The sequence below is a fragment of the Manis javanica genome, chromosome 9, assembly GCF_040802235.1.
Source record: "Manis javanica isolate MJ-LG chromosome 9, MJ_LKY, whole genome shotgun sequence".
Lineage (NCBI taxonomy): Eukaryota > Metazoa > Chordata > Mammalia > Pholidota > Manidae > Manis > Manis javanica.
The window spans coordinates 90,928,518-91,050,988 of NC_133164.1; the positions used below are offsets into that span (position 1 = coordinate 90,928,518).

At 36.7% G+C, this 122,471-nt stretch overlaps 1 protein-coding gene across 7 annotated transcripts; it reads right to left on the minus strand.

Annotated features, from left to right (window-relative positions):
- Positions 1-1,262: 1,262 nt before the first annotated feature.
- Positions 1,263-98,985, minus strand: RPRD1A (regulation of nuclear pre-mRNA domain containing 1A). Of its 7 annotated transcripts, XR_005061136.1 has the most exons (9): positions 98,675-98,984; positions 55,528-55,657; positions 52,217-52,323; positions 52,041-52,138; positions 49,038-49,164; positions 48,756-48,931; positions 4,485-4,682; positions 1,931-2,001; positions 1,263-1,397 (listed from the first exon to the last, which is right to left on the minus strand). XR_005061136.1 is itself a non-coding variant. In XM_037017413.2 (8 exons), the coding sequence occupies exons 1-7, from the start codon at positions 98,823-98,825 to the stop codon at positions 4,533-4,535; spliced, it is 939 nt and encodes a 312-aa protein (XP_036873308.1). In that variant the 5' UTR covers positions 98,826-98,984; the 3' UTR covers positions 1,263-2,001; positions 4,485-4,532. The 7 variants fall into 7 exon arrangements, 5 of the variants coding, with proteins under 5 accessions (XP_036873308.1, XP_036873302.1, XP_073069015.1 ...); XR_012121196.1 differs by having other exon boundaries at positions 1,931-4,682; XM_037017413.2 differs by having other exon boundaries at positions 1,263-2,001.
- Between the last annotated feature and the right edge of the window lie 23,486 nt (positions 98,986-122,471).

Genomic DNA, 122,471 nt, shown 5'->3' on the forward strand with positions numbered 1-122,471 from the left:
TTTTCTTTGTCACAGGGGCATCAGCTTCAGGATCTGCTCAAAGGTCTTGCTGCCCTGTTTCCCTAGTTTCCAGCCCTCCACACATGCACTGTGTCTGCGCTCTGGTGCAGATGGCTAGGGCTGGGTTTAGCAGTCCTGGGCTCCCTCTCCCTCCCACTCCGACTCCTCTCCTCCCACCGGGAGCTTGGGGGTGGGGCGCTCGGGTCCCGCCAGGCCGGGGCTTGTATCTTACCCCTTTCACCAGGTGCTGGCCTCTCACACGTGTGGATGTAGTCTGGCTGTTGTCCTGTGTCTTCTGGTCTCTCTTTTAGGATTAGTTGTATTTGTTGTATTTTCAAAAATACATATGTTTTTGGGAGGAGATTCCCAGTGTCCTACTCACGCCGCCATCTTGGCTCTGCCCCTAGCAACTTGTTTTTAAATGCACATTTCTTCTGAAACAAATGTAGGTTCCACCATATAAAACTTACTACTGCAAGGAGGGGTGGTGGCAAGGGAGTGGAATGGGAAGCACCTGAATTCAGATGAAGTGAACAGAGGCCATCCAGGAATGGGGAGCCTGGGGCACTGGCCAGAGCACTTTTTAGAAAAGAATCATAGAAAATTGATTCAGTAGGTATGTACCTTTTATGCCAATGTCCCAAGGGAATCTTGTCAAAGAAGTTTGGCAAACACTGTCCTAGAGACTCTCAGATTTCTAGTATTCCCCAACTGTGCTTTAAATTCAAGGTGTGGTGAGCAGGACTTCAAGGTACCAAGTGACTCTGTCCACTCAAAAGCACTTAAGTATTACTGAGCAGCATGTCACAAAAGAAGTCATGGTCTTGTTCTCTGCTCATAAGGCATTTTCCATATAATGACTGTAAAACCCATACTTTATTTACTCCCTGGAGTTACCTAGAATTTTAAATTGGGAAGGACAATTTAAACTCATGGAGTTCAAAGTTGGTCTAGAGTAGTTGTCAAAATGTGGTCCCTAAACCCGGTGGCATCACCATCAAATTATTACAAATGTAAACAAGGACTTACTCCAGATGCTGTGGGGGTGGGGCCCAGCAATCTATAGTTTAATAAGCCCCTCCAGGTGACTCTAAAGTTCATTCCAGTTTGGGAACCACTGGCCAAGCAAAGGATCTCCTTCAGCAATCTGTCCACCATAATGTCGCTAAATACTTCCAGTGCTTTGTTTCACTTCCAGTCCATTAATCTTGCCCCTCCCACCCCGTACCTACGTAATCATATTCACAAAAATAATCTACACATTTCAAAAAGAACATAAAACTTTATTAAGAATGTCTCATACTGTCATCAGATACAGCCAAAGAGAAACAGGTAAAGAAACAGGGAAACTTCCCCATGCGCTACTGCCACCTCGAAACAGACTCATGTGTGGTTGCCTGGAATTAAAGGGCAGCAAATGTTCTGTATAAATGAATTCAGAAAGTAACACAATGCTCCCTTTCTACACAGAGAGTTGGGTTTACACTTTGAAAAACTTTGACAGAGTGCAACAACTATGACACGGGACTTTAGGAGCTATTAATAGAATACAAAGCAGTTTAGTAGCTTTATTTCATATAAAGTTTTAGAATGGAAAATTCATAAAGGACATTCTAACTTTCCCAATTAATTTGTACTTTTCAGTTTTTTCTTTCTAAAGATTTCTCAGAAGAAGTTCACTATACTTTAATAAATGAGCTGCTCATCTTCAGTGATAACTAATCCCCTAGTTTTGTTCTTTTAATTTTGTAAATCATCGTGGCCAGGACATCCCAGCTTTTGCTGATTCTGAGTTCTTATAGAAAAATCCTGACTCAGAGAGCAGGCGAGAAGAGGTACCAAAATAGCTGCACCTGTACTGGTTCTCCTAGAGGGGAAGGTTGGCTCTTAGGCACAATTTTCTCAGACTCTGTATGGTTCTTTTACTTACTGTAGTGATGGAAGGAGCACAGGGAACGCCAGGGAATCTGTTCAAATTGCCACTCCAGACAGCTCTCTGCACTGTTTGTGGAGAAAAGAGTGATGGTATCCATTCAAACCATAGTACACCTACTGCAAGTGTGGTGATACGCTTTTCTCTTGAGGGCCAGGCCAAACTGCACTCCAAGATGCATGATCTGCCTTAAGTACACAGTGGAGAAAATGCTCATGATTTAGGATTTGGCATTATAGTACCCCCATCTAACTCTACTTCTTGAGAAAATGTAGTCTACATTTTCAAAAGGAAGACTATTTACTGCTAGGGCTTATCATGTAAGCTGTTATAAAGCTGAAAACATAACTTTCAGAACACACCATATCATTTATGTTTACAGTGAATGAATGAACCAACAACTGAAGGTTTCCAGAGGATTGGTCAAAGGTTGAGATTGGGAGTAGGATACAGGCTTCATACTATCACAAATCTCTTCAAGCACTTTAAAAAAATAATGCATTTTTATCATATATATTTAGAGCAGATACTGGCATTAAAATCAGTATATAAGAAGTTTGTCTTAAATTGTGAAAATATTTCAACAAACTTCTAATAAATTTCAAATCTTCCCAAGAGTACAGTTTATAAATTAGTTTTAAATGGAAAAAAATAAATACTTTGAATGGATAAACCACCACTTTAGCAAATTGTAAGTAAGGTCAAGATATTGAAAATAAATTAATATACAAGTTTTTGCTTTCACTTTAACAAAAACTAACTTATGTGGTATACATTCTAACAGTATATAACCAGGTTTTTGTAATTGTGCATTTGTTACCACCATGCAGTTTTTTTCTTACATATCCTACACCTAGGGACAGAGGTACACAGACAGACACCCAATGTATGAGTCTGGCTGCTGCACACAATTTCCTTAGTTATAGTCATGTTACAAGCGCTGGTCAGGATCTATTACTAGTAATTTATCAACCACATTACAGATTAAGTACATTCATGCTTAAGTGAATTAGGTTCCCAGGTGAATTTTCTGTGGTGTGTTCACAAGGAACCTACTATTGTTGCTGTGAGAAAATGTGCCTGAATCTCAAAAGTCGACTAAAAAACTTTGGAATATAAGCTACATGTGGATGGGGACTACTTATATGTGTCCCTGTTTTAGAGGTCGAATTGTAAAAGCATTGTTTCCAGAACTAATGGCTATTAAAAATTAATAATCTGCCTTCTCCAAGATATACAAATTCATTTTAACTATAATCTCTAATACTGAGAAAGAGTGAGGCCATTCAGACTAGTAAGACACATAACTGGCTTGTGGGATTTAAAAGATGTTTTATTGACTATCTAATTTGAATCTGCTTACAACAAAAAAATAATGTGTAAAGTAATGAATGAAAAAAATGTTTATTCATTACTGAATACAAATCCACAGCTTAATAATGAGATTTAAAAAGAAGGCAGGAGAGCATGCAATTGCTCTAACACATAGGGTTAGAAATAAAAGGTAAAAGTACATTTGTTTTGGTAATTCTAAATATACAAATATAGTATTTATGAGATCTACCTTGCAGTGTAGCACTGCTTAATTTCCAAATATACAGTCATTCAAAAACCTTAAGGAAACATTAAAAATGTTCCAGGCTACTTTTTTGAATATTAATGGATATTGTGTTCTTGAGATATCAGAGTTAAAAATACCATATTGTTTTTAAAGTTAAATGGCTAAGGGAATAATTGAAGTATCATTTTTTATGTTTCTTTTAATCCCAGATGGCTTTATGTTAAAGGTATCAATGTTAAAAGGGGACTGATTTGACAAATAGAAATCAGTTTCAGAATCAGAGTTGTCCTCTTGGCAGAATGTCAAAATTTATAACATTTCCAAAACATTTTCATAATAATCTACTCAAATAATTCTAAACAGTTTAATCAAGGGGGTCCCTATTTAACACTTCTTCTACTCTACATTGGCAGCTGGCATGGAAACCCTCTAATGCTACTGTGGGTAAGTCCACTAGGCTCTGATCTGACCCTCAAAATGACATCCCTGCTTCGTGTTAAATTACTGATCTCTAGGGAATAAGTAATCAAAGGGATTGAGAGGCCCAGAACTGATATTTTGGTCAGGGAGAAGGATGAAGATTAAGTTGGAACATTTAGTCCCTTCCACAATCAAGCCCTAAGTATACAATAAAGCCTCAACAACTCCTGATTAGTTCTTACCCTTTAGAAATTACACACTATATAGTGATTAGATATGGAAGAAAATGAAGAAAAACATTTTAATATACATGAAGAAAGAGAAACATAGAATTTCTCACAAGGCCCTGAATCAAAAAAATTTACAAAAGATCTTCTGAAAATAATCACTATTTGTGAGCTTATTAATACACAGAGATCATCTATTTGTTACTAAGTCATGTTAACTTACCAATAAAATAGTAAACATACCAACATTTTAAACAATTTTATAAATTACTTGTCATTTCTTTTGTTAGTGTCACTCTCTCAATCATATACAAAAATAACACTACAGGACTATCCACCTAACCTGTCTCCATCTCTTGTAAAGTCCTGGACCCTGGAAAAAGACTGGTCATCAATCTTCACTGTAGATGTCCCCCGCAAAGGGCAGGTGCATGTGGCTGCCAGTGACATTAGGCAATCGAGATAAGTCTGGCAGGCTCTGGATCCGGGATCTGAGTTCTTTGCGTACGAGGGAAACTCTGGCTAACTTGCGCTTGTATTCCTGCAACGTCAAAAGACTTTCATTAGCATTGTCAGAGTTCAGAGAAGATCTAACGCTCTGACTAAACTCTCGTTCTACACTCAGTTAATGCTGAATAAAAAAAGATGAGTACGGTGTAAACCTCAGGATCCAAAGAGGGTCTTTGGGTAGAAATAAACAACCAGGTAAACTCTATTATTATTATTATGAAAAACCATAATCTTAAACTGATGTTTCACATCTGTAAAAAGACTAATATACATAACCACAGCATTTATTTTCAGGCATCCTTGAGCTTGGTTAACAAAAACTAAATACTTATTTTCACGAAGCTAAACTCAAATTCACCAGTTTTCAATTGGGACTGTTGGCAACAAATCATTGGAGTATTTATCAGAGCTTTTAACTTTGTCTCTAATAGCACCTGTTACTTCCATATTACTGTTTTCACAGCTATCTTAGAATACTGTTTACATGTATACCAACTTTGAAATTATGGCAGTTATTAGACCAACTACTAAATGGTATTTAATGTGTCAGTAAAGAATCATGTATTTTTGTACAAGTTCTATTATTTCAGTAACTGTACTCCAAAATAACTTAACTCCTTGGTAATGCTATGCATTTTAGTTTCTATATTTAAAATATTTAACTTGAGAGAGGTCAAAGTTTTCAGTGATACAAAAAATGTTGGGAAACCTTGCAAAGAGTAGCCTAAGGCGTTAGATATAATGTTTGGCATAGGCAGAAACAGCTCATTGTCTGTAGACTGAAGTTTCCAGACTTCCACAAAGGGCAAGTGGATCCTTTTGCACTTCTTCACCTAAGAGACGAGATGTGAAGCAGGGAGAATCTAAAAAATAAGTGTTCTTCCTTCTGGACTTTTCCCTCACTCTGACCAAGGCTGGTCTCAAAAATGACAGAACAGGTGAGCAATTTCAGATAGGCCTACCCAGAATGAGCCCTTCTTTAGTTTCTCAATTCTGACTGCAGAATACAATCACCTAGGAAAATTTTTTTTTTTTTGAGAGGGCATCTCTCATATTTTTTGATCAAACGGTTAACAACAATAAAATTCTGTATAGGGGACTCAATGCACAATCATTAATCAACCCCAAGCCTAATTCTCATCAGTTTCCAATCTTCTGAAGCATAACGAACAAGTTCTTACATGGTGAACAAGTTCTTACATAGTGAATAAGTTCTTACATGGTGAACAGTTCAAGGGCAGTCATCACAGAAACTTTCGGTTTTGATCACACATTATGAACTATAAACAATCAGGTCAAATATGAATATTTGTTTGATTTTTATACTTGATTTATATGTGAATCCCACATTTCCCCATTATTATTATTATTATTATTATTATAAAATGCTGAAGTGGTAGGTAGATGCAAGATAAAGGTAGAAAACATAGTTTAGTACTGTAAGGGGGCAAATGTAGATGATCAGGTGTGTGCCTATAGACTAAGTATTAATCCAAGCTAGACAAGGGCAACAAAACATCCACGGATGCAGATTTCCCTCAAAACAGTGGGGGTGAGGTTCTAAGCCTCACCTCTGTTGATCCCCAATTTCTCACCTGATGGCCCCCCTGCGACTGTGCCTGTCTTAGCTTGTTCCTCCCTTGAGGAATCTTACCCGTCTCTGGCTAACCAGTCATCTTCTGGGGCCATACAGGGAAATGTAAAGTTGGTAAGTGAGAGAGAAGCAATATTGTTTGAAAAGGTTAGCTTTTTACTTCTTTGCAGATTTATGCCCTGTGGCTTCTATGCCCAGCATTTGTCTTGAGGTATCTTTACCACTTGAAAGAATTATGATACTCGGTAATTTCGATATGAGGCACGAATTCTACTTAAGAGTTGTAATTAGGAAGGAAGAAGAAAAGCTATAGAAGTAGCAGACGGAAGAAAACATGGGAAGATTGATTATTTCTTTGATATATCTTCTTGTAGAGTAACATACGCATGTATAGGTTTTAAACTACTAATTACATTGCTTACACACATTAACATAATAGGAATACAGCTACATAACCAAAGCAGACCTACAATTACCAGCTATCTCCAGTGAAACCAAAAAAACCAGTTAGGCACCCTAGGCATTTGTGAAAATTTATCAATGATATGATGGATATTGTCCAAGTGAATTTGAATATTTTGAGAAAAATCAGACAAATTAAAACAACCCATTCCTGGGAACTGTTCACATCCTATATGTTCTTTTAACAGTAGATAGTCTATAGTCACAAGATTTTGGAGCGCTGCAACTTGCACTTCTCCTAATTCTTGGTTGAGTTCCGACAGTATAGATCCAGTCAAATTTCTTGTTTTATTGTATGCACAGGCCAGCTTAGATACCTCCTCCTTCATTCCAATGGCACGTCCAGGAACCGGTGGGATGAATGCAGCTACAACTGCAACAGCGCCATCACCTAGGAAATTTTTTAAGAAACTCCATTTTCATGAGAATTCCAACCCCACTATATATCAATTAAATATCTCTGGAAGTGGGTCTAGAGCTCATGAATTTTGTAAAACCTCCCAGAAGGATGCTATTACAGCCAAATTAGTGAGCCACTTCTCTACCAGCTTTCTGTAGAAATAAAGTAATGAGGTTTTTTTGTATTGTCTCCTCTATTAAATAATAACTACCCCTGGGGAAATGATTTGTCAGAATTACTATAACCCAACTGCTTTAAGGGAATGGGAGAAAGGAGGATTCTGAAACGTGGAACAGGGAACACTGGCAGACAAGGCAGGATGGGCTGAAAGCTGGAAAAGTTCAAGGATAGTTTTGGCACATAAGAGGTGCCAATTCTTGCCATACCTACATGCCCCTACATTTCAAACCTATCGTCGAGGTGGAGTAAGAAAGAGTTTAACAGGGACCTATAATCTTATGAGGATTTTCCTCTTCTCTTTTTGCCCCTTCACCAGTGAAACACACTGTAACACCAGGTATGTTTCAGCATAGTAGCTAAGAGTGGCATACAAAAGATGAGCACCAGGTTATTCCATATTTTAGATGCATACTTCTCTGTAGCATCCTGTTACACATCTCCATATTTAGACATTTCTTCTTTAGAACACAAAGGTATGGGAGCAAACAGATCTCCAACTGTCCTGTTTTTAGCTGAACCATTCTTGAGTAAGTAATACCTAAAAGCATTCTGGGGTCAGCATGATTATGTTCAGATGCTGGTCAAAAATGATCAAAAGCAATTACTTGCTGCCACTCTTCAGGCCAGAAGTTTTGAGAAAGGTCATATGTGCCAAGGTTATATTCCTGCCAACCCTAATTTCTGCTTTTCAACATCCTGATATCTTAATCTTTTGATTTAAATAATATGTAGCAATTAAAAGCCTTCAGCCAATTGGTATACACTACAATCAAAATACTGGCTAACATAAACAAAAGCTCCATTTATTGAATGTGCATTACATGGTGTACATTAAAATATGAACTCACTTCGTCTTCTCAGTAACACTCTGGGAAGAGTAATTATGCCAAGTGTGTGAAACACACTCTCCCAAACTCGGAACAGAAGTAGCAGTCAAAATCCACTACTGTCACAGGCAGACTTTCATCCTAACAAAAGATTTAAGTAGCTGTGGTAAACTGACTGCTGTTAGCCTAAATAACAAACTGGATGAAACCGGGTAACTATCAGATTATTAGAATGCAGGCCACAGTCCTAAAAGTTTAAATTGCCTCACTGGTGTTTAGAAAAAGGCTCCAAGATTCCACAGGTTGGTTTCTTATGGCAATGATGCTAACGGTAAGATGAGTATATGACATCAGAATGATCACAGTACCATGAATGTATTCTCTTCCTTCACAGCACTTTTTAAAAGTGTTCTGACCACCTATTTACCATCCTTTCTGTCCCACAAGACTGTAAGTATAACAGCAGTCCCAGTCATATGGTAGGTATATATTTATTAAGCTTTGGAGCTAAAGAATTAAACAAAAGAGATTAGGTCTCATGCCTTCGCGAAACTAACATTTCAGGGGGAAGGAGGCATTAAAAAAACAAAATATTTCAGGTATATATAATATGAAGAAAACAAAGTTAGGCAATAGAATAAAATGGAGCAATGTGGCGGAAGAGTTAAGGCAACTTTACAAGTACACAGAACAGGAAGGGATTAGCAGTTCAAAAACTGAAGTTTAAGAATCACTGACTTGGAGGAGACTGACTTCTAGCATGACAGCATGAGCTGCTCAACTGACCCACTCCTCAGTGGAACTGGTGGAAACTATTTTTAAAAACCATGACAATCACCTAAAACCTCTGCAAATGATCCTAAGAAATATCTACTCAAGAAAATCTATGAAGATTCAGTAATAAAGTAAGTCTTTGGAATTTAAGCCAAGATGCTGGCTCCCTTTCACACTCCCAGCTCGGTTAAGGCAGAGACTCCTCTTCAGACTACTGCAGCCAAAAACAAGGGACCACTCCCCCTGAGCTCCCAGTCAGAGGGTTTTATTCCTAGAAGGGCAAGACAACAGCATTTGTCATCCTACTTCCAACCACCTGTTGCTAAAGCTAAGCCTCAGAATAGTGTAGTGAAGAGCTTGGGGGCTCCCTTCTTTCTGCTCAGCCCTCACCCTTGAGTAAAGGCTTTTGGATGAGGCAAGCTGGTAATACTGGGACATGATAACCCTTGTGCACAACTCAGGGGGTGGCTGTCCACAACAGAACAGCAAGTTGAAAGGGCAGGCAGCTCTCTCCTTCACCAAGAGCTCAGTTCATAGAGCATCACTCACAGGAAACCTTGCCACTGTTCCCACCCCCAGTTACAGAGCCCTGACTCAAAGATTCTGCCTGAGGGAAGCAGCAGACAATAAAACAGACTGTAATCTCTTCACAAAGGTAGTGATTTTATTTACAACAAAGCAAGAAGATCAAGCTTAAGAGTACCATGAAGAGTGGAGGCCTTGATGAAAGGGAGGAGGAGATTCACAATAGGGGCTAACTGGGAGATGCACACTTGGTATCAGAGCAAGTACCTAACACTGACCTCAGAAACAAAATCTGTAGCTTAAAGAAATATCTGTACACCATGTTAACTGCAGCATTAATTAAACTAAACAAGATATGGAAACAACTTATTTCTGTCAACACATGAACACACACACAAAGGATTATTCAGCCACATGTAAAAGGGGAATTCTGCCACTTGCAACATGGACAAACGTTCAGGGCATTATAAGTGAAATCAGCTAGACAAGAAAAAGATACTATATAATCTCACTTACATGTGGAATTTTTAAAAAAAGATGAATTCATAGGAGTAGAATGGAGGTTACCAGGGGCTGGGATGGCAAGGAGATGGGAAGATGGTGGTCAAAGGATATAAACCCTCAATGAATAAGCTGTGGGGTTTAACGATGGCAGTATGAGAAGTGAGACAGAAATCTCCTCCCAAAACCACATATAATATGAAAATACAGCAAATACTACTAATCCTGAAAGAGCAACAGGCAAGAAGGCTGCAACAGACTGCCTACACCTGGGGAAAAGAGAAAACGTCACAAAAAAGGGTAAAGTACTAAAGCCATGATCCAGCAGGACCCAAGCCATTCCAACACCCAAGCTCACCAGCAGGAGGAAGAAAAATGGAGCAGGAAAAGAGTGGAGGCCTCGGACTGCTGAACACCAAGTCCTGGAGATAAGCTCTTGGAGCATGAACCTACATTACATGGTGCTCTGGAGATTAGTGGGGTTGGAAAGCTGAGACACGCAGAATACTTTGGGAGACTGAGATTCCAACCACTTGTGAGAACAGGTAACCACAAATGGCCGCAATGAAGACAAAAGAAAGGAGGGCACTCTAAGAGACTTCTTAACAGCAACAGGGCTGCTAAAGGGGCATGGATTTCACAGAATTGGCTGCTCAGGAAAAAGGACAGGTGGAACAAAATTGTCCTGGAACACTCAGCTAAGCAGGTTGGTAATTTTCAGGAGCTTCAAGTGCTCCATACCCCTGGCTGGAAACACAGCTCTGAGGCCCCCTCACCGCAATACACAGCCCATCGCTCCCTCCTCCGGACGAAACTGCCTCACAAAGCTGCTGCCCCTACCATTGCACCAGGTGAGCCAGAGGGTGACCGAGCCTATGACAGCTACAAGGGTGTAGCATAGACATTCCTCTCTGTGCACTTGGACCATTAGCCCTGATAGTGGAGCCAGGCACTGCATCTGGAAAGCAGAAAAGAGGTCTTTCCTCCCAACAAGCACCAGCGCTGTTCACCTGTGACACCCGCCATCATTCTACGGGATGAGAAGCTACAGAGAGGAGAGAATCTGGCCACTGGAGGGCACTATTTAAACCGTTATTTTTACAAATAGGAAATGTCAAAAGAACCTGGTAAAAACCAAAATCCCACAAACACAAAAGGGCCAAGTGAAACTGAACTCATCAATATTCCAAAAAGAGATTTTAAAACAAAAATCATAAACATGCTCACAGAGTTACAGAAAAACATAGAAGAACTGAGGGAAGAATTCAAGAGATAGAAACTTTGAAAAATACATTATCTGAAATGACACATACAGTGGAGGGATTTAAAAGCACATTAGATGAACTTGAGGAGATGGTAAAAATGAAACAGAAATTAGAAAACAAGAACACAAAGAAACTGAGACACAGAGAAAAACGGATCTCTGGGAATAAAAGAATTAAGAGAACTGTGTGATCAATCCAAATGGACCAATATTTGCATTATACAGATACCAGAAGAAGAAGAGAAAGAAAAAGGGATGGAAAGTGTCTTTGAGAGAAGGTAACTGCTGAAAACTTCCCCAGTCTGGGGAAGAAGATAGTCTCCCAGGCCATGGAGATCCACAGATCTTCCAACAGAAGGGACCCAAGGAAGACAACACCAAGAAATATAGTAATTAAAATGACAAAGATCAAAGATAAACCCAGAGTATTAGAAGCAGTCAGAGAGAGGAAGAAGATCACATACAAAGGAAAACCCATCAGTCTACCATCAGACTTCTCAACAGAAACTTTACAGGCCAGAAAGGTATGGCACGATATATTTAATGTAATGAAGCAGAAGGGCCTTTTACCAAGAATACTCTAACCAGGAAGATTATCACTTAAATTTGAAGGTGAGATTAAAACCATCTCTATAGTGTATTTTGGAGGGATGGCTTTAGATGGAATTATTACTGAGACTAAATAGCAGTCACCAGAGAAAATAATACCACAGTAAAGGAAGTACACCAATTAATTAATAAACAAATGAAAAATTAAATCAACTACCCCCAAAGTCACTCAAGGAATAGACAAAGAGCACAGAATATGATATCTAAAATATAAGGAATGGAGGAGGAAGAAAAAGGAGAAAAAAAAAAGAACCTTTAATTGTGTTTATAATAGCATACTAAGTGAGTTAAATTACACTGTTTGATAGGAAAGAACCTACCCTTGAACTTTTGGTAACCACGAATCTAAAGCCTGCAATGGCAATAAGTACATATCTATCAATGATCACCCTAAATGAAAATGGAATGAACGTACCAATCAAAAGACATAGTCAAAGAACAGATAAAAAAACAAGACCCATCTATATGGCAACTATAAGAGATTCACATCAAAACCAAAGACATACACAGACTAAAAGTGAAGGGAAGGAAAAAGTTACTTTCTTTGTTTTGAAGTCTATTTTGTCTGATACAAGTAATGCTCCTCCTGCTTTTTTCTCCCTATTGTTTGCATGAAATACCAAGAGACAAAGAAGGACATTAGATAATGATAAAGGGGTCAGTTCAACAAGATATAACCATTATAAATATCTCTGCACCCAACACAGGAGCACCTATATATGTGAAACAAATACTAACAGAATTAAAAGGGGAAATAGAATGTAATGCATTCACCTTAGGAGACTTCAACACTCCACTCACTGCAAAGGACATATCAATGAGACAGAAAATAAGTAAGGAAACAGTGCACTGAACAACACATTAACACAGATGGACATAACAGACATCTACAGAACAATCCATGAAAAGCAACAGGATACACATTCTTAAGTGCCCATGGAATATTTTCAAGAATAGATGATAAGAGTATGCCACGAAAAGAGCTTCAGTAAATTAAAGAAGATTGAAATTTTGCCAACCAGCTTCTTGACCACAAAGGTATGAAATTACAAATAAATTATACAAAGGAAACGAAAAAGCCCGCAAACACATAGAGGCTTAACAATATGCTCCTAAACAATCAATAGATCAATGATCAAATAAAAACAGAGATCAAGCAATATATGGACACAAATAACAGTAACTCAACACCGCAAAATCTGTGGGACTCAGCGAAGGCCATGAAAAGAGGGAAAATATCTAGGAAAACAGGTCTACCACAGGACAGAAGAACAATCACACATGAACAGTTCAAACTCACAATAAATGAAACTAGAAGAAGAACAAACGAGGCCAAAGTTAGAAGAAGGAGGGACATAATAAAGCCGAGAGTAGAAATAAATAAAATAGAGAAAAAACAAAGAATCAATAAAAGCAGGAGCTGGTAATTTGATAAAATAAATACAACAGATATACCCCTAGCCAGACTTAATCAAGAAAAAAAGAGTTCACACACATAAACAGAATCAGAAATGAGAAAAAATAGATATGGACACCACAGAAATTATTAGATGACATGCAAAGACTTATCAGAGAATACAATAAAAACAGTATGATACCAAATTGGATAACCTACCAGAAATGGACAATTTTCTAGAAAAATGATCCAGGAAGAAGAAGAAGAAAAATCTGAGAAGAAAAATTATCAGCAATGAAATTGAATTGGTAATCAAAAACTACCTAAGGATAAAACCCAGACCACATGGCTTCACCAATGAATTTTATCAAACATTAAGTGAATACCTAATACCCATCCTTCTTAAAGTTTTCCAAAAAGTAGAAGAGGAGGGAATACTTTCAGACTCCTTCTGAGGTCAGCATCACTTTAATACCAAAACCAGGCAAAGACACCACAAAAAAAGAAAATTACAGATGAATATCCCTGATGAGCACAGATGCAAAAATACTCACCAAATTTTAACAAACCAAATTCAAAAATACATAAAAAAAATCATCCATCACAATCAAGTAGGATTTATTCCAGGGATGCAAGGACAGTACAACATTAGAAAATCCATCAACACCATACACCACGTCAACCAAAAAAAGGACAAAACAAGTTCATAATCTCCACAGATGCTGAAAAAGCATTCGACAAAATTCAGGATCCATTCATGATAAAAACTCTCAACAAAATGGGTATAAATGGCAAGTACCTCAATATAATAAAGGCATGACAAACTAACAGCCAACATTATACTTAACAGCGAGAAGCTGAAACCTTTTCCTTTAAGATAGGGAACAAGACAAGGATGCCCACTATCCTCATTTTTATTCAACATAATACTGGAGGTCCTAGCCACGGCAATCAGACAACACAAAAAAATAAAAGGCATCCAGATTGGTGAGGAAGAAGCCAAACTGTCACTATTTGACATGATATTCTACATAAAGAATCCTAAAGAATCCACTCCAAAACTACTAGAATCTGTGAATTCGGCAAAGTTGCAGTATACAAAATACACAGAAAGCTCTTGGATTCCGATACAATAACGATGAACTAGCAGAAAGAGAAATCAGGAAAACAATTCCATTCACAATTGCATCAAAAACAATAAAATACATAGGAATAAACCTAACCAAGAAGGTAAAAGACCTATACCATGAAAACTACAACACACTCTTGAGAGAAATTAAAGACACTAATAAATGGAAATTCACCCCATGCTCCTTGGTAGGAAGAATTAATATTGTTAAAATGGCCATCCTGCTTAAAGCAACCTACAGATTCAATGCAATTCCTATGAAAATACTGACAGCATTCTTCAACAAACTGGAACAAATAGTTCTAAAATTCATATGAAACCATAAAAGACCCCAAATAGTCAAAGCAATCCTGAGAAGGAAAAATAAAGGAGGGGAGATCTTGCTTTCCAACTTCAAGCTCAACTACCAAGCCACAGTAATCAAGACAATTTGGTACTGGCACAAGAACAGACCCATAGATAGACCAGTGCAACAGAATACAGTGTCCAGATATTAACCCAAGCATACATGGTCAATTAATATATGATAAAGGAGCCATGGACATACAATGGGGAAATGACAGCCTCTTCAGCAACTGTTTTTGGCAAAACTGGACAGGTACATGGAAGAGAATGAAACTGGATTATTGTTTAACCCCATACAGAAAAGTAAACTCCAAAGGGATCGGAGACATGAATGTAAGTCATGAAACCATAAAACTCTTAGAAGACAACATATGCAAAAATCTCCTGAATACAAACACGAGCAACTTCTTCCTGAAATGAATCTCTTCAAGCAAGGGGAACGAAAGCAAAAATGAACACATGAGACTACATCAAACTAAAAAGCTTCTGTACAGAAAAGGACACCATCAACAGAAGAAGACATCCTACCGTACGGGAGAATGTATTTGTAAACGACCTATCTGACAAGGGGTGAACATCCAAAATACATAAGAACTCAGACGTCTCAACACTCAAAAAGCAAATAACCCAATTAAAAATGGGTGAAAGATATGAAGTGACAATTCTCCAAAGAAGAAATTCAGATGGCCAACAGGCACATGAAAAGATGCTCCACATCACTAATTATCAGGGAAATGCAAATAAAAACCACAATGAGATATCAGCTCACACCAGTTAGGATGGCCAGCATTGAAAAGACTAAGAACAAATGCTAGTGAGGATGCAGAGAAAGCGGAACCCTCCTACACTGCTGGTGGGAATGTAAATTAGTTCAACCACTGTGGAGAGCCATATGGAGGTTCCTCAAAAAACTAAAAATAGAAATACCGTTTGTCCCAGGAATTCCACTCCTAGGAATTTTCAAAGAAAACAAGATCCCAGGTTGAGAAAGACCTATGCACCCTTAGTTTATCACAGCACTATTTACAATAGCCAAGACATGGAAGCAACCTAAGTGTCCACTAGTAGGTGAATGGATAAAGAAGATTCAGCCATAAGAAAAAAACAAATCCCACCATTTGCAACAATATGGAGGGAGGTAGAGGGTATTATGCTCAGTGAAATAAGCCAGGCAGAGAAAGCCAAGTACCAAATGATTTCACTCATTTGTGGAATATAACAATGAAGCAAAACTGAAAGAACAAACAGCAGTATTCACAGACTCCAAGAAGGTACTAGTGGTTATCAAAGGTGAGGTGTGGAGGAAAGTAGGTGGGGAAGGAGGGAGAAGGGGATTGAGTGGTATTATGATTGGCACACTTGGTATGTATGGGGTTCATGGGGAAGACAGTGTAGTACAGAAACGACAAGTAGCAACTCTGTGCCATCTTACTACGCTGATGTAAAGTGACTGCAATGGGTTGTGTGGGGGACTTGATAATATGGGTAAATGTAGTAACCAATGATTCTCACGTGAAACCTTCACAAGAGTGTGTATCAAGGATATCTTTAAAACAAAGATAAATAAGCTCTGTTGATCTAATGTATAGATCTCGTAGAGTTATTAGTAGTGCTTTTGTATACCTTAAATATTCTACACACACACACACACACAGTAACTGTGAGGTGACGGATGTGTTAACCTTATTGTGGCCCTATTTCACAAAGTATACATATGTCAAATTACCTAGTATGCTTTAAATGTGTACAATTTGTCAGTTTTACTCCAATAAAGGTGGGAGAAAAGAAGAATTATTTCTCTTTATTCTACTAGTGAATCAAAGAAATTGCCCTAAGCGTGAAAGAGAACACTAATGTGGACCCAGTGGCACACTTGTATGTATCAGGGGAAATGTGAGATGGGGCAGTCTAATCTGAGAAGCCAAACAATAGATAAAGTCAGTACTATAAATCCCTTTCACAGTTTTGTCCTTCTTTTCTAACAAACCTGTATTTTACAAAAACATTTTCCCCAAAACCTATTTTGTGTTTTAACTTATGTAATTTTCTGTAATTGTTTTAATTCAGTTCATGTCCCCAAAGGACCCAAATTTTAATTTTTTAAATAAAAAAATTGTCCCAAAGCCAAGCCAGTAAAAGTGTAAGTCCCTTCCCTTAGCAATACATACTAGACTGATATATACAGCTTGTACTGTGAATGTTTAGTACTCTGGATATTTTGTGGGTATAAAAAGCTTTTGATATAAAAAAAGGACAATGAGATACCACTTCACACCCAGTACAGATGGCTATAATAAAAAAGACAGACAGTAACTGCTGCCAAGGATGTGAAGAAACAACTGTAACACTTGTACAGTTGGAAATTATGGGAGAAATGTAAAATGGTGCAGGCAATGTGGGAAATACTTCGGCAGTTTCTCGAAAGTCAGTTACTGCATAACCCAGTAATTCTACTCCTAGGAATATACAAAATAGAATTGAAAATGTATGTGCACACAAAAATTCATACATGAATGCTCACAGGAATATAGTTCCTAACAGCCAAAAGCAGGGGAAAAAATCCACCCACTGATAAACAAAATGTCATATATCCCTACAATGTACTACTATTTGGCCATACAAAGAAAGTACTGATATATGCTACAACATGGAAGACCCCTGATAACATGATGCTAAATGAAAAGCCAGTCAAATACATTTGCCTCTAAAACAACGTGGGTGTTAGGGGCCCTGACATCCACACAGCCAAAACTCTGAGTATATCTTTTGACTTCCCCAAAACTTACCTAATAGCCTATGTTAACTGGAAGCCTTACTAATAATATAAACAGTCATCTAACATATAGTTTGCATTTTATACATACTACATTCTTAGAGTAAAGCTAGAGAAAAGGTGTTTATCCAAATTGTTGCAAATCTCCAAAAAAAGTTCCAATATATTTACTGAAAAAAATCCATGAATAAGTGGAACCACACTTTTCAAATCTATGTTGGTTAAGGATCAACTGTAGTCCATGTACTATATGATTCCACTTAGGTGAAATATCCAGAATCAGCAAATTTAGAGAGAAAAATTAGACGTACGGTTGCTTAGGGCTTGGAGTAGAATGGAGTAGAAATGAATAAAGTTTCCTTTACAGTAGACAAAAATGTTCTAAAATTATCGACTGCAGTGATGGTTGCAAAATTCTGTTAATATGCTAAGAAACTGTACAGTATAAATGGACATTAGGTGAGTCATCTCAAAACTGTTAAAGAGAGGGAAAAAAAGGATTTGTGAGTTATATGACATAGTACTAATAGTCATTTTTTAAATGGGAAAATTGACTCCAAGTTGTTACTTTACCAAGATATTCTCTTTCACAATACTAGTCAAAAGAATAAAGGAAAACGTGAGCACGTTATTCTAGCTGCAGTAAAAACCAAGTTCATGCAATAATCTCCACCCAATTCTAACCTGACTTCCTAGGGAGACCAATTTGATATGTTAATGCAAATATTATAATCCCAGTGACATGACAGTCAAAAAGGTCAAACAATTCCACAATAAATACAATTGTAATAGTAACTGCTTTCTGTACATTATCTGTAATATATAACACCTAATTTACATAACATTCTATATGTCAGTGACAAGTCTTTTTTGACTTGCAATTGTAGTTTACTGTGTATCATTTACATTTTTCAGACAAATATAGCATTCTGTGTTATTTGATATTCAGCTCTAAGGTCTCAACTGATCTACTTCATACTTTAGTTCAACAGTTCTTAACCATCTACTATAGTATGTGCCAGTCACTGCACTGGGAACACAAAGATGGATTATAATCCTTACCTAGGAGAGCATACAATTTAATGGGCAAGCAATAATCTATGATGTGTTCCATCACAGGCAAAAACTGCTTTTTATGAAAAATAATAAATGGAGGGTGGCATATTTTGCCCCATTGCCAAATTCAGGGAAGGTTTTCAGAACTGAGGAGAGGTATGAAGAACACAACAGGCTAAGGGAACAGCAAGATAAAAGGGCAAAGGGTATGATATATGCATGGCATTCACATTACCACAGTGCATGATGCAGTGAATAAATGAATTCCTTTACCAAAAATGGTCATGTTAAGTTGTGAGACTATCTAGATACAGTAAAGAAGAGGATTAATGTGAGAAAGAAACTCCACCTAGTTTACTACAACTATCTATGAAAGGAAGGACTAGGGCCTGAACCCAGCCAATAGTAGAGCACTTCACAAACTACACTGCATACATAATACCTTAATTCAAAACACAACAATGTGTAATCAGGAAAATCAACAGATTTAATTTTAAGTTCTGATTTGAGAATGATAAGGTTTCAGGACTGATGACTGGCTGGATAAAGGTGCTGTTATCTGAGATAGCAAAGTCAGGGATAGAAACTTTCCTGGGGAAGATAAACAGTTCAGTTTTTGAGCATGTTAAGTGTAAGTAATCCTTAGAAATTCTAGCAGTACACACTCAGAAATCTAAGCATTCTGAGCTGAAAATAATATTCACAGTTGGGCTTTATTGTCAGCAAATAGTCTAAAAAAACCATGAACTCTGTATGAGTCTATCAGGTTTATATAAGTGCATAGACAGCAGTTTTTCTCTATCATTTTAAACCATTTTGCCTCACCCTTTCCCCTACTCTATCTTGTGTACATTCACCATCAGACACGATTTTGTCAAACTTTCCTTTTCGTGGTTTCAGAAAAAAATGTGTAATGAGTATGATTATCTGAATTTTCAATCCTACCACACCTAATTCCATGATTCTAATGTGCACCAAGAGCATTTTATGTCTCCTCCCTCCCTGCTGGGAGTCACAGATATACAGGAAGGGAGAGAAATAGGCTAACAGCAGAATGTAGAAGTGTTCCCGGTGTTAAAAAAGAATGAAAAAAGCAATGAAAGCGAGTCAGGAAAAAGCAGTAAGCTGTATTTGGAAAGTTCTGAGCTTTTATCCATAGGAATACACTACCTTTCCCGACATACGCTTTTGGGTGCTGTAACTATCCAACCACTGAAGAATACCACTCACACACCCCCTATCTGGAGAACTCAGTAATTATCCTTAATCAACTCAGAATATCTAAATTCTTATAATAAGAGAATTCAACAACAAACTGGTTTTAATCTGGTATTAGGAAAACATTTACTTAAAAGCTTTTCATATCTGAAAAGTTTAAAGGATTCCTACTCCGTGAGTGTGGGCTGCACGTGGTGACTTATTTTAAAGAGCAGAATATGAAAAAGGGAAAGAAAGACTAACTTTACAGTGGAGAAGCCTGATAAACATACCTCAGCCACATGGATCATCAATACTGGTAAGTCCTGTTGACAGTGTATAAGCTTGATAAAAATGTAGTAAAAAGGGCACTTTACACCTTTGGGGCCTTTCTCCCAAACAGTCTAATTGTTTTTTAAAAAATCAGATAAATCCGAAGTGAGGGACACACTACAAAATTCCTAAGCCATATTCCCCAAAACTATCAAGTTCGTCAAATACAAGGGAAGTCTAAAAAAGGTATTATAAGCCAAGTGTAAGGTTACATAACAAACAAACGTAATGTGAATCCTGGATGGGACCCTGGAACAGAAAAAAGACGTTAGGTAAAAATTTTAAATTTTTAAATGAAGAATAGAACTTCATTTAAAAATTATGTACCAATATTCATTCACTAGTTGTGACAAATATACCATATTCATGCAAGATATCAACAACAGGAGAAATTGGATGCGGGATATATGAGAACTCTCTGTATTATCTTCACAATTTTTCTGTAAACCTAAAACTGTCCTAAAATTAAAAGCTTATTAAAAAAGGCTGAAGGACAAATTAAACGCATTCCCAGATTATCAAAGCCACTCTGTATTATCTTAATCTTCACAAAAGTCCTGCAACACAGGAATCAGTATCCCTACTTCATAGATGAGAAAACCAAGATTTAGAAAACTGAGTATAAACTGCTCAAGATTCATAAGTGCCAGATACCACTAACACACTTAATTTCATCAAAATGCAAAAATAAACCAGTGTTAGTTATTCTTGGTCAAATTATATAACATTCACCATTAAAAAGGATACAATCAAAAACTATTCAAGATGTTTTGCAAAATGTAATTTGAATTAAATTATCCATACTCTGATGCAGGTTTGTTAAGAATACTGAAGAACTATCTGCAATTTAATATTTCACATAACATATGACTATAAAGCAATATATTAAAATTATTTAAAAATAATATGGGGGATTCTGTGGTATTAAGCCTAATCTAAACACAAAATTTTCTTCAAGCCAAAAATAACACAAATTCTCATTTGGAATCTTTTGTCCAAATTACTCCTCTTACCTGTCCAGGATTCTCACCCAATTTCTGTCCATCCTTCAAATGCTAGTTTAAATACCAAGCCCCCCATTGAGCCTTCCCCTATTATTTCTCCCACATCTGAACTTTCATTATCACTTGACCATTCAACAATATGACTTCTTTGACATCCTATTGACTCTTCACATGCTATACATATAGGATACAATTCTTTCTAATTGATATGAAAATGCCAAGAAATGGGAAAAATCTAATCTGAATGGTTGAAGCCTTTTCACACGCATATACATTTCTTACGAAATGCAACTCACAAGCATGAGAATACAGACCTTAAGTTTTAGACACATCCCAATGAAAATTCTTGGAAAAAAGAGGATGTAAATAAAATGAACTTACTACTGACAAATAGGTTATTTAAACTAAACCAGAGAAATAACTTTGCATCTTCCCCCTTTAAAATCCTGACATCCTTACCGTCTTAGGCACTTAATTTTTTTTTTAATGAGACACCCTGTAAGTCCTTAACTATTATGTATACATGCTGTAGTCCAGGTGAATGTCACTCTGTCTAGGGACCCCTCCCCATTTCCTGCCTATCCTCACTCCTGGCTCCTAGAGGAAACTCTGGGCTGTTTTTATATACACACACATGAATCTCTCTCCATCACAAGGGCTGAAAGCTTTATACTGCTCTGATATTTCCAACATTAATGAATTAGGCCTTGTGTGCAGTGAAAGTAAGTTAAAGCTACTTGACATCTGAACCAGTTAGAAAACTTTTCTTTACAGTTAATACTCAGTATGTATCAAGTGCCCAAATTCCCACTTTACAAGACTTACTTTAAGACCAAACACTGCTACAGAACTTCCTACTCTACCCTCACTCTACTTTATATCTGCTACATTTCTAACTTAATTATTAAACTACTGTTTTTTAGTCTTCAAATCCATGATAAGGTGAACACACATTTGCAGAGCACTTAGGTCCTGAGTCAATACTCCTGAACATGAAGTCAGATCTAGATGCAAGTAACTGCCTCAATTTACTACTATATGTTCTTAGGTAAGGACTCAAGCTTATCTAAACTTCAGTTGCTTCCTTTATAGGAGCATCTATTCTATAGGGTTGTGAGGCTTATTTAAATAAATTAATGTGGATTTAAATTATGAAGTGCTATATAATTGTTTTTATTCTGAGATGGTATCATAACCATCTTGCAGGAAGAACAGCTAATAGAATGAACTTCCTGAAATTCAGAATTATTTTTTAGACCCAGAGTTCTAACATTCCAGTTGCTTTAAAGGTGTTAATTATTTCTGAATTTAAGTATTTATATGACTATCTTTGTCTTGTAGATGGTGCTTCTAATTCTGCTTTTTTCATTCACAACAGACTTTTAAAAAACACTTGGAAAATTTCAACTGCAACCACATGTGGATCTTTAGTGGCCACTGATGGCTGCAGTCAAGTGCAAAATCATCTCTGCCATGTTACAGGCCCTTGCTTAATACTCACTTCCTGAGAGGTGCTCTAACATAAAGAGGATTGCATCAAGCCAGGAAGCTCAATCTTAATTCTAGTGAGCAAATCGAAACAGCTTCTCTCGGAAGCAAGTTTAAGCATAGTCCAAATTTCAGAATGATTTGAAAGGCATACAACTCATTTTCTTTTCAGTTTTCATTTGTGAAATCAATCCTTAGGATCCCTCCAACGTTAAAATGTTGGCCTTGATAACACTGTTAAAAAAGACACACTAGAAGAGATTAAAGATGGTGGTGTGAGAGAAGACAGAGGCTTCCTCCTAAAACTGGAATCAGAAAATTTAATTGGCGCAACTAATCCTAAGAGAACAACAGGAAAGACTAAGGCGTCAGACTGCAAACACCAGGAGAAAAGAGAAGACCTCACTGAAAAGGGTAATATACCAGAGCTGTGGCTCTGCGGGAACCGGGTCCCTCCCCCACCCCAGCTCATCTGCAGGAGGAAGACAAACAGAGCAGGGAGGGAGTGGAAGGCTTGGGACTGCTGAATACCTAGCTCCGGAGATCTGCTCTGAGAGTACAAACCTACATTTCATGGTGCTTTCATGAGATGCGCATGACTACTGGGTCAGAAAGTTAGTACAGGCAGAGTTCCTAGGGAGACTCGGATTCCAGCTGCTTGTGGAAAGCAGGGAGCCATATCCGGCTGCTCTGGGACAAAAACATATCTGTGGGACCAGCCCACTGGCTCAGGCAGTGGAGACAGGCACAGCAGCCAGGAGGCGGAGAACAGCTCTTTCCTACCCTGAGGAAGCAATACTACTCCCCTGTGACCGCCGACATTACTTCAGGGGCTGAGCAGCTCCAGAATAGACCTTCTGGACACTAGAGAGCGCCATATACAAACATGAAACGCCAAAGGAGCCTTGTCCAGAGTAAAATTATTAAAACAACTCCCGAGAAAGATTTAAATGATATGGACCTCGTGACTCTTCCTGAAAAGGAGTTCAAAATAAAAATCATCAACATTCTAATGGAGGTACAGAAAGACATCCAAGAACTCAGGAATGAATTCAGGTCAGAGATACAATCATTGAAGAGCATGATGGAGGGTATTAAAAGCAGGTTGGATACAGTGGAGGAGACAATAAATGAAATAGAAACTAGAGAAGAGGAATACAAAGAACCTGAGGCACAGAGAGAAAAAAGGATCTCTAAAAACAAAAGAATATTGAGAGAACTGTGTGATCAATCCAAGTGGAACTATATTTGCATTATAGGGATACCAGAAGAAGAAGAGAAAAAGGGATAGAAAGTGTCTTTGAGGAGGTAGTTGCTGAAAACTTCCCCAATCTGGGGAAGGAGATAGTCTCTCAGGCCATGGAGATCCACAGATCAACCAACACAAGGGACCCAAGGAAGACACCACCAAAACATAGTAATTAAAATGGGAAAGACCAAGGATAAGGACAGACTGTTAAAAGCAGCCAGAGGCAGAAATAAGATCACAAACAAAGGAAAGCCCATCAGGCTAACATCAGACTTCTCAGCAGAAACCTTACAGGCCAGAAGGGAGTGGCATGATGTATTTAATGCCATGAAGCAGAAGGGCCTGGAACCAAGATTACTTTATCCAGCGAGACTACCATTTAAATTTGAAGGAGGGATTAAACAATTTCCAGATAAGCAAAAGCTGAGAGAGTTTACCTCCCACAAACCATCTATGCAGTCTATTTTGGAGGGACTGCTATAGATGGAAGTGTTCTAGGGTTGGATAGCTGTCACCAGAGGTAGTAAAACCATGGTAGGGAAGGTGGAGCAGCTGCTTGTGAGGCAAATGCAAAATTAGATTGACTATCCCCAAATTCAATCAAGAGATAGACAAAAAGTACAGAATTTGATACTTAATATATAAAGAATGAAGGAGGAAGAAAAAGGAGGAGAAATAGAAAAGAACCTTTAGATTGTGTTTGTAAAAGCATACTAAATGAGTTAAGTTGGACTCTTAGATAGTAAGGAAAGTAACCTGGAACATTTGGTAACCACAAATCTAAAGCCTGAAATGGCAACAAGTATATACCTATCGATAATCACCCTAAATGTAAATGGACTGAATGCACCAAGCAAAAGACACAGGGTCACTGAATGGATAAAAAAAACAAGACGCATCTATATGCTGCTTACAAGAGACTCACCTCAAACCCAAAGACATGCACAGATTAAAAGTCAAGGGATGGAAAAAGATACTTCATGCAAACAATAGGGAGAAAAAAGCAGGTGTTGCAGTACTAGTACCAGACAAAATAGACTTCAAAACAAAGAAACTAACAAGAGATAATGAAGGACATTACATAATGATAAAGGGCTCAGTCCAACAAGAGGATAAAACCATTCTAAATATATATGCACCCAACACAGGAGCACCAGCATATGTGAAACAAATACTAACAGAACTAAAGGAGGAAATGAATGGAATGCATTTATTTTAGGAGACTTCAACACACCATTCACTCCAAAGGACAGATCCACCAGACAGAAAATAAGTAAGGACACAGAGGCACTGAACAACACACTAGAAGAGATGGACCTAATAGACATCTATAGAACTCTACACCCAAAAGCAACAGGATACACATTCTTCTCAAGTGCACCTGGAACATTCTCCAGAATAGACCATATACTAGGCCACAAAAAGAGCCTCAGTAAATTCAAAAAGATTGAAATTCTACCAAACAACCTTTCAGTCCACAAAGGTATAAGACTAGACATAAACTGTATAAAGAAAGCAAAAAGGCTCACAAATACATGGAGGCTTAACAACACGCTTCTAAATAGTCAATGGATCAATGACCAAATTAAAATGGAGATCCAAAAATATATGGTAAATGACAAAAACAACACAAACCTCCAACTTCTGTGGGACGCAGCAAAAGCAGTCTTAAGAGGAAAGAATATAGTAATCCAGGCATATTTAAAGAAGTAAAAACAAACCCAAATGAATAGTCTAACGTCAGAATTATCAAAATTGGAAAAAGAAGAACAAATAAGGCCTAAGGTCAGCAGAAGGAGGGACATAATAAAGATCAGAGAAGAAATAAACAAAATCGAGAAGAAAAAAACAATAGAAAAAATTAATGAAACCAAGAGCTGGGTCTCTGAGAAAATAAACAAAATAGATAAGCCTCTAGCCAGAATTATTAAGAGAAAAAGATAATCAACACACAGCAACAGAATCAGAAATGAGAATGGAAACATCACGACGGACCCAACAGAAATACAAAGAATTATTAGAGACTACTATGAAAACCTATATGCTAAGAAGCTGGAAAACCTAGAAGAAATGGACAACTTCCAAGAAAAATACAACCTTCCAAGACTGACCAAGGAAGAAAAACAAAATCTAAACAAACCAATTACCAGCAAAGAAATTGAAGCGGTAATCAAAAAACTACCCAAGAAAAAAAAACCCAGGCCGGATGGATTTACCTCGTAATTTTATGACATACAGAGAAGATATAATACTTATTCTCCTTAAAGTTTTCCAAAAAATAGAAGAGGAGGGAATACTCCCAAACTCATTCTATGAAGCCAACATCACCCTAATACCAAAACCAGGCAAAGACCCCACCAAAAAATAAAGCTACAGACCAATATCCCTGATGTACATAGATGCAAAAATACTCAGTAAAATATTAGCAAACCGAATTCAAAAATACATGAAAAGGATCATACACCATGATCAAGTGGGATTCATCCCAAGGATGCAAGGATGGTACAACATTCGAAAATCCATCAACATCATCCACCACATAAACAAAAAGAAAGAAAAAAACCACATGATCTTCTCCATAGATGCTGAAAAAGCAACTGACAAAATTCAACATCCATTCATGATAAAAACTCTCAGCAAAACGGGTATAGAGGCAAATACCTCAACATAATAAAGGCCATATATGATAAACCCATGGCCACTGATGGCCAACATTATACTGAACAGCGAGAAGCTGAAAGCTTGTCTTCTGAGATCAGGAACAAGACAGGGATGCCCACTCTCTCCACTGTTATTTAACATAGTACTGGAGGTCCTAGCCATGGCAATTAGGCAAAAACAAAGAAATACAAGGAATCCAGATTGGTAGGAAGAAGTCAAACTGTCGTTGTTTGCAGATGACATGATATTGTACATAAAAACCCTAAAGACTCCTCTCCAAAACTACTAGAACTGATATCGGAATACAGCAAAGTTGCAGGATACAAAATTAACACACCAAAATCTGTGGCTTTCCTATACACTAACAATGAACCAATAGAAAGAGAAATCAGGAAAACAATACCTTTCACAATTGCATCTAAAAAGAATAAAATACGTAGAAATAAACGGAACCAAAGAAGTGAAAAGCCTATACCATGAAAACAATAAGACACTCTTAAGAGAAATTAAAGGGGACACTAACAAATGGAAACATCCCATGCTCTTGGCTAGGAAGAATTAATATCGTCAAAATGGCCATCCTGCCCAAAGCAATATACAGAGTTGATGCAATCCCTATCAAATTACCAACAACATTCTTCAACGAACTGGAACTAGTTCAAAGATTCATATGGAAATGCCAAAGACCCAGAATAGCCAAAGCAATCCTGAGAAAGAAGAATAAACTGGGGGAGATCTCACTCCCCAACTTCAAGCTCTACCTAAAGCCATAGTAATCAAGACAATTTGGTACTGGCACAAGAACAGAGCCACAGACCAATGGAACAGAATAGAGACTCCAGACATTAACCCAAACATATATGGTCAATTAATATTCAATAAAGGAGCCATGGGCATAGAATGGAGAAATGACAGTCTCTTCAACAGATGAAGCTGGCAAAACTGGACAGCTGCATGTAAGAGAAGGAAACTGGATCACTGTCTAACACCATACACAAAAGTAAATTCAAAATGGATCAAAGACCTGAATGTAAGTCATGAAACCATAAAACTCTTAGAGAAAAACATAGGCAAAAATCTCTTGGACATAAACATTAGCAACTTCTTCATGAACATATTTCCCCGGGTAAGGAAAACAAAAGCAAAAATGAACAAGTGGGACTACATCAAGCTGAAAAGCTTCTGTACAGCAAAGGACACCACCAATAGAACAAAAAAGGTAACCTACAATATGGGAGAATATATTCGTAAATGACCGATCTGATAAAGGCTTGACAGCCAAAGTATATAAAGAGCTCAACAAACAAAAAGCAAATAATCCAATTAAAAAATGGGCAGAGGAGCTGAACAGACAGTTCTCCAAAGAAGAAATTCAGATGGCCAACAGACACATGAAAAGATGCGCCACATCGCTAGTTTTCAGAGAAATGCAAATTAAAACCACAATGAGATATCACCTCACACCAGTAAGGTTTGCTACCATCCAAAAGACAAACAACAAATGTTGGCGAGGTTGTGGAGAAAGGGGAACCCTCCTACACTGCTGGTGGGAATGTAGATTAGTACAACCATTGTGGAAAGCAGTATGGAGGTTCCTCAAAATGCTCAAAATAGACTTACCATTTGACCCAGGAATTCCACTTGTAGGAATTTACCCTAAGGATGCAGCACTCCAGTTTGAAAAAGACAGATGCACCCCTATGTTTACTCCTGCACTACTTACAATAGCCAAGATATGGAAGCAACCTAAGTGTCCATCAGTAGATGAATCGATAAAGAAGCTGTGGTACATATACACAATGGAATATTATTCAGCCATAAGAAGAAAACAAATCCCACAATTTGCAACAACATGGATGGAGCTAGAGGGTATTATGATCAGTGAAATAAGCCAGGCGGAGAAAGACAAATACCAAATGATTTCACTCATATGTGGAGTATAAGAACAAAGGAAAAACTGAAGGAACAATACAGCAGCAGAATCACAGAACCCAAGAATGGACTAATAGTTACCAGAGGGAAAGAGACTGGGGAGAATGGGAGGTTGGGGAGGCATAAGGGCGGGGAAGAAGGGGGATATTATGATTAGCATGTATAATGTGGGGGGTGGGTGAAAGGGGAGGGCTGTGCAACACAGAGAAGTAGTGATTCTACATCTTATTATGCTGATGGACACTGAATGTGATGGGGTTTTCTGGGGGGGACTTGGGGTAGGGGAGAGCCTAGTAAATATAGTGTTCTTCATGTAATTGTAGATTAATGATAACGGAATAAAAAATAAAAGATATAAAAATGACACACTAGGGTTGTCAGTATGATGATAGCTAAAGACTTCCCCTGCACCATAGTACTTTCTTAAAGATGGAGACAGTGGTGTAGTATTTCTGACATCTTATTTCCATAGTATTCCAGAAGGTACCTGGAATACTATGGCAAACATCTAAGCAATTTCCTTCCTGTATATTTCTTCCTGTATATATCGATGTGTGTATCCTTAGTCAGAAATCTGATCTGATTCAGTTCTATTTAAAATCTATTTTTTATCAGGCTTCACTGTAACTAAATACCTCAGGATTAAAGTAAGTGGGTTCTTGGGTCACAAAAGAACGTATTAATGTTGAAGGTATTCTTCACAATCCTTTTGTTCTCCTGCAGACCCTAACTGGTTTTGCTCTTTTACACCTATTTCATTATGTCCTTTGCCTCTCTAAATGTTACCATGCAAGTCTTTCTTAAGTGACTGACCTCAAATAACTTTTATAAGGTTTGACTTTTTTCAGGATCCACTGTAATATACTTAATTTGGCTTTCCCTGGGCGTGGGGCTCTTCGCTTGGTTACACAGGAAAAGTTAATTCAAGTATCAATCAAGATCTTTTTAGATACTTTTTTTTTTTTAAAGGCCAAGAAATTCCACCTTTTGGGGGACTTTGTAAAACGGTGGAGATTGGTCAAGTCTGTTGTCATCTGCAGGGGACAAAGTGCAAAACAAAGCAGGTAGAGACCTCTGGTTTACTCTAACTTGTCTTCTAGAAAACTAGAAACTCAAACTTAAACTGGGATCTAATCCTGCAAGTGGTTATTTCTTAAACTATAAAACCTGCTATCAAGTCTTTTCGTGCTTTTCACATTACCCTACACCTCTCTCTGACGGAGTCATTTTTCCTGGTATGTTTGCAGGGAACTTTAACCTTTCAGTGGGAAATACTTAAATGCAAATAAATGTCATCTAACACACCATCTGTCTTACCTCTTTTAGTTTCTCTGAGGACTATCATTCTCTTAAGTATTTTAAAAGTAGATTTTACTTAAAAATCCTTGAAGCAATTCCCATCAGTTAATGTAACAATCCTATTACTGAAGTTCATTGGCCTTCTAGATTATTAAGAAATGGAAAAAAGACAACATTTTCTAAGGAACTGTTCTCTGCAACCCAACGCCTACCTGGTTATCAAATGGGTTTTGAAAAATCAATATGCTAAATTGTAATGAGTAGATATACTGTCATAAATAAGATTTATACATTATTTTTTAGAGTTCATCTAGCATACTATGACCCTAACCAAAATGTTTACTAGCTGTCAACAGTTGTTCTAAGTGGCCCATTTAATCTTCATAAGTGGAAACTATTCATACATGACCAGTAATGAACAAAAGCACAATTAACCACTGATTAAGAAATTTCCCCCAAATTCAACAGATAGGGGCAAAAAGCAGTTCACACCTGGACAATCTCAGTTCAGGAACCTCATGCTATCCTGCTTCTCTTATCTTGGTATTATTAATGGGATGGGTATTCTGAAACATTGTTATCCAATGCAAAGCTACCTTTCATCAAAGACAGGCTCAAGAAAATGACAGGATTAACAGCCATGTACCTAAAACTCAAAATCCAACAAGTTAAGAAATTGGACTTGTATTAGGCAGTCCAACACTGCCATTAAAATATCTCTGGAATTCCCAGTAGTGGTGAGTTGTCATTCTCTTTTGAATAGCAGCAAGTGGGTCTTCAGACTTTTTTAAACAAAAGAAGGGACAAGTAAGAACAGCCTCAACAGCACAGAAAAGAAAGGGAAAGAGACAAGGGATGGGTAATCCGACCAGGAATGGTGACCAGCACTACAGGTAACCAGGCCCTGCTGTGGTTAGCTTTGACCTTTGGTGACAGGTGTCTAGAAGGTGACAGGCACCATAACTCAGGCTAATTTTCTCCTTATTAAGCCACTTCAAAATCAAGTGGGGAGAAGGAATTTAAGGAAATGAGCTACAACAAATTAATTTTTCTACTTGTACTACTTAAATGAGGCAGCTCGGTATATATTATAGTTACTACTAAAAAATCACACTATCTCAGTCATAAAGATGAACTAATCTACGATTTCCCAAATTGGGTGTCTCAAGGAACATTACAAAAGGTTTTAACAAGCAGGCCATAAATCAAAGGTTCTGAACTGTTTGGGGCCAAACAAGTCTCCCTGCTACATCCCTGCTCCAATCCTCTTATGCTCATGACCAGAGAGCAGAGCTCTCAGAGTAGAATCTGGTTGTAACATTTCCTAAAATCAGTGAAATACATTTGTACTGAATTCATACTACCATTTCCCAGAGCTAATAATTTATAAAGAGGCAAACATTAGACCCCCACCTCTCTTGTCCTTGTAATTCAGAATCTTTTTGATTGCCTCCAGCAATAGCAAACTGTTTTTCTTTTATTTTTGACCAATAGTTTCACTGAATATAATCTCTACTTCAGTGGTGTTTTTCTTTCAATATTTTTCACCCCACTCCCTTCTTGTGTGGTTCTGCTGAGAAAACCATTTTATTTGTTATCCTATAGGTAAGATGTTTTTTTTCCCTCTGGTTTTAAAAGTTTTGTCTTTGGTTTTCTGCAGTTGGAATACAGTATGCCTCAAGGTAGATTTTTTGTCATCCCGCCTTCTGTTTGTTTTTTGAGTTTCCTGAATCAGTGGTCTGATGTCTATCATTAACTTTGGAAATTTTTGGTCATTATTACTTCAAATACTTGATCTGCTTCACTTTCTCCTTTGGGTATTCCACACACTCGTGTTACACACCTTTCCAAGCTGCCCCATTATTCTTGAATGTTCTAGGTTTTTGTTCTTCCTTTTTGCAATCAGTTTGGGAAGTTTCTATTGACCTATTATCAAGCTTTTTTCTTTGGCAGTGTTGTTGATTGAGGTGACCCTTAAAGACATTCTGGTTTTTATTTCTATCATTTGTTTTTGATTGTTTAAATATTTCCAACTCTCTAATAAAATCCATTATTCAGCCATAAGAAGAAAACAAATACTACCATTTGCAACAACATGGATGGAGCTACAGGGTATTATGCTCAGTGAAATAAGCCAGGTGGAGAGAGACAAGTACCAAATGATTTCACTCATATTTGGAGTATAAGAACAAAGGAAGGAAAATTGTAAGAATAAAACAGCAGCACAATCACAGAACCCAAGAATGGTCTAACAGTTACCAAAGGGAAAGGGACTGAGGAGGATGGGTGGGAAGGAAGGGATAAGGGTGGGGAAAAAGAAGGGGGGCATTACAATAAGCATGTGTAATGTGGAGGCTAGGGGCACCGGGAGGGCAGTACAACACACAGAAGACGAGTAGGGATTCTGCAGCATCTTACTATGCTGGACAGTGACTGTAATGGGGTTTGTGGGGGGGACTTGGTGAAGGGGGGAGCCTAGTAAACATAATGTTCTTCATGTAATTGTAGATTAATGATACCAAAAAAAATCTGTTCTTGCATGGTATCTACTTTCCCATTAGAGTTAACATATTAATCAGTTGCTTTAAATTCCTGGTCTGATAATCTCAAAATTTGTCAGACATGCTTTGTCTCTTCAGACCGTTTCTTCCTTTTTGCCATGACTTGTAATTTTTTTCAAAGCTGAACGTGATTATCAGGTAATGGGAATTGAGGTAAATAGGTCTTTATTGTGAAGTGTTATGTTAATCTGGGCAGGAGTTAGGCCATGTTTAAGGTTTGCTGTAGAAGTAGCAGAGGCTGAAACTCATCACTTTACTGAACAGTCCTTTCCCATTAGGTAGTTCTAACAGGCGGAATGGTCTTGTCATCCGTAATAAATCCACTGGTTCTAGCTATGCCTTTATGTAAACCCTTAATAGCATTCGAAGCATCTGGAGGTAGCACATAAATTATGCCTGTCCCAAGTCTGACCTCTCATATTCCCATTTCCTTCAACTATTCTCCAAGGTATTTTGTTTCCATATCCTTTGCCCCTGCTTCTGGATACACTGTAGTAAATTAGTATTCGCTAATGTGGAATCCAGTTGAATACAGAAATCCAGCTGTGGTTTAAACAGTATTCACTGACGCAGAACATACTCTCCATATTCTGAATTAGTGTAGCTTAATACTCTTTATACCAGCTATGTCACCATGCTGACCTGTGCTTTTTCCCATGAAGTGACACGCCATGTTCTGACCATAGTGATGCAGTCAGTTTAGTGGAATCTAAATGAAGGAATTGACAATGGAAGTTTTGAAGCAAAAAGTAACACAAGATTCAAACTGATGCCTATTCAATTTACACTGATTATGGACTGAATGGTCATTAAACTGCGAGCCATTGCTAAGTATGAGAGGCAGTCCTAATTCAAATGATGTCACAAGCAAATCTGTGTGCATATATACATTTTTCAAAGCTACTGTCAACTCAAAAAGAACATCCAAGTTCTTCTCATATTCTATATTTTTTTCTGATGTTTCATGAACATACTTTTTTTTAATCAAAGAAAACACTTTTAGTTATATCCCCAAGTCAATGGTAACTATATCTCATTAGGAATTGGGACATAAAACATATTGCTGTAGCATAATGTATCTATTATCTAGTTATCAAAATTTATCATTTCCTGCTAGAGATGCCTACTTAATATCTGTGCATTTCACGGCATGTGAATTATTGCAATTTCAAAATGTATTGTTTACCAATCCTAAAAATCTTCCAAGAATTATTTCTTTATACTGGAATAAGATGACTGATCCTATATATATATAAAATGTTGCCAAGAATGGAATAGGCTTTGTAATGACTTTCTCCATAACCTGACCTATACACAAACAGACTTGAGAGCTGCTTTATAAAAAATTCTTACTTTAGGAAAATAAACGTGAAATAATTCTATGAAATTATGTTAGTCTGAATGACATAAGGCTCTCCATAAAATTGATTGACTATGTAAAAGGTTCATATTCTTCCTGTGTGCAATATCAAAATTATCAAGACTTAAATTCCAGTTCTAACATCAATCTTAATTCAAAAGCAAGAAGTGAATAAATCAGATGGCATAGTTACCAATAATGCCATTCCTCCAATAAATTACAATGGTATATTGAAGGAACTGGACTTAGACAATGAACTTTTATTAAACAAATAACTTCCAGTATATTTGACATCAAGTATCCACCCACTAATTTGTCACATACTTATTTTTTCAATAGGTCCAACAAATATAACTTACCCCAATGTGTATAAATGGACCTTCTTATTTATTTTTAAGTTGCACTCGTGTTTGAAATGAAGTTAAACAAGAGACAATAAATGCTGGCCACCTATAATGTTAAAAAATTACTTTCATAAGTATTTTTTTAAAACATGAAATTGGACACATGCCACTATTTAAAACAAGAGTAGAATGAAATAATCAAGGTACTAATGATTTTTGTCAGTGGTTGTTGTTAACTTGTGAGTGGTTTTGTTTTATTTTTCAGTATTTTCCAAATTGCCTATAATGAACATATTTTGTTTTTATCGTGGAAAGTGTTTTCAGAAAAAAGGCAAGGAAATAAACCTTGCATACTGCTTTTGTAACTTGAATTAAACTTCTCAGAAGTTCCCAACTATGATAAGGATAGAGAAAAAGTCAAAAGCACTGAATTTTAGAGCTTGAAAATATTTTATGAATCATTAGATTTGATATCTACATTTCAAAGATGAGAAGAGAATGGGCTTGATATTGCAGTTTCTTCAAATTCACATTAAGTTCTAGCATCCATAACTCTTCTTGGTTCATTAGTCTAATCCATATACTCAAGGAAGACTAACCAAAATAAAGATCCAAGTAAGATATAAATTTATACATACAGTATGGCTACTAACTATACTTAAGGTTATGTTTTTATTCTATGATTCTCGTAAGACTGAACATGTAAAAATATCAGGAACTGTAAGTGGTCTTAATGTATTATTTTTCAAATTTTCTTTAAATACATCAGTATTCCTATGACTCAGTGTTCTTCATAAAACAGGTATATTATCTATTCATATAGTTGCAAATAAAAACAGAATTAGTACATAGAATGGCATACTTGGCAGAGTAAATAAATGCTAAATACTAGTTACTTTATGATAAAACTTTAATTATCTCCCCTACAACAGAGTTTAAGTGCAATAGCAGGGTTTCAAGTTAGGTATAAAGATTCTGGCAATTTTTCATCCACGTAATGTATGAAAATGTTTCTTCTATGCAGTATTGGGAGATTTCATTCAAGAAGCTGAAGAATTCAGAAAATCTAAAAGTAACTATTAGAGGCTTGAAGAGCAGAGTTTCTTGATGAATAGAAGTTATATTGTCCCCTTATGAGTGTAGAAAGCAATTCGAAGGGAAATAGTACTCACTGATTAGTCAAAGTGGCAATGTGGTACTGCAGACAGAATGAAAACCAGCAGGCAGAGCCAAAGCCGAACTCAAGCAACCTCACTAGCACTTGTCATCCAAATGCTCCACTCCTCCAAGGATGGGAAATTCTAAGACAGGTGTAAATAGTGAGCTGAAGAAAAAGAGCCACCTGGCATACATACCAGCTGCTGGCTGGCGACACTACACTGAATTATGGTAGGCATGACGAAAGCTGTGTTGTTTGTTCCTATCTTCTTTCCTTGTCCCAGTATTCCTTCTGTCCATCATCTTTTATCTGTCGTTTTTGTTCCTTTGCTTAATCCTGTGTTCTACTGTCAAAGGAAAGTCTTAACACTATCATTTACAACTATGCTGTGACTTTCAGTTCTGCATCATCTACAGGGCATCTCCGACCTTCATACAGAGTTCACTTCACATAGATATGACACACTAAGAATGGCAATACTTAGGCCCACTCTGATAACCCCCTGGACTTCAGCTAATTGGCTGTTAAGTTCCAGTCTAAAGAAAAAATTAGAACAGAATCTTATAATACTGAATGAGATTCAGCACTAAATAAATTCCAGTGATCCAAATGCAAAGGGAATTTCACAGATGCAAACAGGATATTGCTTCTTTACAGTTAATGAAAAGGCAAGAGAAGACAGCAGATTGTGGCCCATCTTTTGCTTGACAGATTGAAGAAAAGTTGATGGGACTACTGTCAAAATTGGCATCACAGTCTCCACTTTAATTCACTAACAACTAAATCCTTCTCGATACACAGATCAGTTCTTCCTGACTGCTAAATGGTATTCCAACTTAGCCAAAAGGACAATGTTATTTTTAAATTGCATTGCCTTTTTAAATGATCGATCTATGTTCTAATTTTATTTCTCAAACAATATATGGGGACTTAAAAACATGAGTAACTATAGTAAGGCATTTTGTAATTTAAGAAGTACCTCTCTGGGGAAAAATTGTCCCTCATGACCTTGTTACTAAGATTTAGTATAATTTATTTTTATTCACATTTTTAGGAATGCATTGTTCAAGATGGAGCACTGACTTACATTAAGTTTAAAGTTCATCAGATAATTTCAGTTTTCTAGAACCTCACAAAGTACCTCACTTGTTCTACTTTCATTTCACAGCCATTATGGATTTGATGCCATTGCTTATAGTGTTTCCTTGCTACTTGTCTACAATTCCCAACCATTCCTTTGTTGATCCAAGTTAAAAAGTACAGAATTTTACATACGATGGCTGTAAGGACACCTGTTTTCTGTCAGATACTAATTAGGGGCGGTGCAGGACCTTTAGGTGTTTAGGCATTTTCAGTAGGAAGTTTACGCAACTGTGCTGGTTTTTCTATTAACTATTTCCTAGGGGAAAGTTCTTCCCTATGAGCCTGCTGTCTTTCTAAAAATGATTGGTAGTTTCAGTAATTTTATTATCTTTATGTAACTATACACTTTACGTACAAGCTTGGGTTGTTAATGAAGAGGACAAGATCCAATATGGCTTACACAGGCAAGTGATTTTCCAGATACAGATGATCCCCACCACTCGTTTTCCTCTGTTCCAAGCTCCTATACATAGAATCTTCACTGCTTCTACGGTCCCAGAAGTGGGGGATGCAGAGGAGCTGACCCTCCTGATTGTTGCCACTATGTGTTGTTCCAAATTCCTGCTTCTAGGTGTTTCATTTCTGGGCATAAAGCATTTGTATAAGTGCTCCCACTTTTAGGAAGGTACATGCCAGAATATGGTTTCTTCAATCCAATTCTTGGGGCACCTGTACCATTCCTCCTCTTATTAGAGCAGAGCTATACATACACTATATATGGTAAATATAATTTCATCATTTCCTACATATTTATTTCTCCATTTTATCTATATCTATCTTTTGAGCATTTTTTTATCATCCTTATGAATAGAATTTCTCTGTGATAATGGAAATGTTCTGTTATCTGCACAACCCAACACTCAAAGCCACATGTGGCTACTGACCATTTCAGATATGGCTAGTACTAAGGAATTAAATTTTATTTAATTTTAATTAATTTAACAGTGCAGCTCTGAATCTTTCTACATTTCACCTGTTTCTCCATTTTCTTTCTTTCCATTTCGTCCCCTGAATTATATCTATCTTTATTATATAGTTATATGATAAAGACAGACTATATTAGGTTCTACATATTTCTTTGTTCTATTTTCCACAAGTTCTAAGAAAGAAAAGCTGCCACGCAGTCTAACATCTTAAAATAGAAGTCAATGGTAGAATTTCTAAACACCTATTCTGCTTTTGTTTTTATTCTACAGAATAGACAGAAAATCTAAACCAGTCAAGGAAATAATGTAAACACCACCCTTTAATTGAATCTGAGCCTCTTAACAAGTTATATTCCATAACACTGGGGTAAAACGCAGAAAACATATTAGACCAATTTGATTCCTGAGACAATTACTTCTAAGAAATTATGAACTACCAAGAGGGTGAACACCAGGAAATACTGTACCTAATTTTGTAAAGAGGCAGATTCCATAAACAGCAGACAAGTAGGCCTGATGCAGATAAGCCAGAATCTCAAAAAAGGACTGAATATACTGTTTAAAAGAACTTAGAAATCCAGGTGCAATCACTGAGATGCTAAGAATATTACCAGCAATAGACATCATTTTTGAGAGTACTATAATTATAAAAATGCAGACATCTTACACTTGAGTATCCCTCTAAACTTGATATACAGTCACTAAAGGATAAGACGGAGATAAGCTATAAACCTCCCCATTTTTGTTTTCACCTGGAACTTCTGAAGTACTCTGTTGAGCAGTTTCAAGCACCCAACTCATTTAAATCTCATAATAACCATGTAAAGCAGGCATAATCCTTTTCTATTTTACAGACTAGGAAACTGAGTTACAAGGTCAAATGCTTTGCCCAGTGTCACTGAGCTAGTAAGTGGTTAAACCAGAATTTAAACTCACACAGTACAGTTCCAGAATCCCCACTTTTCACCACAAAGCTAAACTGTCTCTCAAAACTATTGATCAAGGACCAGTCAACTGAGAGCAATATCTAACCACAGTCCTTTATTTCTGGCCTGATCTCCTCAACGCACAAAAATATTTTTATCTGTAACTTAGAATACATGCTTTAAAGATGTGCAGATGAAACAAAGCCAAAAAACCAAAACAGGAAAATACAAAAGTCAAGTTTTAAAACACTGTATAGGCTGAAAACACTGATTCAGTAAGACAGTAAAGACACATATATTTAAAAATCATGTAAGACATGTATATTCTAAATTACATAAGAATCTAATGAACAACTCCAAGACTAAGAATGGCTGATGTTGGGGGGAAAAAAAGGTTTGAAGTAGTTCCAAAATTAGCATGAGAAAACAAAAAAAAAGGTCAGTGCTACACTGTCAAAAGTACGTACATTCCATTGTAAGAAAAACTTCAGAACCTAAAAGTAAAAAATGACTTATATGCAGTGAAATTAAATCCCATAAATTATTTATGCAATAGTAAAGATTTTATTTACTGGAACTTAAATTCTTTATTTTAAAAAGAAATAAAGATATTATATATTTAACTATATAATTATATTTATACTTACTTGCCTTTCTGAAATGACCCTTAGGTCCTTCCTCAGAGTCCATTACTTCCATCAAATATATATTTCAAATATTTGTTTGCATAATTCCTAAACCCACAGCTTAGGAAAACTAGTCTAAAAGTGGAGAGAGGAAATGCTTAAAGCACACACTGTCAGCAATATATATATGTATTTATATCTGTAGCTAATCAACAAAGTAATACACATTAAGTCTTATAAAAAGTAGACAGTAGTTAATTAAACAGTATTTCTTATTTACATTAAATAGGTCTAAACAGTCCTATAGACTTTGCCAAGCTCTGGAGGCATATCTGTTATGGGTATTTTTATATTGCTGATTCTCTTCAATCATTTTAACAAGGCAACCTGCTCCTCTTGGGATTCCCAGAAGCATGGGGAGGGATCCAGGGACCACAATAACTGAAAGGGTAGACTGTGTGGTTGGAGTGCTGGCAAGAGAGATGTGAGGTTCCAGTGTCAGTCTGAGTTGATTTGGCAAATTCAAAAACACTGACACTGAAATTTCTCAATCTGATTTCCTCTTGACGTGCCCTGGAGCTGCAGAAACTGTAGGCTGACCAAGTATAAGCTATAATAAATCTTTTTTCAATACAAACCCATAAAAATCAGACAAAATAATCTCTACTCCCAACATTAGACAAGCATGCTATAAGGAGAATAAGTACAACAGCAAAAACAAAAACAAAAAAACCCATGGGAAGTACTAAAGGAAAAGCGTAGAAATGAGGAGAAACATGGAGACTAAACGTATAATAAGAATTTAAGGAGAAACTATAAAAAATTGACAAAAATAAAAGGCAACAACTTATGTAAAAGGACCTATCAAATATTAAGCAAAATTAAAGACCAATATACTAGATAACTGCTAGTCAGATTTTAAATGTGTAGGAGAAAGAAAAAAATACAGTAACTAGGTAAAAAGGGAAAAAGAAAAAATTGATTCAAGAATTCTATATTCAGCCAAGCTGTTGTTCATGGGTGAACAGAAAGGCCACTCTGATATGCAAGGAACCTGTACAATTTTTGTTACTCTTCATAATTTATACATCTCTGTCCTTTATTTTAATGTAGTTGACTGGAATAGCTTATATATAATACATGAATAATGAAATAATGACAAATAATACATGAGTAACAGTAATGAAACAATTAGAAGAAAAATGATTCTTTATATACCAATATGGATCTAAAATTCCATAAACAAAATTGGTCTGCGAGGAGGAAAGGGAGAAGAAACTAGAGGGCTATTATTTCAAACTGTGTATTTTCAATGTCAATAGTAGGTTGTGACTTTTATCTTCCATTCCAGATTTTTGGTGTTTTCCACATTTTCTCCAATGCATGAGTGTGTGTTGAGTGTTTATATATATATATATGGATGTATTTGAAGAAATAATTTCTTGATATTTCTTCAATAAAAGTTTATAATAAATGTCTAGCAATTGTTCAGAAAAAGGAAAAGACCACTCTCAAAACACTGTGCTCCCCTCGCATCAGAAACAATTTAAGCAGAGGCTTCTTTTTAGTAAATATTCCAGAATAATTTCCAGCACTGGGTGGATCAGATGTCTCCAAACTCTTTCTAGTAACAAATACAATTAACTTAAGACTGCACCATCATGTTAAATAACAAAAACCAAACCACCTGATTTTAAAAATGGACAAATGACTTGAATAGACATTTATCCAAAGAAGATATGCAAATAGTAACAAATGAAAAGATGCTATCACTAATTAAGGAAATGCAAATCAAAACTGTAAGATACTGCCTCATACTTCTATACACAGTAACAGATAGATCATATGCGTATTATCACATTAGGTATGATAGTATGGCTACTATCAGCAAAAACAGAAATAAGTTGTTAGCAAGGATATGGAAAAATTAGAGCCCTGTGTATTGTTGGTAGGAAATTTTAAATGGTGCAGCTGCTATGGTAGTATGCTATGGTGTGGCAATTTCTCAAAAAAATTGAAAACAGAATTGCCGTATGATCCAACAATCTCACCTGCAGGTATATACCCCAAAGATTTTAAAGCAAGAACTCAAGAGATATTTGCTATAAACCCATGTTCATAGCAGCATTATTCACAATAGCCAAAAGGTGGAAGCAATCCAAGTAGCCATCAATATAGATGAAAGGGAAAATAAAATTTGGTATATACCAACCATGAATACTATATTCAGCCTTAAAAAGGAAATTCTGGCACGTATTACACCACATGGACGAACTTAGAGGACATTATACTAAGTGAAAAAAGCCAGTCACAAAAAGACAAATGATTCCACTTATATTAGGTACCCAGAGTAATCAAATTCATAGAGACAGAAAGAATGGTGGTGGTTGGGGCTGGGGACAACAGGGGATCGGGGAGTTGTTGAATGGGTAGACAATTTCAGTTTTGCAAAATGAAGAGTTCTGGAGATAGGCTGAATAACAACGTGAATGTACTTAATACTACTGAACCGTACACTGAAGAACAATCAATTTTGTATGTATTTTACCACAATTTTTTAAATGTAAAAGAAAAAGCTAAACCATCGCTCTAACTGCTCCCAGAACCTATCCTACTACCTAGTTACTTTTACAACATTATGCAAGTTAAATCACCTGGTAAAGGCTAAGAGCGAAAACATCATTATGTAAAATAAGGGCTTCTGATACTTGCTGCCAATTGTCCTTCACAGATTGGGCCATATGAATTTGTATCAGTAATACTAAGAATCTCCACTTTCACATCCCCTGGACATCTCATTCTGTCCTCTTAAATGATAGCTGTCTTGAGCATGAAAATCATACTGCCTTAATATTTAAAAAAAATTTTCCCCCTACTTCTAGGAATGTATGAGAAAATTATCATAGGTAAGTAAAGACTTAGCTTTGGTGATTCAAAACAATTATTTTCAATTGCAAGAAACAGGAAAAAATGTAAATGCTGAACAATAGGCAGCTGGGTAAAGAAACACTTCTTTAAAACAGAATATGACCTATTAAAATGAGTATATAATCATGGCAATTATGTGAATATATATTACCACAGTGAATGTGTAAAAAAAGGCAATGTATAGAATACCATATACTGTATGATTCCATCTTCCAAGTCTTGTCAAAGGTTATTTAAGGGGTGATGAGATTTTAGGTGTTATCTGTATACTTAGTAACAGTTTCTGAACTTTAAGGAGTATGTACTTTTACAATTAAAATAAAAAAGACCTAAAAACAAAATCATCACTTCCCCCATTTCCCAAGTTTAATACCCTTTTAGTTAATGTCAAAATCATTTGCCCCATAGTTTTCAAAATCTTATTTATAACTGATTCCTCCCACTCCTCTACCCTCAGACCCAATTAATAAATACAGTGATTCAATTGTTCCCCATACCTGCCCATTTCTCCATTTTCTCATTGCTATCATCAACTATGGTTCAGGCCTTCATTACCCACAATATAAAATTTTTTAATTAAGTCCTTTCTGGTCTCCCTGTTGCAAATAAATCTCTGGTCATTCCATATACTCAGCAACTACAAGGAGGTTCTCAAACACTGCCAATGCCACCACTCTCTCCTTTGGACGCTGCAGGCATCTGCTCAGTCTATAATGCCCTATAATGCCCTCCACAGCTTAGTTTCAACTAGGTTTCAAGCTCCTCTCATTCCTAGTAACACTCAGCTACAGAAACAAACAACTGTTATCAGTTATTGAGCACACACTTTGCCTCAGGCAGGGTGCTAATTGCTCTACATGCATAAATTCTTTAATTACAGTGCTGCTCTTGAAGGGTATTACCAGTAACAATTTTATTCCATGAATGAGTGAACAGAGAGCAATTACAGCTTCAATTCCTCTTTGTATGTAAAAGAATGAACACTGGCTTAAAGACTGATTTCACTTGTAGGTTCAATTCTCCCACCAGGTAGCACTGTGACTCTCACAAATTCAGCGCTTTTGCTCTGCTGAGTCCTGTTCATTTGCCATTCATACTGTCCCACATATCATTAATATGTTATTTTTCTGAACTAAAGAGCAAACTGGTACAGGAATTTTACATTTTCAAAATGGCCATTCATTCTTTTGTTCAAAATGCTCAACTGCAGTTGGAAATGTGGTCCTTGAACATACAAGCCCACTTTTTAAAAAGTACTGGACTATACTAATATGATTAATGTGATGATTATACTAATATGGTTAAAAATTAGTTAACCTCTTATGCTGGATACGATTTTCTTCAAACACCTCAAATACCTTAAATCACTTTTATATATTAATTAAAGCATCAGTCTTTTCTGATTTAATTACAAAATAAACTACCAATTTAAAATATAAATATTACATACTTATTGTAAATTACATTTGTACTTGCATTCATTTATTCATTTGATGGCCTACTATCATTTACAAAAACACCCGAGTGCCTACAAAGAGAAAGGCACTCTCCATTTTACGACATGGAGTTACACATGAAAAACAAAGCAAAACAAAATTCCTCTGATGGAGCTCACATTCTAATGAGAATACAGATGACAAGTATACAAAGTTTTAAAGTTTCTAATAGTGGTGGGTACCATGAAGGAAAAATGAAAACAAAATGACAACGTAATACACTGGGAGGAAAAAGGGTAGATGGAACAAAATAAAAGGGATAGAGAAGACTCTGAAGAGATGACAAGGTATCACAAACCTGAATGAAAATTAGGAACCTGGTAAGTAAAGATAAAGAGACAGCACTCCAGCCACTCTGTCAGGGGCTGCAAAGCAAAAACTCTGATGTGACAACATGCTTAACTTCCTTATGAGAAAAACAGATGCCTGCGAGATGGTACAGGATGAGGTTAAATGGAGAATTGTGACTAGTGATGTCATCATAGGCCATATATGGAGCTTTAAAATAAGATCCAAAAGTGTAATGGGAAGCACTGAAGAGTTCTAAACAGGGAATGATGAGAACTGATTTCCTCTTAAACATCATCTAGCTGTAGTGATATAGAGATTTAAGAGAGGGAACAGAAAGATTAGTTGTTAGCAATGCAGACAATGTGTAACAACCACTCAGACAAGGGTTGCTTTGGAAGGAATTATGAATACATTTAATAAGACACAAAAGGTCTTCCATTTATGTAACAAACTAACTCATATTTATCTCTGCTCCCTCCTGAAAAGCCACTAAAACAATAAAGCAATTTATAAAGGCAGAAACCCACAAGGATAGAGATGAGGGAACCACAGTTCACAGGTGTTAATTAACTTTTGGAAAATAGAAAAAATAGAAACAAGGGATAATGACCAAAAGTAATGTAATTCATCTTGAGGAACTTTAACAAGATCCTTGAAATGTAATGGTTGAGTCTTAAGGTTGACAGTAAGGATCAACTAAAAATGTTCACATAAATCTGTTGAAACTCTTATTCCACAGAGATGGGTGATTAGAAACCAAGCCAAAGATCTGTATTTGAAAATCCAAATCACATAGCTAAGAGGTATGGCACTGTTCTGAAAACAAATGCCCTGTTGTATCTATCCAGCACATCTGACACATTTTTTGTGGAGAAAATGAATGGCCCAGGAGATGACCTACAGATACCGTTATTTAGAAATCATCAAAGACAACGATCTAGTATAATCTTATTCAAAGTCAGATTGGTAAAATGTATCAAGTCTTTAAAATAAATCAGCAATCTCACATTTAGGAATTTACTTCAAGAGATAATGACATATGTGAGTAAAGAGTTAACTAAAGAGATGTTTACAGTATCAAAACATAAAACATAAATACTGTTTACAATATCAAAACAACTAAAACACTATGTGCTAAAGACTACATAGCAGTTAAATTATGATACATCCATACATTAAAAAGGAAAAGAGTGACATGGTAAGATGCACACAATATTTACACGAAAAGGGCAGTATGCAAAATAATGCTTGGAGCCAATACTAGGGCTAAGCCTTTTGCTTCTGTAGCTTTTTTCCTACAATGAAAAACTATTTGCATAATCAATAAAAAGATTAGTTAAAATAGGTTAAAAATGGTTAAAAGATTACTGATCCTTGAAAAACTGATGAATTAACCATAAAATTTTTAGACTTAATATTTAGATCTCAAAAAATAACTCAATATTTGCTTTGAAGAATCCACATATCTCCCTCCATCTTACCAAATTACTTCTAAATTTAAAATCAGTATGATTTCAAGCTAAAAACAGAATAAAATGTAAAGAAATAACTGAACCAGAAGATTCCATAATCAGTTATCCATATTCTTAGCACTATTCCCTTGAATATTATTTGTAATTTGATATATCAATAACCATCAAAAAGCTACACACAGGTAACACCTTAAGCACGATTTTTAAATTTTCATTTTCAGTGCTATATATTTAAAACATTCTTACTTCCTACATTGAGAGCATGTCATTAGTAATTTTTAATCATTAAATGTCCCAAGCAAAACAAAAACTTATCTTAAGCAATTTAAAAAAATGGAAATTGAAATTCTTGGAAAATGAAAAGTTTTATATAAGTAAGCACTCTTGAAAAACCTGGGAAATACTGTCTAGCAGACAGAAGGACAAATATAAAAGCAAACAGTATATTCAAAAACAGGGACAAGGCCAAGTAAATTAAGAAATGTCTACTTAGCAAAATGTCATTTAAAATACTAAGTATGCAGGCAAATATATATAAAAAAGTTGCGAGAAGGAATATTCATATACACAATCATAATGTACAATACAATTATAGACATGAGCAATACCAAAAATACAAACTACTATATAAGGAAGACAAATAGGCCAGTAAAAAAAGGGAATACATTTCCAAGTATGCAAATGTATATATAAAAATTAAGCATAAGAAAAATGGCATTTCACAATGTAGTTAAAAAACAGACTACTGATTCATCATCAATCAATACATGACATGCAAACATGTACTATTACTTTAAAGCAATTAGTTATATCCCTACCACATACATACCTTGAACAAAAAACCCTAATGGCTAAAATTATCAGGAAAAAAAAATAAAAACAGCATAGTATTTATAGTATTTCATAGTTATGAATTGAGGCCATCTTTACTATATCCAGAAAGACCACTATCTATACAAAGATAAACATTAATACACAATCTTAGAACCAAATAGAAAAGTAGTTAAAGGACATAGGGAATTTTCAAAACCAACAAAATGGCTAATACTTTTAAAATGTAACCGATTTGAGCAAAAAATTAATTTTTAACCTACCAGATATGCAAAAATATAAAAGATCTCTGACATTCAGAGACCTTGCCTTGCCTTGTAGACAAGGTTGTGTAGAAAAAGATGCACTCAGAGCTTGTTCAAGGTGTTTAAAAAGGTAGAACCTTTTGGAGAGCTTGAGTACACTACCAACATCTGAACACATTCCCTTGGAATTAGATATTCTATTCTACTTCTGGGAATCAATTCTGCAAATATACTTGCACAACTATACAACCTGCATCACCAGGATGTTTTCTGTAGTAATACCTGTAATGCACAGAACTAGTAAAAGCAACTCAGTAGATGCAATCTGACATCATGAGAACAGACTTAAACTAAACAAAAACATTCACACAATACCATGCCCTCATATTTTTAGACGAGGTAAATCTGAGTATGCTAATGTAAGACTACAAAGGTTAATTTTAAAAAAACAATGACACATCAATATATGTTCAATCAAAGCTGACGCTCAAAGATTCATGAAAACTGAAAACTATCTGATATTACAGCTGACATGGTAAGTATGAATACTCAATCTCAACTTCAAAGTGATGCCACCTACCTGGTACAAAAACTGTCTAAATATTGCAAGTCATTTCCATATCTTCTGACTAAGGAATCAGTTACAGATGATTTATAGAATTCTGTGGAATAACTTCCTAGTTTATTAGAAATCTAAGTGTTTCTTTACTTGTAAAAAAGCATTTAATGTAATTTAGGTGGTTTCTTTACAATATGACATAATGTAGTAATGCTGAAAAAACAACAAAAAAAGCTCCTAGAACACTATTTCAAGACAGTGATTACCTCTGAGAAAGGAGGAAGCAAAAAAAGTTGGAGAGACAGGGTTTTAGTTTTTGCTATAATTTTACATTTAAGTAAAAACTGGAAGCAAATATGTCTTCTTCAGAGGCAGACTCCCTGCGTTCTAAATAATTCATTATCTCTTTGTGACCTTGGGCAAGTTAATCTCCCTGTGTGTCTCAGGTTCCTTATCTGTAAAATGGTGATACTACTACTTCCTGCTGTATAGGATTAAATGAGTTGATATATGTGCAGTACTTACAGTACCCGACATATGGTAAATGTTACTGATATTACTGGCATCAGCCTCACTACCTGTAACTATCAACTATTAAATCTGGCTGGAAGGCACTGGAAAAGAGGGGGCTGGGAAATGGTATCTATTTTTTACATCTGCACTTACATTTCAAGTAGAAGTTCTATTTTTGTAACGAGTGATAAATAACCAACTTAATTGAGAAAGTAGTATAAAGCAGAATAAAGTTTCATTCTTTTCTCTTCAAAAACATGAGACAATACAGGCTTTGGAGTTTGATATTTATTTTTAGCAGGAAGAATATGCTAATGATGATGGCACCGTTAGAAGATACGCCCATGTCCAATACCTGCAACAGAAGCTCAATAGAAGTTAAAGAAACCATACCAAAAGACTGAAGACAACATCTGTGTGACATTACTTACCCTTAATTCTGGTAACAATAAAACAAGTAACAATATACTTAAGATTGAAGTTCCATCACAAAATCAAAAACTGGTAAGTTAACTATCAAATTAAAAAATTTTTTTTGTATGTAGAATTGCACAACCTCTCTAAAGGTACAGAGCATGGTGCCAACAACTGCTTTGGGAGTGTACACATGAGCAGGAGGAGTAAACTGAAAAAGGGGTAAGGCTAAATTAAGAGCTGAGAATGTGGGGTGGGAAAACTCTGATGCTGACACTTAATCAAGTAGCTGCTCTCACAAGAGAAACAGCAATCTTTGGCACAATTAAAGATTGCTGAAACAAGAACCAGTAATAAATAAAAGCAACTTAATAGAGGCAGAATCATAACATACCTACAAATTTAGAGAGAACTATCTCTAAATAAAGGGATCCAGACAAATTAAAAACTCTCCTACACAGTATTAGAAAAAGAAATTGCTACAGCAGTAAACAATTTAAACATGAACTACTATAATGAAGGATTCTTTTAAATAAAAGCAAATCTGGCTCATTCACCCCTAACAATGGCTACTCTAACTCAAAGAAAATATGACAGTATTTCTTTTTCTTACTCCTGCATCTCCAAATTTTTCAGTTAATGAGTCAGCACTCATTAAGAGCAATGACTTTCTACTAATAATGTGGATCAGCGGGAGTAGGGTACGAACATGTTAAATAGCAGAACACAGATGGAACAAACAAGTAACACGAAGACTAACTTCCTGAGCAAAACTGATTTAAGTGTTCACGGGCAAGCAGACTGGGGATAGTATACACACAATAAACTCTATGCCCAAAAATGTCTTTTATTTTTTAACTGTATATCTAAATGACTATACTCACAACAGGAATTAAATAAATCCAACCATCATTTTCTGTAGTTGACACCAGACTTTATACCAACTGCTATTTTCCCACTAATTTTTTTCTTGAAGATAAAGGTTTAAAGTCTTATAGTGAATTATTGTTACTGGAATTTCACATGAATAATTTTAAAATGCAACCAATTCTGCTAATTCCAAATTTCTAAATTTATGTAAGCAGGTTGATTTAGTTCAAGTAGAAAGAAACTCATTAATGCAAGAAATAGCTTACCTGGACCACTGTCTAAAAGGTCTATGATAAAAAAAATGCAAAATGTGCAGGAACATTAAGATAGTAAATTTCCTACCAACCTATATTATTCTTAGCTATAAATAGTTTGGAATATTAAAATTCCTACCAAAAAATAAATTTAAAAATAAGCACTAAAGAAGGAAAAGGTTACGCACTTCCAATTTATGCTCTTTCTCTGCAAGGGCTTCCTTTTGACAACGAAGAAAATCTGCTAACATTCGAGTGAGTTGCTTCCTATCATCTATTTCTGCCGCCAATCTGCCATTATAATCTGCCAGCAACATACAAGCATCCTCTACCATTTTAGAAAGCCTTTCTCCAGATTCTTTATCTAAGAAAAGCAAAGGGTAATAAAATTATTACACAACAGAAACAATGCCATATGCTGTTCCATCACCCCAACTCCCAAAAGAGATTTAGATTATTTTCTTTCTTACCTGTTATCTTATCTAGTAGGGATACTTCTTGGACTTCAACAGGCAAAGATGCTATTCTCTGATGAACTGCTGCATCACCTGAAGCTGCATTTTCTAGATCTTGTAATGCTCTAACGAGATCTAGAGTCTAAAAAGTTAACTAACTTTAGAACTAAAATAAATGAAGCTTAAAAATAAATGAAGCTTAACTAAATATAAAAGACTAGAAATTTCTTTCATATTCCTTAATCCTCATGGGTTATTTACAATTCAAAGTTTCAAATACAAACTGCTTTCAAAGAAAGTCTATTTCTTTTACATATTAAGAAAAAGAAGCTACATTATGTTAGGTATTGGAAATATATAAACTGGAAACATAAATGAAACATGGTCCTCGGCCTTGAGAAGCTCATACTCCAGTAGTGGACACAATGTAAAAATAATTACCTATTAAAATGACCTGATTGATTTTATATGCCAAATAAATATACTGGTAAAAGGGAAGGCAGACTATAATTTCAACAATATAAGTTTTATGTATGCATTATACATGAGAATGATTTTTTAATATTAAATTGGATATTGGGGAATAGGGATACAAATCATCTCTTACCACAACATATTAGAGTCTCCCAGATTCTAAATGATATAATTAAAGCCATAGAGAAATAGTTTTGGAATATGTTCAAATATGGTGTCTTCAACTATTACATGGTTTGTTAATAAGATCATTAAAATATTACAAAGTTCCACACACCTGAGGACTAAAGTTTATATACTACTTAACTGGTATAAAATTTACCATTAGATTATTTTAGTTGTTTTCATACCAGCTATAATTAAAAGAGAAGGGCCAGTCTTTGCTGGTGATACTACAATTCACAGTATCTATAAAGTTATTCCAAAGAAAAACGAGTAAATTTTATTAGTCTCCATCCCCATCCCACCTCTTCTTTTTTTTCCTTCCTTTTTTAATCTCCAAGAATAGATTCTGGAACACTAGGAAATCATGCACATACCTAAAGTAAATATAGGATATTACCAGTTCTATGTATATTTTAAGATGTCACTGACAGCCATTACTCATTTTTCTTTAAGCTATGCCCTCATAAAAATGCTGTCACTGGGATATAGCACATAGCAAATGATTAAACATGATAAAACTGAACGGAACCTAATAAATGTACTATTTCCAAGTAGGCTTTTAATTCATTACTCTGTTTAAAAATCCCAGTATTTAAAAAATAATTTCATTATAAGATATATCCCCCTATAATAAAAGTGACCTTAAGAGCAATTACAATTACCGGAAGCTTATTTTTCATGGTGCTCTTATTAACTTGTATATTATTTTTTAACCAGTCTTAGAAAGTCCTAAAATTTTCTGGAGTTCTAAGAAGAACCCTGGCTTTATGATCTTGACAATGCATGCATGCCTTAACTATAACCTATTCTCATCCCACCTTCACACTCCTACATGCATTAATTCTGAGTTCCCAGGGCTGTAATAAAGGGTCAGATAAGAAAGCAAATTATCTGAAACAACACTGGCTTAGGAATTCCTAACAGAGGAAAATGAAATGAGTTCAACTGGATCCTACAAACAGAAATTTTAGCCATTCTTCTAAGGAATTACATAAATTAAGCAGTGACTACAATGTTGAACCATTGAGAATTAAGCAGTAAAACTAACCTGAAAATGGTCATTATAAAATGAAAAGCAATAGCATTTTTATGTAAGTAGTAGACTAAAATTAGACAGATACTCCTAGGAAGTACAGCTGAGGTTGCTATTTCATCAAAGACAGTAGGAAAGGGTCAAACCCTATTATCTAAAACTCAAGTAAAATATGAGGCTCTTGGCACAAAGTGATGCTCTGTCATGAATTATCATCAAATAGAAAGAATTATAAACCTTAATGTTAAGTTGTTCCAAATATTATGTTCTTATCACTTTCCTATTCAAGATCTACCCACAGTAACCATGTAGGTTTCAGCAAGCCTGTCATTAAGCCAACAGGTAGCTTGGCTCAGGTCCTAGCTGCGCACGATGGTCAGTACTAACATTGATATAAATTCAAAATTCTAGGCAGGAATTGATTATATCTCGCTTTCAAGCTCCATTCATGGAGGAAAGAGCTACACCCACTCTTTGGTTTCATGTAGAAGTTCAGGTCCAGTCCTCCATCTCTCATGGAGCACTGAGTTCTTACCCTGTAAGATACTAATTTCTAGCAACACATCATCTGCTCAGCAGGAACTAGGCTTGGGCTCACATACTAAGTTGTGTTTCTGTATCATTTCTAGCCCGCAAAGATATTTACCTTGCTTTATGAGTATGGCTATGTCTTCATTTTCTCCTTTTAAATTTTATCTGGCCCTCCTATATGTTTGAAACATAGAAGGAGGAAGCTTTAAGACTGAATGCCCACATAAATAAAAGTTAAAAATGTCTTTCTGGAATCATCTGATGGTTAAGGTATGCTATAGGGTACCAACCTGGGAGGACAAAGGTATTAAAATAATGATTCTAATCCATTTTATTTTACTATGGTACTACATGGTTCTATATACTTACACAGAACTATATGAATACATCCTTGTTACTTTAACACTCATTTTTACATGTTTAAAAGCAAAAATACTTAAAAGGGCAGTGTTCACCTCTATGAATATAATTTGTAGTGTACTTAAATCACACAACAAAACAGTCTTATATTATAATGTTTTATTTATTTAAAAGGAATCTGTTTAAATAAGTATCTCACCAGACCTAATCATACTTAACAATCAGAAATCTTCCTTCTATGCAAAATGACTGCATAGTGTACAATACACAACATACTACATTAAACATAAGCTATTTGTTAGTCAGAAAATGAGACAGTCACATAGCCTCTTTCCTCTATCCAGAAACATTTTTAAAAAAATCAATTTACAGAAGTTAAACATTGACATTAATAAAGTTTGGTGGCCATGTGAAGTAACAGTAATGTAACTGCATTAACAGAGGAAAATTTCTACCTGTGGTGGTTCACTTGGAGATCCCAGAGAGGAACAGTTTTCATTTTCATCTACCTTTATCTGTTCATAAGTTCGCTTCCTAGGCTTCTTATCACCATCTGAATTTAAAAAGCATTTAAGTTTTAATGAAAGAATATATTTTAATGAAGGTATCATGATAAAGAGTATACACTTACACAGAGCTTGCTTAAGTTGTTCTAATACATCATTTTCATAAACAGACCTTTCTTCCCAAATAGATAACACTCTTCCAAGGTGTTTCTTACAACTTTCATCAGTTTCACTAAAGAAAAAATAAAAATGTTAACAGTAAAAATATATGGCACTATTGAAAAACCAATGGTAATTTTAAGTATATCAGACACTGAAAAAAAGCCGTCCAAATGTTTATTGAGCATCAGTATGTGACTAGCAGTTCAGGGGTGAAGTGATCAAGACAGAGAGACTGCTTCCCTTAAAGAGTTTAGACATATTATTAAACATAAAATTACAAACAAACAAAAATGTACAAGTGCTAGGACCAACTGGTATACAAAGTAGATGCCCTAACCCTAAAGGAGCTGATGAAGCTACCAAGTATTTATTGATCAAGGCCCTATCTTTCACACTGGAGATAAAAATGGCAACTGTTTTTTAAGTGCCACAAAAGAGAACAAGATGAGTACTACAGACAGGCATAAGAGAGATCTGGCCCTATAAGAGGAAAACATATCCTACCACTTGCAACAACATGGATGGAGCTAGAGGGTATTATGCTCAGTGAAATAAGCTAGGCAGAGAAAGACAAATACCAAATGATTTCACTCATTTGTGGAGTAAAATAATGAAGCAAAACTGAAGGAACAAAACAGCAGCAGACTCAGACTCCAAGAGGGACTAGCGGTTCCCAAAGGGGAGGGGTGTAGGAGGGTGGTTGGGGAGGGAGGGAGAAGGGGATTGAAGGGTATTATGATTGGTGCACATGGTGTGGGTGGTAGGGGGGTGGGTCACAGAGAAGACAGTGTAACAGAAAGAAGACAAGTAGTGACTGCGGCATCTTAACTATGCTGATGGACAGTGACTGCAATAGGGTGTGGCGGGCACTTGATAATATGAGTGAATGTAGTAATTAGAATGTTGATCATGTAAAACCTTAATAAAATTACCTTAATAAAATTAAAAAAAGAGATCTGGCCCAGTTCAAGAGAGATTGGAAATTTGAAGAAGTGGTATTTAATTTGAGGTCTGAAGACTGGATATACAGGGAAGTGGCAGACTACTCCCAACACTTCCCACCACGTTTATCACTACCATTGTAGACTGAGCCACTATTACCTCTTGCCTGGATTTCTGTAACAGTCTTCTCACTGGTTTCCTACACTCTACTATTTCACTCTAGTCTCTATTAATACAAATCATTACTAAAAATAAAACAAAATCCTTATGCTGGGCCACAAGGTAGACATGTTCTGCTTCCTGGCTACCTCTCAGTCCACATTCCCTGAGTACCTTCTTCCTTACAAATCTTCTTGCTGATCTCTAACATATCCAATACACAGCTGTCTCATTGTTTCTGCCAAGTATTCTCTTTACCTGGACTCCTTTCCTACTAGATAATCAAATGGTTCATTTCATCCTTTCCTTTAGCCTCTGTTCAAATGACACCTCCCAAAATAGTCATTCTTTATCTCATTCTCATGATATAATTGAGCACTATCATACTCTAGTTCTTCTATTTCTTCATAGTACTTATCTTTTGACATCATAACATATATATATATATCTCACTTACATATCTTATCTATCACAGCACTTACATTTTTACATAATATATGTAATATATATTCACTTGTCTATCTAGTTATTACCTTTTTCATCAACTGAAATGTAGTTCCACTAGAACTTTGTCTTACTCACTTACTGTATCCTCAGGGCCCAGCACATAGTAGGCAATCAATAAATATTTTATTGAATCCTGAGTAGTGTGTGTGTGTGTGTGTGTGTGTGTGTGTGTGTGTGTGTGTGTGGTAACACATATGAGACAGGAGTCTGAAGGAGTAGACAGGACCATGAAGGAACATCCTAAGTCTTGCTCAGGATTTAGATTTGATCTCTACAACAAATGAGAATCATTTAAAGGCAACGGAGTGTTTTGATCAGCTATACAACTCTGGCTACTGTTTCCTAAATGGATTAAATTATATTGGAGGGTACTGAAATTATACAGAGATGACATTATGCTAACAGGAACAGAAAGAAACCTAAACAACTAAGGGAACTACATGTACAATATGGGATAACATGAGTAAAAGAGTGAGTGTGATATATTCAAAATCACGTATCACACAAAGTTAAAGATAACATCTAATTTCTTGAATAGGCGTATGGATACATGGACTTGCCATTCACTGAGACTGAAATCCAGAAAAGCCATTCTGACAAGGAACAAGGACATACAAGTTTGTATCAGACACAGTGAGTTTGAGATGTTTAGAAGCATAAAACTAGAAATTCAATAGGCAATAACTGGTCATATGGGTCCAAAATAAAGAAAAAATTCTTTATTCTGGACTGGAGTGTAAGACTGAGGGTTATTAGGGTACGGATAATAACTGAATACAAGCAGTGTATAAAATCACCCAGGGAGCAAGTAAAGAACATGACCCCAGAAGAACGCCTAGGACAAAACCCTAAGAAACACCAACATCTGAAAAGATAGTTTAAAAAATGAAGGAAAAGCATTAAGAAAGCAACATACAGCAGTATTTCACACTCTATAATTTTTTTAAATGTTTATCCACTGTAACTAAAACTGCAGCGCACGTGGCGAGTCTATTTTCATCTCTAAATCACTTAACACTTCATCACTGATCATCATTCACGACTAAATTCTGTAATTTAGATTGTTTTAATAGTCTACCCCAGTGTTTACCCAGTAATCTACTGAATATTTGCATAGAATATTTCTATTATAAGCATTTTAAAAGGACTTCAGCCAAAGTACAAACTTCTACCATCAGAATTTTTCTGCAGCAAAACTTTTCAGTTTGATTATTTTAAATAATTTCCAAAACATTTAAAAATGTTATGACATATACCCACATACTAGAAAACCTTATGAAAGGAATATGTAATATGAAAGGAAAGGATAACTAAGTTTATCCAGATATATTAGTTGTAAGATTGATAGCTTAGTAAGTACACAAATTTTCAATTTAATACTTTCATTCTTAATGAAGTTCATACCAACATAGCAGTTGCTTTTGGTCTTTTAAAGTAAAGCTGTATTCAAGTACTCCAAATGTTCATCTTACTGGTCCAAAAATTTTCCTTCACAGAGAATATTTAACACATTTACAAATGCCATTTATAGGTTAAATCTTTTCAAATGAAAACTTCAAAGAAACACATTCCCTGTTTCTTATTTTGATCACCTAAGACAAATTTTAGCAAAGCACATATTATGCATTTAAGACAAATTACCTACTACCCAAAACAATGATCATACCTTGAAACATGCTTAAAAGCCTCCACTATAACTGGTGCAAAATCTTTTGTAAACTCCGGCCCCTTCCTTTTGCTGTTCTGAATGACATCATTGGCTAGGTAGAGAAAAGTAAGTTTCCTGTTTGGTTTGGCTGAAAAATAAAAAAATTTAAAAATCTACTTAAAATATCCTACTCGGACAAACTTTCTCAATACTTGAATTAAACACCAAGAGCTACAACAATCCTACTAACCTTTAAATATTATGTTCAACTCTAGCTACTAATTCTACTACAAACTTACCAACTCACTATTCTTTAACTCACTAGAATACCTACTCTATGGTTCCTGGAGATGGATGTGTAGAAAAAAAAGAGAACTCAAGAGGCAGAGGTAGTCAATGATGTATCTCTGTTTCCTTGCAGTTTTACTTAGTTGCTCATACTACTAACCCTTGGATTGCTAGCCTTATCACTATTACCAAACTAACAGTTTTATACAGTGGAATCTCTTGTCTGTAAAATGCATCTCTGTGACTCTTTCCTGTGCTAAATTTCATTACAACTATTAAACACTACATGAAATACAACTTACTTAAAATAAGATGATGAATGGTCACATTATTAAGCCGACAACCTAAATCTGAAATTGAATTTATGATTATTTTAATGCCCATGTTGATTTTTAAATTGACCATTAAGTTACTGTGAAACAAAATGTAAAATAGGTTGAAAGAAACATCACTTCAATCAATTACATATTTTTTGTTTATGAAGTAAATATTTCCCAAGCTAGAAGAGTAAATGTTAGGGAGACCAGATGGGTTAAGTTTAGATCATTTTTCCCCTTTGTATTACATGACCTTAAATAAATGAATTCATCTTGACAAAAATATGCCCCTACTCATTTTATTCTGTGGGCTTAGTCATCCTTCTAAAAGAGGAGACAAGATTTCAACAAGTGTGGGCCAGAACACATTTTTACTGGTTACAATGCTAAGTGGCACAGTAGTACTGAATATGACTCAAAATTCATAAACGAAACGAAAATTTAGTTGGTTGAGCATAATCTTTTATACATTTCATAATAGTTTTACACATCTTTAGGTAAAACTACCAACCCAACCTTCTCACAAGAAACTACAAAATACTGAATCACAAATGATCAGACTTTACAAACCTATGCCATCCACTGCATAACTTAGTTTCCCCTGTCTGTAGTTGCCCACCATTTTTCATGCTTTTGAAAATCACTAACATAAAATAAACAAAAAGAAGAGATGGCAATAACAGGAGACTAACTTCTGATTCTTGTCTGGTTAAATCATATAGAATATAACTGATTAAGATACCAGGACTTAACCATGAATATAATATAATAATGATAATTTCCCCCAATATTCAATCTTTTTTTTTTTTTACCTACTCCTGTCCAAAGAAAACCCCATCCAAAGAAAAGGCTGGTATTATTTAATCCAACTATTTGCCTTCTCAGATCAAATGAGTTTTTACTATTTACCTAGTTAGGAGATTATCTGCAATACCGGAACCAATCAATGGATTCCTTTCCTAAATAATGATAACATTTATCAAACTTGTACTATGTGTTACACACTATTTTAAGCACTTAACATATATTACCCAATATAATCCAAATATGGCAAGGCACCATTATTATCTGCATTTGGTAGCTGAACAAATAGACAGCGAAAAGGTTATTTGCCCACAGTGAAATAGGAAAGGATAAGCCAGAATTTGAACCCAAAAATGTCCAACTCCAGAGCGTTCCTTCTTAACAACTAGACAATGCCTGTCATAAATGAGAGGATGTTACCTTTTGAGAAGATTACATAGCAACTCAATCAAAATATTTTAGAGTGTTAGCAGAACTGTTTGCAAATGCAAAAAGGTGGAAGCAACCCAAGTATCCAATGACACATGAATGGATAAACATAACATGGTATATACATTAAAATGAAACATTATTCAGTCTTAAAAAGAAAGGACATTGACACATGCTGCAACATGGATGAATCTAGAGGACATTATGCTAAGTAAAACAAGTCAGTCACAAAAAGACATGAGATACCTAGAATAGTCAAAGTCACAGACACAAAGTAGAATTAAGGGTTGCCAGGGGCTGGGCAAAGGGAGATATGGACAGTTATTGTTTAAAGGACACAGAGATCCAGTTTTGTAAGATGAAAAGAGTTCTGGAGATGGATGGTGATGGTAGCTGCGTAACAGTGTGAATGAACATAATACCACAAACTGTACACTTAAAAATGGATAAAATAGAACATTTTATGTTATCTTACCACAAAAATTTTAAAGTATATATTTTAAATGTTTTTTAAATTCCTGCGTTACTAATCTCAAAAAAACAATTCAGACTGGTTTCTACAATGTAAAATAAAGTAAAAATTTACAAGACTTCCAAACATGCTTCACAATAATTCTAAAGGACAAATTCAGTGTGAGTCTAAATAAATACCAGGACATTATTTTCACTTTTTTCCTTGTGGAACCCAGACTAAAATATGAAAAATACCCAGAAACTGACATAACTTATATGCTACTTCAAATTTTCAGGGAAAATTTACTTTCATTTAAAATCTGCACCTGCACATAGAGCAAATAATAAACTAAGGGAACAAATTACAACAAGCAATTCCAGAAGAAAATCAGAAAAATGATTTTCAAATGAATTTTGATAATTTTTAAAATAAGAGCCATGAATTGTTATTAAAATATACAAAATTAACAAAAAAGGTAAAAAAGCTATTTTGTAATTCCTTGAAGAAAAAGAAATAACTGTTAGCAACAGAATATAAGGCTAAAAAATGGGTCTGACCTAGACAATTCCTATGTTTCTACTGTTCATAGGGTTCCTTATAAAGACACCTATTTTCCAAATTTCCTATTCAATTTAACCAATGTTTATTTAATATTTGCTATGTGCCAGGGACCATGCTGAGCAGACCAAAAATAACCTTTCCTGTCCAATCAAGGAGTTTGCAAGCTCTATACAAACTGACAGGTGATAGGTCACATCACTAAAAATGTTAGTTCTCTTTTTTTCTTTATTCCTTCTTTCCGCTAATACATCACATCAACACTGGAAGCAATCATAAATATACTATTATATATCCCAGTGTATCTGTACTTGTGTAATACTGCTGTATTTATTTGTACCAATAAAGTACAAGCCAAATAAAGACAAGACAACACCTATACTTTGAGGAACTGTCTTATCTCACCTCTCTCAACTAAATTTTAAGATCCTGTGGACACTAAATATATTACCGTGTCTGAGACCTTGTATTTAGCAAGTACATCACAACAAACAAATACTAATAAAATCTGGCTGGCTGGCTAATTTATGAGAATGTATTACCTAAAAAACTGAGCATAACGGCAATACATACCTAAAAAGTTGAGCATAATGGCAATACAAGTTCAGTTCATCACACGAGTAAAAAAAAAGTTACATAACAATTCACTGAGAATTCAAGTTAAAAAAAAGGTCCACTACAAGGTTTCAAAAAGAAGAGTCTGGGCTTGGATAACGGTATGAACAGATTTAGCCCACCAAAGGATTACAGAAATGCCATCCAGTTTCACTAACTCATTATCAGTTCATGATCTAGTTTTACTTATTCATAATCAGAAGCTCATAAGATCATTACTTATTTTCTTAACACTGTATAGGCCATATGTTGGCTCATTTTGATATGCAGAATATTGTAATCTAATTTAATCACCCATGTTTTTATGGAGACTGAAATTTGAAACCAAAGTAGATGACAATGCTGATAAATATTAACCAATTACTAAAATTTTATTGTGTTATCTATAAACATAAGAACCCTCTTTTTTGGGGAAGCCTTCTACATGGAAAAAAGTAGCAAAAAATAGAATAAACATACATATACATGCACACACACACAGTGAATATTACTGTAAGTCTTACAGGAGGAAATCAGAAAAACCATTTTTATGAAAAAAACATCTATTAAAGATTTATTAACAACTGTTGGGCAGCCTCTTTTATTAACCTAGTCAACTAAACGACTACAGGCTGGAAGACATGTTCATATGGACACATAGGTAGCTGTTTAACTTAGTAATATTTTTAATCAGACTAAGTTCATAATCAACAGGTAATTCTCAAGTGGATTCTACCTGTCCCAGACAGGACAAGGGTTCAAACACAGACGGCTGCTTTTTAATAGCTGAGGTAGGTGAAAAATGGATAGAACTGGTGTATTCCTATACCACTGCCAGGATGCTTCAGACTTTTGGAAGACTATCTCTTAAAATCCTTCAAAGGTCTTCTATTGTTTTCCAGATCTGAACATTTAAAATCATTAATATGAACCAAAAGCCCAAAAATGTGTGTCTTCATCCTCAACCCTGCTCTCTCCTCATGCCCGATATTACTACTACCTCTCCAACCTTCCCAACTCCTACCCACCCCTTAGACCTCAATTAAATGTGTTCCTCTGGAATTCTCTGTCCACCCAGTACACATAGGTAAGGCCACCCTGTTATGTTCTCACAGCATCTTTTTCCTATGGAGAACCATTAATTGTTTTCATTTAATCTAGTGCTTCCAAAATAAACTAAGTTCCACTGAAAGCAACAATTGTCAGTCTCACCTACCAATCTAAGGAACCAAGCCCAGCAGCTGATTCATATTTGTTCAGTATTTACTAAATCAATAAATTTTGGCCTAGACCTGTCTCTTTATTAGTTCCACTAACTTGGCTTCTGGTCTTAATTTCACCCAATATAGCTAAAGGCGGAACACATGTAAAACTAAATTACACTGCTCTCAGAAACCTCAACTTCAAATTCAGACTATAAAAAATGAACTTTCTTACAGATCTGCTCTTCTTATTTTCATTGTACGAGTTGAAATATTTTCATTATCCCCTCCATTCTAGAGTCTCACAAATGACTAACCTGTAGAAAAATGGGCAAGGGCAAGTAGTATGAATAGGCAGGTCAAGAGACACAAATGTTAAGTGAGCAAAACCTACTGCCATTTTCTATCCATTAGATTGAACAAGATAAAAACCTTACACTAAAGTCAGCAAAAGTATGGGTATGATTATCATATTTAGATACCTTCAGACATGGTTGTTAGAATATAAATTAGTGCACCCTCTTAGAAAAATAATTTAGCAATATGTATGAAAAACATAACTGTACAAATACCATGGCCATGCAAATTTCACTTCTAGGAATTTATCCTATGCATACGTTCTCATAAATGCACAAAGAACACAATGCAAAGAACATAAATGCATCACAAGAACATTCATGGTAACACCAAGGAAAAGATGACTAAATAAATCATGGTATATCCATATAATCCAATATTCTAATGGTTCAAAAATGAGATAGATTTATATTCTGATAAGAAAAGATAACTAAGATAATAGTGTTAAGTTAGACACATCCACACCAACTTACACACACAGCACATACTCCTACTTTGAAGAAAGATCAAGAAAGACTTGGAGGGGGAGGGTTCAAGAGCTATCAATAAAGAATTAAGTCATAAAGGGGAAACACATAATTGATATATTAAGTGCTTAGCTTCAGCCTACATGCTGAAAAGGCTTCTGGGTGGTGCTGACTTTGTCCTGCAGGTGCACTTATCCATGGTCTCTTTCTATGTTTGACTTAAAAAACACTCCACCTAGGTAGGACCCAAGCAAATGGACATCTTTCCCATTTTAAAATGCCAAAAGCAATTCAAGTTCCTGAAATAATTTTTAAAACCTTGATTTTGGTATATGCAACAAATGAATTTTTAAAATCTTGAGAACAAACCTCATCCTGGACTATTAAATCACAATAAATGACACTGTTAACTGGAAGAGTTCTGGAAGAATACACATCGGATTACTTTTAAACATGATTCTAGAGTGAGACTGAAAACTAAAACTTTCTTCTTCTTTTAAGAGCAACATTTAAAAATTTTTTAAATATTTTATTTTATACTGAGGTACAATTTAATGCACAGTCTTAGTGTACAGCTTGATGAATTTTGGTATGTGTATACATTCATGTAAACATTACCCAAATCAAAGTATCAAAAACATTCTCCCTAATTTTCCCCTTCACCTATTTCACCCATTCCCCTGCCCCCTCCCTTACAGCAACTACAGTCTTTTGTGTGTTTATGAGTCTATTTCAGTTTTACTTGCTTGTTTTTCAGAATCCACATATAAGTGGGTAATAAAAATTATTGACTTATTTTTTAGGACCTAGTACTGTTCCAGAAGTTTATTATGTATCTCAATTTATCTTCAAAACAGCCCTAAGAGGTAAGTTATCACTCCTATTCATCAATGAAACATTTGTTAAAGTAACTAAATGCAAAGAAATGTACTGAAATCAATCATCTATCCCAGGACCCATACTGTAGGGCCTAAATAACTGCTAATAAAAGCAGGAAATACATAAGATGAGTCTGGAACATCTCATCTTCTCTTTTCTTTTTTTTTTTGCAATTGCATTTTGTTGTTGTTGTTATCATTAATCTACAATTACATGAAGAACAGTGTTTACTAGGCTGCCCCCTTCACCAATCTCCATTACAGTCACTGTCCATCAGCGTAGTAAGATGCTGTAGAATCACTACTTGTCTTCTCTGTGTTGTACAGCCCTCCCCATGCACCCCCCACATTATACATGCTAATCGTAATGCCCCCTTTCTTTGTCCCTGCCCTTATCCCTCCCTTCCCACCCAGTCTGATTCCCTTTGGTAACTGTCAGTCCATTCTTGGGTTCTGTGATTCTGCTGCTGTTTTGTTTCTTCAGTTTTTCTTTGTTCTTATATTCCACATATGAGTGAAATCATTTCGTACTTGTCTTTCTCTGCCTGGCTTCTTTCACTGAGCATAATATCCTCTAGCTCCATCCATGTTGTTGCAAATGGTAGGATTTGTTTTCTTCTTATGGCTGAATAATATTCCATTGTGTATATGTACCAAACAAAAAGCAAATAATCCAATTAAAAAATGGGCAGAGGAGCTGAACAGACAGTTCTCCAAAGAAGAAATTCAGATGGCCAACAGACACATGAAAAGATGCTCCACATCGCTAGTCATCAGAGAAATGCAAATTAAAACCACAATGAGATTATCAGCTCACACCAGTAAGGATTGCCACCATCCAAACGACAAACAACAAATGTTGGTGAGGTTGTGGAGAAAGGGGAACCCTCCTACACTGCTGGTGGGAATGTAAATTAGTTCAACCATTGAGGAAAGCAGTATGGAGGTTCCTCAAAAAGCTCAAAATAGAAATACCATTTGACCCAGGAATTCCACTTCTAGGAATTTAACCTAAGAATGCAGCAGCCCAGTTTGAAAAAGACAGATGCACCCCTATGTTTATCGCAGCACTATTTACAAAAGCCAAGAAATGGAAGCAACCTATCTATCAGTAGATGAATGGATAAAGAATATGTGGAACATCTTTTGATAAAAAGCAGGAAAACTATTTTTAAAAATTACTGAGGCTGTATTCCATGGACACAAGCAAGCCTCCAACAGGCTGCCACTGGCCAAACAGCATCAAAAAGAATAACTATAAATACATAAAAATATATAAAAATCTGTAAATTCATAAAAATGCTTTTAAAAAAGGCTTGTTAAAAAACTAATTCAATTTACAAAGTGGAAAAATTAAGTGTTTATCCTGCTTTTCCTGTAAGTGTTTATCCTCTCCTTTTCAGAGCCACCAATGATCGAAGTAAATTTCTTATATACAACAAATGCTTAAACTCTGGTGTGCCTCAGAATCACACAGAGGTCTTGCTAAAACACAGATTACTGGTTCCTACACATATAGTTTCTGATGCAGGTCTGAGGTAAAGTCCAAGAATCTGCATTTCCAACTAATATTCACTGATGCTACAAGTGTGGGGGCCACACTTTTAAGAACTACTGTTATAGAACAATTCTGGATGAAAATCACAGAAAGAATTATAAATTCACAATGTTGCAACCCCTCACAAAATAAAGGATCTAACCAACCAACATAAGTGGCTGCCAACATCACTGGGTTAAAGGTGATAGGGAACTTTATAATGGATTCATAATGGTAACAACTGAATGCACTAATTAATCTTACCCTTAAATATAAAAAACATTATATGTCTCTTAATGTGATGCAACAAAAGTACAACACTGTCAATGAAATATTCCTTGGAAAAGACACCACAAGGATGGACCTAGCTAAATGCACACAGGAGAAATTCTACAGTCCATGCGACATGGTCTCAACAAATGAACAGCAAGAAAAAAGTTGCAGGGGAATATAAAAGATCTCTTAACCAAATGTCATAAGTGAACCTTGTTGGATTCTAATTTGAACATTAACTATAAAGAGACATTTCTGAGGGAATCTGGCATATTGAACACAAACTGGGTTTAAAATAATGAAGAAGAAAAGTTAACTTTGTTAGATGTTATAGAGCCTACAATTATATTGTTTTAAATATAGATCTTAATTTTATCTATTATAAATATCTGCTGATACATATATATATATATGGTCAAAATGGCTCAAAGTCTAAGATTTGCTATAAATAACCAGGAAAAAAAGGAGGTTGTCAGGATGGGAAGATTTGGCTATATGAAACCAGAAAGATGTTAATAATGCTGAAGCTGCATGATGGATTCACAGAAGTTCAGTATTTTGTTGTCTTTACTTTTATGTATAGCTTTAAAATATTACTTTTACGTACATCATAAAGTTAACTTAAGTACTTAAAGTTGAGCATAAGTAGTGAAATCTCCTGTCATCTAAACCCCCTCATCTTAAATATGAGTTAATTACTTAGTGTATGTAGCCTTTCAGACCATTTTATGTATCTTTGCAACATTATATACTGACTTATATACAAACAGATATACACATAGAATTTTTTAATGAGACCATACCACACATTTTAGTTTTCTTCACACTTCATATAGACATTTGTGCATTCATATACTGATCTGTTACCACCAAACTTTTTAACAATCTCATTCCTTTCAATTGCCAATTAGTCACATGATATATGTTGCTTCAAATCTTTAATATTTTTTAATCTTTGTAAACCTGAGGAAGTTTTCTATAGGATAAATTCTGAGAGGTAGAAGTGACAGGTTAGGAAGTATGCAGTTTAAATTTTGACAGACATTGGAAGTTGCCTGCAGGAAAGCCTGTTTGAACTTCTACCACATAAAAATGCTCCTTTCCCTACACCAACATGACACTATTAAAAAATTCTTGCCAAGCTCTTGGGAGTAAGATGATTGTGTTTACTTCCAAATGACTGTATACTATCAACGCTGACTTCTTAGTTATCTATATTCCTTCTTTTGTGAATTGCCCATCAACACATGTTGCCCATTTTTCTACCAAGCTGTTTGCCTTTTCTCATCCATTCATGGGACAATTTTACATATTATAAATACCAACTTTTTCCCATTGTAGATACTGCAAATATTTTCTCCTAATCTGTGATTCAAAGTTAAATATGCTATGTTCTGCACTCAAGGATCTCATAATTTTATGTAACAACATCTGACTCCTGGCCCCTGTATCTTATTTACAAAGTCTTTCACAATCCAAGACTAGGAATAATTACAAATGTATAATATATTTTTCCTACTCAATTCCACAGTTTATTTTTTTCAATGTTATAACTTTAATGAAACTAGATTCATTTCATATATGGTCTTAAGCCAGGATCTAAGAATCATCTGTTAATATTCCATCCCTTCTCCCATGAATTTAAAGTGCCTAATTTACTAAATGCCTGTATAAAATGGATATCCTCATAAATCTCTACTCTGTTCCTTTCAAATACATTCTTATTCCTGTGCCAACCTCATACTGATCTAGTTTCAGGAGCTTCACAATCTGTGCTGCTACCTAAAAGGGCACACTACCACGATGAGATGGTGTATTTTTTCCTACATATAGGTATAACACTAACAGTATTATACATAGCAGTAATAGTAGTATAACTTCATTTGGGTACCCAGACCAGATTCTAATGTGTAAGTATGTGGGAGGGGATCTTCCCACACGTATTTACACTAAGCAATTCTCAAACACCAGCAGGGTGCTGGAGAACTCAACCCAATTCTGATGCTATCTGCCCAGAGACAGCACCAGATTCCCAGGTTAAGGGCTCCATCCTACAAGACTGCCCTTCACCCCGGACTCCAGATACAGGTCACAAGTTCCAGGCAAAATTCCCTGTGCTTCTGACCTACCAGCTACAGATTGGAGGTTCCACAACCTCCCCCTTAGGTTCCATTTATTTGCTAGAAAGGATCACAGAACTCAGGAAAACATATATTTATCAGTTTAATAAAGGATACCACAAAGGATACAAGTTAACAGCCAGATGAAGAGAGACATGGTGCAAGGTTCCAAATAAAAGAGCTCCTATCCTCATGGGGCTTGGGGCCTGGCTCGGTGGCACTTGGAGGCATATTCTGGTTCCCCAAGCATACAAGCTCTCCAGCCAAGAAGCAGAATCCAACAGAGCAGAGAGAGAGAGAGCTCTTCTCACAGGTTTTGTGAGGGTTTCACTGCATAGTCATGATTGACTAAATTATTGGCCATTGTCTGATTCAGTCTCCAGCCCCTAACCTTGGGTGGGGGTCCAAAAGTCTCTCATTAACATGACAAAACACCTGTTTCACCTTTACGACTCAGCAGTGTTTTCAGGAACTGTGGATGAAGATCAAATATACCTTGGAACTATATATTTGGTCATAAGAATGACCAAATACATATTTCTTATAACTCATTATATCACACACGATTACTGCTTTTCCTTCAAAATTGTCAAAATTTGTAAGACAGCCTTGGTTATTCCTCCACATTTACTTTTCCCAATGATTTTAAGAATTAGCTTTAAATTTCCTGAAAACAAAATTCCTTATAGACATTGTCCCCAATTTACAGGTTAATCTAGAGATAACTGACCTCTTTTTAATGAACTATTTACTTAGCAATTTTACCTATTATTGTTTAAAAATTTAAAACAAATGTATATTTTAAAGCAATTGAAAGAAAAAGTTATGTTTAGCATAGTTATGTTAAAATAAGCTTAACAGAATATTATTTTAGAACATGCAAACCAGACTGTATCTTATAACATCAAAGAAAATAAAATACTAGGAGAAAGTACTAGCCTCAGAGTTCCACATGAAATGTCCCAATTCCAGTTTGTAAGGAAACTTTGCTTCCAGGAAGATAGAGCAGACATACTTTCCCTACTCCGCCTGCAAACTAAAATTACAAGTCTTGGACATTATAAGCTAAACAAAAAGGAGGACAGAAGGCAGAAAGCTTAGGGACCTTGAGACCCAAGGAACAACACAAGGTGAGCTACCTGGGTTTTCTTTTTGCCTCTCATATATCTCAGATTGGGACTTGAAAAAGCCAGAAACCCCAAAATCCTAACAGATGCAAACAGTAAGCTTCAACAAAAGATTTCTTACTCTAGCTAAAAGACCAGGAAAAGGTCAGCCTAGCAAGACAGAAAACTCAGACAATAACCAATCTATGCCCATCAAACACCACAGGAAAAGAAAGAAAGCATGAAAAAAAAACCCAGAACAAAACTGTGATTCTATCCATATTCACACCAGCAAAGGCTAAATGGAAAAATAAGCCTGTAATATGGAGCCCATTACTTCTCCAGAGTAGTATAAGGCAAGGTACAGAGCCTGAACTTGCACCCCCACCCAACAGTAAGACACTCCTCACTGGGATGGCATCACAGAAGGCCTAATGGAGAATCAGGAATTTCACATGGCCCAGCACTATTAGGGCTACACATTCCTTCCCACAACTCCACGGTGTCAGATGGAGCTCCAACTTATAATCATAGTAACAAAGAGCACCTCCCTCCCCGCTGATGGTGTAGTGTCAAAGAAATCCAGCTTAAACAGGATTAAATAAGGTCCAGACTCTTAAAACGTAATACATAAGCCTGCCCACAATGATCCCAGTAGAAGCACCACTGCACAGCCCACAAAGGGCCTCAGATGACAGAGACAACCACTGCTGGCAAACGGACAGAAAGGCAACCCTGCTCACAGCCCAACAGCAACTGTAGCTCTTCCACAAAGGGGAACCAGGCACTCATGAGCAAAGAGTACTGAGATTTGGACATCACAAAATGCCTTTTTTATACTCCAGACCATGAGACACAATGTATTGATCCTATACTAAAGAAGAAACACAGAAATCCAGACAAAACAAGGAGGTAGAGGAGTATGTTTCAAACAAGAGCAGGATAAGACCAGCAAGAGGGCTAAATGAAATGGAAATCCCAAGTCTTCTTGATAAAGATTTAAAATAACACTCATAAACATGCTCACTGATCTGCAGAAAAGTACTGATAAATCTCAGGAAAGATTTCAACAATTAGAATATTTGTAAAAGAGCCACTCAGTGCTAAAGATACAGTAACTGAAATGAAAAATACAATGGAGGGAATGAATAACAGATTGCTGCAAATAGAGGAGACAATCAATGAGATGGAAATTAGAGAACAGAAGTAACAAAGCTGAGGAACAGAGAAAAGAATCCCTGGAAGCAAAAGGATGCTTAAAGAGCTGTCTGACAACTCCAAATGAAACAATATTTGCATAATAAGGGTATCAGGAAAAGAAGACAGAAACAAAGGAGTATAAAGACTCTGAAGAAAAAATTGCTGAAAACTTCCTCAATGTGGGGAAGGAAATAGACAACCAGGTACTGAAAGCACAGAGAAACCCTAACAAAAGGAACCCCAGGAAGAAAGCACCAACACATACAATAATTAAAATGATAAAGATTAAGGATGAGAGGATACTGAAAGCAGCTAGCGAGAGAGAGGCAAAAAATGGGGGAAGCCACATAAGACCATCAGCAGATTTCTCAGCAGAAAAATTACAGACCAGAAGGAAGTGGCAGGAAATATTTAATGCATTGAAACAGAAGACCCTTCAACCAAGAATCCCCTACCTAGCCAGGTTATCATTCGGAACTGAAGAGATTAAAAGTTTCCGAGAGAAACATTAAAAGAATTCACCACAACTAAACCAGTTTTACAGGATATTTTAAAGAGACATCTGTAGATAGAAATATTCTTAAGTCTATATGTTTTTCATCAGTGAAAATAAACTCACAGTAAAGGCAGTACACCAAATTACTGACTAAGCAAATGTGAGGTTAAGAAAAAAAACAAAAGGAGTAAATCAACTATACAGAAAATTAGTCAAGGGATACAGAAAAGGTGTAGATTATAACACCTAATATATAAAGTGTAGAGGAGAAAGAAGATAGAAAAAGAATTAATTTTAGACTGTGTTCAAAACAGAACAACAGTCATACTGTTATATATTTGGGAAACTATGAACATTATGGTAACCACAAACCTAAATCCTATAATAGATACACAAAAAATTTTTTTAAAAAGAAATCCAATCATAACACTAAAGGAAACCATCAAGTAATAAGACCATAAGAGAGGAAGAAAGGAACACAGAGGAACTACAAAAGCAATCAGAAAACAATTAATAAAATGGCAATTACATACCTATCAATAACTACCTTAAGTGTAAATGGACTTTAATGCACCAATCAAAAGACATAGGGTGATCCAATTAAAAAACGGGCAGAGGAGCTGAACAGTTCTCTAAAGAAGAAACTCAAGATAGCCAAAAGACACATGAAAAGATGCTCGCTAGTCATCAGAGAAATGCAAATTAAAACCACAATGAGATATCATCTCACACCAGTAGGATCGCCACCATCCAAAAGACAAACAACAACAAATGTTGGCGAGGCTGTGGAGAAAGGGGAACCCTCCTACACTGCTGGTGGGAATGTAAATTAGTTCAACCATTGTGGAAAGCAGTTTGGAGGTTCCTCAAAATGCTCCAAATAGACTTACCATTTGACCCAGGAATTACACTCCTAGGAATTTACCCCAAGAATGCAGCAGCCCAGTTTGAAAAAGACAGATGCACCCCTATGTTTATCGCAGCACTATTTACAAAAGCCAAGAAATGAAAGCAACCTAAGTGTCCATCAGTAGATGAATGGATAAAGAAAATGTGGTGCATATACACAATGGAATATTATTCAGCCATAAGAAAACAAATCCTACCATTTGCAACAACATGGATGGAGCTAGAGGGTATTATGCTCAGTGAAATAAGCCAGGCAGAGAAAGACAAGTACCAAATGATTTCACTCATACGTGGAGTATAAGAACAAAGAAAAACAAGGAACAAAACAGCAGCAGAATCATAGAACCCAAGAATGGACTAACAGTTACCAAAGGGAAAGGGACTGGGGAGGATGGGTAGGAAGGGAGGGATAAGGTGGGGAAAAAGATAGGGAGCATTACGATTAGCATGTATAGTGTGAGGGGGCACGGGGAGGGCTGTGCAACACAGAGAAGACAAGTAGTGATTCTACAGCATCTTACTATGCTGACGGACAGTGACTGTAATGGGGTTTGTTGGGGGGACTTGATGAAGGGGGGAGCCTAGTAAACATAATGTTCTTCATGTAACTGTAGATTAATGATACCAAAAAAAAAAAAAGACATAGGATGGTAGAATGGACAAAGAAACAAGACCCATCTATATGCCTATGAGAGACTCATTTCAGATCTAAAGACATACACAGACTGAAAGTGAAGAGATAAAAAAATTATTTCATGAAAATAGTAGAGACAAAAAAAGCAGGAATAGCAGTACTTGTATCAAACAAAATAGATTTCAAAACAAAGAAACTAACAAGAAAAAGAGGGACATTACATAGTGACAGGGATCAGTCCAACAAGAGGATATAACCATTACAAATACCTATGCACTAACATAGGATAACCTAAACATATGAAACAAATACTAACAGAACTAAAGGGACAAACAGACTACAACTCAATCATATTAGAGAATCTAACACACCACTTAATAGTAATACATATCATCCAGACAGAAAATAAATAAGGAAACAGAGGCACTGTATCAGATGGACTTAAAACATATATACAGAAGATTCCACAGAAAAAAGCAGTAGGACACACATTTTTCTCATGTGCACATGGAACATTCTCCAGAATAGATCACATATAATGACACAAAAAGAGTCTCAATAAATTCAGAAGGACTGAACTTATATCAAGCAACTTCTCGGATCAAAAATGGTATGAAACTAGAAATAAATTACAAGAAAAAAACAAAAAAAATCCACAAACACATGAAGGCGAAACAACATGCTTCAGTATAATCAAGGCATCAATGAACAAACCAAAGACAACACCAAGGAACACATGAAGACCAAGGAAAACAAAAATACAAACAGTTCAAAATTTGTGTGACACTGTAAAAGTGGTCCTAGAAGAAAAATACATAGCAATACAGGCCTACCTCAAGAAACAGGAACAATCCCAAATAAACATTCTAAACTCACAATTAATGAAACTAGAAAAAGAACAAATGAAACCCAAAGTTAGTAGAAGGAGGGACATAATAAAGATCAGAACAGAAATAAAATAGAGAATAAAACAATAGAAAAAAATCAGTGAAAGCAAGAGCTGGTTCTTTGAGAAGATAAGCAAACAGACAAACTTGTAGCCAAACATCATGAAAAAAAGAGAGGACACAAATAAAATCAGAAACGAAAAAAGTTACAACTGACATGACAGAAATAGAAGTGTAGAAAATTCTATGAAAAATGTTATGCCAATAAACTGGACAACCTAGAAGAAACAGACAAATTCCTAGAAAAGTACAACCTTCAAGAATGACCCAGGACGTAACAGAAAATTGGAACATACCAATTAACAGTAACAATATTAAATTGGTAATCAAAAGACTCTCAAAAAACGAACTAGAACAAGATGGCTTCATAGCTGAATTCTACCAAACATTTAAACAAGAACTAATACCCATCCTTCTTAGTTTTCCAAAAAGTAGAAAAGGAGGGAATACATCATTCTAATACCATAACCAAAGACATTCCAAAAAAATTAAAAGTTTAGACCAATATCCCTGATGAATACAGATGCAAAATCCCTCAACAGGGATCATCGATCACAACCAAGTGGGATTTATTTCAGGGACGCAACAATATTCATAGATCAACCATCATACACACATTAACGAAAAGAAAGATAAGAACTATATGGTCGTCTGAATAGATGCTAAAAAAGCATTTGATGAAGTTCAACATCCTTCATGACAAAAAGCTCTCAACAAAATGGGTATAGAGGTAATAGACCTCAACATAGTAAAGGCAATACATGAGAAACACACAGCTAACCATCATACTCAATGGCAAAGAGCTCAAAACTTTTTCCTCTAAGATCAGGAATAGACAAGATGTTCACTCTCACCACTTTTATTCAACATAGTACTGGAGGTCCTAGCCATGGCAACAAGATAAGATAAAGAGATAAGTAAGAGGCATTCAAACTGGTAAAGAATTTTAACTGTCATTATTTGTAGATGACATACTATATATAGAAAACCCTTAAGACACCACCAAAAAAACTATTAAAACTAATAACTGAATTCAGAAGTTTCAGGATACAAAATTAAGACATAGAAATTTATTGCATTCCTATACAGTAACAATGAACTGGAAAAAGAAATCAGGAAAACAACTCTATTTACCATTGCATCAAAAACAAAATACCTAGTAATAAACTTAAGAGGGTAAAAGATCTCTCTGAATACTCTAAGACACTTATGAAAGAAACTAAAGAAGACACAAATAAATGGAAACCTATCCCATGCACATGGACTAGAAGAATTAATATTGTCAAAATGGCCATCCTTCTCATAGCAGTTTACAGGTTCAAAGCAATCCCTACCAAAATACGACAGCACTTTTCAATAAACTAGAACAAATAGCTCTAAAATTCATATGGAACCACAAGATCCCAAATTGCTAAAACAAATCTGATTAAGAAAAAAACAAGGGGTATTAAGCTCCCTGATTCAAGCTACACTACAAAGCTAAGGTAATCAAAGCAGTATATGGTACTGGTACAAGAAAAGACCCACACCACAGATCAATGGAACAGAGCAGAGAATCCAGAGGTAAACCCATGCATATATGGTCAATTAATATATGATAAAGGAGCCATAAATATACAATGGGGGAAAAATAGTCTATTCAATAAATGGACTACACCAAACTAAGAGGCTTCTGAACAGCAAAGTATACCATCAGCAGAATAAAAAAGCACCCTATCCAAGTATATGGCACCAGTATGAAAGAATACAATGACTCTAACATCTTGCTAGGCTAACAGACAGTCACTGCACTGGAGGGGGTGAGGACTTGATAATATGGGGAAGGTTGACCCAGTGTTGTGTATTTGAAATCATCATAAGATTGCGTATCAGTAATACTTTATTAAAAAAAAAACTATCAGAAAGCATTATCATACCAAGAACTGGGAGGATAGCAAACTAAACCAAAAAAGGCAATCAACTGATGCCAACACTAAGATGACAGAGATGTTAGAATTATCTGATGAAGATTTTAAGGCAGCCACCATGAAAATGCTTCAGCTAGCATATGCAAATATGTTAAAAATACAACACATTAATACTTGTGATAAAGCTAAGAAACCTGAAGCACTAAATGCATACATACCAGAAAAGACAAAAAGTCTCAAATCAAAAACCTAAACTCCCACCTCAAAAATCCAGAACAAGAAGAGCAAATAAACCCAAGAACACCGGAGAAGATAACCAAAGTAAAAGCAGAAATACAATTGGACACATAAAAAACAGGGAAAGATTTAACAAAACAAAGAGCTACTCACTCCCATTTTATTGACATATAACTGACACACATTACTGTATACACACATTACTATATAAGTTTCAGATGTACAGCTTATACACATTGTTAAATGATTACCACATTAAGTTTAGTTAATATCCTTTATCTCCTTTATGCAAAAAAAAAGAAAAAGAAAAATATTTGTTATTTCTCCTGTGATGAAAACTCTTAGGATTTACTCTAAGAACTTTCATACATATCATACAGCAGTGTTAGCTAGTCATGTTGTACATTAAATCTCTAGTACTCACTTATAACTAGAAGATTGTACCTTCTTATCACCTTCTTCCAATTCTCTTCCACCCCCACCTCTGGTAACTACGAACCTAGCCCCTTTTTCTGTGAGTTTGAGTTAATGGTTTGTTTTGTTTTATTGATTTCATAAATAAGATTGTATGGTATTTGACTCATTTCACTCAGCATAATGCCCTCAAGGTATATCCATGTGGTCACAAATGTCAGCATTTCCTTGTTTGTTATGGCTGAATACTCTATGGCATATAAATATACCACATCTTCTTTATCCATGCATCCACTGATGAACACTTAGGTTGTTTCAATGTCTTGGCTCTTGTAAATAATGCTGCTATGAACATGGGGATGCATATATCTTTTTGAGTTAGTGTTTTTGTTTCTTTGAATATATACCCAGAAGTGGAATTGCTGGATCATATGGTAGTTCTATTTTTAATTTCTTAAGAATCCCCCACACTGCTTTCCATATTGGCTGTTACCAGTTTACAACCTCACCAACAGTGCATAAGGGTTCCATTTTCTCTACATTCTCAGCAGCATTTGTTACCACATCTTTTTGTTGATGGCCATTCTAACAGGCTTAAGTTGATATATTATTGCGGTTTTGATTTACATTTTCCTAGTGTCTAGTGATTCTGAGCATCAAAGAGCTGCCTCTTTGAAAATAAGGATACAACTTACAAACCTCTAGCAAGAATGACAAAAGAAAAAGGAAAAACACAAAATATCAACATCAAGAATATCACTATAGACACTATAGGCATCCAAAGGAAATTAAGGGAATACAATGAACAACTCAAAACACAAATAGGACAACTCAGAAAAGTGAGAAGTCACATTGTTTTACATTTTTGCAAATCTCCAGCTCAACAGAATACAGCTGGGTTCTCATACCTGCTTCTCTATTAAATACACCACAATATGTGGTTTTGTTGGAATTAATGAAAAGCAGGTGTCACCTTGATGAACAATTGGCAAAAGTATCTCATAACAGCTGTTATATATCCAGATAATTGGAAATACTCCTCTCTGACACTTCAGCAAAATCCATCAAGTTGTAGCTTTTAAAAGATTCTAAACTGTAATATGGAATCTGAAAACACACCAAAAAACTTTTAAAACTCTGTTGTACTAAAATTCTTTGGTTTACTATGCTCTTGAATGGGTCTTGTATGCATGTGTAATTTTTAAGCACCATACTTTGTTTGGTCTCTTGAAAAATATTGATTCACTGAGTTACACAGACATTCCAATTAGTGAAATATTTCATTAGGTACTATCAAAAATCACATTTGTAATATCATTATCAATTTCACTGGAAAAGTATTTTAAAACGATTGGGAAGTTTTCAGGCTCATGGAAGCAATTTAAATTTTTCTAAATTCTGATTTTTTTGCTTGAAAATCTAAATTCTAAAATGGGCAACTGTCTGTTGTTTTCCTAAGTGACACAGACTCACATCCATTTTTTGAGAAAAAATCTGCCAAATACTCTTGTCTGAGTAATCACAGTTTCTCTGTAAGTCATTTTTTCAAATAAAAATGGTGCTCCATGAAAAGCATATGGTTTAGCTCACATCTCAATCACACAGGGGTATTTCCTCTAGAATGTTCAGCACACAGTAATTTATGTATACTTTCCATTTCATCACATAGATTAAAAAAGATGTGGAGGATATGAACAGACACTTCTCCAAAGAAGAAATTCAGATGGCCAACAGGCACATGCAAAAATGCTCCACATCACCAATTATCAGGGAAATGCAAATAACCACAATGAGGTATCACCTCACACCAGTTAGGTTGGCCAACACAGAAAAGACTAGCAACAACAAATGCTGGCGAGGATGTGGAGAAAGGGGAAATCTCCTACACTGCTGGTGGGAATGTAAACTAGTTCAACCATTGTGGAAAGCAACATGGAGGTTCCTCAAAAAACTAAAAGTAGAAATACCATTTGACCCAAGAACTGCACTCCTAGGAATTTACCCAAAGAATCCAAGTTTTCAGATTGAAAAAGACATATGAATGCCTATGTTTACTGCAACACTATTTACAATAACCAAGATATGGAAGCAACCTAAGTGTCCATCAGTAGATGAATGGATACAGAAGATGTGGTACATATGCACAATGGAATACTATTCAGCCATAAGAAACAAACAAATCCTACCATTTGCAACAACATGGATGGAGCTAGAGGGTATTATGCTCAGTGAAATAAGCCAGGCGGAGAAAGACAAGTACCAAATTATTTCCCTCATTTGTGGAGTATAACAACGAAGCAAAACTGAAGGAACAAAAGAGAAGCAGACTCACAGACTCCAAGAAGGGACTAGTGGTACCAAAGGGGAGGGGAAGGGGAAACGGTGGGTGGGGAGGGAGGGGGAAAGGGACTGTGAGGTATCATGATTGGTGTACATGGTGTGTGTGGGGTCACAGAGGAGACAGTGTAGCTCATAGATGACAAATAGGGACTCTGTGGCACCTCACTACACTGATGGACAGTGACTGCAATGCAGTATGCTGGGGGACTCGATAATAAGGGTGAATGTAATAACTACAGTTTTTCTTGTGAAACCTTCATAAGAGTGTTTATCAATTATATCTTTAAAAAAAAAAAAGATGTGTACTCCCATCCAACATCATACTCAAACACTGAAAAATCAGTTGCACTTCTATGGATTAACAATGAACAATCCCAAAAGGAAACTAAGAAAACCCCATTTAACATTATTTCAAAAAGAGTAAAATATTTAGGAATAAATTTAACCAAGGAGGTCTACCACTTGGATTCTAAAAACTACAAAACACTGCTAAAAGAAATTAAAGAAGACATAAATGAAAATACATCCCATGTTCATGGATTATAAAACAGTATTGTTAAAATAATGCTACTCAAAGAGGCCTGCAGATGAAATGCAATACCTATCAAACTCCCAATGGCATTTTTGCAGAAATAGAAAACCCTATCCTAAAATTCATATAGATTCTCAAGTGATCTCAAGTAGCCAAAGCAATCTCAAAAAAGGAAATTAAAGTTGGAAGACTTTTAATTTGTGATCTCAAAATGTACTATAAAGCTACAGTAATCAGAACAGTATGGTACAAGTAGAGAGACATACATGTAGACCAAAGGAATAGAGAGCCCAGAAATAAGTCCTTGCATATATTGTCATCACTAGTCATTATGGAAATGCAAATGGAACCGTAAGATACCAGTTTACATTCAACAGGATGGCTTTTCTCAAAACTTGCTAGAAAATAATAAGTGTTAGCAAAAATGTACAGAAACTGGAACCCTGGTATAAATGGGAATGAAAATGGTGTAGCCACTGTGGAAAACAGTATGGTGGTTCCTCAGAAAAAAAAAAATTAAATATAGAATTACCATATGATTCAGCAATTCTACTTTTGGGTACATACTCAAAAAAACTAAAGGGACTCAGATATTTCTACGCCAGTGTTCAGAGCAGCATTATTCACAACAGCGAAAAGGTGGAGGCAACCCAAGTGTTAATTGATGGATGAATAAATGTAGTATATACATAAAAAAAAGAAGATTATTCAGCCTTAGAAAAATAATTCTGACCCATGGATGAACCTTGAAGAGATCATGCTAAATTAAACAAGCCGACCACAAAAGAACAAATAGTATGGTTTCACTTATATGAGGTACCTAGAACACTCAAATTCATTGAGACAGAAAGTAGCAGGGTGGTTGTCAGGCATTGGGAAGGGGAGAGAATTGGAAGTTATTCTTTAATAGGTATGGAGTTTCAGTTTAAAAAAATGAAAAGTCTGGAAATGGATGGTAATAACAGTTGCAAAACAATGTGAATGGACTTAATGCCACTGAACTTAAACAATAGATAAAATAACATTATGTATAGTTTACTGCAATATAAATAAGTAAAAAGAAAAGGTTAGTATATAAATTTTATTATGTTTTATCACAATAAAAAATGTGCACACACATGTAATACATGCACACAAAGGTCATGTTTAATAATATTAGTAATTTGAGCTGCTTTGGTAAGCACATGAAAATGATTTTTGTGTGTGTGAGCACGTTATGTGAAAAATACAATGACAACTAGTACAATACGATACCTCTACCACCTTTCACTCACCTTTTCATTTATGCCATTAAAACACATTTCAACACAGTGAAAAGAAGGGAAATTCTCAGTAGTATTATCAAAATAATTTTTACCTTGTGGACCCACACAGCCTCTAAAAGGGTCATGGTGATGCACCAAGAAGGATCCACTAACCTCACTTTAAGAACCCCATCTCTGAGAATGGGTAACAGAAATGAAGAACAATATGACAGACTGCAAAAGCTGGAAACTTTTTCATGTCTTTCTCAATCAGGGAAATTTTCATAACTGAAGTTCATTTCTTGCCTCAAGATGTCAAAGCTCCTAAATGAGGCACTATCTTTAAAAGAAGCAGCAAAATATTTTGCATTACACCTTCTGGTTCTAAAAGTCTCAGATTCTACATACCATCCAACACCCACTTAATAACTCATTTAACATATATTCACTGAGTATCCACCATATGCTAGGTTCTGAGGAAACAAATGAATAGACTCAGTCTCCAGTAGTAAGAAACTCAACAAAGGATCATTAAAATGCAATACAATAAAATTCTGTAACAGCAGCAGTAAAAAGTACCTGGGAGGTGGTACCACAGAAAATGTCAGAGTAGGGAGAATGAGCAAATTTAAAGATAAGACCAATAAAATGGATTCTGGGGAGCAGAAAGAAAAAGAATGACAAAAAAGTGAACAGAGCCTAAGAGACCTGTACACCCCTACTAAGCCAACAAACTAACACAGGGGAGTCAAGAACTTGAGGAAGAAAACGCAGAAATATGAAGAAATACTGGCCAAAAACTCCCCCAATTTTAGTAAAGAAATGAATCTACAAACCCAAGAAACTCAATGAACACCCAAGAAGGATAAAATTAGACCCACACGACGACACATAATAAACTGTCAAAAGACAACGAATTATGAAAGCAGCAAGAAGTGACCCATCATATACAATGGAGCCTCAGTAAGATTAACAGCCAATTTCTCAAAAAAACTATAAAGGCCGAGATGCCATATTTAAACTTTTGGGAGAAAAAACTGTCAACCAAGAATTTTTTATATGGCAAAACTACACTTCAATACTGAAAGAGAAACAAAGACATTTCAAACTAAAAATACCTGAGCAAGTTTGTTGCTAACAGACCTATCCTACAAGAAAATGTTAAAGGACATCCTTCAGGATGAAATCAAAGGACACTAGATAGTAACCAGAAGTCATACCAAGCAACAAAAGAGCATCAATAAAAGTAACTACATAAATATAAAAGACAGTATTATTTTTTGGTTTTTAACTCCTTTTTTTGTTTCCTATATGATTTAAAAGACAAATGTATAAAACAGTAAGTTTTTTGATGAGCACACAACATGAAAAGAAGTAATTTGTGACAATAACATCATAAAGTGGGTAGAGCACTGTATAGGAACAAAGTTTCTGAACAACTATTAAAAATAAGTCAGTATCAATTTAAACTAGATTTTTACAAATTTAGGACAGTAACCATTTTTTAAACCTCACCTGCCAAAACTGAATTAGGGCCTAGGATAGAAGAACAATTAATTTCCTGAGGAGATCAGAGAAAACTGTAGAAAGGAACAGACACCACAGCTTGGAGAATGGAGGACAGAATGGAAACAGAAATAGGGAAGAGTATATAAAAGCACACAGACAGACACACAAAAGTACAAGGTTTTTATATATCTTTTTAACTAGTGGAAATTCACATAACATAAAATTAACCATGTTGAACTGTGTAACTGTGGGGCACTTAATGCATTATAAAGATTGTACAACCATCACCTATACCTAGTTCCAAAACATTTTGTCACCCCCAAAGGTGACCTCATACCCATTACATTAATTTATTCCCGATTCCTCCCTCCTCCAAAGTCCCTGGCAACCACTTTCTGTATCTGTGAACTTATCTATTCTGGATATTTTATACAAATTGAATCATACAACATGTGATACCTTTTGGGTCTGGTTCCTATCACTTCATGTTTTTGAGGTTCATACACACAGTAGTATGAACCATTTTTCATTTGTTTTTATCACTGTGTAATAATCCACTGCATGGATAACCCATACAAATTAATTCATCCATTGATGGACATTATTCTTTCCATCTTTTTGGGGTATTATGAATAGCATTACTGTGAGTATTTTTGTAAAGTATTTGTTTGAATACCTGCTTTGTCTTTTGAACATGTACCTATGAGTTACTGACTAATTCCATTAACATCAGTAAGGAGAACTGGTTGGTGTTCAGACGGGAAGTTACTTCAAGAATGCTAGTGAAAGACTGAGGACCTGGGCAATGGAATGGGAAAGGAGGGCAAAGGAGTTATTGCTAAAATAGAATAGAAAAGCTGATGGGAAGGCATTCATGAAGAGAGGGATCAAGACAATCTTGAAGTCCTGAGCTTAGCCAATTGATAGGCAGTATGTCTTTCACTGACATAAGAAAGACAGGAAGAGCAACAGGAAAGCGGGATGGGAGTAGCGAAAGATGACATATACAGTTGTCTTGTGCAAGATGAGTTTTTGAGGGACTCAAGAAATACCACTCAGTGACATTAAGACTGGCAGTAAGGAAAAGCGGTCATTGAGTAAGTCATGAAACCATAAAGCTCTTAGGAGAAAACACAGGCAAAATATCTCTTGAATATAAACATGAGCAACTTTTTCCTGGACACATCTCCTTGGGCAAGGGAAACAAAATAAAAAATGAACAAGTAGGACTACATCAAACTAAAAGGCTTCTGTAAAGCAATGGACACCACCATCAGAACAAAAAGGCACTCTACAGTATAGCAGAATATATTCCTAAGAGACTCATCTGGTAAGGTGTTAACATCCAAATTATATAAATAACACCTATGCCTCAACACCCCAAAAAAACAACTCAATTAAAAAATGGGCAAAGGACCTGAACAGACACTTCTACAAAGAAGAAATTCAAATGGCCAACAGGTACATGAAAAGATGCTCCACATAGGTAATTATCAGGGAAATATAAATTAAAACCACAATGAGGTATCATTTCATACCAGTTAGGATGGCCACTATCCAAAAGACAAGAAATAATAAATGCTGACAAGGATGAGGATAAATGAGAACCCTCCTACACTGCTGGTGGGAATGTAAATTGGTGGAACCGATGTGGAAAACAATATGGCGGTTCCCAAAAAAATTAAAAATAGAAATACCATTTGCTCCAGCAATTCCACTCCTAGGAATTTACCTGAAGAAAACAAGACCCCTGACTCAAAAAGACATATTCACCCCTATGTTTATCACTGCACTATTTACAACAGCCAAGATATGGAAGCAACCTAAGTGTCCATCAATAGATGAAGGGATAAAGATGTGGTACATATACACAACGGAATATTACTCAGTCATAAAAAGAAAAGAAATTCTGCCATTTGCAACAACATGGATAGATCTAGAGGGTGTTATGCTCTGTGAAATAAGCCAGGGAGACAAAGGCAGATACCAAATGAGTTCACTCATTTGTGGAGAACAAAAACAAAGCAAAACCCAGGGAACAAAACAGCAGTAGACTCATAGACACCAAGAAGGGACTAGTAATTACGAAGGGGGAGGGGTTGAGAAGGTGGGAGGAGGTGGGGGAGGTGTGGGGAAAGGGATAAAGGGGCACAATAATTCGCAACGACAATATAGGTTGGTCACCGGGGACAGTAGTATAGCACAGAGAATACAGGTAATGATTCTGTAACATCTTACAACTTTGATAGACAGTGACCGCACTAGAGGGGATGAGGATTTAATAATATGGGTAACTGTTGAACCACTGTGTTGTATATTTGAAACCAACTTAAGATTGTATATCAATGATACTTTAATTTTAGAAAAATGGAGAGCCATTGAGTCATCAGTATATTGATGGTAGAAAGTAGAATATCTAAAGGATCCGATTATAAATACACAAAACGTAATTATTTTTAATCATTAAGAGTTTTCTATGCGCTAGTTACAGCACATCAAATGCAATTTTACAATTGTAAAACAACAGCTTACTTAGATTAAATCCACAATAAATTAGTTGATTTACTAATTAAACTGCAGTAAATTTAAAGTGCTATATTACTCAGCAATCTCCAGAAAAACAGAACCATTATGTTCTGTGTCTGAGTGTACACGTATAAAGAAATTATAGTATTATAAGGAACTGGCTCCTTGCAAATATGGAGGCTGAAAAGTCCCAAGATCTGCAGACAGCAAGCTGAAGACTCAGGAAAGCTGATGTAATTCTAATCCAAAATGCAGCAGGCTGAAGACCCAGATGAGCCCATGTTTTAGTTTGAGTCCAAAAGTAGGAAAGAAGGCAGCAAGGCAGGAAGAGTTCCCTCTTACTCAGAAAGGTCAGCCTTTTTGTTCCAGCCAGGCCTTCAAATGACTGGATAAGGCCCACTCACATTAAGGAGGGGAACTACTTCACTCACTCTACAGATTCAAATGTTAAATCTTAAGAAACATCTTCACAGCTATTCCCAGAATGCTATTTTTTTAAATTGTATGTTTCATTTATATGAACTGTACAGTATGGGAAAATGTATACAGACAGAGCACATTCATGATTCACAGGGGATAGAGAGAGGAGAGAGTGCAGAGTGACTGCTTAATGGGGGTGGGGTTTCTTCTTGGGATGATGAAAATGTTCTGGAACTAGATTGTAATGCTGATTGCACAGCACTGTAAATATAATGAATACCATTGAATTACATACTTTACAATGGTTAAAATGGTGCATTCAATGTAATTTGATTTTTTTTTTGAGAGGGCATCTCTCATATTTATTGATCAAATGGTTGTTAACAACAATAAAATTCTGTATAGGGGAGTCAATGCTCAATGCACAATCATTAATCCACCCCAAGACTAATTCTCGTCAGTCTCCAATCTTCTGAAGCATAACGAACTAGTTCTTACATGGTGAACAAATTCTTACATACTGAATAAGTTCTTACATGGTAAACAGTGCAAGGGCAGTCATCACAGAAACTTTCGGTTTTGATCACTCATTATGAACTATAAACAATCAGGACAATTATGAATATTTGTTTGATTTTTATACTTGATTTATATGTGAATCTCACATTTCTCCCTTTATTATTATTATTATTTTTAATAAAATGCTGAAGTGGTAGGTAGATGCAAGATAAAGGTAGAAAACATAGTTTAGTGTTGTAAGAGAGCAAATGTAGATGATCAGGTGTGTGCCTGTAGATTATGTGTTAATCCAAGCTAGACAAGGGCAATAAAACATCCACGTATGAAGATTTCTCACAAAACAGGGGGGGTGAGATTCTAAGCCTCACGTCTGTTGATCCCCAATTTCTCACCTCATGGCCCCCCTGCGACTGTGCCTGTCTTAGCTTGTTCCTCCCTTGAGGAATCTTACCCGTCTCCGGCTAACCAGTCATCTTCCAGGGCCATACAGGGAAATGTAAAGTTGGTAAGTGAGAGAGAAGCCATATTGTTTGAAAAGCTTAGCTTTTTACTTTGCAGATTTATGCCCTGTGGCTTCTATGCCCAGCATTTGCCTTGAGGTATCTTTACCACTTGGAGGAGTTATGATACTCGGTGAATTCGATATGAGGCACAAATTCTATTTAAGGGTTGTAATTAGGAAGGAAGAAGAAAAGCTATAGAGGTAGCAGATGGAAGAAAACATGGGAAGATTATTTCGTTGACATATATTCTTGTAGAGTAACTTAAGCATGTATAGGTTTTAAACTCCTAATTAAATTGGCACACCCATTAACATAATAGGAATACAGTTACATAACCAAAGCAGATCTATAATTACCAGCTATCGCAAGTGGAGCCAAGAAAACCAGTTAGGTACCCTAGGCGTTTGTGAAAATTTGCCTATGATATAATGGATATCATCCAACTGTACTTGAACAGTCTTAGAGAAATCAGACAAATTAAAGCAACCCATTCCTGGGAACTGTTCACATCCCACATGTTCTTTTAACAGTAGATAGTCTGTAGTTGTAAGATTTTGGAGCGCTACAACTTGCACTTCTCCTAATTCTTGGGTGAGTTCCAACAGTATAGATCCAGTCAAATTTGTTGTTTTACTGTATGCACAGGCCAGCTTAGATATCTCCTTCATTCCAATGGCAAGTCCAGGAACCAGTGGGATGAATGCAGTTACAACTGCAGCATCGCCTGGATCTTTGTTGAGGTTTTTTGATGATCATCTTCTGGTATGACTCTTCCAGAGAGTGCTGATGTTGGAAGTTCTTCTTCATATAGTATCTTAGTTCATTTTCTGGGTAGCCAAATTAGGCTTTGATCCTCTGTATAAACACAAACAGACCCTTTGCCCACACTTTGATATGCCCTTTATACCATTGTGTAGAAAAAGGAATATTATCAGAAAAGTGTACATCCATAGCCGATCATCTGACACCCTTTAAGTGATCAAAATTAAGGATATTTGAAGCATGCATTAGTCATTGATTTACAGTTAGTTTTATCCTATCAGGGAGTAATCCCCCTTCTCTTTCATTCTCTTTTCTTTTTTTTGTTTTCTTTAATCTACACTTACATGAAGAATATTATGTTTACTAGGCTCTCCCCTATTCCAGGTCTCCCTATAAACCCATTTACCGTCACTGTCCATCAGCATAGCAAAATGTTGTAGAATCACTACTTCTCTGTCTTGTATAGCCCTCCCCTTTCTGCCAACCCTCCATGCACGCTAATCTTAATACCCCTCTTCTCCTCCCCCTCCCCTTATCCCTCCCTACCCACCCATCCTCCCCAGTCCCTTTCCCTTTGGTACCTGTTAGTCCATTCTTGGGTTCTGTGATTCCGCTGCTGTTTTGTTCCTTCAGTTTTTCCTTTGTTCTTATGCTCCACAGATGAGTGAAATCATCTGGTATTTCTCTTTCTCTGCTTGGCTAATTTCACTGAGCATAATACCCTCCAGGTCCATTCATGTTGCTGCAAATGGTAGGATTTGCCCTCTTCTTATAACTGAGTAGTATTCCATTGTGTAAATGTATCACATCTTCTTTATCCATTCATCTACCGATGGACATTTAGGTCGTTTCCAATTATTGGCTATTGTAAATAGGGCTGCGATAAACATAGGCGTGCATCTGTTTTTCTCAAACTTGATTGCTGTGTTCTTAGGGTAAATTCCTAGGAGTGGAATTCCTGGGTCAAATGGTAAGTCTGCTTTGAGCATTTTGATGAACCTCCATACTGCTTTCCACAATGGTTGAAATAATTTACATTCCCACCAGCAGTGTAGGAGGGTTCCCCTTTCTCCACAGCCTTGCCAACATTTGTTGTTGTCTGTCTTTTGGATGGCAGCCATCCTTACTGGTGTGAGGTGATACCTCATTGTAGTGTTAATTTGCATTTCTCTGATAATTAGTGATGTGGAGCATCTTTTCATGTGTCTATTGGCCATTTGTATTTCTTTTTTTGGAGACCTGTCTGTTCAGTTCCTCTGCCCATTTTTTAATTGGATTATTTGTTTTTTGTTTGTTGAGGTGTGTGAGCTCTTTACATATTCTGGACGTCAAGCCTTTATCAGATCTGTCATTTTCAAATATATTCTCCCATACTGTAGGGTTCCTTTTTGTTCTATTGATGGTGTCTTTCGCTGTACAGAAGCTTTTCAGCTTAATATAGTCCCACTTGTTCATTTTTGCTGTTGTTTTCCTTGCCCGGGGAGATCTGTTCGAGAAGAGGTCACTCATGTTTATGTCTAAGAGGTTTTTGCCTATGTTTTTTTCCACGCATTCAATGGTTTCATGACTTACATTCAGGTCTTTGATCCATTTTGAATTTACTTTTGTATATGGGGTTAGACAATGGTCCAGTTTCATCCTCCTACATGTAGCTGTCCAGTTTTGCCAGCACCATCTGTTGAAGAGACTGTCATTTCGCCATTGTATGTCACTCATTTATCAAATATTAATTGACCATATATGTTTGGGTTCATGTCTGGAGTCTCTAGTCTGTTCCACTGGTCTGTGGCTTGGTTCTTGTGCCAGTGCCAAATTGTCTTCATTACTGTGGCTTTGTAGTAGAGCTTGAAGTTGGGGAGTGAGATTCCCCCTACTTTATTCTTCTTTCTCAGGATTGCTTTGGCTATTCGGGATCTTTGGTGTTTCCATGTGAATTTTTGAATTATTTGTTCCAATTCATTGAAGAATGTTGCTGGTAATTTGATAGGGATTGTATCAAATCTGTATATTGCTTTGGGCAGGATGGCCATTTTGACAATACTGATTCTTCCTATCCACGAGCATGGGATGAGTTTCCATTTGTTAGTGTCCCTTTAATTTCTCTTAAGAGTGACTTGTAGTTTTCAGAGTATAGGTCATTCACTTCTTTGGTTAGATTTATTCCTAGGTACTTTATTCTTTATGATGCAATTGTGAATGGAATTCTTTTCCTGATTTCTCTTTCTATTGGTTCATTGTTAGTGTATAGGAAAGCTACAGATTTCTGTGTGTTAATTTTGTATCCTGCAACTTTGCTGTATTCCGATATCAGTTCTAGTAGTTTTGAGGTGGAGTCTTTAGGGTTTTTTATGTACAATATCATGTCATCTGCAAATAGTGACAGTTTAAACTTCTTCTTTACCAATCTGGATTCCTTGTATTTCTTTGTTTTGTCTAATTGCCATGGCTAGGACCTCCACTACTATGTTAAATAACAGTGGGGAGAGTGGGCATCCCTGTCTTGTTTCCGATCTCAGAGGAAAAGCTTTCAGCTTCTCGCTGTTCAGTATAATGGTGGCTGTGGGTTTATCATATATGGCCTGTATTATGCTGAGGTACTTGCCGTCTATCCCCATTTTGCTGAGAGTTTTTATCATGAATGGATGTTGAATTCTGTGAAATGCTTTTTCAGCATTGTTCATGTGGTTCAGAGATGATCATGTGGTTTTTGTCTTTCCTTTTGTTGATGTGGTGGATGATTTGATGGATTTTCGAATGTTGTAAAATCCTTGCATCCCTGGGATGAATCCCACTTGGTCATGGTGTATGATCCTTTTGATATGCTGTTGAATTCTGTTTGCTAATATTTTATTGAGTATTTTGCATCTACATTCATCAGGGATATTGGTCTGTAATTTTCTTTTTTGGTGGGGTCTTTGCCTGGTTTTGGTATTAGGGTGATGTTGGCTTCATAGAATGAGTTTGGGAGTATTCCCTCTTCTTCTATTTATTGGAAAACTTTAAGGAGAATGGGTATTATGTCTTCTCTGTGTGTATGATAAAATTGCGAGGTAAATCTGTCCGGCCTGGGTATTACCGTTTCAATTTCTTTGCTCATAATTGGTTTGTTTAACTTTTGTGTTTCTTCCTTGGTCAGTCTTGGAAGGTTGTATTTTTCTAGGAAGTTGTCCATTTCTTCTAGGTTTTCCAGCTTGTTGGCATACAGGGTTTCATAGTAGTCTTTAATAATTCTTTGTATTTCTGTGGAGTCTGTCGTGATTTTTCCATTCTCATTTCTGATTATGTTGATTTGTGTTGATTCTCTTTTTCTCTTAATAAGTTTGGCTACAGGCTTATCTATTTTGTTTATTTTCTCAAAGAACCAGCTCTTGGTTTCATTGATTTTTGCTATTGTTTTATTCTCAATTTTGTTTATTTCTTCTCTGATCTTTATTATGTCCCTCTTTCTGCTCACTTTAGGCCTCATTTTTTCTTCTTTTTCCAGTTTCGATAATTGTGATGTTAGACTATTCATTTGGGATTGTTCTTCCTTCTTCAAGTGTGCCTGGATCGCTATATACTTTCCTCTTAGGACTGCTTTCGCTGCGTCCCACAGAAGTTGGGGCTTTGTGATTTTGTTGTCATTTGTTTCTATATATTCCTTGTTCTCTATTTTAATTTGTTTGTTGATCCATTGATTATTTCAGAGCATGTTGTTAAGCCTCCATGTGTTTGTGAGTCTTTTTGTTTTCTTTGTAGAATTTATTTCTACTTTTACACCTTTGTGGTCTGAAAAATTGGTTGGTAGAATTTCAATATTTTGGAATTTACTGAGGCTCTTTTTGTGGCCTGGTATGTGGTCTATTCTGGAGAATGTTCCATGAGCACTTGAGGAGAATGCATATCCTGTTGCTTTTGGATGTAGAGTTCTATAGATGTCTATTAGGTCCATCTGCTCTACTGTGTTGTTCAGTGCTTCCATGTCCTTACTTATTTTCTGCCCGGTGGATCTATATTTTGGGGTGAGTGGTGTGTTGAAGTCTCCTAAAATGAATGCATTGCAGTCTATTTCCCCCTTTAGTTCTGTTAGTATTTGTTTCACATATGCTGGTGCTCCTGTGTTGGGTGCATATATATTTAGAATGGTTATATCTTCTTGTTGGACTGAGCCCTTTATCATTATGTTGTGTCCTTCTTTATCTCTTGTTACTTTCTTTGTTTTGAAGTCTATTTTGTCTGATATTAGTACTGCAACCCCTACTTTCTTCTCACTGTTGTTTGCCTGAAATATGTTTTTCCATCCCTTGACTTTTAGTCTGTACATGTCTTTGGGTTTGAGGTGAGTTTCCTGTAAGCAGCATATAGATGGGTCTTGCTTTTTTATCCATTCTATTACTGTGTGTGTCTTTTGATTGGTGCATTCAGTCCATTTACATTTAGGGTGATTATTGAAAGATATGTACTTATTGCCATTGCAGGCTTTAAATTCGTGGTTACCAAAGGTTCAAGGTTAGCCTCTTTAGTATCTTACCGCCTAACTTAGCTCGCTTATTGAGCTGTTATATACACTGGAGATTATTTTCTTCTCTTCCTTCTTATTCCTCCTCCTCCATTCTTCATATGTTGGGTGTTTTGGTCTGTGTTCTTTCTAGTAGTGCTCCCATCTGGAGCAGTCCCTGTAAGATGCCCTGTAGAGGTAGTTTGTAGGAAGCAAATTCCCTCAGCTTTTGCTTGTCTGGGAATTGTTTAATCCCACCATCATATTTAAATGATAGTCGTGCTGGATACAGTATCCTTGGTTCAAGGCCCTTCTGTTTCATTGCATTAAATATATCATGCCATTCTCTTCTGGTCCTTAGGTTTTCTGTTGAGAAGTCTGATGTTAGCCTGATGGGTTTTCCTTTATAGGTGACCTTTTTCTCTCTAGCTGCCTTTAAAACTCTTTCCTTGTCCTTGATCTTTGCCATTTTAATTATTATGTGTCTTGGTGTTGTCCTCCTTGGATCCTTTCTGTTGGGGGTTCTGTGTATTTCCGTGGTCTGTTCGATTATTTCCTCCCCCAGTTTGGGGAATTTTTCAGCAAGTATTTCTTCCAAGATACTTTCCATCCCTTTTCCTCTCTCTTCTTCTTCTGGTACCCCTATAATACGGATATTGTTCCTTTTGGCTTGGTCACATAGTTCTCTTAGTGTTGTTTCATTCCTGGAGATCCTTTTATCTCTCTCTATGTCACCTTCTATGCGTTCCTGTTCTCTGGTTTCAATTCCATCAATGGCCTCTTGCATCTTATCCATTCTGCTTATAAATCCTTCCAGAGTTTGTTTCATTTCTGTGATCTCCTTTCAGGCATCTGTGATCTCCCTCCAGACTTCATCCCATTTCTCTTGCGTATTTCTCTGCTTCTCTGTCACCATGTTTATGATTTTTATTTTGAATTCTTTGTCAGGAAGACTGGTTAGGTCTGTCTCCTTCTCTGTTGTCTCTGTGATCTTGGTTTGCCTGTAATTTTGTCTTTTCATGGTGATAGGAATAGTTTGCAGAGCTGGGACTAGTGACAGCTGGAAGAACTTCCCTTCTTGTTGGTTTGTGGCCTTCCTCTCCTGGGAGAATAGCTACCTCTAGTGGCTTGTGCTGGGTAGCTGCATGCAGACAGGGCTTCTGCTTCCTGCCCGGCTGCTATGGAGTTTATCTCCGTTGTTGCTGTGGGCGTAGCCTGGCTCGGGCTGCTGCTCCAAAGTGGAGTTGCATTGGAGGGGAGCGACCGGGAGGCTATTTATCTCTGTAAGGGGCCTCCATGCTCCCTGCAGCCCAGGGATTAGAGTGCCCAGATTCCCTACCTCTGGACTAAGTGTCCCGCCCTGCCCCTTTAAAAGTTCCAAAAAGCAACCGCCAAAACAAAACAGCGACCACAGGAAAAAGAAAAAAAAAAATTGGCCGCTCGTTTTTCTTTATTCTCCAGTGCCAGCCTCAGGCACCCGCTCACTGGACTTGCTGCCCTGTTTCCCTAGTATTGGGGTCCCTATCCCTTTAAGACTTCCAAAAGGCACTCACCAAAACAAAACAACAACAAAAAAAAAAAAAAAGAGAGAGAGAGAAAAAGGTGGCTGCTCACGTTCCTTTTGTTCTCTGGCACCGGTCTCTGATACCTGCTCATGGTCTTGCTGCCCTGTTTCCCTAGTATTGGGGTCCCTGTCCCTTTAAGACTTCCAAAAAGCACTCACCGCAACAAAACAACAACAACAAAAAAAGATGGCTGCTCGCTTTTCTTTTGTCCTCTGGCACCGGCCTCTGGTACCCGCTCACTGTTCTTGCTGCCCTGTTTCCCTAGTATCCAGGGCCCCGCGCATGCACTGTGTCTGCGCTCTGGTCTGGATGGCTGGGGCTGGGTGTTCAGCAGTCCTGGGCTCTTTCTCCCTCCCGCTCAGACCTCTCTCCTACCGCCGGGAGCTGGGGGGAGGGGCACTCGGGACCCACCGGACCGGGGCTTGTATCTTACCCCCTTTGCGAAGCGCTGGGTTCTAGCAGGTGTGGATGTGGTCTGGATGTTGTCCTGTGTCCTCTGGTCTCTATTTTAGGAAGAGTTGTCTGTGTTATATTTTCATAGATATATGTGGTTTTGGGAGGAGATTTCCACTGCTCTACTCATGCTGCCATCCTGGCTCCTCCTTGCCCAAAATGCTTTTTGACCATGTAACTAGCCACCTTTGTGGCCCAGTCAAGTTGATACATAAGATTAACCATCACCAAGTACTATTCAAGATAATAACTCATGACACTCTAAGAAAGTTCAATTTTTTTGTTGTTCAGCAAAAATATGGCCCTTGACTTCCCAAATTTCGCTTGTTTTAAAGAATAATCTATAAAACAGAATAGAGAACATATTACAATTTGTGCACATACTAAAGAGATAAAGACTGTTGAATAGTAAGGTTTTTAAACCATATTTTGAAACAGAATGATATTCCTTGAGTATCATCACAAAAATCAACCGATGGAAAACATTTTCTCAATTTACTTAACTGATACAAACATTTTCAGTTTTAAGTTTTTTTGTAAAATGTGATGTAATCTTTTCAAACTTCCTTCTATTCCCCTGAAACAGAATTAAATAAAGTACTTAGCACAAAATTAGTTACTTTAAATTTAAATGTGTATTTCATGATTGTCTTTAGAGGTTTACAAAGCATCATGAACCAAACAAATTTGAGAACCATTTAAACAATTACAATAAATACATTTAGAATAAGGCTGCATAGTTCTCAGCCTACAAAGATTCACCATCAAAAAAGATGTGAATTCTCTTTAAAACAATGTATAAATGAAGTGATAATGCCCAAAATATTCTTTTTCCTGGAAACAACAAGTTGATTCTAGATTTTAAATGGAAAAACAAAACAAGAGTACATAAGAAAACTCTAAAAAATGAAGAGCAATTTCAGGGGGCAGGGCAGGAATAGGGAGGGGAGATGTCCTACCAGATATGAAAACATAATAAAGAGCATGGCAGTGTAACATGAGTAGACAGACCAAAGAAACAGAACAACAGTCTAGAAATACACTAAATACATATAAAACTTAATTATATAAAGGAGGCATTTCAAATGTGTGAAGGTAAAAATGAACTTTAAAAAAAAAAGATGTGATAGACTAATACTACCACGCTTTACCAGGGTCTCTTAAATCAACAGTTGAAACCATTAAGAAAATAACTAGAATATTTGGTATTATAAATTAGTATTTATAAACTGTTAAAGAAAAAAACTGACACATCCTAAATATTCATGAATAGAGCAACAGTTATATAAATTTTGGTGCACCCATAAAACAGAATACAATGCAGTCATTTTTTAAAATGAGGCAACACCATATATACAAACACATTACTCAAATACATGTTAAAAGGATAAAAGTAAAGCACAGAGTAGTCTATAATAAAACTACCATTTGTCTAAACAAAAGCAGAAAGAAATAGTAACATACATATGATTGTGAATGTACTAAAAATTCTGGAATACATAAACTACTAACATTGATTCTGGGAAGGGAAAATGACTGGATAAGGGAAGAGGATTAAGAAGGAGCCTTGCTCTTTAAAAACTCTTGCCTTTTGAATTTTGCACTATGTGCATGGTATTACCTACTAATACGTATGTGTGTGGGTTTAAACACACCTGGAAAGTCCAAACATTTAACATAAGCACAGTAAACTTATTTTTTAATTTCTTGGTTATTATAGATAGAAGGTACTAAAGAAAAGCTGTAAAAAAGAGCAAGACTAACAGGTACCTGATAGCAGTGAAGAGTTATACTAGAGAACTAAAAATGACCAAAAAACCTAGACAACATTAAGGAACTAAATAAATAATTCATCATCATAATCCTCTTAATGCATTTTTACAAACAAAAAGATTTAAAACATCTTAAATCACTTGAAGTTCTCGCAGACAAACAATATTAAGTTTATCTAAGATGTTATTATCCTGCCTAGTTTCAAAAAGGAGTTATGAACTGGAATGTTGTATTTACAAAGTCAAATAACATTTGTTCTACATTAAGACCACATTCAAATGACTAAAGCTACAGTAAAAACTATGCCTATACAGTTTGTACAGCTCCTAGTAAATTCTACTCATACTTCAAAGCTCAAATCAAAGGAGCCTTCCCTGACTGCCTAATTAGGCTATATTCCCAGTTATATTTTGCCTTTGTAACACTGCAGTTACTAGTTTATTAGAGTCCATTTCCCTGACATATGGAAGATCCATGAAGACATGCTATTCAGTATCTGCTGAATTATCCTTGGTCTAAAAACAAAGCAGGAACTCAATAGGTATTTTAAAGAAACCAATAGGAGAAACGTTTACTCATGCACTTCAAATGAAAGTTTCATTTTATCAAAAATACACCTGTACAAGTATGTTATTATCATATTACATTTGTTTAATGTAGCACACCTTTATTTTATTACAAATTTAAGGGTAATTTGCTTAAATTTTGAAGCAGCAAAAGCAATTATCAAATTATCAATTTTTAAAAAAGCTTTACATCATAGGAAAGAAAACCTGAAGAACGTAACATTACATGCCAAAGGGAAATTTCATAAAGTCAGTCTAAGGTCACACTGAGGAGGAATGAATACTTTGGAGGGAACACATCCACTGAAAGGAAAGCAATGTATCCTAGCCTCTTGTCTACCAATTTATAGAAATGATCTAGATCTCAGCATATGGTCCAGGGGTCCTCAAGGCCCTTTCATGGGGTCCACAAAGTCAGAATTATTTTCACGGTAATATAAGACATTATTTGCCTTTTTCACTCTCATTATCTCGTATGTACAGGGGTGTTTTCCAGGTCATGTGATACACAATACAGCAAAACAGATGTGAGAATCCAGCTGTCTTACAACAGATAAAAAGGTTTGTAAAAATGTAAAACAATCAGTTTTCTCTAGTATTTTTAGAAAATAGTATTTTTCATTAAAAAAGTTAGTTTGTTAACATGAAATTTAGCACTGTAGTTTAAAAATAAATATTAAATAAGTGTTTTAAATGGTTTACCTTTTAATGTAATTGCCAATAGATACAACCCACAAATGAAAGATCTGGGGGGTCTCTAATAACTTTTAAGAGATTAAAGTGATCCTTAAACCATACAATCACACAATCCCTGGTTTTGGCTGTGAGAATTTCTATGAACAACTTATTTGGTTTTTTCAAAGAATAAATTTAAAATTAAAGACAGAGGGAATCCATTGGTGCAATGGGACTTAAGGGGTATAGTAATCAAATGCAATGAATTAACTTTACTTGGATTCAGATTCAAATATATGGCAAAGAAAAGGAAAGGCAAGACAATCAAGTAAATGAATACTGGCTGGGTATTTGGCAATATTTTAAGAAATTAACTTTTTTTTAGTTATTAATAAAGAATGTAACTTTAAAAAGCTGGGTATGACTAGAAATGGGCTCATTGAAGTCATGCAGTTTGAGAACATCAAATCCTTGTATTTTATAAAGAACTTCAAAAATATAACCACTAACTTGCTCAATGCTAACTTTTTAAAAGAGCGGCAAACAATAGTATCAGACAATACAAAAGCCACTGAGCTGTCAACTGAAAATATAATCTCTTCATTTTAAAGATTTATACTATTACGTGCTTTTATTTTAAAGCAAACATAAAATGCTACCTTTTCTATTTTTCTAAAACCAAACAAATTAGGGCAGCTAAGAATATGTAGTACTTATTTTAGTACCTCTTACAAACCTAAAGCCAAATTTATTTATATAAATGTTAAACTCAACATATTTAAGAGCCGTCATCAAAAGCAGTATGCTGGGGTTATAGAAGCTAAAACCAAAACGGAAAACCACGACCTGAAGGAGCCCACTACCCATTTCATAAGCAACATATAATACAAGAGAAAGTGTTAGTTAATTCTCTGAATGATGTATAATAATTTTATTGATTAAAGTACTGATTTTAACAAAGTTAAATAAGTAAACTTTTAAAAATAAAGACCAAGAGAAGGGAAATCTAAACTTTAAATAATTAGTATTTTAATTGTTGCTAATTTTGAGAAAAACAGTTAACAAGCATTCAAGGCTTTAACACTTCCAGGTTCGGCTCTTTACATTCCAAGCTATTCATTGCCTCATCATGTTCACATTTTCCCAGTGCCTAAATGCCCCTCCCAACTTAGGCAATAGCTGGTTCAGAGAGGTCTCTTATTAAAGGTCACCTTACGAAGATGATTCCCCTCACCATCACTACTTAAAGTTTTCCCCCTTTAATGAACTTACATTTACAATTTATTTCTTTGTTTGCTACCCCCAACCCATGAGACTATAAATTCTCTGAGGCAGGGACAAACTTTTCTTTTTACTGGTTAATGAATTATATGTGACATACAAAAACCTGGCTTTCTTTATGATCAGAATATCCATTGCCTGACACATAAGAGAGAATAAATACAGGTGAATTAATATATTCTAAAGGGATGAGGCAATTATGATTTAAGACAGAATATGAGTAAATACAAGAGGCTGGTGGAAAGGATACAATCAGCTAGACTAGCAAAGCCGTGTGTCAACTGCAAAGAACTCCCTCCTATCTTGTTTTCAACAACTCTTGCAGAGTTTTTTGTTGTGTTTGCATGTAGAAAAGGGCCAAACTGTCAGTTGTTATTGTATTCTGCTATGTTTGAGGTCAATATTTCCACAGCAATTAATGTAATACACAATTTAACTTAATGATGCATATTAACAGTTTTGTTTTATAATTTAGCCCAGTATTGAGTCATTAAGAGTTTTAAACTGTCACCTTCATAAGACACCTTTAGGAAATTGAAAAGAATCCACTGAATGAGGAAAACTATTTTCAAGTCATGGATTTGATAAGGGACTTCTAGAATACCTAAACACTTACAACTCAATAATAAAAAGACAAACCAATTTAAAAATGGGCAAGGATCTGAATAGATATTTCTCTGAACACGATACACAAAATGGACAAGCACATGAAAATATGCTTAACATCATTAGTCAGGGAAATGCAAATTAAAACGCACAATGAGATACCACTCTACACCCAAAAGGGTGGCTATAATCAAAAAGACAAATAAAAAGTTTTTGCAGAGATGGAGAAACTGGACCTTCAGACACTGCTGGAAGGAATGTCTAATGATGCAGTCACTGACAGGCAGTTTCTCAAAAGGAGTTCCTACATGACCTAACCATTCTACTCCAAGAAAAATAAAAACACAAAAACTTGTATGCAATGTTCACAGCAGTATTATTCTTAAGAGCCCAAAAGTGGAAACAACCCAAATGTCTATCTACTGATAAATGGATAAATTCATACGATGGATTATTTAGCCATAAAAAGGAATGCTACAACGTGGATGAGCCTAGAAAACATGGTAACCAAAGGAAGCCAGTCACAAAAGACCACCTATCATATGATTCCATTTAATGAAATGCTAAGAATAGCTAAATCTACAGACACAAAGTAAGTTAGTGGTTGCCTAGGGCTGGGAAAGATGGGAGGTTCACGCAATGATGAGGCATGGAGTTTCTTTCTGGGTGATGAAAATGTTCTAAAATTGTGGTGATGGTTTTACAACTGCACAATATACTAAAAACCGCTAAACTATACTTTAAATGGATGAATTGTATGGTATTTTAATTATATCCCAATAAAACTTTTTTAAAAGCAGCAAAATGGTCAATTATGTTTTGGTTACATTCTATTGCATTGACCAAGGAAATTACAGCGACCTTGGTCTTCATTAAGGCCTTAGGGCATATCCCTCATCCCTCCAAAGAGAAATTCTTTCTTTAAAGGAAACACAGATAAGGAAGGTAGAAGAGGGAAATTTTCATAACTGAATAATTACTGTCTGCCATATCATTTTAATATTCATTCTTATATTTTGAATAACACATTTTTGTCTTCTTTCAATTCCTAGCTTAATACAAAATGTCAACCAATTTTCTTGATTTACTTCAAATTTGATCAATTCCTTTCATAAATACTTATTTTGAAGATATAATGTGAGGATTCAAGGTATCACAGTAAGATGGCTAAAACCATGCCTGGTAATCAGTAAATTGCCACTGGAGACAGAGGATTCTGAATATGATGAGCAAAATTGCAGGGGGTGGGGGTTGGACACAAAGGCTATGCCGGACAACAGCAGTCATGTGCCAAGAAAAGGAAACCCTTGCCGATAATCCCAGACCAAACTAAGAACTGCAGCAGCAGCACGATCAGCACCATCATCACTATCATCACACATCACCGCTCTCCTAGAGCATCAATTTATATGCCTTTAATTTTTTCTTATTACAAAGCGTTTAAACATATGGAAACATCCCCAAACCGAGGTAAATAATAGCGCGTCTTAGCTCTTTCTCACATGGGTATCAAATATTTTTTAAAGTATATGAAATAAAAGATAACAATTTTAGTTCCTCTCTCCCTATGGTACCCTTTACCTTGGAATATGGTGTTAATCATTACTGTGTTTTAACTATAAATATATGTATCAAAGTACTGTTTTCATGTTTTCAAACTGGCATATCGGTCTGCACCTGGCTTTCTTAGCTCAAAACTGTTGTTTTTAAATCCAGAAATGTTGTTTCATGTAGCTCTAGCTCATTCATAAAAACTGGACAGTATTATATTGTAGGACTATCACAACATTTTGTTCACACCCTAACTAATGAGATGTTTCAACTGTTTTTAATTTTGTTATTCTTACTAATTTTGCAAACTGAAGGGTATAGTGTGTGGTACCTCATTGGTTTAATTTTGAAGTATCATTTATTAGCCTTTCAGGTGAAATGTTTTTAACAGTGTTGCCATTTTCTCTGCTGTTGTCATTTGTCCACTGATCTGCGGTAGTTCTTAAGGTAGTCTGAATAGCAAATCTTTATTATTTGTTTCTAAAAGCTCTTTCCAAAAAGCATAAACCTGTTGATTTTTAAATCTAGTTAGAGGTACACAAGCAAGGACAATGCCTGCCATCTCAAAGTTCACAACTATTTTCCAGACCTTCATATCTGTGTTTCTCAAAAGTTTTCAGCCAGTCACAGAAGATAAATTCCTCGAGAGCCAGTACAAATACACTTATATCTGAATTGAAAAAAACAGGTTCTAAATCAACTTTTTCTTAGGGATTAACCATAAGCAAGCAAGCAAAAAAAGAAAAGGGTAGTTTGTGTCCATTTATATAGCCAATGCCGTATTTTGGCTATCATATTAATGCATCATACAGCTTTCATTTGGGTCAGTAAACAAGCCTCTGTTTTAATTAATTATGATTTGTTAAAACTGAATTATAAATGACAATCATATTAATACACCAGGGTATCTAAAACAAAATGAAGTGTGCCCACTCTCTACTCAATGAATTAAGAATTAAGGTACAAACCCAAAGAAAATTAAAACTTTTTATTTTCAGTAGTACCAACATACATTTTTTACAGATTAAGTTGCTCTGCAAAAGTGAAATTATTCTGCATTTTAGTGATTCTGGATATTTTAGGATACTGCTCAAAAGTTAACTTCATTTACAGGAGCACTATCGAATGCTCTGCAAAATAAAGAGGCTAGATAACTTAATCTAACTCCCTCGCAACCCATAAATTAAGAAATCTGCCCCATCTAGGTCCTCTAAAATCTAAATTGAGGTTTCCTTCTACTGCATCACGCATCTCATTTTTAGACGTTTCAAGTTCTAAAACTCTGATTCCTCCATTAAATTTTACAAGATTGAGTTAATGTGTTACAGAAATGATGGCATGAACTCCCAACCCCCACACCATTTTTTATTTCCATTTCCGTTTCTTTCCCTTCCCTAGCCTCCATTATAATCTCCAGAATGAAAAATTACCTGATTGCCTGAATTTCTAGCCCAATGAAGTGCAGGGTCTGAGCCCTAGGCTCTGTTTCTGTTAATCAATAGTTTTTTTTGCATCCTTCATTTCTATATTCAACAATACCTACTAAGCGCCGACTTAACGGGACGCGCAGCGCACACTGCTCCTCCCATCCAGAGGACCACCGAAGCCAGGGGTACGGGACGCCAGTCGGACGGATTCCGGGGAGCGGCGATCTGGGGCCGCCCGGGGAGTGCGCCTCCCGAAGAGCGGGGTGGCGTCCTGGTGGCGCGGAGACGCCGAGGCGCGGGCAACTCACCTTTGCGCAGCTCCCGCTCCCACACGGTGACGATGGGCCGCGAGTGCTTGCGGTGGTGGATGAGCCACAGGGACAAGGTCTGCACGCTCTGCTGCGAGTTGCTCAACTCCGACAGCTTCTTCTCCAGCGCCGCCTCAGAGAAAGCGGACATCCCTTCGACACAGCGTTCACGCCGTCCCACGCGGTGGGGCTGAGGGGAGGAGAGTTTCGCCCCCCTCGCCGCGGCCTCGCTCCTCACCCCACCCGTCCCCACGCCCTCACCCTCGCTACCGCCACAGCCAAGACGGGCCGCAAAGCAGAAAGATGGCGTCCGGCCGGCAGTGACGTCACGGCAGACCCACGGCCCGCCTTCGGAAGAGGCGCGGCCTCCGAGCGGAAGGGCGGAGCAGAAAATAGCATGGGGCAGACGGGCGTACAGCCTGGGCCCCGGCCAGGGGCGGGACGGGGCTGGGTTTGCTGGGCCTCCACCCCTCTTGGGGAAAATTATCTCTACCGGGAAAGGAGTGATTAAAAAGTGTCTACATAGGCGTGTAAACGGGTGCAGCACTTTAGAAGGCTATGTGGCGTGATACATCACATTTTGAAATACACCTCCCTATAACTGTGTCACTAATTGTTGTCAGTGCTAGGGAAACGCCAGCTTGTTTGCACAGAAGCTGTATTTTAGTTGCTCTGTTCAGCTCAGTAACAATAAAGAGTTGGAACATTCAGAGCAAGCAAATGACTAAATTAATTGTGATACTCCCTGTTACAGAACACATGCAGAAATTGAAAAGATGAATAAATCCAATGGTGGATTGCTTTGGTTTTTTTTTAACTACAGAAGGAAGAGTACAGTATTTGTTTCATAAAAGTATATATTATATGAGTTCAGAAGTATGTAAATGCACGGGAAAAGGTCTAGAAAACACATACTATGTTAACAGTGGTGTCAGAGAGAGGATCAAAATTAGAGCCCAAAATAGTTCTCATTTCTTTTCAAGAACATACTCATTCATATATTACATATGCAATTAAAAATTAATTTCAGAAATCTCATAATTAACCCAGCACTTTTTTCTTTTACATGACAAAAGCACATAACTCTTCTCTAAGGTTCACTTTGCTAGGTAGAGACAACTTGTGTCTGTTCTTGAGTCATGCCTGTTGAGCCTGCACCTACCCCCTTCCCATCCAATGTGATTCAGCCAAACCAGCACCCTGACAGTTCCTAAGATCTCTCCCATCACACATCTCTGCCTCTGGCCGCTTGTCAATCCCTTAACTCCAGGCTCTCTTCTTGCACTTAGAAAGTCTGCTTTGCAGCATGATATTAATACATAAGCTGAGTCTCTTTCCTCATTATAAGATGAAGTGATGTCTGTAAAGCACCAGAGCAACCTCTGAGTTGTCTCAGCTACATCTTTTGAGTACTCGTCTTATCTCTCTCACTAGTGTTTAAAGTCTTTTAGGAGATTAGTTCCTGAAATACCACCCATTGTCCTCAGCACAGCAGCCTCTACTCAGAATAATCTCTCAAAATTATCCACCAAAGAGAGGAAAGAGAATAACTTCAATGGAAAAGACCTTAGCAGGTGCTGTTACCAACTTATACTGCAATAATATTCCAAGGTGTTTATTCTTGGATTCAAGTTTCTCAGATAGAAAGACATAAGACATCCTTAATTCATTGTGCTCTGTTTATCTTTTGAAACATAAACCATCCTAAAACAGAGACTTCAAACAATAACAATCACTTTATTTTGCTCAAAAATCTAGGGAATCAGCTGGACTCAGCTAGGTAGTTCCCATTCAGAGTCTCACATGACATGGCTAGCGTTATGTAAAAGGCTTTTTCACTCATATGTTTGGTGCCTGGGCTGGGAAGACTCAGATAACTGGGAGATGAAACAGCTCGGGCTCCTCAGGAATTACTCTTTCTCCCCTTCTCTCTCTCTCCATCTCCCTCTTATCTTCACATGATTTCTCCACATGGAAGCCTCAGGATAGGCAGATCCCTTACATGATTGCTGAAGTCTCCCAGAATAAGTGTCTCAGGGGCAACTGGAAGTCACACAACATTGCTCCTATTTTACTCTATTAGACAAGGCAGTGAAAGGCTATCCAAGTTCATGGGAGTACGGACATAGGCTCTACATCTTGAGAGAAGGAGTGCCCAAAACTTGTGGACATGTTTTAGAACCACTACACAATGGAAGACTGTCCCAGCCAGAGATCTTCATTGGAGGAGTCTTACAAATCCTCCAGAAGTAGAAAGCTGCAGACAGGAAAATCATGCACTCAAGACCTTCAGATCAAGTTAACAATGGTAGGAAGTACATAGCTCCCACCCAAGACCCACAGAACTTGATCTAAATATCCAGAACCAAAAATTATCATGCTTTAATATGCATGCTCTTAATCTTTGTTGTTATTTTTCTTCCTCTCTTCTGGTTTAAGATACATGGGACCTCTTGACCACAATACTCACAAGGCCTTTTCTCTATAGTGTTCTTTTTATCTTTGGTTAGTCCTTGGAGTGAGTTTAGTACCTAGTCTGATTTTCTTGTGATTTAGCTAAAAGATATAATAAAACCAACTGTTGGGTTTGTATCCACTTTCCTTTGAGTGTAACCAGTTCCCTCTGCTATCTTTTTCTTATAAAAAATCAGGTTAGTTAGATTCAGTTACTAACAATTTTTGTTACACCACAACAGGCAAGATATTCAAAAGTTTGAAATCCCTATTATGTCACATCTAGGAAGAGATTTTTCTTTCTACACTAATAAGGAGGGAAGGAGAATTCTACATGTTAAGGTACAGAAGTAACGGGAAAGGTAAATGAATGACACTAAAGTCTTAGGACCTGTCTCAAAAGTTCATAAACTTGGATAGGCAGTGATCAAAATAGAGCAGCTCTCAATATAATATTGGCTTCTCAAGATGGAATATATGTTTCTTAAAAGGGAAATGTGCTTATATCCCTACAGACTTCTCTGGAATGCTTAATATTACTGAAATGTTCTGGGACACAAACAAAATAAGAAATCAGGACTCTGGCTGATTTTTCCATACATGTAAATATTGGCATACAGCCATTTGTCACATCAGGTGATTCAGAAGCCTATCTTCCAACAGAAGTAATATGAAGTAGAGACTTGAATTCAACAGCAGATGATGTTCTCTAAACAAACATCTGATCAATGGAATCTTGACAGTGGATCTGAATTTCACAGAATAATATATCTTGGAGGCTGACTTCATCTGCCCTTCACTAAAAATGGAGAAGTGAGAAAGCAAAAGATATCCCTGGAAGCTGATAGTTTCAAAAATCAATGACCTTCACAGGAGATAAGTAATAAAATGAGACAAGGCCGTTCTGTGACTATAGGGGAAAAAGGCAGAGTCAAAGATACTCTGAAACCTAAAGAATTGCTAATATGGTCTTCATAACTAACACAAATGATATCCAGCCTTTACCAATGATATCCAGCCTTACCTTAATCCTTTGACATTCTAGATAAAAATTATGAAAGACCTATGCAGTCACCAAATTGTCCCTGCTTCCTGATACCCAATCCAGAGCAGATCCCTGTTTTGCCTAAAACAGCCTTAGAATCGCCCAAGTTCAAATCATGTAACACGTCCTTTCCAATTCCTTCTCAATGACATATGTCCACAGTTGCTCCCACGTGTGCTCTTGCTAGAGCAAGTGAAATATAAACCAAACTTTAACTTTAGGTGGTTCTTGTGGTCTTCAGCTGGTGAGCTTTGATATAGGATACACAACAAACTTTTAATAGTGTTCAGCTCTATGGGGAAGAAAAGAGGTAATTTCTTTTTTCTATGGCATATATTTCAGTATGGTTTGAATTTCTGACCACAAGCATGTATGACTTATATAATGAGAAAAATTATGAATATGTTTTGATTGGGACAGGGAAGGTAACCTCCACTGGCTCCCCTTAGCCTGTAAGAAATAGATCATATCCTAGCATGGCATACAAGGCTCATATCTATTCAGTTCCCCTGTTCTCAATAGCCCCATTGACCACAGCTCCCCTCACTGTGTTCTTGAGCCTCCAGCAGTGCCAAACATCTCTAGTTATTTCCCAAATCCTATACAGTTTCATTTTCTGTTGCCTCCTATTTAAACATGCAAACAATATCCTTCCTGTAACTGTCTGCACCCTCTCTAAAACAAAGAACTTCATTTTAAAAATTGGTTTGACACCTATATAATTGTAGCATTATTTACAATAGCAAACATAATAGAAGCAATCCAAGTGTCCATCAGTAGATAATAACAGATAAAGAAGATATCATATACACAATGGAATATTACTCAGCCATAAAAAGCAGGAAACCTCGCCATTTGCAACAACATGGATGGACTAGAGGGTATCATGCTAAGTGAAATAAGTCAGATAGAGTAAGACAAATAACACATTATTTCACTTATATGAGGAATCTAAAGAAACAAAACAAAACAAAACAAACAAACCAAAGAAACAAACCCATACGTACTGACAACAGACTGTTGGTTACTACAGGGAGGGAGGTGGGGGAGGGAGTGAAAAAGTGAAGGGGATAAAGAGGTACAAACTTGGATTTATAAAATAAATTAGTCATAGGGATGGAAGTACAACATAGAGAATGTAACCAATAATACTATAGTATCTTGGTATGGTAACAGGGGTAACTACACTTAATGTGGCAAGAATTTAGTAGTATATAATTATCAAGTCACTATGTTGTACATCCGAAAGCAATATAATATTGTCTATCAACTATAGTTCAACTAACAATAATAAAAATTGATTTGAATCAATAGATGAATGAACAAACAAAATGCTGTATATACACACAATGGAATATTGTTCAGCTATAAAAAGGAATGAAATTCTGATACATGCTACAACATGAGTGAATTTCGAAAGCATTAAGTGAAATAAGCCAGACACTAAAGGACAACTATATGATTCTATTTATGTGAAGTACCCAGGATGGGCAAATCCAGAGACAGAAAGCAGAGGAGAGGTTACCAGAGATTGGTGGGAGGAGGGAATGGGGAATTACTGTAATGGGTACAGAATTTCTGTTTGGGATAGTGAAAAGTTCTGGAAATAGATAGTGGTGATAGTTGCCCAACATTATGAATGTATTTATTGCCACTGAATTGTATACACTAAAAATGGTTAAAATGGTAAACTTTATGTTACATATATTTACCACAATAAGAAAAGAAAAAATACATGATTTAAATTTTTATAGAAAATTTCAAGAATATACAAAAATTAAGAGAATACATAAAATGAACCTTCATGGATCCATCAGCAGTTTCAACAATTATCACCTCCTGCCCAAACTGTTGTCCTTTCTCACACTACCACCCCCACACTGAATTATTCTGCAGCCAATTCGAGACATATCATTTCATCATATCAATCCAGACATATCAATAAATACTTCAGACTATTTCTCTATTGCGTGTATATACGTAAGTATTTCTTTGCTAAGGATTTCCTATTCCTCCTTCAAAACCCAGCTCAGATATCACCTCTCTGTAAAACCTTTCCCCATCTCCCCCAGAGCTGGCAGGAACCATTCCTCCCTGTGTATCTGACCCTGCCTCTCCCTCTGCAACAGGATTTCTCAATACTGGTACTGTTGTTTGTTCTCAATACTGGTACCTTTGATGTGGTGCTGTCCTGTGTATTGTAGGGTGCTTGATGACATCAACAGCATCTACGCATGGGATGCAAGTAGGACCCCTCTCCAAACCAAAGTAGACAACCAAAAATGTCTCCAGACATTGCCAAATGTCCCATAGGCAGAAAAGTTGCCCCTAGGGAGAACTGTTTCACCAGAACTCCCCTTAAGTATGCATTGCAGTTATTTGCTTCCATGTCTGTCTCCACTTCTAGACAGTGAAATCCTCAAGGACAAGACAGCTTCTTCATCTCAGTATAGCCAGTGTCTGATTCTTAGTGGGGACCCCAAAGGAAGAAAGCTAGAAGACCAAAAGAGTTTGCCAGATCTTCACAAAACTTTATAAACAATCTGAAGTCAAGTCATTGGAATTCATCTTTCTGCAAAGGGACTCATTTTGGTAAACTTCTTATGGTGAGTGGAAGCTTGCTCACTCTGTTCCTTTATCCATTGTCCCAACTCCACCCTCTGAATTCTTTTTAAAAAATTTCTTAATAAGGTATTTTTGATACATACCCCTATGAAGGTTTCACATGAAAAAACAATGTGGTTAATACATTTACCCATATTATAAAATCCCCAGCAATACCCCCATTTTAGTCACTGTCCATTAGTGTAATAAGATGCCACAGATTCACTATTTGCCTTTTCTGTGCTACACTGTTTTCGCCGTGACCCCTCACACCATGTGTACTAAACATAATACCCCTTAATCCCCATCTACCTCCCTCCCGACCCACCTTTCCACATTCCTCCCCTTTGGTAACCACTAGTCCCTTCTTGGAGTCTCTGAGTCTGCTGCTGTTTTGTTCCTTCGGTTTTGCTTCATTGTTATACAACACAAATGATGGAAATCGTTTGCCACTTGTTTTTCTCCACCTGGCGTATTTCACTAAACATAATATCCTCCAGCTCCATCCATGTTGCTGCAAATGGCAGGATTTGTTTCTTTCTTATGGCTGAATAGTATTCCATTGTGTATATGTACCACATCTTCTATATCCACTCATCTACTGATGGACACTTAGGATGCTTCCATATCTTGGCTATTGTAAATAGTGCTGGGATAAACGTACAGGTGCATATGTTCTTTTGAATCTGAGAACTTGTATTCTTTGGGTAAATTTCAAGGAGTGGGATTCCCAGGTCAAATGGTATTTCTATTTTTAGTTTTTTGAGGAACCTCCATATTGCTTTCCACAATGGCTAAACTAGTTCACATTCCCAACAGCAGTGTAGAAGGGTTCCCCTTTCTCTGCATCCCCTCCAACATTTCTTGTTCTTAGTATTTTTGATGCTGGCCATCCTAACTATCATGAGGTGATATCTCATTGTGGTTTTAATTTGCATTTCCCTGATGATTAGTGATATGGAGCATCTTTTCATGTGCCTGTTGGCCATCTGAATTTCTTCTTTGGAGAATTCTCTCTTCATATCTTCTGCCCATTTTTTAATCTTGTTGTTTGCTTTTAGGGTGTTGAGGCATGTGAGTTCTTTATATATTTTAGATTTTAACCCCTTGTTGGACATGTTGTTTGCACGTATATTCTCCCATACTGTAGGATGCTTTTTTGTACTGTTGATGGTGTCCTTTGCCATACAGAAACTTTCTAGTTTTATGTAGTCCCATGTGTTCATTTTTGCTTGTGTTTCCCTTGCTCGAGGAGATGCGTTCAGGAAGAAGTTGGTTATGTTTATATTCAGGATATATTTGCTTATGTTGGGTTCTAATAGTTTTATGGTTTCATGAATTACATTCAGGGCTTTGATCTATTTTGAGTTTACTTTTGTGTATGTTTCATTCTCTTGCATATAGCTGTCTAGTTTTGCCAACACCAGTTGTTGAAGAGGCTGTCATTTCCCCATTGCATGTCCATGACTGCTTTATCATATATTAATTGACCATATATACTTGGGTTTATATCTGGGCTCTCTAGTCTGTTCCATTGGTCTATGGTTCTGTTCTTCTGCCAGTACCAAATTGTCTTGATTACTGTGGCTTTGTAGTAGAGGCTTGAAGTTGGGGAGCATAATTCCTCCAGCTTTATTCTTCCTTCTCAGGATTGCTTTAGCTATTCAGGGTCTTTTGTGGTTCCATATGAATGTTAGAATTATTTTCTCTAGTTCACTGAAAAATGCTGCTGGTATTTGGATAGGGATTGCATTGAATCTGTTTATTACTTTAGGCAGGATGGCCATTTTGACAATATTAATTCTTCCTATCCATGAGCATGGGATGTGTTTCCATTCACTGGTATCTTCCTTAATTTCTCTCATGAGTGTCTTGTAGTTTTCAGAATATAGGTCTTTCACTTCCTTGGTTAAGTTTATTCCTTGGTATTTTATTCTTTTTGATGCAACTGTGAATGGAACTGTTTGCCTGATTTCTCTTTCTGCTAGTTTATCATTAGTGTATAGGAAAGCAACAGATTTCTGTATATTAATTTTGTATCCTGCAACTTTGCTGAATTCAGATATTAGATCTAGTAGTTTTGGAGTGGATTTTTTAGGGTTCTTTATGTGCAATATCATGCCATCTGAAAACAGGGACAGTTTGACTTCTTCCTTGCCAATATGGTTGCCTTTTATTTCTTTGTGTTGTCTGATTGTCATGGCTAGGATTTCCAGAACAATGTTGAATAAAAGTGGGGAGATTGGGCATCCTTGTCTTATTCCAAATCTTAAAGGAAAAGCTTTCAGCTTCTCACTGTTAAGTATGATGTTGGCTATGGGTTTGTCACATATGGCCTTTATTATGTTGAGGTACTTGCCCTCTATACCCATTTTGCTGAGAGTTTTTATCATGAATGGATATTGATATTGTTGAATGCTTTTTCATCATCTGTGGAGATGATCATGTGGATTTCGTCCTTCTTTTTGTTGATGTGGTGGATGATGTTGATGGATTTTCAAATGTTGTACCATCCTTGCATCCCTGGAATAAATTCTACTTAACCATGATGGATGATTTTTTGATGTATTCTTTAATTCGTTTTGCTAATATTATGTTGAGTATTTTTTCATCTATGTTCATCAGGGATATTGATCTGTAATTTTCTTTTTTTGTGTTGTCTTTGCCTGGTTTTGGTACTAGAGTGATGATGGCCTCACTGAATGAGTTTGGGAGTATTCCCTCATCTTCTACTTTTTGGAAAACTTTAAGGAGGATGGGTATTAGGTCTTCACTAAATGTTTGATAAATTTCAGCGGTGAAGCCATCTGGTCCAGAAGTTTTGTTCTTATGTAGTTTTTTTTATTAACAGTTCAATTTTGTTCCTGGTAATTTGTCTGTTCAGATTTTCTGTTTCTGCCTTGGTCACCCTTGGAAGATTGTATTTTTCTAGAAAGTTGTCCATTTCTTCTAGGTTATCTAGTTTGGTAGCATATAATTTTTCAAAGTATTCTCTAATAATTCTTTGTATTTCTCTGGTGTCTGTAGTGATTTTTCCTTTCTCATTTCTGATTCTGTTTATATGTGTAGACTCTCTTTTTTTCTTTGTAAGTTTGGCTAGGCATTTATCTATTTTGTTTATTTTCTCCAAGAACCAGGTCTTGCTTTCATTTGTTCTCTTTATTGTTTTATTCTTCTCAATTTTATTTATTTCTGCTCTAATCTTTATTATGTCCCTCCTTCTATTGACTTTGGGCCTCATTTGTTCTTCTTTTTCTAGTTTCATTAATTGTGAGTTTAGACTGCTTATATGGGATTGTTCTTCTTTCCTGAGATAGGCCTGTATTGCAATATACTTTCCTCTTAGCATGGCCTTGGTTGCGTCCCACAGGTTTTGTGGTGTTGAATTATTGTTGTCATTTGTCTCCATATTTGCTTCATGTCTGTTTTTATTTGGTCATTGATTCATTGGTTATTTAGGAGCATGTTGTGAAGCCTCTGTGTGTTTGTGGGATTTTTCATTTTCTTTGTGTAATTCATTTCTGGTTTCATACCCTTGTGGTCTGAGACACAGGTTTGTAGAATTTCAATCTTTTTGAATTTACTGAGGCTCTTTTTTGTGGTCTAGTATGTGATCTATTCTTGAAAATGTTCCATGTGCACTTTAGAAGAATGTGTATTTTGCTGCTTTTGGGTGTAGAGTTCTATAGATGCCTGTTAGGACCATCTAATCTAATGTGTTCTTCAGGGCCTCTCTGTCCTTACTTATTTTCTGTCTGGCTGATCTGTCCTTTAGAGTGAATGGACCGTTGAAGTCTCCTAGAATGAATGCCTTGCACTCTATTTCTCCTTTTAATTCAATTAATATTTGTTTCACATATGTAGGTGCTCCTGTGTTGAGAGCACAGCTATTTATTTTAGTTATATATTCTTGTTGGATTGACCCCTTTATCATTATGTAATGTCCTTCTCTGTGTCTTGTGACTTTCTTTGTTTTGAGTCTATTTTGTCTGCTACAAGTACTGCAACTTCTGCTTTTTTCTCTCTATTAGTTGCATGAAATATCTTTTTCTATCCCTTCACTTTTAGTCTGTGTATGTCTTTGTGTTTAAAGTGAGTCTCTTGCAGGCAGCATACAGATGGGTCTTGTTTTTTTATCCATTCAGTGATTCGATGTCTTTTGATTGGTGCATTCAGAGCATTTACATTTAGGGTGACTATCGATAGCTATGTACTTATTGCCATTGCAGTCTTTAGATTCATGGTTATCAAAGGTTCACGGTTAACTTCCTTACTGTCTAAGAGTCTAACTTAACTCGCTTAGTATGCTATTACAAACACAATCTAAAGATTCTTTCTTTTTCTACTCCTTTTTCTTCCTCCTCCATTCTTTATATATTAGGTATCATATTCTGTACTCTTTGTCTATCACTTGATTGACTTTTGGGGTAGTTAATTTAATTTTGCATTTGCTTAGAAATGAGCTGTTCTACTTTCTGTGGTTTTATTACCTCTGGTGACAGCTATTCAACCTTCAGAACACTTTCATCTGTTGCACTCCCTCCAAAATTGACTGTAGAGATGATTTGTGGGAGGTAAATTCTCTCAGCTTTTGCTTATCTGGAAATTGTTTAATCTCTCCTTCAAATTTAAATGATAATCTTGCTGGATAAAGTAATCTTGGTTCTAGGCCCTTCTGCTTCATTGCATTAAATACATTACGCCACTCCCTTCTGGCCTGTAAGGTTTTCTGCTGAGAAGTCTGATGTTAGCCTGATGGGCTTTCCTTTGTATGCGATCTTATTTCTCTCTCTGCATGCTTTTAATAGTCCGTCCTTATCCTTGATCTTTGCCATTTTAATTACTATATGTCTTGGTGTTTTCTTCCTTGGGTCCCTTCTTTTGGTAGATCTGTGGATCTCCATGGCCTAAGAGACTATCTCCTTCACAAGATTGGGGAAGTTTTCAGGAATTACCTCCTCAAAGACACTTGCTATCCCTTTTTCTCTCTCTCTTCTGGTACCCCTTTAAAGCGAATAGTGTTCCGTTTGGATTGGTCACACAGTTCTCTCAGTATTTTTTCATTCCTAGAGATCCATTTTTCTCTCTGTGCCTCAGCTTCTTTGTATTCTTTTTCTCTAGTTTCTATTTCATTTATTTTCTTCTCCACTGTATCCAATCTGCTTTTAATACCCTCCATTTTGCTCTTCAATGATTGGATCTCTGACTGATAATCATTCCTGAGTTCTTGAATATCTTTCCATATCTCCATGAGCATGTTAATGACTTTTATTTTGAACTCCCTTTCAGGAAGAGTCATAAATTCCATATCATCTTTCTCAGATTATATCAATTTTACTCTGAATCAGGTTCCTTTGGCATTTCATATTTGTATATGGCGCCCTCTAGTGTCCCGAAGGTCTACTCTCTGTAGCTACTCAGCCCCTGAAGCATTGTTGGGGTTCGTAGGGGAGTGGTATTGGTGCCTGGGGGAGGAAAGAGCTGTTTCCTGATTCCCGGAGGCTCTGCCGGAACCAGTGGGCCAAGCACTCTATGCTTTGCGATTGTAGTATAAGCCTCTATGTTTTGCGTTTGTATTTGCTGTAGATAGATCTTTCCTCTGGCTGGCCTAACACCAGTTTAGGGTAGGGTTTGCCAGTTTGCAAGCCAGGTAGGGCTTGCCAGGAGAAAGGCGCAGTAGGCTGCCTATCACGGATGGGGTCCTTGGAGCTGTGTAGCCAGCCAGGGAGCTGGAGCACCTGGAAATAATGAAAGCTCCCAAACTGCTGGGCAGCATGCACCTGGACAAATTTGTCTACCTGTCCTTTCTCCTGAGCAATAAGCTCTGTGCAACCCTTGACCCTTTAGCAGCCCTTTTGCTAAGGGCTTCCTTATTAGAAGTCTCTCACATTGCCCACCTTTCTTTTGTCCCAGAGCTGCTGGATATGGATCCCTGCTTTCCACAAGCAGCTGGAATCTCAGTCTCTCCAGGAATTCTGCCTGGCTTAGCTTTCCAATCCCCTAATCACAAGAGTATCATGAAAGCACCATGAAATGTAGGTTTGTGCTCCCAGAGCAGATCTCCAGAGTTAGGTATTCAGCAGTCTCAAGCCTCCACTCCCTGCCTGCTCTGTTTCTCTTCCTCCAGCCAGTGACTTGGGGTGGGGGAAGAGCTTGGGTCCCACCAGGCCACAGCTTTGGTATGTTACCCTGTTCTGTGAGGTCTGCTCTTTTCTCAAGGTGTATGCAGTCTGGCACAGTCTTCTTTCCTGTTGCTCTTTCAGGATTAGTTGTATTAATTATATTTTTGTAGTATATGCAGTTTTAGGAGGAAGCCGCTATCTCACCTCTCATGCCGCCATCTTTAATCCTCTCTCCTTAGACGTTTCATATTTATATGTGGCGCCCTCTATTGTCCAGAAGCTCTACTCTCTGGACCTGCTCAGCCCGTGGAGCAATGTCAGGGGTCACAGGGGAGCAGTGTTGATGCCTGGGGAGAGAAAGAGCTGTTTCATGCTTCCCAGCTGTTATGCCTGTCTCCACTACCAGAACTAGTGGGCTGAGAATACAGGTATAAGTCTCTATGCTTTGCGTTTGTAGCTGCTGTAGATGGGGCTTCCCTCTGACTGGTCTAATGACAGGGTAGGGTTTGCCAATTTGGGAGCCAGGTTGGGCTGGTTGGGAGAAAGGCTCAGTAGGCTTCATGTCACAGAGGGTGGCCTTGGAGCTGTGTAGCCAGTCAGGGGGCTGGAGTGCCTGAAGATCATGGAAATTCCCAAACTGCTGGGCAGAATGCACCTGGACAACTTTGTCTACCTGTCCTTTCTCCTGAGCAGGAAGCTCTGTTCAATCCTTGCCCCTTTATCAGCCCTCTTCTGAATTCTTATAAAATGAGCCTAATTTGACTTTCATGTGACAGCTTTTCAGGTATATGAAAACCACCAAAATATTCATACATTAAGTCATTCAAAATGTACATGAACAAGAGAAAAGCAAACAATGATCTGCAGAGCTGGTCTGGTCCAATAAGTGAGATCTAGGTGGATTTAGGAGCTGGCCTGGCAATCACAGATGGGCATAGTATTCTCCTGATGAACATAAACAATTTCATAGAACACCTACATCAAACAACACCACTCTGTGATCTTGATAAAGTGAGGCAAACCCAAAGCCCAATGAAAACAAAACCACTTTATACTCTTATTTAAGCAGAGAAAGAAACAAGGTCCCTGTGTAAACCGCAAAAATACTAACAATTCTCCCTGCTAATATAACTGCTGTTGCTCTTTTAACAAGCGTTAGCCTTCCTTTTATCTTCCCTCCATCTGGGAGAAATTCATTAAGATACTAGTCAGAGAATAATTCCTGCTTCCTGGCAAGACCCAATCCATAGCAAAGCCCTACTTCTTTGAAAGCTTCCCCAAATCAGCTAATATAAGCCTAAATGCTTCAAGTCTTTACTGGGTGGCTCCATGGTTCCCCCTGGTGCACATTCTCCCTCATTGCAGTGTGACCAAAACCCAACTTGTTCCACTATGGGCATGTTCCTGGTGATCTTTGGCTTGGGGACACTGACATACTGATATACTTAATATGAGCCAGGCACTGGAGGTACAGCAATGAATAAAACAGATGAAAAATCTTTCCCCTCATAGGGCTTACATGAAGGTGAAGAATGAACTTTTTATATTAATGTAATATAAAGTGTTAAGTACCATGGGAAAAAGTAAACAGGGGTAGGGAGTAATGTGTGTTGGAATTTTTAATTGGTTATTCAGGAAAAGCATTACTGAGATAATATTTTAAGATCTGAAGGAGGAGAAGCAGGAGTCAAGCAGCTATTTCAGGGTGTCCCAAGTAGAGGAAACAGCAACTGTGAAGGCCCAAGGGTAGGATAGTGCCTTATGTGGCTCAAGAAATAGCAGGAAGAACTGATGCTTCTGGTGTGGGGTGATCAGAAAGGAGAGTAAGAGGAGACAGAGAGTAGGTGGAGGTCCGGGGAGGGAAGAACCATCATAAAGTGCCTTGCAGACCATGCAAGGACTTTGACTTTATCTCTGAGATGGAAACTTGTTGGAGAGTGTTGAACAGAAAATGACATGATCTTACTTACAGTTTAGTTTAAGAAACATATGCTCTAGCTGCTGTGCTGAGAAGAGACTGTGGGATGGTGGGATGAAGGTAGAATCAGGAAGACCAGGTACTTGTAATAATCCAGTGAGAGATGATGGCTTGGACCAGGCTGGAAACTCGGGAGTTGAAAAGCTAGTAGATTCTGGATATATTTGGAAAGTAGAACAGGCCAGAGTTACTGCTATGGAGGATGGGGTGAAAGAGAGAAAAGTCACAGAAGACATTAAAGTTTTGGCTTGAACTAAAACTGAAAGGCTGACGGCTGCCATTCACTGAGACAAGGAAGACAGTGGGAAGGCAGGTTTTTAGAAGGAAAGAATAGGAATTCATATTTAATTTGCGATAACAAGTGGATATGTTGAGTAAGCACTTGAATAGCCAACAATTCAGAGAGATCTGGGCTGGACTTATAACTTTGAAGTTTGACAGTAGATAGTATTTAAAGTCATGAGACTGGATGAGATCACCAAGCAAGGGAGTACAGACTGATAGAAAAGGTCAAAGACTGACCTCAGGGTGCTCCACTGTTTAAAGGTTAGGGAAATGAGAAGAAATAAACTAAAAATATCCAAAGGAATAGCCACTGAGATAGGATAAAACTGATAGTGTGGAATCCTGAAACCCCAAAGTATGCATTTGAAGGAGGGAATGACCAATATGTCAAACTATGTCAACATGAGGGTGAGAATTGACTTTGAGATTTACAATATCTTCCTTGGGCCTTTCTTTTTAGGAAACATGTCATTCCATAATTTATATTTGCTTTTTGTTTATAAAATATCACTTTCTAATGTACTACATAATTTACTTATTTACCTTACCGTCTACCTATTCTTACTAGAATAAAAACTCCATTAGGTTAGGGACTTTTGTCTATTTGACTAATTAATAAAATATGGCATAGAATAGAATCTGGTCATAGTAGGAGCTCAGTAAAGATTTGTGAATGAATGGTTTTCAGATCCATCACTGTGTTGGTCTGACACCTATAAACATGCTTGTTTGGAATGTTTCTCTAAATCTATCAGAGTACCTTATAGCCAGGTTCTCCTTGTTCAAAGCTTGTCATTTTATGGTGCAGCTCGGCAAGCCCAGCCTGTTTGGCAGGCAGTCACCCTCATACTTCATGCCTCCCTTATCCAGCACCATGTACTTTCCTGTGAACTGAAGGCAAAAATCCACAATAGGTCAGCCTCACAGAGCTCAGGATACGTGCCACATCTCTAATGGTAGGATCATGTTTTAAAGAGTGGAGAAAAAGGACATGTTTTAAAGAATGGAGAAAAAGGACATCAGACATCAGATGGGGAAATGTCTTTTAAGATAGGAATGCCCAACCTGAACTTCCAAATATTTCAACTTTGGAGACTGATAGGAGTTTAAGCTTCTCCTGTGGCATCAAGTAGCCCTGGGACTTTGGTCAAACCAATGAATTTAATGGAGCTGCATTTTCCTCATCTGCAATAGGTAATTAATTGGGTCTATATTGCAGGGTTGTCATAAGGATTGAGAGAATTATGTACAGGTCTATAGACCTTAACAGATGCTATTATTACTTCATAACCCTGTCCCATTTGCCAAATATTTCAGCTTTGATAAAACGGATGCAAAGAGCTTATTTTCTTCCAGTAACACTATACAATAAAAAGGACAAATACAGTATGTTCCTTTTGTGTCTAGTTTATGCCACTTGGCATGTTTTCAAGTTTCATCCATGTTGTAAACAATTATATTTCTAAATTGTATTTTTTCTCATGAGTGGGAAATGGTGCAACATGATATCCTTTATATGATGGAAAGCAATTTGAATCTTTTCAGTCTATAGTCACACGATTTTGGAGCACTGCAACTTGCACTTCTCCTAATTCTTGGTTGAGTTCCAACAGTATAGATTCAGTCAAATTTCTTGTTTTACTGTATGCACAGGCCAGCTTAGATATCTTCTTCTTCATTCCAATTGCAAGTCCAGGAACCAGTGGGATGAATGCAGCTACAACTGCAGCAGCGCCAGAATCTTTCTTGAAGTTTTTTGATGATCATCTTCTGGAATGACTCTTCCAGAGGATGTAGATATTGGAAGTTCTTCTTCATATCATATCTTAATTCGTTTTCTGTGTAGCCAAATTAGGCTTTGATCCTCTGCATAAACACAAACAAACCCTTTGCCCACACTTTGATATGACCTTTATACCATTGTGAAGAACCTATTGGAGATCACCACACAGGAACTGCTTTTTTTTTTAAGAGAAAGGAACATTATCAGAAAAATGTACTTCCATAGCTGATCATCTGACACCCTTTAAAAGATCAAAATTAAGGATATGTAAAGCACGCATTACTCCTTGATTTGCAGTTACATTTTATCCTATCAGGGAGTAATCCCCCTTTTCTTTCTCTTTTCTTTTTGTTATCATTAATCTACAATTACATGAAGAATATTATGTTTACTAGGCTCTCCCCTATACCAAGTCCCCTGCACAAACCCCCTTACAGTCACTGTCTATCAGCATAGCAAAATGTTGTAGAATCACTACTTGTCTTCTCTGTGTTGCACAGCCCTCCCCTTTCTCCCACCCCCCACATTATGCATGCTAATCATAATACCCCCTTTCATCCTCCCACCCCTTATCCCTCCCTACCAACCCATCCTCCCCAGTCCCTTTCCCTTTGGTACCTGTTAGTCCATTCTTGGGTTCTGTAATTCTGCTGCTGTTTTGTTCCTTCAGTTCTTCTTTGTTCTTATACAACACATATGAGTGAAATCATTTGGTATTTGTCTTTCTCCGCCTGGCTTATTTCACTGAGCATAATACCCTCTAGCTCCATCCATGTTGTTGCAAATTGCAGGAGTTGTTTCCTTCTTATGGCTGAATAATATTCCATTGTGTATATGTACCACATCTTCTTTATGCCTTCATCTACTGATGGACACTTAGGTTGCCTCCATTTCTTGGCTATTGTAAATAGTGCTGCGATAAACATAAGGGTGCATATGTCTTTTTCAAACTGGGCTGCTGCATTATTAGGGTAAATTCCTAGGAGTGGAATTCCTGGTCAAATGGTAAGTCTATTTGGAGCATTTTGAGGAACCTCCAAACTGCTTTCCACAATGGTTGAACTAATTTACATTCCCACCAGCAGTGTAGGAGGGTTCCCCTTTCTCCACAACATCACCAACATTTGTTGTTTGTCTTTTGGATGGTGGTGATCCTTACTGGTGTGTGCTGATATTTCATTGTGGTTTGAATTTGCATTTCTCTGGTAATTAGCGATGTGGAGCATCTTTTCATGTGTCTGCTGGACATCTGAATTTCTTCTTTGGAGAACAGTCTGTTCAGCTTCTCTGCCCATTTTTAATTGGATTATTTGCTTTTTGTTTGTTGAGGTGGGTGAGCTCTTTATATATTTTGTATGTCGACCTTTATCGGATCTGTCATTTATGAATATATTCTCCCATACTGTAGGGTACCTTTTTGTTCTATTGATGGTGTCCTTTGTGGTACAGAAGCTTTTTAGCTTGATATAGTCCCACTTGTTCATTTTCGCTATTGTTTTCCTTGCCTGGGGAGATAAGCTCATGAAGAAGTCGCTAATGTTTATGTCCAAGAGATTTTTGCCTATGTTTTTCTCTAAGAGTTTTATGGTTTCATGACTTACATTCAGGTCTTTGATACATTTCAAATTTATTTTTGTGTATGGCGTTAGACAGTGATCCAGTTTCATTCTCTTACATGTAGCTGTCCAGTTTTGCCAGCACCATCTGTTGAAGAGACTGTCATTTCCCCATTGTATATCCATGGCTCCTTTATCATATATTAATTGACCATGTATGCTTGGGTTGATGTCTGGAGTCTCTAATCTGTTCCACTGGTCTGTGGCTCTGTTCTTGTGCCAGTAAAAAAATTGTCTTGATTACTATGGCTTTGTAGTAGAGCTTGAAGTTGGGGAGTGAAATCCACCCCACTTTATTCTTCTTTCTCAGGATTGCTTTGGCTATTTGGGGTCTTTGGTGTTTCCATATGAATTTTTGAACTATTTGTTCCCATTTTTAGAAGAATGTCGCTGGTAATTGGTAGGGATTTCATCAAATCTGAATATTGCTTTGGGCAGGATGGCCATTTCGACGATATTAATTCTTCATAGCCAAGAGCATGGGATGAGTTTCCATTTGTTAGTGTCCACTTTAATTTCTCTTAAGAGTGATGTATAGTTTTCAGGGTATAGGTCTTTCACTTCTTTGGTTAGGTTTATTCCTAGGTATTTTATTATTTTTGATGCAATTGTGAATGGAGTTGTTTTCCTGATTTCTCTATTGGTTCATTGTTAGTGTATAGGAAAGCCACAGATTTCTGTGTGTTAGTTTTGTATCCTGTAACTTTGCTGTATTCCGATATCAGTTCTAGTTGTTTTGGAGTGGAGTCTTGAGGGTTTTTTATGTACAATATCATGTCATCTTCAAATAGTGACAGTTTAACTTCTTCTTTACCAATCTGGATTCCTTGTATTTCTTTGTTTTGTCTAACTGCTGTGGCTAGAACCTCCAGTACTATGTTGAATAACAGTGGGGAGAGTGGGCATCCCTGTCTTGTTCCCGATCTCAGAGGAAAAGCTTTCAGCTTCTCACTGTTCAATATGATGTTAGTTGTGGGTTTATCATATACGGCCTTTAGTATGTTGAAGTACTTGCCCTCTGTAACCATTTTGTTGAGAGTTTTTATCATGATTGGATGTTGAATTTTGTCAAATGCTTTTTCCACATCTATGAAGATGACCATGTGGTTTCTGTCCTTTTTGTTGATGTGGTGGAGGATGTTGATGGATTTTCGAATGTTGTACCATCCTTGCTTCCCTGGGATGAATCCCACTTGGTCATGGCGTATGATCCTTTTGATATATTTTTGAATTCGGTTTGCTAATATTTTGTTGAGTATTTTTGCATCTATGTTCATCAGGGATAGTGGCCTGTAGTTTTCTTTTTTGGTGGGGTCTTTGCCTGGTTTTGGTATTAGGGTGATGTTGGCTTCATAGAATGAGTTTGGGAGTATTCCTTCCTCTTCTATTTTTTGGAAAACTTTAAGGAGAATGGGTATCATGTCTACTCTGTGTATCTGCTAAAATTCCAAGGTAAATCCATCTGGCTCGAGGGTTTTGTTCTTGGGTAGTTTTTTGATTACCGTTTCCATTTCTTTGCTCACAATTGGTTTGTTTAACTTTTGTGTTTCTTCCTTGGTCAATCTTGGAAGGTTGTATTTTTCTAGGAAGTTGTCCATTTCTTCTAGGTTTTCCAGCTTGTTGGCATATAGGTTTTCATAGTAGTCTTTAATAGTTCTTTGTATTTCTGTGGAGTGTTTCGTGATTTTTCCATTCTTGTTTCTGATTCTGTTGATGTGTGTAGATTCTTTTTTTCTCTTAGTAAGTTTGGCTAGAGGCTTGTCTATTTTGTTTATTTTCTCAAGAAGCAGGTCTTAGTTTCACTGATTTTTTCTATTGTTTTATTCTTCTCAATTTTGTTTATTTCTTCTCTGATGTTTATTATGTCCCTCCTTCTTCTGACTTTAGGCCTCATTTGTTCTTTTTACAGTTTTGATATTTGTGATGTTAGACTATTCATTTGGGATTGTTCTTCCTTTTTTAAGTATGCCTGGATTGCTATATACTTTCCTCTTAAGACTGCTTTCACTGCGTCCCATAGAAGTTGGGACTTTGTGTTGTTGTCATTTGTTTCCATATATTCCTTGCTCTCTATTTTAATTTGTTCATTGATCCATTGATTTTTTAGGAGCATGTTGTTAAGCTTCCATGTGTTTGTGAGCCTTTTTGTTTTCTTTGTACAATTTATTTCTAGTTTTATACCTTTGTGGTCTGAAAAGTTGGTTGGTCAAATTTCAATCTTTTTGAATTTACTGAGTCTCTTTTTATGGCCTCGTACGTGGTCTATTCTGGACAATGTTCAATGTGCACCTTTGAAGAATGTGTATCCTGTTGCTTTTGGATGTAGAGTTCTGTAGATGTCTATTAGGTCCATCTGTTCTAGTGTGTTGTTCAGTGCCTCCATGTGCTTACTTATTTTCTGTCTGGTGGGACTATCATTTGGCATGAGTGGCATTTTGAAGTCTCCTAAAATGAATGCATTGCATTCTATTTCCTCCTTTAGTTCTGTTAGTATTTGTTTCACATATGCTGGTGCTCCTGTGTTGGGTGCATATATATTTATGATGGTTATATCTTCTTGTTGGACTGAGCCCTTTATTATTACGTAATGCCCCTCTTTACCTCTTGTTACTTTCTTTGTTTTGAAGTCTATTATGTCTGATACTAGTATTGCAACACCTGCTTTTTTCTCCCTGTTGTGTGCATGAAATATTTTTTTCCATCCCTTGACTTTTAGTCTGTGCATGTCTTTGGGTTTGAGGTGAGTTTCTTGTAAGCAGCATATAGATGGTTGTTGCTTTTTTATCCATTCTATTACTCTGTGTCTTTTGATTGGTGCATTCAGTCCATTTACATTTAGGGTGATTATTGAAAGATATGTACTTATTGCCATTGCAGGCTTTAAGATTGTGGTTACCAAAGGTTCAAGGTTAGCTTGTTTACTCTCTTACTGTCTAACTTAACTTGCTTATTGAGCTATTATAAACAGTGTCTGATGATTCTTTATTTCTCTCCCTTCTTATTCCTCCTCCTCCATTCTTCATATATTGGGTGTTTTGTTCTGTGCCCTTTTTAGTAGTGTTCCCATCTAGAGCAGTCCCTCTATGATACCCTTTAGAGGTAGTTTGCGTGAGGCAAATTACCTCAACTTTTGCTTATCTGGTGTTTAATCCCTCCTTCATATTTAAATGACAATCGTGCTGGATACAGTATTCTTGGGTCAAGGCCCTTCTGTTTCATTGCATTAAATATATCATGCCATTCTCTTCTGGCCTGTAAGGGTTTTGTTGAGAAGTCTGATGATAGCCTGATGGGTTTTCCTTTGTAGTGACCTTTTTTTTTTTGGCTCTCACTGTCACTGCCTTTAATACTCTGTCCTTGTCTTTGATCTTTGCCATTGTAATTATTATGTGTCTTAGTGTTGCCCTCCTTGGGTTCCTTGTCATGGGAGTTCTGTGTGTTTCTGTGGTCTGAGAAGCCATTTCTTCCCCTACTTTGTGGGAAGTTTTCAGCAATTATTTCTTCAAAGACACTTTCTATCCCTTTTTCTCTCTCTTCTTCTTCTGGTACTCCTAGGATGCGAATATTGTTCTTTTTGGATTGGTCACAGAGTTCTCTTAATATTCTTTCATTCCTGGAGATCCTTTTATCTCTCTCTGCATCAGCTTCTCTGCGCTCCTGTTCTCTGTTTTTTTGTCCATTAATGGTCTCTTGAATCTCATCCATTCTGCTTTGAAGTCCTTCCAGAGATTGTTTTATTTCTGTATTCTCCCTCCTTGTTCTTGCATATTTCTCTGCAAGTCCGTCAGCATGGTTATGACTTTTGTTTTCAATTCTTTTTCAGGAAGATTGGTTAAATCTATCTCCCCATGTTCCTTCTCAGGAGAGGATGTTGAAGGTGTCTGGGTTAGCCTGGTCTGGATCAAATTTTTTTGCCTTTTCTTGTTGATAGATGCAGTGGTATGTTATTGACTCTTCTGTCAGCTGGGAGAGCGAAGACCTTTTCCACCTGCTCCTGGCCTTTCTTTACTGAGACAACGGCGACCCCTGGTGGCTTGTGTTGGGCATTTGTGCGTAGACTGGATCTGTGTCTTGCCCACCCGCTATGGAGGAAGCTCCTTTGCTGTGGGCATATCGAGCCTCAGGCTGCTACTCTGCTATAGTGGGACACCAGAGTGGGAAGAGATAGGGGGGCTGTTTATCACCGTGAGGGGTCTCAGAGCTGCTGCCCAGGGGGTAAGGGTGCCTGGAGTTCCCCAGAATTCCCAGCTGCTGGACTGAGTGTCCCAGGATGCTTCCATCCAGCTGTGGGGTCCCTGTCCCTTTAAGACTTTCAAAAAGCTCTTGCTTTTCTTTGTCCCAAGGGTGCCAACTGTGGGGACCCTCTCACAGGTCTTACTGTCCTGTTTCCCTAGTATCCAGCACCCCACGCCTGGGTGTGGATGGCTAGGGCTGGCTATTTAGCAGTCCTGGGCTCCTTCTCCCTCCCTGGTCCCACTCCTCTCCTCCCGCTGGGAGCTGGGGTGAGGGGCACTTGGGTCCTGCTGGGCAGGTGCTTGTATCTTACCCCCTTTGCCAGGTGCTGGGTTCTGGCGGGTGTGGATGTGGTCTGGCTGTTGTCCGGTATCTTCTGGTCTCTCTTTTTGGGATAGTTGTATTTGTTGTATTTTCAAAAATATTTGTTTTTGGGAGGAGATTCCCACTGTCCTACTCACGCCACCATCTTGGCTCTGCCCTCTTTAGCATTCTTATAGAACAAAGTTGTTCAATGTTGAACTTCAAATTATCAATTATTCCTTTATGGATTTTGCTTTTGGTGTCATGTCTAAGAACTCTGCCTAACCCTATGTCATTAAGATTTTCCCCTATGTTGTGTTCTAAAAGTTTTATGGATTTGTATTTACATCTGTGGTCCACTTGTGGTAAATTTTTGTACAAGTTGTGAGGATTAGATAAATGCCTATTTTCTGAACAATTCTCCAAATATATACAGGTGGTCAACAGGACACATGAAAAGATGCTGTGAGAAACAGTAGAGTGAATTCTCAAAAAAATTGAACATAGAATTACCACAGAGTACAGTAATTCCACTATTACTCACAAAGAACTGAAAGTAGGGAAACAAGATATTTGTACCTATGTTCATAGCAACACATTTCCAATAGCTAAAAGGTGGAAACAACTCAAATGTCCATCAAAGGATGAATGGATATATATATATTGCATATATACATACATATATATATATATATATATATAGAATATTATTCAGCCTTAAAAAGGAGGGAAAATTCTGGCACATGCCACAGTGCGGATGAACCTTAAAGACATTATAGTAAGTAAAATAAGCTAGATTGAAGAGGACAAATATTGTATGATATCTTATATATGGTGAACCTAAAATAGTCAAATACATGAGACAAAAAACTGGACAGTGGTTACCAGGGGCTGGAGGAAGGGAAGAATGGGCAATATTGTTTAAAGAGTACAGAGTTTCAGTATGGAATGATGGAAAATTTCTGAAGATGGATGCTGGTGATGGTTGTGCTTGTGAATGTACATAATGCCACTGAACTATACATTTAATAGTAAATTTGTTATGTCTGTTTTACTGCAATTTTTTAAAACAGGGAAAAATCTTTTCTAGGTATCAATGACATAGTGCTTATGTCAACAGCTATGGATTGTGGCAATTTGCTACCTCCTTTAATTTTCATTAAGCTTTATATACTTATATGGGAGTTCAAGCTCTACTCCCTTTTTGTAGTTTTTCTTTCTGGTTTATATTAGTTTTTCCCTCTCTGCACACTTCCCCTGCCCTCCTCTGTGGCTCTTTCTTAACCCTTGATGTCATAGGATGGGAATATTCAAGAAGACAAGTTTTTGAAAGGCTTCTTGGATTCTAAAAATTTTCTTCTATTTTTAATATGC

Bases quoted from the DNA above. Each gene is read 5' to 3' on its own strand.
- RPRD1A (XM_037017413.2), bottom strand. From the start codon at position 98,825: ATGTCCGCTTTCTCTGAGGCGGCGCTGGAGAAGAAGCTGTCGGAGTTG. The intron at 52,324-55,527 runs GTATGATCATTG...TTTTTTCTTTAG, and splicing joins GCTTTTAAGCATGTTTCAAG to TGAAACTGATGAAAGTTGTA. The intron at 4,683-48,755 runs GTGCGTAACCTT...TTGACGTTGCAG, and splicing joins AGAAAGAGCATAAATTGGAA to GAATACAAGCGCAAGTTAGC.